This window comes from Pelodiscus sinensis, chromosome 4, assembly GCF_049634645.1.
Source record: "Pelodiscus sinensis isolate JC-2024 chromosome 4, ASM4963464v1, whole genome shotgun sequence".
In the NCBI taxonomy this organism is placed as follows: Eukaryota; Metazoa; Chordata; order Testudines; family Trionychidae; genus Pelodiscus; species Pelodiscus sinensis.
In genome coordinates this window covers 16,596,239-16,740,417 of record NC_134714.1, presented here as the reverse complement: position 1 = coordinate 16,740,417, position 144,179 = coordinate 16,596,239, and the positions used below count along the sequence as shown (strand labels likewise).

The window sequence follows — 144,179 nt, the reverse complement described above, 5'->3', positions numbered from 1 at the left end:
AGTACAAATATATTAAGTCCATTTTTCCTTTATAGAGATAATATGTCAGTTAATATTTTAAATGGAGCACCCAGGCACTCCAATTTAAACACACTGGATTAAATAAAATAATTAAACAAGTGTGTTAATTACAAAGAGAGCTATTTAAGGGAGCACAAGTAATGAGGCATAAAAGTCAGAAATGATTACAAGAAATATAAAGATAAACCATTTACTAGTACATGGTTTAACAAACCGTATAACATTTAAGCCAAGTTTAATACCACACGCTCTAGCAGATTACTGACCAAACTCTCAGGTCACCCAACAAGAGTCCAACAACTGCTTTCTTGGTCTTCTTAGGTATGATGCCAGAGACTGACTGGGAGAAAGAAGAGGGGTGTCTGATTCATCTTTTCATAGTCCTGTCCCCGCTTTGAGAACCATTTCCAGCAGGGAACAAGGCAATACGCAGGCTGGCGAAGAAAAGAAGCTCCATGATATTTTCTTGTGCAGAGGTAGATTAGCAAGTAACAGTACATCAGCCTTGTTGATACCTGTGAGACATGTCAGCTTGTCTGTTGCCTCTGACAAACTGGTTTCAAGTATCAGAGGGGTAGCCGTGTTAGTCTGAATCTGTATAGACAATGAGGCTGTGTCTAGACTACATGCCTCTGTCGTCAGAGGCATGTAGATTAGACACATAGGCAAAGTCAAATGAAGCCGTGATTTAAATGATCGCGGCTTCATTTAAATTTACATGGCTGCCGCGCTGAGCCAACAAACAGCTGATCAGCTGTTTGTCCGCTCAGCGCGCTAGTCTGGGCGCTCCCCTGCCGACATCAAAGCCCTTTGTCGGCAGCCCCGTTATTCCTCGTGGGATGAGGTTTACCGGGGCTGCCGACAAAGGGCTTTGATGTCGGCAGGGGGGCGTCCAGACTAGCGCGCTGAGCCGACAAACAGCTGATCAGCTGTTTGTCGGCTCAGCGCAGCAGCCATGTAAATTTAAATGAAGCCGTGATCATTTAAATCGCGGCTTCATTTGCCTTTGCCAAAACAACAAATCTACATGGCTCCGTCGATGGAGCCATATAGTTTAGACATACCCTGAGAAGTCCTGTGGCACCTTATAGACTAACAGATTTATTGGAGCATAAGCTTTCATGGGCAAAGACCCATTTCCCACAGACTTACCTATGAAACATATGACAGACACATTCATAACTTAACAAATAATGTGGGTCGCTATGTACATTTTGCCATCATATTGTTGATCAGCAAGCTATGAATTTTTCAATGCTATCTCACAAGGTATACCTTGCACAAACATTACAATAGCTTATAGGTGGACACAGACGTATATTCTGTCACAACCACTCATGTGAGATGAACAGCAAGTATCTCACGGGAGTGCCAATACCGTTCCACTTTGTATTTTTGTTGAGCAGACCAAATCTCAAAATCTTGACAGTTTAAAATTGTTACCTGACACTTAAACTTTGCTGAGAGTTTTCCCTGCTTAAGGACTATTTAAGGACAAAGAATGTTGCTGTATATTGTTACTGCATTGCATCTTATGTGCGAACAGGGCAGGTTAAGCAATCAGGGAACAGAGAGTGCCAGAAGATGCCTGTGTTAATTCAACAGATTGTGAGAGAGGGAGTATGGATTAAGCAGTCTGTTCATACTAACATTAGTTACTAGGGAGCAGAAGGAGCATCTTTGAATCTCTCAGTTTCCGCTGAGTCAGTCATGAAGATCAAAATTCTTTCTCTCCTTTCATGAGAACAAGAAAGATTCTGTGAAGGTCCCGGCAGGCTACTGTCATCTTTCCTTAGAAAGAGAGGCCAAAATTCATTCCATTTTGAAAGTGATAGGGGCTTTGCAGGGATGAATGTGGCTACTAGTCAGCATCATTTCTGCTGACACCAAACCATAATGTCATAACCTTAGAAGAATGGGAAGGAGGGAATAATCCGGTGGCATTCTTATCAGGGAAATGGGAGCAGAGCCTTGGGAGTTGGACAGCAAAGGACATGCCACTTTAATAAGGAACACTGGGCGTAATCTTGGATAGCAACGGAAAGAGTATCCTGGGGGAGGTGATAGAACAAGCGGAGCCTATGGTAACATCTGGATAGAACCCTACATCTGTATCCTCCTGGAGAGGAACATAGTACAATGGCAGAAAGCGCTCATCTAGACTACGCTAAAGTGTTGAAAGAGGATATGCAAATTCTGCTGGAATTTGCATATCTTCTCCCGATCTCACTTTTGAAAGCAGAACTTTCGAAAGTGAAAGTAGTCAAGACGCGGGGTTTTTTTTGGCAATCCCCCCACCTTTTTCAAAAAGCTGCGTAAACCTCATTTTTTGAGGAAAAGCGGCTTTTTGAAAAAGTGGGGAAGGGTTCCGAAAAAAGCTCCGCTTTCAAAAGTGAGATCGGAAGAAGATATGCAAATTCCAGCAGAATTTGCATATCCTCTTTCAACACTGTAGCGTAGTCTAGATGAGCCCTTACTGACAAAAGTGAGAGGGGATTGTAGGGGTCACATAACAGAATACTTCAGGCCAAATTATATTCTAAGCACCACCATCTGGAATAGCTTTATAGATGGCGGAAGATTTGGCACAATCTAAACTCATTTGTGCCTTTTTAACAAGGATACATTACAGGATATTGGCCCAACTTCTAAACCCATGTCTGTTTTTGTTTTTGTTTTTGTTTTTTGCTTTTGCCTAGATCAACAAAAAGTCACTAGCCTTTGCGCACCAGCCTTTGCACAGCACCAGAAGACTGGAAAGTGGCACTTTATGGGGCTTTAGAAAGATTAGGTTGTGAAGTACTTCTCTTATATTAAAATCCAAAGAGTAAGCTCTTGGGCCATGCTCTCATTAGCTGAATGCCACATTACCGCAGGTCTGTATCCAATAAAAAGAGTCCAATTATTATGCACATGTGCAGCTTCTTAAATCCTGTCAAGTGATGAAGCAAGTGATAAAATTTACTTCTCAAACACACAATTCTTAGTATCTGCAGCACTGCACTGGGCAGTTGTTTTGGACATGAAAACCAGTGCATATTCAGGTGAATGGCGCAGGCCAGATCCTCTGCTAGTGTAAGCCGGCATAGCTCCACTTAAGTCACCTGAGGTTCTGTCTCCATCCTGAGGCCTCTTTGAAATGTTGGCCCTTGTCTAACACATGAATCACTCTGTCCCCCCACCCAACCTCTTCTCCCCTTCATCCCTCCTCCTTTCCCTTTTTTGTCCATTTAAACGTCCTAAGTAAACACCCCAACCCTCCAAAGATCCCCAGTTAATGCCCCTAATGTGCAGTTTGATGCCATGACGTCATTTATTCTCTGTGTGTAATATCCATCCCTGCACCCCATATCTATCTTGTCTATATAAGGGTAAGCTCTGGAGTCAGGGACCCTCTACCACTCTGTGTGCATGCCCAGCATGAGTCCACATCCCTGAATGACTGATAGACATGACCATATTAAACACGTTGAATTATTTTCTGTTCTCTGACAATTTTCAAACCTTAACCCCTTATATCAGCGCACAACTCAGTTGAGCATCTTAGGCGTTCTTTGACTGAATTTCAGGGCAAACAGTGCATCTGTCAAGAGACCACAAAATATGAGGTGAACAAAGTTCAGTGCACATCCAGAAAGCAGAATGGGGCCCAGCATAATTGAAGAACCCTGTCTTGAACTTAAAGGTCAAAGGAAAATGAGTAATGAACTAAGCTGTAAACAATGCAAAATTGAGAAATGTTTTGGATATGTAATGTATGTGGCTGTTATCCCCCTTGTGCCACAAGAGCCGATAAATACAATGTAAAGGAAATGTCCTTTCATCTAATATTAACAATCAGAATCAGAAAAAAAGACCATTGACCTTAACATGGGATAGCATTCAAATGAGTAATAATTTCCTCCTATTTTGAAAAAGCTTTCAATAAATTTATTGTTTTTAGTTTTCATAGGGTTTGGCTGGTGTGCTGGGAAAACTGGTATGTGCTTATCAAGCATATCCCCATATAGATTACGAGTTAATGGAAAGCACTGCAAACGGGCTGGCGGTGATATAATTGTGCTGAGATATGCAGTGGGTAAGGGTGGGTTATTCTGTATTTCCTCATGCATTGCCTTTAATTGTGGGGGTTTTGTGTGGGAGAGGGGGTAGTGGGTTCTAAAATGGGGAGTTTGTGGTAGCTGAGATTTAGTTGCTCCAGCCTCTTTTTGATGTTTTGAATCATTTGGAAGTAACAATGCACAAAAGCACAGGAAGAAATCTGTGAAGCAAGCCATTACCCTGCTTTAAATACTCACTGTGGCCAAACTGTACAAGGGTGGGTGTGCAAAGTTAGGCACCAAGATTTCATTCTTAGACGCCTAAGTAAATTGGCCTCATTTTCAGAGCTGTCAGGCATCTACTGCTCCCATCTAATTAATCGCTTCGTCAGTTACCCGGGGTAAAACAGAGGACTGGGAATTGGGAGAAAACATGTTCCAGAGACACTTTGTTCCCTAACTAATGGGCTTCTTGAATCTTTCACTGAAGAATCTGTCACTGAATAGATTGGCCACTGATCGGATCCAGCCTCGCAATTCCTGTGTTCTGGAGTAACTCCTCTGATGAGTGTGAAGTACCCAGTGTATAAAAGAGATTGGTCTAACACCCAGGATTTGTACATGGCTCTGAGTAAAATGGAAGCAAGGCCTTTAATTTATCTCTTCCTTTTCAGCCAGTGATTAATAAAATAAGGACTTATAGGGCCTTACACAGCCCTATTAACCTGGTGCCCCAATGCCCAAAGGCAGCCATTGGGGAGCAATTTTTTAGAGATGTGATTTTATAAACTTCAACACACTAATGAAATATTTATAAAGAAAATTTTAAACTAAGGTCCCGTAGACTAACACAGTACATTTAGAAGCTGACAGTATATATGTGGGGTTGGCAAATGCCTGTTAGCTGGCTCCCTTACCACTTGAATGGCTCTTTCGCAGGTTTGATGATCTGCTAGGAGCTCTGGCAGGTTTTTTCACTTTAAAGTTAACTAGATCCTCTCTGGAGGAAGCAAAAGCACAGAACCGGGATAGGAAGAGGTGGGTGGACATTAAGACTTATCAGTGCCCCAAATTGCAGGTGCCCCATACAACTGATGTATTCTGCATGTGGGTAAGGATAGCACCGGGTAACAAACTGTATACCCCTGAATGCAGAACAAATCTATCTATGGGCCACAACACTGCCCATAGTGGCACTGTTATCAATCCACTGTCAATCCATGGGGCCACATTTTGGTGTAATTTATACTTGTTACTTTGATATCAGTGGTGTTACTATGAATTTATAAAGGTGTCTCTGAAGGTTGCAGGATCTTTTAGGCAAAGTGCTAGGCTTGCTCACGGGGAGGACTACGTATAATCAGTCTATATTTGTGTGAGAGTAGCACCTATGGGCAATCAAGGATCAAAGCCCAGTTGTGCTGGGTTGTACACATACAGGGTGCAAAAAGAGAGTCTTTGCCCCGAAGACATGAGCAAGTGAATCAAACAAATAGGGATGGGAGTGATGAGTTTACACTAAAGCAAGCCAGTCGACAAGCAAGAGGATTGATGATTATTGAAGTTATTTTAGCAAATGCTTCGAATCTCCACTGCCTTGCACCTTGTGTAGTTGGTAATTCCTATGGAAAGGGGTTGTACAATGCTACTAAGTCACTTTTCTGTGCTCTACTCTCCATAGGAATATTCAATGCAGGAAACAGGTACCACTTTGGAACTGTTGGGGAAGTGAAGAACTTTACATGGTGAAATACTCATTTGGATGAGTCAGAGGTGAAAGAGCTTACAGGGCCAAAATCACAGTACTAGAGTGAAGCATATTTACTAAGATGAGGATTTGGCCCACAAAGACAAATGATGGAGATCTGATGCAAAATGTAATGTTAAGGCTGTAGACTGAACATATATAAACATGGTCTTACAAGGAGCTTTTTTCGGCATTCAATTTTACAATGTAATGACATCGTTCCTCTCTTATATATGGAAGACGATGGTTTCCAACCATCAGAGGAGTGACGTTCTTGGAACAACCTTTCAAGGCGAGTACAGGGGGCAAAAACCTAACTTGTTTTAAGTCTGAGATTGATAAATTTATGGAAGGGATGGTATGATGAGATTACGTACAGTGGCATGTGGCCCCTCCATTAACAAGTATCTCCAAGGGCTAGAGATGGGACACTAGAGGGGGAGGATTCTGAGTTACTACAAATAATTCTTTCCAAGGTGCCTGGTTGGTGGGTCTCACCCACATATTAGGGTTTAACTCACTGTCATATTTAGGATTGGGAAAGGATTATCCCTCCAGGTCAGATTGGCAGACAGCTGGATTATGATTTTTTAATTTTATTTTTTGCCTTCCTATGCAGCATAGGCCACGGGTCACATGCTGGCTTGAATTAGAGTCAACTGTGATTTCTCTGTAACTTGAAGTCTTTCAAAAAGATCGGAAGACTTCAGTAATACAGTCAGAGGATATAGGCCTACTATAGGAGTGGGCAGTTGATGTTCTGTGGCCTGCAATGTGCAGGAGGGCAGACAAAATGATCATGAAAGTCCAGGAGTGTATACGACATGGAGAAGGAACTGGAGGTGGAATGGTAGGAGTGAAGAAACAGTGTATGAGCTGTGAGAAAGGGGTATTATTTGAATTAGGGAGAAAAGAAGCAGGAATGGACTTAATCACATACCGGTTCATAACTATTCAGGGGGGATTTTTCAAAAGTACAAATGGGAGTTAGATGTCCCATTCCTATTAAAAATCAATGAGATTTCCACTTAATTCCCTTTGACTTTCAGTGAGACTGGCATATATACCTGCCCTTTGTGCCTTAGAAAATCTAATTCCCTGCCCCAGTTTAGACTTGGTATTTGAAAAAGACATTCTTGCCTGTGATGTTGTCTGATTAAAATATGACCCTGCAGATCATTGTTGCTAGCACTATTATATAACCACAACAAAACTTGTACAAAATGTCTCAGGTAAGGTGTCTATAGAAAAGGTATGATGTGCTTAATAGGATAATCATATTTCTGTGCATGTATTGTTTTGGTATCTAAAGTTATGAATATTAACAATATACCTATATTTCTAATGTGTTTACTCATTTGGTAACATCTACAAGGTATTTAGCCAGCACACTGTGGAGGAACTTTTCCAATGGCTCATCAAGGAGCTCTGAATTCATGGTGGATCAGGGAAGATGCCCATCCACACCTGATGGACTTTCATGTGAGCATTCTAAATAAAGTATGACTAAGCAAAGCTGGCATAGACATGTGACTTACCCATGTGACTCCAAACTCCATCTTGTTAGCTGTAATTTTCCACAAACTAGAACAATGGGTTTCCCTACACATGGCAGAAGATAGAAAAGCCCATGGAAACAGCACAATTTTGCCACTGTCCTGCTCAGACCTCTGGACTATGAACTTATATTAATGGGACAATTCTAACCAAGGGACTGAGGACCTTTTAATCATTTGGAAGCAACCAAAGACCTAAGAAGCCAGCAGTTTATTGCATAAATCCTTTAGGCCTGATCCAAGAACCTTGCAATTATTCAATATATTTGATTCCTTTAACCTATTTTAACTCTCGCCTTTCTTTCTTTTTAGAGATAGATCTTTAAACATTAGATACTAGAGGATTGGTGATAGCATGATTATTGGGTAAGATCTGATTTATATATTGATATGGGTATGTGGCTGGTCCTGTGGAATGAGAAAAACCCTTTGATGAAATTCGTTTTAAATAACCACTCATCATTCGGTCCCATGTTCCCTCTACATTTTTCCATCCATATGTAGAATAAATTTTGTTATATGCACAAAAGCATATGAGGAAGTACACACCAGGGGTATGTCTACACTACAGCACTAATTCGAACTAACTTAGTTCGAACTAAGCTAATTCGAACTAACGCATCCAGACTAAAAAACTAGTTCGAATTAGCGTTTTGCTAATTCAAACTAGCATGTGCACACAGAGTGGACCCTGAATCGGGGTTAAGGATGGCTGGAAGCAGTGCCGGCAGGGCATCAGATGAGGACTTAGAGCGTGGAGCTGCTGTCTCAGGCTAGCCGAGGGCTGTGCTTAAAGGGACCCGACCCCCACCCCGGACAGACAATTCTCAGGGGTGCCCCTCTTGCAAATCAGTCCTGGCTTGGATTGCCCGGAGTACTCACACTGGGCACATCACAGCACTCGGCCATCAGACCGGCTGCACTTGCCACAGGCTGTCATCTGGGGAGAGGGGCCAATTGGGGGGCTGCAGGAGAGCTTCCACCCCCAGAAGCCCGCAGAGCCAGCCCAGTCCTCCCCATCAGGGGCTCGTGCCCCATTCCTCCCTCACCTCCTTCCACTTACCCTTCCCTAGCCCCCCTTCCTGATGTACAAAATAAAGGACAATTGTGTTCAAAAATAGAATCTCTCTTTATTGAACAAAACTGGGGGAGACTGGGAAAAGGAGGTAGGAGAGGGGAAGAGAGAGGGTGGGAGAGGGGAGGGCAACTACAATGATGAGGGGTTTGGAACAGGTCCCATATGAAGAGAGGCTAAACAGACTGGGACTTTTCAGCTTAGAAAAGAGGAGATGGAGGGGGGATATGATAGAGGTCTATAAAAGCATGAGTGGGGTGGAGAGGGTGCATCAAGAAAAGTTCTTCATTAGTTCCCATAATAGAAGGACTAGAGGACACCAAAGGAAAGGAATGGGTAGCAGGCTTCAAACTAGTAACAGAAAGTTGTTCTTCACAAAGCAAAGAGTCAACCTGTGGAACTCCTTGCTGCAGGAGGCTGTGAAGGCTAGAACTAGAACAGAGTTTAAAGAGAAGTTAGATAAAGTGATGGAGGGTGGGTCCATGGAGTGGTATTAGCCAGGGGGTAGGAGTGGTGTCCCTGCCCAAAGTTTGTGGAAGGCTGGAGAGGGATGGCACGAGACAAATGGCTTGGTCACTGTCTTTGGTCCATCCCTTCCAGGGTCCCTAGGGTTGGCCGCTGTCGGCAGACAGGCTACTGGGCTAGATGGACCTTTGGTCTGACCCAGTACGGCCATTGTAAGCTCAGGGCTCAGGGTCGGGGGTGCTACGCACCCCTTAATTCGAACTAGTAAGTTCGAACTCGGCTTAGTCCTCGTAGAATGAGGTTTACCTAGTTCGAACTAAGCGCTCCGCTAGTTCGAATTAAGTTCGAACTAGCGGAGCGCTTGTGTAGCGCCTATCAAAGTTAATTTGAACTAATGTCCGTTAGTTCGAATTAACTTTGTAGTGTAGACATACCCCAGTAGACATATATGCTGCTGCCTGTTGGTGCTCTGGGACCTCTGCTAATCAGCTGGGTGGCATTTGAATTTCTCCTGGATGGCTGCCCAAGCACTCAGCTTACAGGGAGCACAGATTAGGTCTAGTATTTTTGATGGTGATACAAGGCATGGATTACCTAAGGAAACTGCTTTTCTGACTTCTCATTAGCCAATGTGGTGAAACAGAAGTTTACTTTTGTTGCTTGTCTGCTATATCTTTTGAAAGAATAATCACTGGTTTGGGAGGGGGGTGCCCTATTTCTCAGCTGCTTGTCATTGAATTTGATATTCTTAGTCTTGGCCCACTGAGGCCCAGTGACATTGACAAAACAACAAAATAACAGTATTTGGCCAAAAGTAAACTTAACAGTGCCTCAAACCTAAATGTTGGTGCAGCCCTCTCTGTCAAATTACATGTGAAAGGGGGATTGCATGGCCTGCATACATGACTAGCTAAAATAATGAACTTTTAAAAGTGTACGTGGACTTAATGTTTGAAAGCTTTATTGTGCGGTGAAAAAGGGTTGCTGTATACAGTTTTAATATGAAATATATGCAATGCATCTGGATTTCCTTCATACTTCCAAATTGCAGGCAGCACCAACAAAGACAAGCTGGGGAAGATGGAAGGTCTATGGTGTGATTTTTGAAGTCAAAGTGATTAAACAAAATGGTTTGAAAGTGGGGGAAGAGAGGAAGTTTCTTAGTGTTTAACCTTTCTGAGCCTAGTTTGGGGAGGTGGAAATTGTAATGTTTTGATACCATATGTTTTTGTTTGCATAGTTACTTCCTGTAACTAAGGAATGTTGCAGGGGGAAAGCTTTGATTTTTATATGCACACAGCTCGTAAAAGGAATTGCACTATCATAAGTAACACAGACTTCCTTCCACAACCTAATCGCCTAGGCAGCCATTTACAGAGAACCTGAACAGCTGTTTGTAATAGCAGCATCTAGTGAATCCCACCAGAAAGCAGACGTCAACTATACTTCTTCAGTCTCTCATAAAAGTGTCCTCTAAACCCGGCTCAGTCCTAGTTAAGCCAGCATTCCGAGCAATGACCGCATACTGAGAGCAGCTATGTAATGGAAGAATGCCCGTGAGCAGCGCATTCATGAGAATGAAAAATGAAGAAATAATTCTTTGGCTTAGAACAGAAGGTGGGGTATTGTGGAGGCATGATAGTGTGATAACTCTGAATGCTAGATAAAGAACACAGATGCATGAATGGTGTTATTTCACGAGAGCCTTAAGCAGATAGTCAGAGTTGTGAACTAAAGGGCCAAGGATAAAGTTTTCTATTTTTTTTAAAGTAGTTAGAAAACAATTTAAGAACCCTCTGTCTGCATATATTAGGTCTCTCAGAAAGCGAGGTGATGGGAGAGTGTGTAGGAGGGCCAGGTGTCTGGTTTTTGACCGGAATCCCATTCGGAAAGGGACCCTGGTGGCTCTGGTCAGGACTGCTGACCAGGCCTTTAAAAGTTCAGTTGGTGGCAGAGGGAAGCTAAGGCAGACTCCCTGCCTGCCTTGGCTCCATGGCTAAGGGAAGCAGCAGCATGTCCTTCCTCTGGCTTCTATGTGTAGGGCCAGCCAGGGGCTCTGCAAGCTGCCCTACCCCAAGTACCAGCTCTGCTGTTCCCATTGGCCAGGAACCACAGCCAATGGGAACTGCAGGGGCACTGCCTGCAGACAGGGCTGCACACAGAGATGCCAAGTCACACCTCTGTATAGGAGCCAGGTGGGGGGGAGCATGCTGCTGCTTCTGGGAGCTGCATGAGGTAAGCACCACCCAGAGCCTGCACCCAGAAATGTCAAGCTAGAGTCAGGGTCTGTCATATACTAGAGCAGGGCTACTCAACTTTGGAAGCCCCGGGGGACCACAATGATACTCACAGCACATACCGAGAGCCACAACTTAAGTGTGGTTGCATATATATGCAAATAACTTTCTTCACACTGATGGGCATGAATTCAAAGATTAAGGCAAGACTACACAATGCGCAGGCCCCATTTAAGTCAGTTCTGCTGATATTAATAAAATGCAATAATTACCCGATTTCCGCCCACCTAACAGCACTTCTAATGAGCAATGACAGTCCAGGAATTTAACTACTAAAACACATATCAACCCACGCCAGACCGCGGGCCGCAAACAAATGGGCCACGGGCTACTTGCGGCTCATGGGCCACGTGTTGAGTAGCCCTGAGCCCATACCATCCCCCAATCCCCTCACCATTTATAGGCAAAACCAAACATGACACAAGTGTTCAGTTCACTGCATTGAAAAGATCATGTCTCTGGGTATGTCTACACAGCATGCACTACAGCTACACCATTGTAATGCTGTGATGTAGACACTTACTTCAGCAATGGAAGAGATGTTTGCATTACAATAGTAAATCTACCTCTCTGAGACTCAGTTTTTTAGAGGCCTAGAATTCTTCCATCAACCTAACTGAGCCTATGGTGGGGGGTAGAGGGGTGGGATAAGGTTAACTGTGTGGCACCAGATATGAATTTTTTTACAGCATTGAATGAAGTAGCAAGGTCAACCTTAGTTTTAGGTGTAGACCAGGGCCGTCTCCTATTTTTAGGCTAACTCTATATCTTGCTTTTTACAGGATATTCCTGCTTTGGCTGGTGCAAATTGAAATCTCGTTCTGTCTTAGTCAGACCTAGAATATTGAATGAAAGGATAAGAACATTGCCCAAATATTCAACTTCTATTAGCCCATAAGGACTAACAGAATAACCGTTTCCTTCATTCTCCTTATTTTGATACCTGCCCAGAAGCTGCTGTCCTGGTTAGGGTTTATGAAAGTGGGTAGCCTGGTTCAGGAAGGCACCCATAGACCTGACAGTAAAATCAGGCGATGTATTTTGTGTGCACATGGTAAGTGGAGATGGGGCAAATGGCTTGCCTGTAATCTGAACATTGGCAAACCTGGCCTGCTTGCAAGAATGTGAGTAATGCGGATAATGCGGCTCACAGCAGCACACGTCATTCATTTTAGCCCGGCAGATCAAATGTGTGACCAGCATAGTACACACACATGTATATTTATACCCAGGGAAAAATATTCATCAGTGTGTTCAGTTTAAGGATGTTAAGAAGCGGGTAACTGACTAATCAGGTAGTCAATACAATTTGTATCAACTACACGATTAGTCGATAAGGGGAGACACTCTGTCCTGGCTCATGCCAGGTCCAGGATCTACCCCTGCTGTGGCTCTGCAGTTTAAATGTAGTAGGAGCCAGGTATGCAGGCCACCCAGCTCTTACTACATTTAAAATTCAGAACTGCAGCAGGAGTAGGTCTGGGACCCAGCATCTCTGCCTCCCCGTTTCCTTTCTCCCACATTGCAGAGACAGTGCCTAGGCTTATCGGGTAGTTGACTACTCGACTAGTCACTTACATCCCTAGTTCATATCACTTATTAGGGATAAATCACTCAACTATATGAATAATGAAAGAGGATGAAGGAATCTGCACTGACATCTACCAATTTCAATATTTATTAGTCTTAAGAAAGTAAATTCCTGATGGGAAATAAACATCCACAAAGGCAGAAGATAATGTCCCGAAGCCCCCATGGTATTATTGCAGAAGAGTAGCCAGTGTGACCAGGGGCGGATATAGGGCAGGGTGAATGGGGCGGCCGCCCTGGGCCCCGCGCTTCAGAAAGCCCCGTGCATGTGCCATGGTGCCGCTGCGCATGCGCTGTGGCAAAGGGGGGCCCCGTGGAATTATGCTGCCCGGGGCCCCACAAAACGGTCATCTGCCCCTGAGTGTGACGGTGAAGACTGACAAGCGATAACAGCCTCCGCAGCCTCTCTGCCAAGTGATCAGTTCTTGGGCCTATCAATCATACAGCACAAATCCCAAAGCATTCTCATTTATGTAATCATAGCTGCCCGTCAGCTCCTGATCTTCCTGCTCCTCCTGACTTTGGGCAGGCTCCATTCAGCAAAGTAGTTAAGCTTTTGCGGAAGAGCACAGATGAAATCAGTGGGATTATTCACAGGCTTAAAGGTAAGCGTGTAGCATTCGTTTTTCTGGATTGGGGCCACAGTTGCTCAGAAACTTTGTTCAGTCGAGCTTTAAATGTGGCATGCTTAAAAGGAACACACTTTCTGCCCTTAATCAGACAAGTGGATTATTTTGGTCATGAAAATGTCTTGCTGATAATGTCCACGCAGGCCTGCTGATGGAGGGTGGAAGGGGACAGTTGCCCCGGAGCTGATGATTCAAAAGCCCCCAGCCCTTTAAATCGCCGCTGGAGTGCTGTGTAGCATGCTCCAGGTGACTGAGAGCTAGTGATGTATCATGGGGGGAGGGTATATGTGTGACATACTCTGGGAAGCACTGAGGGCTGGCTGTGCCCAGCACTGGCCCTTCCACCTCAGCCCCCACCCCCGCCCCCGGCCAGCATGGAACCATTCTCCCTCTTAAAATTCTGTTGTCCCTTCTGTGTCCGTGCATTATTTCACTTAGGGTACGTCCACATTGCACGCTTATTTCAGAATAAGCAACTTTGGAAGAAATACTCTGAAATTGCTTATTTCGAAATAGCGCGTCCACACTACAGGGAAGCCTCAAAATTAGTCCGAGGCAGGCTCCCCTAATGTGGACACGCTACCTTGATTTAGAGCCCCAGGAATCACTAGGGAGTAATTACTGTGAATGGCCCTGGGGAGGAGCCATTTCGAAATAGCAGCAGTGGAGCGTCCACACGACAGCTATTTTGAAATAGCAACTTCAGAAGAGGCGTTATTCCTCATGGAATAAGGTTCACAAAAGTCGGAAGAAGCCAGCTGTTATTTTGAATTTATTTCAAAATAACGGAATCGCTGTGTAGATGCTCACATTGTTATTTCAGAATAATGGCTGTTATTCTGATATAACGCTGCTGTGTAGATGCACCCGTAGTCACTATCTACATCACCCTTAGAGCTATCTGCATCATGCCCACTACACTCACACAGAGAGTTTGTTCCACACAAACCATTTAGCCTGGTGACCCCTTCATCCCTTTGTGCCCCCTTCATTCCTGCCCCGAGAATCCCTTCTGAGATATCACCCCAATAAACTCTGGAGAGCACTGCCATGTATGGCACCAGACTACTGGTAATCCCCATGCCAAGAAACACCCTTTTACACCCCAGCCTAGAAACTGAGCACTGAATAGAGGCATATATGATCTTTCAAAGTACCATGCCCAGTGACTATTTTCTGCAGCAGGGGGCAGAGTTAAGGTTACATCGCAGAGTTGGTATAAACCTTAACTCTGTATTTTCTGGTTTCCAGAGGTTTCTTGGAATTGTATGAAGCACCACGTGTCAACCTTAATTCTGCGTTAATGTTTTGGGGGCATTTAGAACAATAATATGATCTGCCTGGTTTTTGTGGCCTTGTGGACTATGCCAGTCAACTCACTCAACAATTGGAGTCAGCCAATGGGAGGGAAGAAAGCGATGGTCAGAAGGGACCTATCTTGTTGCAATCTTCATTTTTAAAGTGTAATAATGCCAATAATAGATATAAATGATGGTGCCCTGGGCAGCTTCTGCACGGGCAACAAGTGCTCCATCTTTTAGATAACTCGTCACCTGCTGATAGAACCAGTTGCTATTTTTGTATGTCTGGGTCCCAACCTCTTCATTCATGTGAATAAGAAAGTGAGCTGTCCTTGTGCTATACCCTGGGAAAGGAGCTTCTGAACACATCCAGCTGCTGTCACTATGCAGAATGATATAATCTCTCTCTATATATATCTGTCTATACCCCCAGAGAAGCGATTGCATGGTTTGCTCTGGTAGTTGCTTCTCCTCCAGTATCCTGGCTGAAGAGCCTAAGGCTATGACTAGACTATGAAGAAAAGTTGGAAAAAAATACACAAATTGTGAACTGCAATTTTACTGCTTTTTCTGCTTTTCTTTCAAAAGAGGCTTTTCCGATATTTGGCGCTTCTTCACGGCAGCAAATTTCAGAAAAACCTTCTCTTTCGCGCCATCCCTTCTTCCTCGTAAAACGAGGTTTACAGGGATGGTGAAAGAATGCATCCGCTTTTCCGAAAAAAAATTACGGAAAAGCAGATGCATTCCTTGGACATGGCATAGGTATCCTGGAAAATCACTCCAGTCTAGACATAGCCTAAATTGTAATATTTTTCCTGTTTAAAATATTGTATTTCCTTTTAGCAATTTATTTTCCCATTTATTTGACTTGCTTTTGTGCAAAGGAGAAGGCCTCTCAGGTGGCTTTGATCGCCTCAGATGCTTAGAGCACCAAGCACCTAACCCTGCTTACAGGACTCCCACACCTAGCCCCACTGATGTTGTTCTTGTGCAAAGCTCTTTTCTATGGGCAGGTTGCAAACATGCAACACAGGCTGAGCAGAGTGAAGAGATCCTAGTAGAGGCTGCGATCTGGCCACATATTTGGTGTAATTTTGCCCTAATAGTTTCTGTTACCCTTAGAAAAAGGGGAAATGCCTCTGACACTCAGAAATCTTGATGTTCCCTGATGCCCCTTTAGCAACACTAATTTTTCTTGAGTGGCTCTGGTTGCACAATGTATCCCAGTGCACAGTGAATAGAATGGCAGACGCCCATTGACTTCAGCGGACATTGAATTGGGCCTTACAGTCTCACTGAATTGCACCTAATCATATTTTGAGACCCTACCTTTCTAGCACACTCTGTGAACTCCTTGTTTGAATCTCATCAGGAACTTTGTATGTTATTTTCTTTTGTTTAATATATTACACACACTGGAGTGGGTGACTTAGTTCTTTTCTTGAGAACACGTTGCTATCTTTGGCGCCCTCTTCTGTCAGATTTCTTACTCTTCATCAAGCCCCGTGGAACATGTATCAGCTGCTAGAATATTCATTGGGTTTTTATTTGTGTGCCAGGTGGAATATATCCAGACTTGGAATTCACAGAACTTACCCAAAAGGCTGACATTTGCTTCCTGACAAATACACTGGTCCACAAAATATATGAACAAGAATCTTGGCAAGTAGAAAAACAAGCCCAGGCTACTTTATTACTTCCTCTTAGATAATGGTGCTTCATTTTGTATAATTTATTTTAAGTGCCGTATGGGAGATAAAGGTTAATTAATATCCAAGGGAGACATGTGTCTGAATACTTTGACTTCTTAAGCTAATCAGGATTGTTTTCCCTCTTTAGCTTGTCATTAAGGGACTAATATCCAACAGTATATTGTTTTAATGCTGTCAGCAGATCTTGCAGCTTACTAGCTCCTGGTAACACTGTGTAATGTGCCCAGTTCCAAGAGAGGAATGTCCCTCTATAACAGGAGTGGGCAATAATTTTTGATGAGGGGGGGCCAAGGATTTTGGAAAGTGATCAAGGGCCACAGTCTTCCATGCTATTAATGGAGGAGGTGTGGGGTCTGGGATGGAGGTTAGATGCAGAAGGGAGCTTGGGGTAAAGGAAGGAATTGGGGTGAAGGAGGTAGTTATGACCTGGGGCACTGGACTGGGGTGCACGGGGTTGGATTATGACCTAGGGCAGGGAATTAGGGTACAGGGGTTTGGGTTGTGAGCTAAGGCAGGAGGGGACTGTGATCTGGGGCAGGGGATTGGGGTGCTGAATCTGGGAGGGGTTAGGGTGCAGAAAGGGGCAGAGGTTTTGGGGATATAGTGTATGGGGGCAGGAGTGGGGATCAGAGGGTTGGGGAAAGGAAGGGAAGGGTCTGGCCAGGAGACTTACCAGCCATCAGCCTGTTCCTGAATCAGCCTTCCTGCCTGCCCCACCACTGCATAGGCTGCAGCCACATGCTCTGTGAATAACTAGGAGCCCCTTGTGCTTTGTGGCTGCTTGTTATTGAAACAGGCAGCTCCCATTAGCCAGTTTCTGGTCAGAACCTGTCCAATGGGATTGTGCTGGGGGTGGGAACAGCTCCTAAAGCTTTCCCCCCTCCCCTCCGGGCTCAGTTTTTAAAATGAAACCACCCTGCAGCCATGTTTCTGAGAGGCTTGCGGGTGGGGCAAGGCAAGCGGGGAGCCTGTCTGGGGCTCCCTTCAGTGTCCATGGGCCAGATCCAGTGGCTTGGCAGGCCGTATTTTGCCCAGGCCTGCCCTAACCTGATGTTAATATTACTCACGTAAGTTTTTCAGGCTGCAAACTGTGGCTGCAAAACTTTGTGACAAAGTCATTTCCTACCTGTCTCACACATTACAGTGTATAAACTAAATGTGAAGCCTTTGTTCTCCCTTGGAGTGCAATGGTTTAAAAAAAGACATATGCAGTCTCTCTCCCCCCGGCAATTAGTTCATACACAAAAACAAGCAGACAAATCAATAACTCACACGGGCTTTTAAAAACAAAACAAAACAAAAAAAACATGCCTCAACTGAAAACCTTCGACATATTTATTGAAAACATCTGGGTGCTCATCTGTGCTGGAAAGGAAGGAGGTGCTGGGCTGAGAAAGTGCCATAGTTCAAGGGGCCCATGATATTTTTTTCCCAGATGATCATCATTGTGACAGATTTAGCTAAACAGTGAGCAGAGGTTGGAAAAAATAAAGGGTCCCTCTCTGGGACCAGCCTACTCTGTATGGGAATGGTGAAGTTATTTTGCTTTATTCAAACCCTTTTTTCCCCCTGCGCTCTGGCTTTTTGGACATTTCGGTGAGCTGATTACTATTATTATTATTACTCCTTCCCTGTTGACGTGGTGTGGAATATTCCACTGGGTTAGGATTTCTGAATGTTTTTTCCTTTCTGCTTTTTTTTTTTTATGTGCTAGCATGTCTGTTTGTATAGCAGGCAAAGATCTACCTTGCCACGCCAGCTGTGATGCCAGGAAGAGTTAGAACTTGCCATGCAGCTTAAGGGTGGAAAAATCCCTGCTAGGATTGTTTAATTGCGTAAGATCTCCCTCCCAGTGAGACCAGGCTGTAGTACCACGAATGGGCAGAAGGTGGCACACTATCACCAGGTTTCCATTCTGTTCAAAAGCCTGTATTGCAACTGGAACATCCTAGTTAGCAGTGACCTTGGGAAAACAGAGATGTGGAGGAGGTGATAATCTCATTTGTTAGGGGTGGGTGCTATGCACAGTGTCTCTCCTGTGGCGCCTGAGCTCTGCCCTGTTATCCTGAGAGCACTGCTGCCGGTCTGTTGCATAGGGCGTTCAAAAGGGAGCCAGGATCACCCAGTTGGGGAGTCCTCTGGTGCCAGGGAGTGCCTGCCCTGCTCTCCTAGCTCCCATTCTCCTCCTTCCACTGTGATGCAGCAGATCACCAGCCTGCAGCAAGCGAGGACAGATCATATCAGAGCTGCCCCTGGGGCTGCAGGGAAACGGAAGGAGAGGGACGGGTCACCATCTCTGGGATTCTGAAATACAGCCATTTTCCCTTTTCCACCCCCAGCCTGACCCTCGTGTTCCCCCTCACCACCTCCCCCTCTAGCAGTCCAGCCCCACTCGTGCAGGTGGTGGCACCGGTTGGGCATTTCGACCAAGGTCTCTTCCCTTTCCTGCCCCTCGCCACACTCCTGGCCCATGAAATCCACGAGCAGTTGGTGGGGGACAACAACCCCTCAATCCTCCTTCCCCCTTTCCCGACGGTGGCTAGAGAGCCTGCCTGACCCTGAGCATGTGGGGGAAGAGAGGGCAGGCTCATGGGAAGTCTCTGCTATTTCTTTCCCCTTCTCCCTTGGGCTGTGGGGGGCAGCAGAGAGAAAGGCGGAAAGCCACCAGCACCTTAAATCTCGTCACCGGCAATCAGCAAGTCCCAACACCAGCCAGGAGAGTGATTAACTCGCAAGGTGGCAGCCCTAGGAAGGAACTGGCATGTGATATCGTAAGGGCAAGAAATCAGATCAGCTCAAAAACTACAACCACACCTCCCACACGGGTGAGTGTTTGTGTGGCTACTCCATGAACCCGTCCTACAATGTGAGCATGCTGCTCTCGGCCACATGCCGCAGCGCTGTGATTTACTTACATGTCACCCGGCTGGAAATCTTTCCCCAGGATTTACTTTTCATGAAATGTGGAAAGTTCCCGAGGAATGTACTTATGATTCAAATGTATGCAGATAATTGATGCTTCCTGTGGCTTCCAGATGGTCTAAAAGGAAAATTTTATATCCTCCTGATTACTACTGCAAGCAAGCAGTGAAAGCCCTTTAGGAAGGAAATGGAGCACTTCAACCTGATATAAGTGTTTGCCTACAAGGCACAGGAATTCACCGAGAGGTCACAGAACCACAGAGACCTTCTAGGCCGTCTGCTCCACCTTGTCATCAGTGCAGCTACAGTCACTTCTGGCCACCTCCATGAATGCTGTGCAGTGGGCAGGATGTGACAGAGCCAAGCTCAATGTGTAGCATGCGCTTATTACATGATGTCCGTAAAAACCCCCACTTCAGTGCCACTCAGTTCCTGCATGTATTGGAGTTTCTACATCAAGGATGCCATTTTGGGCACGTAGGGGGGTCAGCAGCCGTGCACTCCGGGGTGCGTCTAGCTTTTCGTCCCATTCCCTGGACACTAGGGGAGTGAGGGGAAAGTACTTGCAGTCCGTCCATTCCTCTCACACCTGGCTGGTGAGCTCCCTTTGCCAGCCAGATGTGAGAGGAATGCACAGAATGAAAGTACTTTCCCCTCACTCCCTTAGCATCCAGGAAATGGGATGAAAAGTTAGCTGCATGCCAGAGCGCCCAGCTACTGCCCTCCCTACGTGCCTGAAATGGCTCCTTTGCCTCCTGGGTGGGTGGTGCTGAGCCACTACTAATCTCTGTGTCCTGATGTCCCTGCCACATGCTTCCCTCATCTTGCCTGCCAAGCACTTTCTCTCCCTTCCCTTTGATCAGTTGCTCTGTGAGCCTCTCTGAGGAGCCACCAGCTGGGGGAGGAAAAATAAGAGCCCATCTACAGGTCCTTTCCCATCTCTTTCCTCAGGGCTTGTTTTAATTCCAGAACCAGCTCACTCAGACTGCTGGGTACAAACCTCCCAGACTTTCCAGCTTCAGGGAGGAGAAGGAATACACCCTTTCCCCAGGGGTAGCTCCTTCCCTGTTACAATCCTGCCCAGATCAAGCAATGTGATAGCTTTGTGTAACACGCAGGAACAACTTTACATAAAACTCATGCCTGTCCTTTGGTCTTTTTCATCTGCTCATCATTAGGGGCTCCCTACCTACTCTCTTTGCTGAATCAGCTTCTAGTGTCTTCTCATGTGGATTTTAGAGCCTAATCCAAAGCCTGCTGAATTCCCTGGAATGATATGCATTGAGTTCAACAGATAGATTTTGTGCTTTAGGATGTTGACTCTTCAGGGTAGGGAATGTTCCAATCCTGTTTATGAAGCATCCCTGGAGATCTGCAGAAAAAGATGTTTATATAGTCACAGAAAAAGCTTTTTACTTGAATATATGATTATCTGGACAGGGAGTGCTTGCTCCCCAGGCAAGGAACAGAAACAAAGTTGTGTGACCAATCACAACTAGGCAGTGTGACTCAAATTTGGAAAATTGAGCACCTGATAATCACCAACTGCCCATAAAACACAACTGGAAAATGAATTAATCAAATGTCTTCAAACAACGAATAAATCTGATGATATGACAATCAGATTACAGGTGTTCAATGAAAAAACAGAAGGGTAATTCTTTGGCTAAATTGTTTGTTATGAAAGTTTCACTCAGCTCTACTCACAATGAATAACACCTCATACACTCAACTGCAACCTGGATCAGCCCACTGGGGCTTTTCTCTCCATGCAATCTATTTAGGGCTTAATGTTATAAAATAATAATACAGGTTGAACTTCTCTAGTCCAGAACTCTCTGGTCCGGAAACATCTATCATCTGGATTGATATTAATTAGCTGGATGTCCACTTTTCATGGTGTGGCCAAGTTTCCTGAGGTCCCATAAAGTTTGTTTACAGCCACCAGTCCTAGCACTCAGTATTCTGTTCTGTTATTTAGCTCTAATTTACCTCTTAGGTTACGTCTACACAACAGCGTTATTTTAGACTAACTGACGTTATTTTGAAATAATGGTGAGCTGGAGAACTTCTTACTCCAACTCCTGTAACCCTCATTTTATGAGGAGTAAGTAAAGTTGAAGGAAGAGTGTTCTTCCTTCGACTTCCTGCTGCGTAGACAGTGCCAAAAGCCTAATTAAGCTACTTTGACTTAAGCTATGCAATTGACATAGCCGAAATTGCACAGCTTAATTTGAGTTTTGTTCTGCTGTGTAGATGTACCTCAAATATCCTCTAACAGCCTAGTAAGCAGTTGAAGTGTTGGTCCAGAAAATTCTCTTGTTCAGAACTGGTCAAGTTCCAGTGGTGCCAGATTAGAAATGTTCATATAATAATAATAATAATAATAATAATAATAATAATAATTAATAATCAATAATTAATATATAAAACTTGATTAATAATAATACTTCTTTCCATTTCCATGGCAACTTCATATGAGGATCTCAAAGCACATTACAAACATTAAGCCTCACAACAGCTTTGAGAGGCAGGAATGGCACCTATATTAGAACTGAATAAAATTAACCCTCTCTAACATGAATGGTTTTTTGGACTCATGCACATCTTGCTGGGTAGAGTGCAGTCACATAGAAGGCAGTATGTTTCTCATAAATGACCTAACAATTATCATCAACTAAAAATAATGGGTCAGCTTACACTTGTGCAAATCCACTGACGTCTATAGGAAGGGAATCTTTCTGTCCCAAGGCAGCTCTCCTTCGGCCAAATCATCATTTTTATGTTGCTTTAAATAGCCAGGACTATCTGATCACTAAAGAACAGAAGGGAAGGAATTAACATACTGTGGGAGCCGAAGTGTTATCCATCTGGGCTTGGACCATCCCTGGAGTGTTCCAATTAGCTCTTTTAACAGGGGTGGATGGAGGAGAGACCATAAGGTGAGTCAGGCCAGTGTGAAGAGCTGCCACGAGTTCCAGTCCTGTTGTTAAATCAGCCTTCCTGGCTGCATCCATTAATTCGAGTTTCTGTTTTGGATTTGATTGGAAGCACACTTGAGGTCAGCAGCAAGGCCCCTGTTCCCCCCTGCTTACCTTCCCCGTTCCGTGTGGCTCCACGGGAGCTGCTCCGCTGGGCTTCATTACAAGGCTTCTAATTGAATAGATTTCAACAGGAGGGCGACTTCTTTGTTGGCGCCCTTGGCCTCTGTCTCATTTGCTGCTTGCCCTCAATTTTTCCCAACCCACTTGCTCTGTAATAAAGCAAGAGTTAGGGTCAGTAATTGCCTGTGCTGGCAGGGCTGCCTGGACTTCCCGCAGCTCCCTGACCCTTTGGAGAACTTGGGGATGGCAGAAGCAGGAGCTACATCTGCTCAGCCAGGTTCACTCCCTTCACAGGGACAGAACAGAGTCTCCGGAACTGAGAGCAGCTGATGGGGGGGGGGGGAGCACACCTCTTGTCTTCTCAGCACTAGCCTATGGGGTGCGCTGCTTGTTCCCAGCAGGGCCAGTCCAGATAAGCAGGATTGTGGTGTGCTCCGGCTCCTTGCTGCCACCCAATTCCTGCCTGGCAGCTGTGCTGTGGAGAATTGCACAGGGCCAGGTTTTTGGCGTCACTGTGGTGATGGGTGTGATGGTTTTGCTCCCCCCTCCCTCCTCCCTCCCTCCCGCATGCTTTATGAAATTGACTTATGGCTACAAATATGCATAGCTTGAAGATGCATTGGACAAAATGCCTCATGTAACCTGTCAATTTTAATTTCACAGTCTGCTGGATCCATGTATCTTATTTTGGGGCGTGTATCATTCTTGTGTGAGAATTTAGAAATATGGAGTATGGCGTGGTGTATGGTTTTACATGGGCAAATGACAGCCATCAAGGGGGTTCCCGTCAATATCTGGGTGATCACCTGTAAATAGCCTCTTTTGTCCTTTCAGGCTAAGCAGTGGTTGGTCTTAAGAAGTCACATGACCACCCCCAACTGGTAGGGTCTGACCAAGTAATTTTCCACTGGAGGGTGGAATGTAGACACGGAATTCCTGCCCCCAAAAGAAGGCTATTTAGAATGCATAGTTTTCAGGCCCTTGGTCTTTGGCTGGCATGTCACTCCCAAGAAGATGAACCAGAGACCCCACGGGAAAAGATCTTCCCAGGCTTGGAGGTTTGGATGAAATAAGAATAGTTTTAGGGTGAGTTTGTAATACGCTTGAGTGTGTGTTAGAACTAGCTATGCATTTCTTGTTATTTTAAATTTGTAAGTCACTTTGCTCTGCCTGTTTTCCCTTGCAACCACTTAAATCCTACTGTTTGCACTTAATAAAATTATCTTTATTTAGTATCAAGCCAGTGTAAATAATTGTTGCCTGGGGAGCAATCAGTGTGTACACCCTCCATTCATTGTTAAAGGGGGCTTACCCGAATGATTCATTTGGGGTTCTGGTCCCATTTGGGGAGTGGGCTCCCTGGAAGCTGGGCTCAAAACTGCATTTTCCTCAGATCTGAAGGCTGTGTCTACATTGGCACCCCTTTCCGGAAAAGGGATGCTAATGAGACAAGTTGGAATTGCAAATGCCGCGGGGGATTTAAATATCCCCCGCGGCATTTGCATGAACATGGCTGCCGCTTTTTTCCGGCTCGGGGCTTTGCCGGAGAAAAGCGCCAGTCTAAACGGGATCTTTCGGAAAATAAAGCCTTTTCTGGAAGATCCCTTATTCCTCTTAAAATCAGGAATAAGGGATCTTCCAGAAAAGGCTTTATTTTCCGAAAGATCCCGTGTAGACTGGTACTTTTCTCCGGCAAAGCCCCGAGCCGGAAAAAAGTGGCAGCCATGTTCATGCAAATGCCACGGGGGATATTTAAATCCCCCGCGGCATTTGCAATTCCGACTTGTCTCATTAGCATCCCTTTTCCGGAAAAGGGTGCCAATGTAGACACAGCCGAAGTGTTTCAGTGTCTGTATTGCTCTTTGGTGGGGTGAGAGAGGGGCTGGTGATCTCAGCTCTGTGCCTTGTCTGGGGGAGATCTGGCCCAGCAGGACAGGGTGGTTAAAAGCCCCAGAGAGCAAGGAAGCAAGTATCAGGGGCTTTGTCAGCCCTCCAGGAAGCACCCCAAGGGGTCTTCTGTGACTGCACCCAGCCACAATGGGAACCATGTGTCTCCCACAAGCATCAATCTCCAGTTCTCTAATCATAAGCTCCAAAGGCCTTTACTATCTTCTAAGTTTAAAGATGAGCCTACTGTTAGAGAACATTGCAAAAAAGATTCATTTTGTGGTTCACTGTCCAATTTAGTGGCACTTAGACCACTTACAGAAAGAAAGAATGTGTTTTCTCCACAGCCTGAGCTGAGAGCTTTATAGCTGTATAGCTATATATAGTTTTATCACTATATAGCTTTATGGCTTTATAGCTTGGGCATTATGCTCCAGAAGTCCCACATTATGTTCCGCCTGTTGGCATGACACTTAGACTCCCCTCAAAGTTGAAAAGTTCAGCAATATTGGTTCACCTGACATTTGCATATGTGCATAATTCAAGCACTACTGCTGCTAATCTCTCCCACCCCTTCCTCTAACAGACACAGAGGTGAGTAAGGACACATTACTAGATCTATTGGCTCCAATCCTGCTTCTTCGTGCTCTCTAAAATGGGAATATGCACAAAGTCCTCACTGTGCTTGGTCTGGGTGCTTGACTCATGGAGGAGGAATCAGAGAATGCCACTTGATTTACTGTTAAATGCAGAATGAGTAGTCGATACACTTAAGTTGACATGAAATCACAGTGAATGCAGAGCAGGTGGAATACAGGGAGGAATTCCATCTCTTGCTCCAGATTCTCTGCCTCTGACTACTTGAATTGCTCATGCAATCAAAAGAAGCATCAGTGGGGGCATATGCCTCTCCAGAACCATATGTTAATTCACACTTTGAAGTTGACAATGTATTGGTTTTATTAAAGATACCATAGTTGGGTGCTAAGTTGACTCTCGGGTTGTGGGAGGCCAACAGCAAGGACATGAATGACTTAGAAGATTCCATGAATGACCAACCATGATATCAAGGATTTAATTATATCGGTGGTTACTTTTTCCTCATTCCTAAGTCCCTGGGACTGAGAAAGTATCACGTTACTTGTCTGCAAAAGTGCCAGAGCCATAATAGTGGTACTGTTCAGTATAAACAATAATAATATTTTTTTCCATATTACGCTTTCATTTTTGATCACCTTTCAAACTGGAATGTTGATTAGCTCCAGCAATATTTCCCCTTTTGGAAAGTGTAGCAACAGGGCAGATTTTTGTAGACGCTAAGCAGGCAACATTATGCACCTGAGTCAGCTAATTAACAAAAGACACCACACTGTGAATGTAGTGTTTGCTTCCCACTGGCTTCTGACATGCTGTGCCTATCAAATGAGAACAGCAAACACATAAAAAAAATGACAGAAGCCGTGTTGATTGTGTGGACTTCATAATAAGTGACACTTTACATTCTGCAGATCAAGGTCTGGAAATAACATTGGGAGACATTATGCATGTGTGGTATGTCACCTTGATGCGGTGGAATGGAGTTTACAGGCAGAAACATTTACATAAATGATCACTTGTAAAAAAAAAAGTAAACTGATTTCTGTTATTGTGAGCTTTTTCCTTCTGTTATGTTCCCCATGTTATCTGAGATACTGAAATTATTTCCAATTCCAGGTATAAAGGGGGACTATGGTTGCCCCATTTCACAGTGTGGTAACCCTATAGAATGCTAACTTTTCTACACCATTCATTGTATGGTCTATTAATTCTGGAATATATGCACACAGAACAAGGTGGTTGGCTTCTGGCATACAAGTGAGTGGAGACTAAGGGTGCATCTACATAGCAGGGCTTAACTCTAAATAAGCTACACAAATTGAGCTATGTCAATTGCGTGGCTTATTTTGAAATTGGAAGCATCTACATATTACTTATTTTGAAATAGAGCACTCTTCCTCTGACTTCCATTACTCCTCATACAATGAGGGTTACAGGAATTGGAGTAAGAAGCCCTCCAGCTTGACAGTATTTTGACATTATTTCAAAATAACTGCCTGCTGTGTAGACATGGACTAAGTTATTTTGAAAAAACACTAGTTATTTTGAAATAATGTTGCTGTGTATACGTACCCTAAGTATATATATAACTTGTAAGGGTTATGTATACAATATAATTGCCTTCTCTGAGCATTCAAATATCATAAGACTGCCCCCATATCACCCTGAGATGATAGTGACAGCATGTGAGAAGCTAGTGAGAAGCAGTGCTATATGCACAATGTGGACTTCTATTCATCAGTAAATTAGGGAAATACAACCTTGATGGGGCTACTATAAGGGTATGTCTACACTGCCACCCTAGTTTGAACTAGGGTGGCTAATGTAGGCATTCGAACTTGCAAATGAAGCCCGGGATTTAAATATCCCGGGCTTTATTTACATGTTCCCGGGTGCTGCCATTTTTAAATGCCCCATAGTTCGAACTATCTGCCTGCGGCTACACACGGCACAGACTATGTAGTTTGAATTAAAGCTCCTAATTTGAACTACCGTTACTCCTCCTGCAATGAGTTTGATTCGAACTACCTAGTCCATGCCGCATGTAGCCGTGGACTGGTAGTTCGAACTACAGGACATTTAAAAATGGCAGCAGCCAGGAACATGCAAATAAAGCCCGGGATATATAAATCCCGGGCTTCATTTGCCAGTTCGAATACCTACATTAGCCACCCTAGTTCGAACTAGGGTGGCAGTGTAGACATACCCAAAGACATACCATGGCTGGATAACTGTTCTGGGGGTATGTCTACACTACCCCGCTAGTTCGAACTAGCGGGGTAATGTAGGCATACCGCACTTGCTAATGAAGCCCGGGATTTGAATTTCCCGGGCTTCATTAGCATAAGCGGGGAGCCGCCATTTTTAAATCCCTGCTGCTTCGAACCCCGTGTAGCGCGGCTACACGGGGCTCGCACTAGGTAGTTCGGACTAGGGTGCCTATTCCGAACTACCGGTACTCCTCGTTTCACGGGGTTCGAAGCAGCGGGGATTTAAAAATGGCGGCTCCCCACTTATGCTAATGAAGCCCGGGAAATTCAAATCCCGGGCTTCATTAGCAAGTGCGGTATGCCTACATTACCCCGCTAGTTCGAACTAGCGGGGTAGTGTAGACATACCCTGGGAGAGTAGATATTAATGGTTTGCAGTCATGCTGGAAGTGCATAACAAATGGGGTTTCACAGGGGTCTGTGTTGGGACCAGTTCTGTTCAATATCTTCATCAATGATTTAAATATTGGCATAGAGAGTACGCTTATTAAGTTTGCAGATGATACCAAGCCTGGAGGGGTTACAACTGCTTTAGAGGATAGGATCATAATTCAAAATGATCTGGCCAACTTGGAGAAACAGTCTGAGGTAACTAGGATGAAGTTTAATAGGGACAAATGCAAAGTACTCCACTTAGGAAGGACCAATTAGTTTCAGACATACAGAATGGGAAGCTACTGTCTAGGAAGGAAGGAAAGGAATCTAGGGGGCATGGCGGACCACAAGCTAAATATGTGACAGTGTTGCAAAAAATGTGACACTGTTGCAAAAAAAGAAAACATGATTCTGGGATGCATTAACATTGTGAGCAACACACAAGAAGTCATTCTTCCACTCTACTGTGTGCTGATTAGGCCTCAGTTGGAGTACTGTGTCCAGTTCTGGGCACCACATTTCAAGAAAGATGTGGAAAAATTGGAGAAGGTCCATAGAAAAATAACAAAAAGGTTTAAAGGTCTAGAAAACATTACCTATGAGGGAAGACTGAAAGAATTGGGCTTGTTTAGTTTAGAAAAACAAAGACCGACAAGGGACATGCTAGCAGTTTCAAAGTATCTAAAAGAGTGTTACAAAGAGCAGGAAGAAAAGTTGTTCTCCTTGGCTTTTCAAGTTAGGATACGTAGTAATGGGCTTAAATTGCAGCAAGGGAGGATTAGGTTGGACATTAGAAAAAACTTCCTAATTGTTTCAGTGGTTAAGCACTGGAATAAATTGACTAGAGAGTTTGTAGAATCTCCATCATTGGAAATATTTAAGAGCAGGCTGGATAGATTTCTATTAGGGATGATCTACGCCATACGTTCCCAAACTGGGGAGTGGAGGGAGGGGCATTGGTTTTTTGTTCAACAAGTTTGCGGCTATTTTTTTTGGGGGTGTGTGTGTGAGGGTTTCTCAAAAATCAAAAAGGGGGCGTTATGCTGAAAAGTTTAGGAACCACTGACCTAGATGGCATTTGGCCCTGCTGTGAGAGCAGGGAACTGGACTCGATGACGTCTCGAGTTCCCTTCTATTTCTAGTATTCTATGAATCTATAATTCTATGATTAATTAGATAATTGGGTACATTATGTCTACTCAACTTCTGTCCAAAAAGTGGGGTACCAGAACAGCCTTCCAATAGGCATAGTGGAGGCAAATCCCTTAAACAAGACTGAAATTTGGAATTTGTGATTTGCCACAAAATTTGAACATTTTGAAGTTTGGTTTTGTTCAAAAGCACAATGAACCTATTTTTTAAAATTCTCATAAACCAGATACACCAATATTATTTTGCTTTGGAAACACTGCCACTTGGTGTTGCTCCCCAGACTGGCCACTTCCCTCTAACCTTTTCCATACATGTGTGGCTTTTTACCATCCATGTGCGGAATAATTTTGATGTGTCCTGCAGCATGTGCGAATGTACACCACCTGTAGAAAAAAACTAGCGGTGGGAGCTCTACTAATCAGCTGGGTGGCATTTAAATCTCTCCTGAGTGTTGGCACAAACACACAAATTACATATTGGCCACAGCTGACTGAAATATGACATTTTTGTCAATTTCACCACCGCTATTGTGGGCAGCTCAGGGGGACAGCTGTCTTGGAAATCTGGAAGCCATGGGGGCCCCACCCTGGGATAGTCCACATGGCAGCAGTCCTGGAGCCTATCCCTCTGAGAGCCCTCAGGATTTCCAGACTCCACGCTGCACAGCCAGAGGCGTATACTCTGAGACCTGTGACAAAATTCAGCTGGGAGCCAAAAGAGTTAGAGATGGGATAGAAGGAATGCTGGCCAGCATTTGGTGACTAAAGGGTTAAACTCAAATAGCTAAAGGGTGTTGGCAGGGAGCCAGGAGTGCCAATGGGAGAAGGTGTAGAAATTTGATTGAAAAGATATACTTGCCTGCTGTTTTCTTTGTGGGTTTTAAGCTAGGAGCTAGGGAAACAAGATTAATTAAAGCAGGCAGAAATACCATGCCTACAGGGAAGACTGGGCATGGAAGTGGATTGGACCTTGAAGTACAGATTGTAAGTAGATAGGAAAATGTCTATTTAGTTGTGATTAGGTTATTTTCTTTGTTTTTGTTGTTTGGTTAAACTTCTCTGTGCTAAGTCTATGTGCCCCCACCCCTCCCATAGGGTATGTCTACACAGCAAAGTTATTTTGAAATAACAGCTGTTATTTCAAAATAACTTTCCGAGCAGCTACACAGTCAAACTGCTATTTTGAAATTAATTCGAAATAGCGGAGCACTTATTTTGAATTTGGTACACCTCATTCCATGAGGAATAACACCAAATTCGAAATAGCTATTTCTAAATAAGTGCTGTGTAGACACTTATATCAAAACAGTGGGCCTCCAGCCTTCCCAGGGTGCCCTGGTGGTCACTCCAACCTCAACCAAGAACACTCCTCTCCCTGGATCCCTTAAAGGGATTGACACTGGCCACAGTGCTTGTGGCAGCTCCAAGCCTGCCAGCCCAGAGCCAACAGTCATGCCACTGACCCAGTGGCCCCAAAACATGAGCCAGTAAGCCACTGACAGCCAGCCCTCCACCACTCCCCAGGAGCAGTCTGCCAGCTCCCAGGAGCCTGCCAGGGCCCAGAGAAGTCTGGCGCCTTCCTGGTCTCAGGTGGAGATCATGGATCTTATTCAGGTTTGGGGGGGATGCCCCCAATGTCCATGATCTCTGCACTAGATGGAGGAACACAGCCATCTATGGCAGGATAACACCAGCCTGGTCACCAAAGGCCACATGCGAACGCAGGAGCAGGTTTGCATGAAAATCAAGTTGGTCTGGTGAGACCCCCCCCAACCCTGAGCTTCCCCTCTCCCTTCTTCCCCTTCTTCCCCTTGCTTTAAACAAAGGCCTCAGATAACCTCAGGCAGCAGCCACACAAAGTAACTCCTGACCTGATGCCCTGCCGAACCCGGTTCCATCTGGCCTTAAATGCAATTCAGCATCCACTCAGTGTGGATGCATTATTTCAAAATAGCAAAACTCTATTTCAAAATGCATTTTGTGTGTGATGCGTTATTTCGAAATAACTTATTTCGAATTAACTATTTTGAAATAAGATATTTTGAAATAACACTGTAGTGTAGACATACCCTGTGACTACCATCTGACCTTTCACCTCATGCATCTTAGGCTGTGTCTAGACTACAAAGTTCTATCGCAAAAATATACGCAAATTGCGGTTCACAATTTGCGTATCTTTTTCCATTTTTCTTCTGAAAGAGGCTTTTCCAACAACTGACCCATCTACACTGGGCCTACTGTCGGGAAAAAAGCCTCTTTTGAAATATCTCTTCTTCCTCATAGAACAAGGTTTACAGGGATGCAGGAAAAAATGTGTCTGCTTTTCCGAATTTTTTTTCTGGAAAAGCAGATGTGTTCCTTGGACACTGCAGAGCTTTTCTGGGATACTGTCAGTAATGAAGTGAGTTGCTGCTCCTGAAATGTTTAGTCTTTAAAGTGCCACCAGTCTCCTTGTTGAGTGTGTTCAGTGCCTTCTTTGAAGAGCAGTGAAAGGAGCAATCAAGCCTATTCATGGAAACATTAGAAGCCACCACCCAAGGCCTGAGTAGACCTAAGCCCTAGGGAGGTTTCCCTGATTGAAAACACTGAAGCTAGGATTTTGCTTTTTGTGAGCTGAATGTGTGAGTTGGAAGAAAAATCCAGAGCAACAGTTGTGACCCTGAGAAAAAGCATCAAGACAAAGAACCATAAGGCTGGCACAGAGTGCATAAGGTTAGCAAGGATCAGTTAGTTTGACACCCTGCCAAAGTACTCTGCCTCTCCAGTGTGTTTAGAGCAGACCTTGATGGAGAGGCAGGCATGGGGCTTTCTGAGCAAAGAAAGTTTCTGCTGTTTGTTTGTACTGAGCTGAAGGAAACAGGACTCTGTCCAGTCTTTGGAAATAAACAGGATAGCAACAAAGAATAAATCTGATATGTGTATTGATTTCTTCTCCTAATGGAAACAACCCTCAAGGCTTCAGATATTGGCTAACTACTCAGGCCAGCAGGGGCTCAAGACCCATTAAGCTAAGCAGCTAACTGTAAAAAGAATGGCGAGACAGTCCAGCTAGCTACATAAAGAATGAAAGAAACTGAGGTGGTCGGAACAGCAGGGCCCTTGTTTCCCAATGTTTAGTACCTTAACAGGTTGCCTGACTGACCCCAATAGGCAATGTTGCCTGACTGACCCCAATAGGAAATAGGAAGTGGGCTCTTGTCAGGAGGAACATTCCACTATGCAAAGGATACTCCCTCGCCAGACCTTTCCCAGGCCGGAAGAATTGCTCTGTGTCATTGGAAAGCTTGTTTTCCTCACCATCAGAAGTTGGTTCAATCAACACTATTACCTCTCCCAATGTGTCTCTCTACTAACCCTGGGACCAACACAGCTACAGCACTGCATATAGCTGTGACACTAACACGTACCATTTAAGATGATGGGTAGAGCCCTGCGCGGATAGAAATGTCTACCTGTGGATGTGGATGTCTACGGATAGATATCAGCTCTACTCCTAAGAGCCAATGCGGCCAGGAGAAGGGAGCACAGTCCTTTGCACCTGGGAGCCAGTGCCCTGTGCCGGTAGCTCCTCTTGGGCAGTGCATCTCCTTTCTGGGGTCATACAGCCCCGCTGGTGGCAATACAGTCACACTACTGGAAGGAGCTTCATGGTCATGACAGTACCATGCTCCTCTTTGTTGGCCGCTGTGGATCTGCGGCTCTGAGGTCTGGCTGTGGACATCCACGGGTGGGCATTTCTAATAATGGTCTTTCTTCCCAGGTGCCCCAAGGACACCCTGGGTGAGAAGCTATCGTAGGGTCACTAGGCCAGCACACTCTGTTTTGCATTCATGGCTGCTATCTGGCCACTAGTCTAGAGCCAGAAGCACAGAGGCGAGGCACCCGTAGTATGGAGAAGCGGTGAAACTACAGATTTGCAAAGCAGCCATTGCTGTGATTGGATACCTTAGCCATGGAAACCAGAATACATCAGTGCCACAAGCCTAGAAGACAAGTCTGCCAATCCACTTAGCACGGATAATAGAAAAGCCGATACGCTAACGGGGCTGTGACAGCGTGGAGTGTGAGTCCGAGTAAGATGCTGTCTTGTTCTCCGTGTGGAAGTGATGGACAATGGAACTGCACAAGCCCAGACATGTCCAAAGGCCTCATTTGTCCTGCACATACCAGCCAGCTGGCCTGCCCAGGAAAGGCATTTGACACCTCCCTGAAGGACTCGCGTTACGTCTACACTAGGGGCTATACATGCACTTTAAGCTACGGGGGTGATTCCCCTGCTCGTGGACACATATTCAGGGCAGGTCTCATGTGAGAGTGAACAGTGGTGCAGCCTCACTCAGACGGGCAGCAGCAATGAGGGCACGGCTGAGCCATGCAGCGCACAATCCTGCCTCACACGGGTGGGCGTGTACGCGGCACAGCTCAGCAGTGCCTCTGGTGCCGCTTGCCGTGCTGCGCTGCTATGCAGACTCACGCCGGCCAGTATGAGAATGTGCCCATGAGCAGGGGGATGGCATCCCTCGCGCATTGTGAGGGGAAGGGCTCCGGAGGCTGGGGCACTCGTTCAGGGGCCTGTGGCAATGGCCGGATTGTGAGGCCCCACATCCTGTGGAAGGGCATCAGACAAGGGGTCTGAGCTTGGGAATGTGGCCTGGTGATGGAAACAGTGACTAGACCCCACCTAGACCCAGGCTTGGCAGCACATGGTCCCCGGCCGTTGGGTTCACTCAGAACAGACTAGTGACCATACAGTGGGGTACCAGGGCAATTTGCAGAGGAGCCTGGGACTCTGTGGAAGAGAAGCAGGGCGAGGCCTAGTCACTTGGGCCCTGACGCACTCCCACAGAAATCAATCAGCATTTTGCTCACTGAGTTCTCTGGGTGCAGCCAGGGCTGGTGCTAGGGTGGGCAATTGAAGACCATTGCCTTGGGCACCAGCTTCTAGGCTGCACCGTACTCCTGCACCATGCAGTTTTGTGGGGTCTTGTGCTCCACTCTGAGGCTTGGTTTTGCTCAGTTGCTGTAGGAGGAGGGGGGTAGGGCGTCAAAATTGTTCTGGCTGGCAGACTGGGTGCAGGATCAGGCTTCTAAGTGGGAAATAGAGTGAGGGGGGTTAACTGAGAACATTAAAGCATTTGGAAGCTGAGGCTCAACTGTCCCCCTGGATGGAGGCAAAGGGAGTGAGTAATCATTAGCCTGGATGTATTTGGAACAGTGGTGGCTTCACTTGAGCCAGAGTGCTTGAAAGACCAGAGCTGTTCCTTTTGCAGACATGGAATCCATGAAGATGGAAGGATTCTGTCATTAGCTTTTTGTTGTACCAAATAAAAGCAAGCAGGATCTTATGAGGGGGATAAGGCAAAAAGCCACATTTATTGTAAAGATAATAAAAAAATAAAGAAAAGATAGAAGCAAACAACGTTGTTTAACTACTTATTCCTAACACTACTTAACCCTTATACACTTGTATGTATATTATATATATATATATATAACCATTCATTCATACATCCATTCATTCAAGTTCTGTGTATAGTTACCAGCCTGGAAGTTGCTTGTGACAGGATACTGGCCAGGTACTCTGTACACAAGTGATGGTAGTGGGGAGCGAAGTCCTGATCAGATGCGCATCTGAAGCTCCTGGTAGGCTGGCAGCAGAACCTTGGACTCTGGTTCCATAGTTTTTTAGTCCAGTTCTTATAGGAATTTCTTCCTATGCCAGTCTATGGAAATTGCTGTATCATGCTGATGTCTCCAGGGTGGCTGCCAGGTGCTCATCAGTGATCTCATCGGGTGGACCTCCAGTTTCTCCACTTGACACCTTTTGGTTGCACTGGCACCTGACGCCTTCTTCAGCCCTTTGTTGCTGTATTCTCAGGCTGGCACCTCTTAGAACCATTCACTCATCATCCAAGCACTCTCTCTCTCTTACATACATTCCTTAATGTTTCCCATACAATGTTTTTGTATAATAATAACTTTACATATATCAGAGTTGTAGTTACAAAAAGTTTCTGGTAATAATAACTTTACATATATCAGAGTTGTAGTTACAGAAAGTTTCTGGGTGGTATTGCTTAAAACATTCTCTGAGTGCTGAATAAAGTTACAATGTTTTAAAGAGAACAGGCGTCAATTAAGTAACAATGCCCTTAGTCAATTACAGGGCTTGGCTCCCATAGCAGAGTTAGTGGCTTGACAATGCATTGTTACAATGTATCTTTGCAATGTCAATTTCAAGCAGCCCCTTGCACAAGCTTGCGCATGCCCTGGAGCACAGAGGGGGGGGGGGGCTGTTTCTGGTTACATAGGATTATATTTTTAACAGTTCTAAGTTACATGACCTAATATATTATATTCTAAAGGGGCAATAATAATCATAAATCTAAACATTTAACAATCTTAACAAATAATAATAATAAGAAGAATTAATAATAAATCTAAACACTAAGTTGTGGGGAACAAATTATGGGGAGTCACTTCCATTTGGAGGAATCATTTTCAATACATTAATATGTTATCCCTACATACTCCCCCTTTTGACACTACGATATCTGGTATACTCGTAGTGTCACTTTCTATTTAATCTGTTTAAGAGATGGTATTGTGAGGCAACATGTGTTTGTGATTGTAATGTAACAAATATTCTCTTTATCCAGGTTAGGTGACTTTGCCCAGAGCGAGAGAAAAAAATAGTGATTTTATCCAGGGCAGCTTGGGCAACAGTTTGAAACCCAATTAACAGTGCATGAATTTATGTGCTCTCATCCCATATAGTGTAGGCATCCTTGCATTTAGCCCTGAAAACAAAATTGGTGGTGTGCCTCAGTTTCCCTTTTCACATCACACACCAATTTTGGAATTCCCCTTTCTCAGGTGAGAAGCTTCAACACTAATTACAAGTACTAACAGTAAAATACCAGTGTTACAAGGCTTTTGAACATACAATGTGCTCTTGGGTACATTTTTTTAACCATTTCCAGGGTTTTGGTACAAAATCCTGCACATTGAACATTGTTACATTCTTAGTAACTGCAGTACAGTGGTTATGAAAGTTAGCATAAGTAGCAGGAACAAATTCATCCCAAGTGTACGCTGACAATTTTGGGTTTTTAGGTTGAAAAATCTGCAGCCTTCCTTGGCCACATAGGTCTTGCCCCATTGCCCTGTTGTTTTAAATGCAAAGCTCCCTCTTTCAAACACAAAAGGCCTGACTGGGTGTGCCTCCCCTGGGAACACTCCTGTCCCAAATACACTGACTTCCCAGCAAGCTGGTCAAACTCAGTTACTTGGTTGCCAGACTGCTCCAAATCCCTGGCTGATTCTGCCTCTTCTGAAACAACTATCAGTTCCTCTGAGATTTCTCCACAGCCATTTACACTGGGTTTTTCTAAATGCAGTTAACATGTTTAATGCTTATTGAACCTTTCCTGCCTAGGGCAGATTATTTTTAACACAGTATACTAGTTAGTTAGACAGACAGACAGACATGAGACAAACACAAAACATAAAACAATCTTTGTTGCAACAATACATCCATGGTGTTGTAGGGTATTAGCTGGTACCAGCTTGTCCTGATTTTCTGAAAGACAAAACAAGAACATACTTCTACCCCTTTGGGGGTGGCATTATTATTTACATACTTTCTCTTTTACAAATATGTAAAACTGGCCTTGCTTCAGATATTACTTCTTGTAAGTATTGTTTTAAGAATTTAGATTTTCAGTGCCTGTACTTACTGCTTTTTCCCAGTTTTACCACAAGGCCTTTAATTTATCTTTTGCCTGCCTGCTTGTTTGGGCCTGATCCTGTTTTTTGTTGTTGAATGGCCCTTTTCCATGGACACAGGCTTTGTCCCATTACCAGTTTAGCAAGGAGGGTGGCCTTGTTCACTAAACCCCACACCTCCTGGTCCTTTTTTATTAAAGCATATTAATGAAAACTTTGAGAGTGCTACTTTAACTCTCAGTACCCATCCTTAAGGGAATCTAGCTGTGTCTGGGTACTGAGGGACAGACATTTCCACCTTTTTGCTTTTGCAGCAGAGGCTTTTACATTTTGCAGTTTCCTATTTGAATTTTTATAATTAGTTAATTTGAGGAACACCTCATTACAGGTTTCATAGGAGCCAAATTGAAGTTGTGTTTTCTTTTTCCTTTTTCTTTTGGGTTTAGCTTTTCCTGCAGAAAGAGATTTTTTTTTTTTTTTTTTTTTTTTGCAGGTAGCTAAGTGGAGGTAACTGTTATTACATGCCTCCCATAATAGCCAAATTGCTGCTGCATCTTCTTTGGCAGCATTAGAAGGTTTGTACATGAGGATATACTGTGCCAATCTATCCTCTAGGTCCAAAATATTACAAACATCTTCAAGGGCTTGTCCAGTCCAAGGACTGTGCCCATATCTCTGAAGGATTTGTTTAAAGGGTGTTATTTTTTTATGAAATGTGAGGTTAGAGCTCCTTCAAACTCTATTCCTCCCTCTGAGACTGCTTTCCCTGGACTTTTCTTAAACATCTTTAATACTTGTGTAGTTTCCTTTATCACCCCTGAACCCTTGCAGCGAGTGACACAGCCTAGACTATCAATTAATAATCGTAGCTTCTTTTTACAGCCTAAATTGTTTTAATAATTGTAGCTTCTAGTTACACAGCCTAGATTATTCCAATGAATAATCGTAGCTTCTTACACAGCCTAGATTATTCCAATAATAGTCGTAGCTTCTATTTACAGCCTAAATTATTTCAATAATTGTAGCTTCTAGTTACACAGCCTAGATTATTCCAATTAATAATCGTAGCTTCTTACACAGCCTAGATTATTTCAATGAATAACCATAGCTTCTATTTACAGCCTAAATTATTTCAATAATTGTAGCTTCTTTTTACTATGAGCTCTTTTGTGAAGCCTCTACCCTCTGGAGGTCAGCAGGCTTTGGTTAACCAAAATAAAAAGAAAGAAAAAGAAAAAAAAAATAGAACTGCTCTTTGTAGAGTCAGCTGTGTGCACACTAATGTTCACAATACCTGAGGCTTTTTTACCAATATTCCCCCTTTCGCATTCTCCACCAAAATGTTGTACCAAATAAAAGCAAGCAGGATCTTATGAGGGGGATAAGGCAAAAAGCCACATTTATTGTAAAGATAATAAAAAAATAAAGAAAAGATAGAAGCAAACAACGTTGTTTAACTACTTATTCCTAACACTACTTAACCCTTATACACTTGTATGTATATTATATATATATATATATATAACCATTCATTCATACATCCATTCATTCAAGTTCTGTGTATAGTTACCAGCCTGGAAGTTGCTTGTGACAGGATACTGGCCAGGTACTCTGTACACAAGTGATGGTAGTGGGGAGCGAAGTCCTGATCAGATGCGCATCTGAAGCTCCTGGTAGGCTGGCAGCAGAACCTTGGACTCTGGTTCCATAGTTTTTTAGTCCAGTTCTTATAGGAATTTCTTCCTATGCCAGTCTATGGAAATTGCTGTATCATGCTGATGTCTCCAGGGTGGCTGCCAGGTGCTCATCAGTGATCTCATCGGGTGGACCTCCAGTTTCTCCACTTGACACCTTTTGGTTGCACTGGCACCTGACGCCTTCTTCAGCCCTTTGTTGCTGTATTCTCAGGCTGGCACCTCTTAGAACCATTCACTCATCATCCAAGCACTCTCTCTCTCTTACATACATTCCTTAATGTTTCCCATACAATGTTTTTGTATAATAATAACTTTACATATATCAGAGTTGTAGTTACAAAAAGTTTCTGGTAATAATAACTTTACATATATCAGAGTTGTAGTTACAGAAAGTTTCTGGGTGGTATTGCTTAAAACATTCTCTGAGTGCTGAATAAAGTTACAATGTTTTAAAGAGAACAGGCGTCAATTAAGTAACAATGCCCTTAGTCAATTACAGGGCTTGGCTCCCATAGCAGAGTTAGTGGCTTGACAATGCATTGTTACAATGTATCTTTGCAATGTCAATTTCAAGCAGCCCCTTGCACAAGCTTGCGCATGCCCTGGAGCACAGAGGGGGGGGGGGGGCTGTTTCTGGTTACATAGGATTATATTTTTAACAGTTCTAAGTTACATGACCTAATATATTATATTCTAAAGGGGCAATAATAATCATAAATCTAAACATTTAACAATCTTAACAAATAATAATAATAAGAAGAATTAATAATAAATCTAAACACTAAGTTGTGGGGAACAAATTATGGGGAGTCACTTCCATTTGGAGGAATCATTTTCAATACATTAATATGTTATCCCTACATTTTGACATATCATGTGGTCAGCTGCTATAGGAAGAGGATGCAGCCGTCTTTCCTAAGTCAGGTTGCTTGGCTTTGTAAGCGGTGTATGCCAATAGATGTGTCTTTATCACATTAGCTAATCCTCCTGTGCTTCTGTGCAGTGTGCGCACATCTGCTGATGCTAAGCTGTGCCGTGTTTTCAGAAAGATTCTCCACCCACTCACGATTCCCAAGTGTGCCATTTTTCAAAGCAGGAAAGAGGCACTCCACTGGTAAGAAGGCTGCTGTAGCAGATCACTAAGTCATCCCCGTTGCATGGCTGTATGATCCACTGGAAATGTCTTAAGCAGTTAGAACTGTGTGTCAGATCATGGTTTTTAGAAAGTTGTTTACCCAATATATTACATTCAAGCCATTTAAATATTGACAGATTGGCTAAAATCCAAATTTGATATGCTACCATTAACACATTTTCACTGTTTCAGATCTTACAAAAGAGGCAGAATTTTCACTGGCAGTCAAGTTTAATAAGTATGCAAATCATGATTTGTGCTTACAGTCACACTCTTTTCTGGTACATGATTCCATGCGCCAACTTGGCATTCTCTTTCCGATAGGAGATAAACAGAGCTTCAAGAATTAGGGTGATACTGAATTTCTTTTGGACACTGCACAGTTTTCAAAATGTATGCAGAATTTTATTTAATTCCTGTTACTTTGGACTGTCAATTTGCCACAGGAAACATTTCCTATTGTACTTCTAATCCACAGGCCCTTGTGCCAGAAGATGTGAACAAAGTGGCTTTCTACTTCTTTTTCAGGTCACACTTAATTCTTAAGCGTGGAACTCCAAATAGCTAAGAAAGCTGCTTCCTCTGTAATCAAAGAATTAGAAGAAACAGAATATTATGGCTCTATATTAACCATGAGCAAAGGGACAGAATCAAAGATGTTTAGCTCACAATTCAAGCAGTAATAATCATCAGGTTGGACTTTATATAGTTAGAGTACTTCCCTTCTGCACACTATTTTTTAGGCAGAGTTGTCTCATTTGTCTTATGATACATTACACTGCACTGGTGATTTGAGAGGCAGAATGGGCCTGCGGATAAGGCACTCTGGGGTTGGCATTGTCACACATCCTGGATAAGCTGGGGCAAAAATGGTGTGACTTTGAGCATGTCACCTCCATATGCCTCAGGCCCACATCTTCCCCACCTTCAAAAGGCTGTTGTGATGATAAATGTACAACGCTTATGGCACTCAAGTATTACAGTAAGGCAGCTCATATAAGCACATAGACATACATGATTATACTGGAGGATACTAGAGAACATCAAAGGGAAAACTGCAATTCTCTTCATGTTGCAGGCATTTCTTCCATCTCCTTTGTTATCAGCACCCGACTCCACTCTAGTTACAGTGATAGTTACTGTTTAAGTCCCCAGGAATTCCTCTTTTATCTCATCAGCAAAATGGTTGGTAAGAGGCATTAGTTGTGAATGCAAAGAGATTCATTCTCTCTTGCTTTTGAATATCGATGTATTTGATCTTGCATCAGGTCACACACACACTGATGATTGGGGAGACTTTTCCCTGGGTTTCTGGTGATTTTTTTAAAATCATTTTTGTTATTGTTAATCTCATGTAGAGAACTCTAATGGGCAGCATGCTCTTCATAGCTCATTTTTTTGCCTCATCCATTAGCCTCAAGGCCTGCAGCACTGATGATTATGAGCAGGATGGCTGAAAAAAACACTCATTTATAGCAGGACGATTGGCACAGGCTCTCCACACACAACTTTCCTCTTTCAAGCTGCAAACATTACTCTCTCTAATTTTTTCTTCTCCAGGATATAAACAGTAATTCAAAGTAACAGAAACAACCCTATGGATCCAGAGACCTCTGTGTTTTGAATCACAACTTACTCCTTCTGAACATCGAGTTGTCTTCTCCAGCCACACTTGTATGAGTTTATAAGCAGTGTCTTGAAAATCTGTAGATACCACTTTATATCTGCGGGCAGTGCTTTATTTTGTAAGAAAAAAGGTGCTGGTACTCCAGGGGGAAAGTTGTTGAGAAAAAAAAAAAAGATGCGCTGGGGGCCAAAACCCCTTTAAGAGCCGCGTGTCCTGAGTGGGCTTCTGTCGGGAGCCCTGCCGCCCCAGGAAAAGAGGTGCCAGTATGCCCGAGGGGATGCAATTAATTTAAGTTATTCAGGGAAAATAGGTGCTGGTATGCCATCCCTTGGGCGTACCGTCACAAAAAAAGCACTGTCTGTGGGTATCTGCATCCCCAGCTCATTTTTGTGGCTAAAGGGGCAGACACGGATACACATTTTCCATCCACAGCGGGCTCTATTTATTAAGCAGCTGGACCTACCTGCCTGAAAAGTTCCGTCATCTTAACCTCCAGATGATTAACATGTTCTTGTCTGAACGTCGGACAAGTGGCACAGATAGAAGAGAGTCTCTCTGACCTTCGGGGGCTGCTGTCCTCCCAGTACTCCAGGTACTATATCCCATCATCCCAGTGTTCCTGTAACACCACTCCTCACCCAACAGGGTCATATATGAACAAGATGCAGACATCACTGTCTGCTATTTGGGATCCTGTCTGTTCTTCTACAGGTTTATTTTCCTTAGCAAAGGGGATTTTGTCTTGCTGGAAATGCCATGACAATAGATGTTCAAAGGGTATTTTGGATATCTGTGAAACAGTTTCTGTGAGTTGTTATTCCATGATATCTGATCACCTGCAGGGCAGTCAGTAGATGAAGAAATGAATAAGGGGGAGAAGGAGTGCTAGTAGAGAGACGTGGTAACTAAGGACAGGAAGGCCGATTCAGTCGTCAGTGTCCTAATCTAGGAGTAAAAAGTTTATGGCCCTGCTTTACCACAGATTTCCAGAATGACCTTAGTCAAGTCTTTTAGTCTTTGGTGCCTCCATCTCTAGAATGGACATGAAAGCATTTCGCTTACCTCCCTTCTTATGGGTGCACATCAGAAGTTAGGTGTTGTGATGCTGAGAGTCACAGTATCTAATTTGTAGGTACCTAGAAAGTGACTGCAATTCATAAAGTCTGAGTAAGCCCCCTAGCCTTTCAACACAGCGAATGGGGGAGTGACAGGCACCTTAATGGGCAGTTCACAAAGGCCACCATGCTGCCTACCAGACCAGGTCCCACGTGTGACTTAGGCATCTGAATGCCTGTCTTCTCCCATCTTGTGTATGACTGAGGGGCTTAGGCAGGAGATGGGTGCCTGGGCACCAGGATCTGGGTGATCAGGCCTTGTGGTCGAGGCGGTCCTCGTCCTGCTACAGCAGCATGTGAGCAGTCTGGACACACTGCGCCATGAGGCGCAGCACGAGGCCTTTGAGCCTGGCCCTGCTTTGCAGCAGCTCTGGGTCCATGGTGTGAGCACTGTGGTGTCCACAAGGGCAGCCAGAGCACATTGCGTCCCTTTTGTGTCCTGCAAGTGGGGAGGCAGCAGAGGAGAGGTGTGCGAGACGCGGACGTAGAGAGGAGCCCCTGAAAGCACGCGTCGCAGCTTGCCTGAGCAAGCAGCCACAGGAATTGTCCGCCCTCCAGAGTGCTTCCAGGGACTCTAAGTCCAAGGCAGGCTCCAATCACTGTGGACGTGCGATTTTGAAATAATTCTGACTCGTTTCAATGCTCTCCCATAGTGTGGACACGCTATTTCGATGTTGTTATTCCGGGAGTTATTATTTCAAATTTAGTTATTTCAAAATAATGTCCTAGCGTAGACATACCCTAAGAAGGAACCTTATCCACCACCCCCTGCCCTGAGCCCCCACAAGGACCCATCAATGCTGGATAAATCCTCTAATGTTAAATATTCGCTTTAAGCAGGAGAACAAAAAATACAGATCCACTAAAATGTTAGTTAATAACAACAATCTAAGAGGAAATTATGGTATGTGAAGAAATAAGCTTGAATTAAAGCAAAGAAAAATATAATCATTGACTGCTTGAATGGGAAGAAAGCAAGAAGGTACGATCCAAGCTGATCCAAAATCCACTAGCATCACTGGAAAGACTTCTATCCACTTATCAGAGGGGTAGCCGTGTTAGTCTGAATCTGCAAAAGCGACGAGGAGTCCTGTGGCACCTTATAGACTAACTGAAGTGTAGGAGCATAAGCTTTCGTGGGCAAAGACCCACTTCGTCAGATGCATGTAGTGGAAATTTCCAGAGGCAGGAATAAATATGCAGGCCAGGATCAGGCTGGAGATGACCAGGTGGATCCAATCAAGGAGGATGAGGCCCACTTCTAGCAGCTGATCTGGAGGTGTGAATTCCAAGAGAGCAGAAGCTGCTTTTGTAGTTAGCAAGCCATTCACAGTCTTTGTTTAATCCAGAGTTGATTGTGTCAAACTTAAAGATGAACTGTAGCTCAGCAGTTTCTCTTTGAAGTCTGGTCCTGAAGTTTTTTTGCTGCAGGATGGCTACTTTTAGATCTGCAGTTGTGTGTCCAGGAAGATTGAAGTGTTCCCCTACAGGTTTTTGTATGTTGCCATTCCTAATATCAGATTTGTGTCCATTGATTCTTTTACGTAGGGACTGTCCTGTTTGGCCGATGTATATAGCAGTGGGGCATTGTTGGCACATGATGGCATATATTACGTTGGTGGATGTGCAGGAGAATGTACCAGTGACAGTATGGCTGATCTGGTTAGGTCCTGTGATGGTGTTGCTGGTGTATATATGTGGGCAGAGTTGGCACCGAGGTTTGTTGCAAGGATTGGTTCCTGAGTTCGAGTTATTATGGTGCGGTGTGTAGTTGCTGGTGAGAATATGCTTCAGGTTGGCGGGTTGTCTGTGGGCAAGGACCGGCCTACCTCCCAAGGCCTGTGAAAGCGAGGGATCATTGTCCAGGATGGGTTGAAGATCACTAATGATGCATTGGAGAGGTTTTAGCTGGGGACTGTAGGTGATGGCCAGTGGTGTTCTGTTGGTTTCTTTCTTGGGCTTTCTTGGGCTGAAGCATATTCTCACCAGCAACTACACACCGCACCATAATAACTCGAACTCAGGAATCAATCCTTGCAACAAACCTTGGTGCCAACTCTGCCCACATATATACACCAGCAACACCATCACAGGACCTAACCAGATCAGCCATACTGTCACTGGTACATTCTCCTGCACATCCACCAACGTAATATATGCCATCATGTGCCAACAATGCCCCACTGCTATATACATCGGCCAAACAGGACAGTCCCTACGTAAAAGAATCAATGGACACAAATCTGATATTAGGAATGGCAACATACAAAAACCTGTAGGGGAACACTTCAATCTTCCTGGACACACAATTGCAGATCTAAAAGTAGCCATCCTGCAGCAAAAAAACTTCAGGACCAGACTTCAAAGAGAAACTGCTGAGCTACAGTTCATCTTTAAGTTTGACACAATCAACTCTGGATTAAACAAAGACTGTGAATGGCTTGCTAACTACAAAAGCAGCTTCTGCTCTCTTGGAATTCACACCTCCAGATCAGCTGCTAGAAGTGGGCCTCATCCTCCTTGATTGGATCCACCTGGTCATCTCCAGCCTGATCCTGGCCTGCATATTTATTCCTGCCTCTGGAAATTTCCACTACATGCATCTGACGAAGTGGGTCTTTGCCCACGAAAGCTTATGCTCCTACACTTCAGTTAGTCTATAAGGTGCCACAGGACTCCTCATCGCTATCCACTTAATGAGTATTCAATCAGGCCCATACTCCAGAAGTGCCATGTGGCAATAAATCCACACATTCAAAACATAACTGGTGAAAGCTTTGAGGAAAATATTTTGAAAGGGAAGAATCACTGTGAAAATCTACTATATATATTTTAAAAGGCAGTTAAAGCTGGAGGCATGCTGAAGCTCCAGTGACTTCACAATAATAAATGGGGGAAATAAACATTTTGGAGAGGTTTTCCTCCAGCTTGCATATATGGGGAGCCTCTTCCTTATCTGTGGCATGAGCAGCTGCTGTTTTCTTTTCCGTCTTAGAGATTTTTAGCTCTTCGGAGTCTTGGAACATAATGTGTTGTCCATCAGTAATGACCCATAGCTTAGCCAGAAAAAACACAGCTGCTTCTAGCCCAGTAGCCACAAAGTCATGCTTTAATTATTCCAATTTCCTATGCCTGAGTTGAATTACTCAGGCCAAAGAATGGTACATGCTTGCCTGCAAAGAAATTTTTTTTGTCCCTTTGTCAATCGTAGTCTAGATCAAACAGAAGAGTTATTATTAATATTCCTTCTGGAACTGAATCTGGAGCACGAAACACCATTACCATTAAAACTAGAGGATTAAGTTTAGTGGCCAATGCTCCCTTTCAGACTTTTCTGAATTCCAGCATTTCCAAGTATCTACCCCAAGAATTATATACCAGGTTTTTTAGTAAAGCTGCAATCTTTTAGTAACCAGAGTGTTTGGTGCTTCAGAGTTAGCCCTAACAGGGTTACTTGTTTTTTTCCTAATCCTGTCTGTATATCGGGCACATCTACACAGCAGGGCTAAAGCCAAAATAAGCTACTGAACCTGAACTACGTCAATTGCGTAGCTTAAGTTGAAATAGCTTATTTTGGCTTTTGGCGCTGTCTGCACAGCAGGACATATGAGTTAGAACAGTGCTTCTCAGACTGAGACATCTTCAGGGGCTCCGCGAGGTGACAAACTGGAAACATCGATAGGTACAACGCATACGATCAGTGGACCGCTGGGGCGCCGCATAAATTTTTACGCATGTAAAGGGCTCCGGAGCCCAAAAAGTTTGAGAACCACTGAGTTAGAACACTCTTCCTCCCACTTTCCTTATGCCTCATAAAATGAGGGATACAGAAGTTGCAGTAAGAAGTCCTCCAGCTCAACGTTATTTTGACATTATGTCGAAATAACTGCTTGCTGTGTAGACACGGACTATGTTATTTTGGAATAACTTCAGTTATTCCAAAATAATGCTGCTGTGAAGACATAGCCTATCTGACTATGAGGCTAGGTCTAGACTGCGGCGCTTTTGCAGAAAAAGCTATGCAAAATGTGCTCCACTTTTTTGGGGAGGGGGAGGCTTTTACGCCATTTGGCCAATGGCGGAAAAGCCTCCTCTTTCGGCGGAGCCCTTATGCCTTGCCAAAAAAAGTGGAAGAGCAAACGCATTCCTTGGATGCTGCAGGGTTTTTGCGGGATATCTCTGGTATTACTGGAGGTAGCCCAGTATACCTACCTCTGGTATCCTGCAAAACAGCCGTAGTCTAGATGTAGCCTGAGACGCTAGGGCCTGCTACAATTTTGCTGTCCCATGTCTACTATGCACATTCTTGGTTACTAAAGAATGTCAAGGGGTATCTCAAATTAAAGCCTGTGTCACACTGGGCATCAATATCATTGTGAAACATATGTACAGCTAATGTGTAAGGAGTGTTGTATAGAGATTGAAAACATACTCCTCCAGGCTGAAGCAAGGTATTAGTCACAGCAAAGGTGAAAAACAGGATTTCGGTCATACAGGAAATGCTTAGCTGCCTGTTTACATGCAAATTGAGCATTGCCTTGAACTGAAGTTAGTGGAGGATTGTAAGAAAAAAACGTACAACTTTTTTTGTAAGAAAAAAACAGAATGAAACTAATAGGAAGAGACGCACAGTGGGGCCATGCCTACACTATGGATGAGATCAAAGCAGCTGCAGTCGATCTTCCGGGGTTTGAATGAGCAGGTCTAGTGAACACACACTAATTAGAACTGAGAGGGCACTCCCGTCGATGCCTGTAGTCCTGCTCTTACGAGGAGAAAGGGAAGTTGAAGGGAGAGTGTGCTCCCTTCAACTTCCCCCGTGTAGATGGGGTGGGGGTGGGGGAAATTGGCATATTTAGACAAAAGATTAACTTGTTAGTGTTGTATAGGCTCTTACAAGCTAGCTCGGTCTGGTCCGTTGTGAACAGCAGGCCCGATACTGCTGTGAGTGTTTACTGGACAAAGGGCAGGGCCCCACAGAGAATGCCCTGCGCAGCGAGGCAATGCTTGTGGTGCCACGTACTGCTGTTGGCTTCAGGGAGCTGAGCTACTGCAGGCACTGACAAAAACTACACGCTAAGGGCAGGTGGTGACAAAGTGCCGCACAACTCTGAGTACTGCTGGGGAGCAACACAACTGAGCGAGGGGAGGTCAGTTTATCTGAATAGGTGGTGAGCCATCAGCAAAGCAGCTTCTTTCTATGCAATATCTTCAAAACTCACCATAACTTACACAAAGAAGGTGGGTTTTTTAGTACACATTGGTGGAAACAAGAGGAGTAAAACTGTGCTGACAAACAGTCTTGCACACTTGCCTAATAACAACAGTACTTTGTACTTATATAGCAGCTTCCTGGCAATGATCTCAAGACACTTCACTTCTTTGTGATAGCGTGGAAAGGGGACAATAATAGTTAACTATCTTTTTCTGTTTTTAAAAAACATGGAGAAACTGAGGAGCTACTTAGTCCTCAGACAACTATCTTGATTTCTCACCACTGATTTCAATAGTTCTACTGGCAGAATAAAGTACAATTCATTTACAAAAGAAGAGTGGAATCAGATCCCGATTTTTTCCCCTTCACTCTAGAACAAAGCTGGAAATAGATACGGGATCTTCTATTATTCCAATAGCATTCCTTTGGCCAAAACTTAGTGTGTGCCTGAGCAACACAGTTCAACACTGTCCGTGAGTTGGATGGCTTGTGTTGCCCTCATGTTGCCTTGTGAACAACCTGTGGGCACTCCATATCAGACCAAGCTCAATAAGAAGCTGTGGTTTTCAGGTTTCTTGGCCTCTTCTTGTAAAGGTAGCAGTCTCTCAGGCTTTGTCTACACATAAAAGTTTAAAGCGCTGCCTAATGCTTTAAACTAAAAATGTGGCCAAGGCATGTACCTTATGTAAACCACTGTCACGAGGGAAGTAGCTAACAGCACTGGGAGCACAGCTCCCGGCGCTGTAGCCTGGTTCACGCTGGCATTTTACAGCACTGTAACTTGCTGCACATCGGGGAGGGGTTGTTGGAGTTTTTTCACACCCCTGAGCCAGAAAGTTACAGTGCTGTATCGTGACAGTGTAGACTTAGCAAACCCCATGCTGAGTTTCCTGCCTTCTGTATCTGTTTGCAATAGAGGGCCATGGTTCAGTGCCGTTGCTGGATTCCTTCTCATCCTTGCCGAGAATAATATTGAGGAGAGAGTGGCTGGTGGGATATGAAATACATGCTGTTCTTCTTTTAAGGGGACAGAGCAGCCTTATGAATAAGATTTCATTCATATTTCCTCTCTCTGTGCCTGACTGCAGATACCATCCTGCTGTGAAAAATTCTCCTGCTAGAACTACAGTTGCAGATTTTCCTAAATTATGCGTTCACCTCGATAAGCTTCCCCATGCCTCCCCAAAAGACATTATAAAATAGCAAAAAAAACCCCTCCACCCTCCCGCTAATTTGCAGAAATACATTCTACTCTCTGGGCGCTGCCTAACAATTAGTGTCACTCTGCATGCTGCAGTCTCTTTTTTTCTTAGAGAAGCAAATTCAATTGCTGCTTCAGTTGAAGCGCACGGAGGGGGAGGGGGCGTTGGCAGCTACATGACCCACATACAAAGCTCAGTTCGAGAATATTTTCAGCATTGCAAACCTGGCTTCTCGCTGGGAAACTGGAGTTCTGTCTGTAGCCAACTGCAGTGGAGTGGGACTGCTTGAGTGAGGTGTGACACAGAAGGCCAAACTGCAACAGGAATGCCCATAGCAATGACTGGGAGGAGAATAAACATCCCAACTCTTCCCTTTCACCAAACTAAAGGGAAAAACTTGAGGCATCGGCAAAGGGGTAAAGGGGGTGCAATTTTGTTCGTGGCTCTGCCACATGCTCTGGGCTCAATCCTGGCATAGCTGAGAGATAATTGCTGATTTTAAGAGTTTATCTAGACAATAAGTGCACTGCAAGGAGTGTAAATCTCACACTCACCTGCTTTGCACTAACCGCCCATGTGGGCCCTGCTGCTGTACACTGAATGCTCCCTGGTGTACTTTGTTTTACCCTGCTTTGAAATGGGAGCAATTAAGAAGGAGACAGTACATAGCAGGTTAGTGGAAGTCCCCTCAGCTTGCCACCCACTAGCTGTTTGTCTGAACCATGGCTCTTCACCTGTTTGGGCTCAGGACTCATTTAAAAATGTTTATAACCTGTCGGGACCCGGTAAATGGTCTGAGGGTGGAGGCCCCACAGTGGCGGCGAGTGAAGCACAGGTGCTGTGGAACTGGTTGGCTTTGGCTCATTGCTCTGGCCGTTGCAACCTCTGGAGTTGCAGAACTGCTCATGTTTGTCCCCCCAGTCCCATGACTGGACTTCATTCATGTGTGTGGAGTTCTGGCCTGTCTCAGGTGGTGGCCATGCCGCTCATTCACATTTGGTCTCCATGGAATGCCATCGTCATGACAGCTGGGCCAAAACTGAGTGGCACTGGGAAGCCAAAGGTTTCAGGGCCTGGAGCCAGGAGGTGAGCCCAGCCGGTCCTGGGCAACAGGAACTGCCATGGGAGCCTCTGAAACATGCCTCCTCTTTACTCTCTGAGGCCTAGACCACCCATGAACCAGAACTGCCTCCAACACAAGTCAGTGCAGGCTGACTTTGGCTGCAGCCAGCTACTACACCAGCCTGGAGTCTGACAGAGGGCCACGCAATTCACCCAACCCTCCCCTGATGTACCCTGTTCTGGTCCCTCGCTATTTGGAGCTTTGCAGGGTGGCACAGAGCCATCTCTGCTGCTTTTGCGTCACTAGAAGCTTCCCCAGTATCAAGGGGAATAGCTGACTGCCTTGTTTGGGCTGGGATTCAGCCTTTCACCTATAATCTTGGGTCAGACAGAATTTTCAGATTTGAGTGCCTGATGGTTAGACACTTAAATCCATATTTAGACCCTTAAACACAAAGAATCATAGAACACTAGAACTGGAAAGGACCTTGAGAGGTCATCAAGTCCAGTCCCTTGCCCCCATGGCAGGACCAAGCACTGTCTAGATCATCCCTGACAGATGTCTATCTAACATACTCTTAAATATCTCCAGAGATGGTGATTCCACAGCCTCCCTAGGCAATTTATTCCAGTGTTTAACTACCCTGACAGTTAGGAAGCTTTTCCTAATGTCCAACCTAAACCACCCTTGCTGCAGTTTAAGCCCATTGCTTCTTGTTCTATCCTCAGAGGCCAAAGAGAACAATTTTTCTCCCTCCTCCATGTGACACCCTTTTAGATACCTGAAAACCACTATCATGTCCCCTCTCAGTCTTCTCCTTTTCAAATTAAACAAGCCCAATTCTTTCAGTCTTCCTTTATAGGTCATGTTCTCTAGACCTTTAATCATTCTTGTTACTATTCTTTGAACCTTCTCCAATTTCTCCACATCTTTCTTGAAATATGGTGCCCAGAACTGGATATAATACCCCAAATGAAGCCTACTCAGCGCAGAGTAGAGCGGAAGAATGACTTCTCGTGTCTTGCTCACAACACACCTGTTATTGAATCCCAGAATCATATTTGCTTTTTTTGCAACAATGACACGCTGTTGACTCATATTTAGCTAGTGGTCCGCTATGACCCCTATATCCCTTTCTGTAGTACTCCTTCCTAGACAATCACTTCTCATTCTGAATGTGTGAGACTTGTTCCTTCCTGCGTGGAGTACTTATTAAACTTCATCTTATTTACTTCAGACCATTCCTCCAGATCATTTTGAATTATTATGCTATCCTCCAAAGAAGTTGCAACCCCTCTCAGCTTCGTATCATCTGCAAACTTAATAAGCGTACTCACTATGCCAATATCTAAATCGTTGATGAAGATATTGAACAGAACCAGTCCCAAAATAGACCCCTGCGGAACCCCACTTGTTATGCTTTTCCAGCAGGATTGTGTCAAAGTCAGACACAGGACTCACAGATTTGTCCGACCGCTCTGTTTATTAGCAAAGCTGCTCTGCTAATACACCCAGAAAATGTGAGTACCATACAAAGTTCAAACCCCTTGATTTATACAGTCAAAAGAAAACCAAATTAACAAGATTAAAAGGGTGGCAAAACTTCACCTGGTTAGTATGAGGCTAGTCAAGTATCTTCATTTCCATATCAAGGACACAGCAATCGCCTGTCCATATCTCCCTGGTTATCTCAATTACTTTCTGCCTAACACCTAATGTTTCCTTTTCCTGTTATCCCAGGCATACCTGGCTAGCACTCTGATCTGCATACCTACAAACAACATTAACAATATTAACATAATTTCCTCTTTCCTGTTCAGAGACAAACAGTGTTCCTTCAACTTATTAAATGATTACAGTATAATTCATCTTTCTCTTACAATATAATTCTTTCTACTTTCACAATTGTGAACCGTTAAAAACTACTCTCTGAGAGCGGTTATCCAGCCAGTTATGCACCCACCTTATAGTAGCCCCATCTAAGTTGTATTTGCCTAGTTTATTGATAAGAATATCATGCAAGGCCATATCAAATGCCTTACTAAAGTCTGGGTATTCCACGTCCACTGCTTCTCCCTTATCCACATGACTCGTTACCCTATCAAAGAAAGCTATCAGATTGATTTGACATGATTTGTTCTTTACAAATCCATGCTGGCTGTTACCTATCACCTTATTATCTTCCAGGTGTTTGCAGATGAATTCCTTAAGAAGTCGACTAGAGAGGTGCTATTCATTAAAGATGGGCTGTTCACCAAGGCCCCGATCCTGGAAACATTTATTGACTTGGCTATTTCTGGCTACATGAGTTCACTCCAGTACATGGGTTAGTGTCTGCAGGAAAAGGACACATTGTGGAGAAGGGTGGAGGAGAGAGCATTCAAAACATCTGGGCACAACCAGTGAGGAATCCAACCTAAATGCTGCATCTGGAGAAAGACAGAATGTACAGTATGGACTTGTAACTGGTAGGAGAGTTTATCCTTAAAGATATGCACTAGTTCTACTGCAAGTTGTTGGGCTAGGTGCAAGAAATGTTGGGGGGTACAGTATGGCATGTTTATATCATAGGTCAGGCTGAATGAGCGTTATGATCCTGTTTGGCCTCAAAGCCTCCTAGTCTTGCAGATTAGCCTCTCCACTATTTTCTAGGGCATGCATTAAGTGGAGAAAGAGGGCATCATGGATGAATGTCTTCCTGTTTTTATAAGTTGTGTGGTGCATTTTAGAAATATCTATAAAGTAGTACTTTATATATGGAAAAAATGTCTTGTTCCGAATGATTTTTAATAGCGTAACAGCAGTACTCTAATAGTATTAAACAATCCAGGTATGTTTCTTTTGCTTTAAATACACACCTTGGGGTGGTTGAAGCAGCAGTCTAGCTTAAAAGCTTTTAAGCACATGTTTAACTTTGAATATGAGTCTATTTTTGTGCATACTCCAATGAGATTATTCATGTGCTTAAAGTAAAGTGTGTCCTTAAAACCTACACTGGACAGAGGCCAAAAACATACAGTACTGTTGGTGTCTCCTCATACAGCCAAGACATGTCAACCAACAAATAAAGCAAGCTCTGGAATATGTTAAAGGCATGTATGGGGTTTTTTTTGTTGTTTTTTTAAATCTTGCCAACTTAAAACTAATTTTGTTTTGAATAGTTCCACAACCCTGGAGAAAGTCATATTAAAACAATTATTTCCTTTCCTTTCATTCATCAGTTACAATTTGCAAACTAATTTCTTCTTAAACGTTACATTCATCTTGTATCTTTGCACCTGAAACAACACATAGTTCCAGAACCATGAATGGAGCAGTGGATTTGTGAAGTGCTGACACAAGTCTTCACACCAGTTTTATGAAAGCACCATTGTAATTCATAGTAATTATAACCAGGATTTTCTTATCCTTAAATTATTATTTATTTTCTCCTTGCATCCTGAAAGAGGCTCCAGGGTTTAGGTGTTGCCCCAAAACTTATTCTACATGAACTACAAATAAAGATAGTTTAAAGACACCTTTGATTCTCTGCCAAAACTTGTATAAATAGCTGTTCATAACATAGCATGTTGCTACTGGTTTGTGAGAAGGGGAGGGAAAACAATCTTAAAATAAAAAATCTGTAAATGTTTGTTTTCTGGCAGTGACAGGTCCATAAACAGAAATCCAGTGATAACTGGAATCTTCCTTAGAGGTTAAAAACTACAGCTTTGCCAATTTGCAAAAGTTTGCCCGACAAGTTATTTAAAAGCATATTTAAAAAAAACAAAAAGTTACTTAAAAGTTAATCAGGCTCATGAGTCTAGGGTGAGCATTAGAAAAGTTCCTGATGAAGATTTGAATTGACAGTATCCAGAGACACCCAGTATCCTTAAACAAGGAAAGAAAAGAAAACACACACACACACACACAAGCTGTCAAAATGTCAGGCATATGCGACCATATAAAAGGTTATTAATAACTGCTTTCAGTCCTAATGGCAAAAATATAAATTATGAAACTAGATGGTAAATTGTGCTCCCATGAGGTGGGGACTGATCTGCAGTCAAGCGAAGCCTTCTCCTTGATTTCATGTGGCTTGGATCAAGCACTAAATTACAAGGAGTTCTGTACAGCAATCAATCCCATAATTAGGATTTAGATGAGCAGGGTTCAATTCCTGCCTCTGCCAGAAACATCCTGTGAGACATTGGGCAAGTCACTTAATTTAACATGTGTCTCATTTCCCGATCTGCAAAATAAGGATAATACTTCCCTGCCTCAATTCAATACATTAATAATTAAGAGGTGCTTGGATACTATGGAGATGAGGACTTTTATCTATCTAGGTACTTAAGCTACACAAAGATGATGATGGAATGGTAATTGAGACTACATTGTGTTGACAGACAAATGGTAATGCAGAGTAGACAACTCTCTCTTTAGATGGTCCTTAATACATCATGTCCTCTTCTATAGCAGGTATAGTCCTTTCACTTTTATCATTTATACCAAAATGTAAGAAAATAAAGATCAATCGGCATCCAAAGTAGCACTGGTGAGTTCCAGAGTGTCAATAATGAGCAAAACCAACGAGGAGGCCTGTCGCATTTAAGAGATTAACAGATTTATTAGAACATAAGCTTTCGTGGGTAAAACCCACTTCATCAGATGAATCGGAGTGGAAATTATAGAAGCAGGGGTATATACAAGGAAAAAGTGGCTTTTGTGAATGAAGCAATGACGTCAGAGTGGACATGGGTCATTCACTGGAGATGTGAATATCCAGAGAGGGGAAATTGCCTTTGTAAGGTGTTAATCAGCTGAGATTCTTATTTAATCTGAAATTGATAGTGTTGAATTTGCAAATGAATTCCAGTTCAAATGTCTCCCTTTGTAACCAGTTTTTGAAATTCTTTTGCAGATGGATGGCTGCTTTCAAATCCATTACTGAATATCTAGGGAGATTAAAGTGTTCCCCTACATGTTTATGTGTTACCATTCCTGATGTCTGATTTGTGTCCATTTATCCTTTGCTGTAGAAAGTTTATGCCCTAAGAAATGTGTTAGTTTCTAAAGTGCCACAGGACGTCTCATTGTTTTTGCAGATACAGACTAACACGGCGACTCCTCTGAGACTTTTCATTAATGAGCAAGTGTGTTGTACACATTCCTGCCCCAACCCAAAATACATGTGTTTGCATTGCGCAAAATAGCAGTTGGTTTGTCATTTTAACAGAGTCAGCATCTAAGCAGTGACAATCTGTCATCACCAGGGGATTTGCCACTTGCTATCATGTGTGTTATTGAATGACAAACTACAGGATTACCTAAAACATCTGCAGAATGTCACTATCTAAATTACTGTTTGCTTGTGTTTCAGCTCACTCCTGCTTGGGGAGCATGCTTTGGTGCACACAGAAGCCTGCTTATACACAGAAAACAAGGAGCCTGATGAACTGCAAACAGATATAATTTATACAGAAGTAACATAAGATATGGCACTGCAGACTCCCCCCTCCATAAATCATGTGCCTTTTAATGGCTTGTTGTATATCGAACTGTTGTGCTGAAGCATCTTGTGGAAAATTCCTTGACGTGTCACCTTGGCTATGGATTTTCAGCAGGAAAAGAAATATAGCCTTGGACAATGCCATCTTAAATAATTAAGGATTGCAGTTCCTTAAGTGGTACGTTAATTATTGGTCAAAAGTTGATGGTCAATGGGAGGAAAAACAGCTACGAAACTGGCTGAAATTTTTCAATGATTAAAATATTGAAAAAACAATAGTAACGAATTGTCCAAGATGCCAAAAATTCCCTTTTTGTAACGATTTTTTCAACCACCTATTAAATATCCACTTCGTGACACTCAGGGCTGGCCCGAGCCATTTGTGTGCCCTGGGCTCCAGGAGTGCGGCGCCACCCCCAGGAGTGTGACGCTTGCGTGGCCCTGCCCCCAGGCGTGCGGTGCCTCCCGACCCCAGGTGCCCAGCGCATGTGTGGTGCCACCCCGGGCACGCAGAACATGCGCGGTGCTGCCCCCGCCTGACCCGGCAGCCCCTACAATGGAGTGCCCCGGGTGGTAGCCTGGTCAGCCTGTACCTTGGACCGGCTCTGATGACACTCTGTAATTATGCTTGTTTGGAGAAAAGGGATTGTATGACGGAGAAATCCCCTTGGGGTTATCCCCGGCTGTGCTGATCATGCCACTGACATTCCTGCTCTCTGGGGCTCTCCACAACCAAGTACAGTTGTGTCCTGTTGGGCCACAATCTCTGCTCTCCCCCAGCCAAGTACAGATTTGGAATTTTGTTCTCCTGCAGAACTACATAGACACTGAACCAGTTCAACTATGGGAGGGCTAAGCTGTAAGGGCCCAACACTCCGGAAACCAACTCCTAAAAGGGATCAAACCATTGTACTCTGTGTAGAAGTTTTACACAGAAAAATTTCATAAGATCCATCCACTTTATCAGTGAACGGTATACACAGTGGTTGCTTCTCCTCTTCCTCTACCCGCCCCAAGGTAACAATTATTTACACTCAGCTTCATAATAAACAAAAGTGTTTTTATTAAGTACAAAAAGTAGGATTTAGGTGATTGCAAGTGAAAACAGTCCCGTCAAAGTAAATTACTTAATTAAAATGAATAAAAATGCTTAGCAAGTTCTAATCTGCTAAGGAACTTGTTACATGCAAATTCTTCCCCTAAACAGCTGATCTTATCTCAGGTAAAGAGCTTCAAGTCAGAGCTGATCTTTACTCTGGCCTGGGTCTATAGCTTTTCAGAGTTCTTCCTTGTCAAGTATCCTTTTAGGGTGGGCCAGGCAGTTTCAAAGGCCAGCTGAATACAAAAGACTGATTGCTTCCCATTGCTTAAATCAGTGGTCCCCAACCTTTTGAGGTTGTCAGGCACCTGGGGGCGTGGCCGTTTGCCCGCCGGGCGCCAGAGGGCGGGGACACTAGCGCGCCCGGGGGCGGGCCCCCCCTTGACGCATGCCCGGGGGCGGGTCCCCCCTTGCCGCTCGCCCCCCCCAACTGCGCGCCCGGGGGTGGGGCCCTCCCATAGCCACGCGCCCGGGGGCAGGGCCCCCTCCAAGGGCCGCGCGCCCGGGGCCGGTGCTCCGCCCCCCCCTCCCGTTGAGTGCCGCGCGCCCAGCGCTCCCCCCCGCCCCGCCGCCGAGTGCCGCGCGCCTGGGGCCGGCACTCCCCCCCCCCGCCGAGTGCCGCGTGCCCGGCGCTCCCCCCGCCCCGCCCCGCCGCCAAGTGCCGCGCGCCCGGCGCTCTCCCCGCCGCGTGCCCGGGGCCGGCGCCCGCCCCCGCCGAGTGCTGCGCATCCGGCGCTCCCCCCGCCAAGCATGCTCCCCCCGCAAGCGCCCGTGCGCCATGTGCCCGGGGCCAGGCCAGCCCCGAGCACCTGGCGGGCGCATTGAAAGGCCCCCGCGGGCGCCATGGCACCCGTGGGCACCGTGTTGGGGACCACGGGCTTAAATAAACTCCCCCCCCCACCCCCACACTTCCACCTTGGGTAGGAATCCTTTCTTTGGTACCCTCATCCCCACAGAAAAATACCAGGTTCAAAATGGATTCCAGTACTAGGAGGCATGGTCACATGTCTTTGTAGGACTAACTAACCACAATTTGGGGTTACAGGAGAAACAACAACCATTTACAGGTTGTTGGTTTGAGTATTAAGTCATTAAGGAACTGAAGTATCACTAATTGCCTTCATTAGCACATTTCCAACTATAAACAGATTCACACTTCATATTTCTAACTTCACATACAAGAATAATTCATGCACAAAAATATGATTCACAGATTCAGCAGATTGTAACTGTAAAATTGATCTGTTACATGAACAGTTTTGCATAAAGCATCTTCGAGTTATGCAAATTCATATCCATAAGCCAATTTTCATAAGGCATAAGGGGCCTGTGACAGAGTATTCAGGCGATTAATAGGCTGACAGATAACGAACGGGACCTTCATCCTATCCCACATGGATAGTCCCTGAAAGTTGTCATGTCGGATGGCTGTTCCATGGCTTGCTGAAATGACTATCTGGCTTTCATTTTAATCCCTAGAGGTCAAGACTCCACATCCCAAGAACTAGCTGACACAATCCCTGTGGGTATCAGAGTATCCCAGGGTGTTGTAAGGAATGATAATGTAAAATGTTCCCACTTTCCTCCTAATCTCAATGTCAGCACATTAGCATGGCCGCGTGGGTAATGCTTGCACAGCTCTAGCCTGCACTGGGCCTGCTCTACTGGGGCAAAATTAATCTCTAAAACTTATTTTCGAGAATTAAGCAATGCTCAGACTCTGGGCATGTCTAGACTACATTTTTTTTTCAAAAGGAGATATGCAAATTCGGTTCTATTTTGCATATCTTCTTCCGATCACTTTTTCGAAAGCGGGTTTTTTGAAAGTGAAAGTAGTCTGGTTTTTTCGAAAAAACCCCCCCACTCTTCCTAAAAAAAAAAAAGGAGGTTTATGTAGTTTTTCGAAAAAGGGTTCCCCCCCCCCCCCAAAAAACCGTCCAGACTACTTTCACCTTCGAAAAACATGCTTTCAAAAAAGGTATCGGAAGAAGATATGCAAATTAGCACCAAATTTGCATATCTCCTTTCGGAAAAAAAAAGTACTCTAGACTTGCCCTCTGTCCTGGCCCTCTGCATGCAATGCATTTCATTTTGGATGGCGAGAAGTCCAGAGCCCCCATAGCTGCCAATCCTGCAAACTTTGAGAGGGCAAACATTTGCTGGGCTACCCAGTATTTAAGTAACTTTCTTCTCAAGTCTAAATTAAATTCTATTTTGTGATACTTGGACTGACCCAGATTAATAGCCCAGTTTTAATTAGCTGTGTGGGTTCAATGCCAGAGGGAATGCAGTGCTCACGGCAGTTGCTAGATTCACAGCAGAAAGAGAGACGGGCCTCTCCACCACACAACTATGGGCAATGTCAGCTTCCCTTTGCTCAGCTGCCAGCCTGCTGGGATATACCCTCTGTGTTAATTCAGGCCTCTGTTTCATACCAGTGTCTACAAACCAGATTCCAGTGTCTATAATGTGAACACAAAAAGGGATAACAAGAAAAATTCAGTATTCATCTCAGTCTGTTTATTACTTAGAGTGCAATTCCATTCTGCCTTATGTAGTCTCAGAACGCAAACAACTGAGGGAAAACAGCCCCTCCTTTTTCCACAGAACCGCTTCCTCAGTGTGCAGTGTCAGATCTCATTGCTATGGGCGTGTTTCACTGTCCTGTCCTCCTGCTTACTCTGCAGCATCAAGAAGCTGTAGAAAAAGCAGCTGGATTTTACTGCTTCTTTAGCATTGTTTGTGCTGTGATCATTGTGTCATGCTGATTGAATGTATTTTCTCACTGTTTCCTTGTGGCCCCTGACTGTTGTCTCTATACCAGGAGCAGGCAAAATACGGCCTGTGAACCTGTGAACTGGATCTGGCCCACCACAGTCTTGCAGCCCAGCAGGAGTCTTGGGCAGACTCCCTGCATGCCGTACCCTGTAGTCCGCTCAAAGCGGCCAGCTGCAGGGCCCCTGTGCTCTCTTCCTGCACTGCTCCTGCCCCCATCACAGTCTCACAGCTCCCAGAGGGCCAATAGGAGTTGCCCAGGCTGCACTTGCGGCGCAGGCAGCATGCAGAAAGCTGTCCTCAAGGGCGCAAAGAGAGCACATGGCCTCCGTAGCTGACCAATCTGAGTGACATGTGGAGGCAAGGTAGGCGGCTCCCATTGGGCTACTGCCCAGGAGCCACCTAAGGTAAGTACCTCCCAGCCAGAGCCCAAACCTCACCCCCAAGCCTTCTGCCCTTCTTCCTGCACCTCTGTCCCACGTCACAATCCCCTCTTACACTCCTCTTCCGGGTCAGAATCCTCTCTGGCACCCATACCACCTCCCAGATCCTGCACCCCAATCCCTTGCACCGGTCACAATCCCTTCTTCACCCAAACATCTTCCCACATCCCCTTCCTGCACCCCAGTCCCCTACCCTGAGCTCCCTTCTACACCCAACCTCCATCCTAGACCCCATACCTCCTCTGCTAATATCACGGAAGAGCACGGCCCTTGACCACTTACCAAATTCTTGGAGTGGACCCCCATCAAAAATCATTGCCCACCCCTGCTTTGTACTAAACTTGTGAGCTTTTGGGGGCAGAAGACATTCTTGGGTTCTGTGTTTGTACAGCACCTAGCATGATGGAGAAACAAACAGAAACAATGTCAGCTGGCTTCACTGCACACAAAAACCTACAGTTCTTTTTTTTTTCCCCAATCTAGGAAGCATCCTATGAGATGCATAGATGTACAAGTCCTCTGGGACATTGTCACTGTTGCCTTTCAACACTTGACCTCAAATTCAAACATATGCTCCTGGAGCAATTTAATATTTATACTGATGCTGTAGCCAGCAATCATCTTGTCAATCTGCCTCCTGCATCCAGCTTGTCACTGTCACAGCTGTCTTTGCATCTGGATGACATGAGTGCAGTGGGCCTGCTATTGTTTTCTCCACACTAGTGATGTACAGGTTGTCAAAACCCTCCTACTCCCAGTCAGCTGGACCCAAGCAAACATCAGGACCCTACAAACAAGGATGAATCTAATCAGAAGGAAAAAAAGTCGGGTATGAAAATAATCTGTTCTTGGCATTCACCTCAGCCTTACTCTGGTGATACAGCTACTAAAATATGGGACCCTTTTCATAGCATTATCCTCTATAATCTCCCTCCTTACAATCTTCCTCTTCCACCAGATTTCTGTGCACCTCTGTCTTCTGAGCCCTGTCACCCCCTCCACAGCCCGCTGGTAGGTTCACACATGTCAGTGTGATCATTTGGAATTATTGTTTACTTGGGGTGTGCGGTTCTAGTTATGGGAATCCGTAAAATTCTAAATGGTTTTAATCATACTGCAAATCAGTTTGTAATGAAGTTTAATCCACCTACCTGAGACGTGGTAGCTTTGTTGGCAGGAGATGTTCTTCTGCTGACATAGCTCTGTAGATCAGATGCAAAAGAGTGTAGACCAGTTGCAATAGAGTTCTCCTGGGTGTGGGAAAGGTACCCTGAGCATCACAGCTAAATGCAAGGTGGAAAAGATTGTTTAGTATAAGTAGTAAGAACATTACTGTAAGGGGCCATTCAAGGCGGTCATAGGACAAAGAAAGGGGTTGGTGGATCATAGATTGTTGTAATAAACCATAAATCCAGTAGTCTCTAGCAGAATTATAAACTGAAGCTCTCAGGATTGTTCTTTTGAAAGTGTTGTGCAGGTTTCCTGCCTTGCAGGCCTGAAGAATGGCTCTATGTGACTTGAAAGCTTGTGTCTCTCTCACCAAGAGAAATTGGTCCAATAAAAGCATTTAGATCACTTATCTTGTCTACAACTATATAGCATATGTCAATGGATCTATATCAATTAAAGGAGAAGACAACATGGCCCTCCATTTCCTCCTATTATCAAAGACTATTTGGGTGGATTTTCTATTGCGTCCCTTCTGAAAAGGGGGATTTTACTCCAGGTGGATCAGAAAAAGGAACTAGCTTAATTCTCTTTGTGAACCCCATCATTGTAGTACTGGAGTAACTTATGTAATGTTAGTAGCTAACTCCAGTTATGTACTACAGTTCTTTTTATAGAGATGAAGCAGTGAAAGAGAGTAGCAACTGATCGCAGCCTGTGTTTGGTTGGGTTTTTTTTATTATGCACACAAATGTTAATCACTAATTGGCCTCCAACTTACATCACCATTAACATTTTGACTAGCTTTCTTTCTCTATTTCTCCAGGCAACCAGCCCAGCTGTTTCCCATTGGTACTAGCAAAATAAATCCCCGAGACAGATCCAACCTTTCTGGCTCAGAAGAAAAACTGCTGGTATAAACACATAAATCAGCAACTGGCTATGGTCCTTTCTTCACCTGTATCAGTCTCAGGGCCCTGCATGATCTGCATTCCCTCCAGCTGTTAGTAACTTAATTGAAATATTGATCAAATAAAAGCAATTCCCCCAAATTTGCACTATTACCACTAAACATAATGTAATTGTGTCTTATTACTCACAGTGACAGACCAAAGCTGTGCAAGTAAAGAATGCAATAAAACTGTATTCAAAAATGGCACCCTGCTGTTTCCATCATCTCTCAGTGGGTGAATATAGGGCCAGATCTCCAGCGGGTGTAAATGGGCATAGATCTATTGACTATAATGAAGTGACTTCAGTTTGTGTGAGCTGAGCATCAGGCTCATAATGTGCTTGTGACAAAGGATGCAATTATAAATCTGTGGCTTCATTTTCTTTACTTCTTATATTCGGCTTGCTCTCAGGGCCGCTTCCACCACCCAGTGCTGCGAGAAGGGAGGAAGTGAGAGATACGGACCCCTTCTGAGTCATTGGCACCATGGCAAAAATGCTACTGCCTCTAAACCAGAATCCCATGGCAAAAAGATAAATAAAGGAGCAGCTCTGATATCCTGACTGGGAGCTGACAAGTCACTAAAGGCCTACCAAGGCATCCTTTCAATTCCTGCCAAAGCGGGGGACAAATGTTAAACTCAAAGGCTATGTCTAGATTGAATCCCTTTTTCGTAAAAGGGATGCAAATTAGACGTATCGCAATTGCTAATGAAGTGGGGATTTAAATCTCCCCCTCTTTATTAGCATAAAAATGGTTGCCACTTTTTTTCGGCACGGAGCTTTGCTGGAAAAAAGCGCCAGTCTAGACGCGGATCTTGCGGAAAATAAAGCCTTTTCCGAAAGATCCCTTATCCCTTATTTTAAGGGGGGATTAAGAGATCTTTCAGAAAAGGCTTTATTTTCCGCAAGTGCACCCGTGCCGAAAAAAAGCGACAGCCTTTTTTATGCTAATGAAGTGGGGGAGATTTAAATCCCCGCTTCATTAGCAATTGCGATACGTCTAATTTGCATCCCTTTTACGAAAAAGGGATGTAATCTAGACGTAGCCCTGGGGTGCGGCATTACCTATCCCAGACAATCAGATGCAGGCTACATTAATGCCAGAGGTGAAAGTAAACCACCTAGCCCCTGGCCAGCTGGGGCACTTTGCTACAGAGGGAGGGGCGGGATGCTCCCAATCTGGCTCCTGGGCAGCCAGGCAGGCAGGTGAAAGGGGCTGGCTGGGGCTACCCCTTCTGGGACTGTCCCAGCTGTGAGCTCCCCACTGTCATTTGGGGGGGCATGAAAGGAGGCTGCAGCTGGGCATCTGGGAGCAGGAGGAACGCAGCAGGCTCTGCACTTTCCCCTTGCTCACTAGTCAGAGGAAGCAGGAAAAGCAAAAGAGTCCCGGTATGTGCGGCTGCAGTCCTCCCACTCCCCAAAATGGTGCCCTTGCCTCCCACACACTCACCCCTACACACACCAAGCCCGCTGCCCTGAGCCCCCTGCCCTGAGCCCCCTGTCCTGAATACTGCACCTTTATATCTCCCTGCTCTGAGCCCCCACACAATCCCAGCCCCCTGCCCTGACTTCTGACACCCCAACCCTTTACCCTGAGCCCCTTATACATCTCAACCCTGACTCCTACACTCCCCACTTCTCTAGATCTGCTGGCAATGCTCCTCCTAATGCAACCTAATATGCTGTTAGCCTTCTTGGCTGCAAGGGCACACTGTTGACTCATATCCAGCTTCTCATCCACTGTAACCCCCAGGTCCTTTTCTGCAGAACTGCTACTTAACTGGTTGGTCCCCAGTGTGTAACTATGCTTGGGATTCTTCCTTCCCAAGTGTAGGACTCTATACTTGTCCTCAGTTTGACTGAGAGCAGCCACAGTGCTGGGTGACACAAGAGTTATGCAGAGTGACTGGATTAGCAGCACAGGAGGACTGTATTAGCTGTGGTGAGTTATTACAACTCAGGCTGTTGCATCCCACGGTGCGGGAAGTAGGGGTGCTTCTGCATCCCATGGCTTGAAATGGTTTCCATTATATAGAGGATTTACAGCCTGGTTCAATGACTTTCAGCACCCCCAGTGTACAAACTATTCCAGCACCCCTGAGACCCACAGCATTATGAGTTGCTGCAGCATCAGCCCTCCCCTCAAGCAAAAAATAATTACCTCCCATCCAGGCCAAATAGCATAAGCTTAAAACACCACTTAACTCTAACTGGAGATTTGGGAAGGGATTGAGTTAGGGGTAACACTTGAGTTATAACTTGGCCTTTTTGTACTCATTTTCCTCTCCCATCTTTGTTGTATTGATTTTAATTGTAAGGTCTCTCCGGTAAGATGTTTCACAGTGCCGGGGGATATCATTTTGGTTATGCAGTTTACAAGTCTGTTTATCAGAATCTAATAAAAGATTCTGAAGCTAACAGAGGAACAAATTAGTTAGATTTTTTTCACTAATCGCTTCTCTTAGCTGCAGAGAAAGAAAAAACATGAGACGAAAAAGCCTTTGCTCTGTTATTGACATTAGAAGGGTGTTGAAAATAGGCCAATGGTCCTCCTTGAAAGAGCTAAGAAAGTCTCTAGGAGTCTAATTAGCAGGAAAATATGCCCTTTCATTGACTTTTCAGTCAGAAGAAATGCAAAAACAAGGACCATCTATTCAAGATCACAAGTGGGACAGAAGCAATTTTACACACATATTCCTCAGAGCATTCTGGATTATGCACAGTGCTTCGGGACTTTGCCAATCTACATATTTTTGGCCGTTAGCAAGATAAATTATGAGACAGTGAAAACTACTTTTTAACCTTAAGTTAAAAAAATGCAGCTCTTTTTAATAGTCACTTCATGTGGTACTGAAAATGAGACTGTGCTCACTCAATGCAGAAGGATTCTATTGGTGAAATCATTTGCTGAAAGGCTATTTACATTTTTTAGCGGATGGTGGATAATACCTAGAAAGAGACTCTTTGGAAGTGCAAGAGGATTCTGTCTGAAACCATGACACAACAATAAAAACGGGTACTTATTACATTTTCTTGCTACATTGCATGCAATGGGTGCTTTATGATCAAAAGGAAGACAAAGACGTAGCACTGTATAGAGGAACACACCCATGACTTGGAGAACCCATAAGTTTCACCCTTGTCTGACAGCTCATCATAATATGATTTTGCACTTTTAACAATTCTGTATCAGCATTGTTATATAGGAAAGTAATACTGTCCCTATCTACCAGATGGAAAAACAGGCTCAGAAACTCTGGGGTTCTGACTGTGCAAACCTTCCCCACACCAAGTAGTACAATGGGACTGCTCATGTGAATACAGTACAGCAAGTAGGTTCAGGTTTTAATGGATTTGTTTGCGATTCACAGAGGGATTCAATGTAAACACCAGGAATTCTAATCCAGGATTAGATCTAATCTAGGAGCGGGAAGGCCTTGTTTGGACACAGACTGGCTAACCTTGTGAGGAGGGCTTTAAACTAGGTTTGTTGGGGGCAGGTGAGCAAAGCCCACAGGTAAGTGCTGCATGTGTGGGACTGGGAGATGGGTTGGAAATGGGGGGGACTACGGCCTATAATGGCAAGGAGAAAGGAGGGTCAGGGCACAACAGGGAGGCAAGATCAAATCAGTATCTTAGATGCCTATATACAAATGCGAGAAGTATGGGTAATAAGCAGGAAGAACTGGAATTGCTAACCAATAAATACAACTATGATATCATTGGTATTACAGAAACCTGGTGGGATGGGACGCACGATTGGAATGTTGATATGGAAGGGTACGGCTTGCTCAGGAAGGACAGACAGGGAAAAAAGGGAGGAGGGGTTGCCTTGTATATTAAAAATGTACACACTTGGACTGAAGTGGAGATGAATGTAGGAGATAGCTGTGTAGAGAGTCTCTGGGTTAAGCTAAAAGGGGTAAAAAACGAGGGTGATATCATGCTAGGAGTCTACTACAGGCCACCTAGCCAGGTGGAAGAGGTGGATGAGGCCTTTTTTAAACAATTAACAAAACTATCCAAAGCCCAAGATTTGGTGGTGATGGGGGACTTCAACTATCCAGACATATGTTGGGAAACTAACACAGCGAGGCACAGGCTATCCAATAAGTTTCTGGACTGCATTGGAGACAACTTTCTGTTTCAGAAGGTTGAAAAAGCTACCAGAGGAGAAGCTGTTCTGGATTTGGTTTTAACAAATAGGGAGGAACTAGTTGAGAACTTGAAAGTGGAAGACAGTATAGGGGACAGTGATCACGAAATAATAGAGTTCATGATCTTAAGGAAAGGTAGAAGGGAGACCAGCACAATTGAGGTAATGGATTTCAGGAAGGCAGATTTTGATAAGCTCAGAGAACTTGTAGGTAAGGTCCCATGGGAAGCAAGACTGAAGGGAAAAACAACTGAGGAGAGTTGGAAGTATTTCAAAGGGACGTTGTTAAGGGCCCAAAAGCAAACAATTCCGCTGTGTAGGAAAGATAGAAAATATGGCAAAAGACCAGCTTGGCTTAACAAGGAGATCTTGCACGATCTCAAAATAAAAAAGGAGTCATATAAAAAATGGAAACTAGGACAACTAACAAAGGATGAATATAGGCAAGCAACACGGGAATGCAGGGGCAAGATTAGAAAGGCAAAGGCACAAAATGAGATCAAACTAGCTACAGGCATAAAGGGAAACAAGAAGACTTTTTATAAATACATTAAAAGCAAGAGGAAGACCAAGGACAGGGTAGGCCCACTGCTTAGTGAGGAGGGAGAAGCAGTAACAGGAAACTTGGAAATGGCGGAGATGCTCAATGACTTCTTTGTTTCGGTCTTCACCGAGAAGTCTGGAGGTGTGCCTAACGTAGTGAATACAAGCAGAGAGAGGGTAAGTTTAGAAGATAGGATTCACAAAGAACAAGTTAAAAGTCACTTAGGAAAGTTAGATGTCAGCAAGTCACCAGGTCCTGATGAAATGCATCCCAGGATACTCAAGGAGCTGATAGAGGAGGTATCTGAGCCTTTAGCTATGATCTTTGAAAAATCATGGCAGACAGGGGAGATTCCAGAAGACTGGAAAAGGGCAAATATTGTGCCCATCTATAAAAAGGGGAATAAGAACAACCCAGGAAACTACAGACCCGTCAGTTTAACGTCTGTCCCAGGGAAGATAATGGAGCAGGTAATTAAGGAAATCCTATGCAAACACTTGGAAGGTAATAAAGTGATAGGGAATAGCCAGCATGGGTTTGTGAAGAACAAGTCATGCCAAACTAATCTGATAGCTTTCTTTGATAAGATAACGAGCCTTGTGGATAAGGGAGAAGCGGTGGATGTCATATACCTAGACTTTAGTAAGGCATTTGATACGGTCTCGCATGATATTCTTATTGATAAACTAGGCAAATATAACTTAGATAGGGCCACGATAAGGTGGGTGCATAATTGGCTGAATAACCGTAGTCAGAGAGTTGTTGTTAACGGTTCTAAATCCTGCTGGAAAGGGATAACAAGTGGAGTTCCGCAAGGGTCTGTTTTGGGACCCGTACTGTTCAATATCTTCATCAATGATGTAGATATTGGGATAGAGAGTACGCTTATTAAGTTTGCGGATGATACCAAACTGGGTGGGGTTGCGACTTCTTTGGAGGATAGGGACATAATTCAAAATGACCTTAACAAGTTAGAGAAATGGTCAGAGGTAAACAGGATGAGGTTTAATAAAGAGAAATGCAAAGTGCTCCACTTAGGAAGGAACAATCAGTTCCATACATACAAGATGGGAAGCGACTGTCTAGGAAGGAGCATGGCAGAAAGGGATCTAGGGGTCATAGTGGACCACAAGTTGAATATGAGTCAACAGTGTGATGCTGTTGCCAAAAAAGCAAATATGATTCTAGGTTGTATCAACAGGTGTGTTGTAAGCAAAACTCGTGAAGTCATTCTGCCGCTCTACTCTGCACTAGTTAGGCCTCAGCTGGAGTACTGTGTCCAGTTCTGGGCGCCACATTTCAAGAAAGATGTGGAGAAATTGGAAAGGGTACAGAGAAGAGCGACAAGAATGATTAAAGGTCTAGAGAACATGACCTATGAAGCCAGGCTTCATGAACTGGGCTTGTTTAGTTTGGAAAAAAGAAGATTAAGGGGGGACATGATAGCGGTTTTCAAATATCTAAAAGGGTGTCACAAGGAGGAAGGAGAAAATTTGTTCCTCTTGGTTTCTGAGGACAGGACAAGGAGTAATGGGCTTAAAGTGCAGCAAGGGAGGTTTAGATTGGACATTAGGAAAAAATTCCTAACTGTCAGGGTGGTCAAATATTGGAATAAATTGCCAAGGGAGGTGGTGGAATCTCCCTCTCTGGAGATATTTAAGAACAGGTTAGATAGACATCTGTCAGGGATGGTGTAGGTGGAGCTTGGTCCTGCCTTGAGGGCGGGGGGCTGGACTCGATGACCTCTTGAGGTCCCTTCCAGTCCTATTATTCTATGATTCTATGATTCTATGATTAGAATTTACCTGGAGTGACTGCCAGTGTGGGGTGTCTTTTCTTCTTTTTGTAACAACCACACGAGCACAAAAGTGCCCATAGAGTAGTGTTTGCTAGCTATCCACCCAACAGGCCTAGCAATATGTACACACTGATCCTCTGGCAGGGTTTTGGTAGCTTCTGAAACATAACAGACAATGAGGGCCTCTAGAGGGCACACAAACTATTTAAAGAAGGGGTGAGGAAACGTTTTTGGGTCAGGGGCCACTGACCCACAGAAGAAGTAGTCGGAGGGCCACACACAAGTGAGAAGCAAAGAAAAAACCCTCAAATCGTCACCGATGTGGACTGAGAAGGAGAAAGACACTCCCCATATTCCTCTTACACACCAGAGCTTGGGGCGGCCCAGGCTAGCAGATTTTGTGTGCTACAGCCTCTCAGGGGAGCGGGAATGGCTGGAGCACCAGCATGGGCTCCCCAATGCTGGGGGGAGCCCTGAGCCTCCGAGGCCAGATCCAGGCAAGCCGGGGGCTGTATCTAGGATCACTACCCAATTCCTGTACACTGCATAGTACCATGCTAAGTTTAGCATCCACCAGGCACATCATTTTGGGTACATCTACATTGCTTGGCTATTTCGGGATACCAGAGGTATCCCGAAATAGCTACCCTGTGTCTACACAAGCCACCTGTCATTTCAAAGTATTTTTCGAAATAACGGGTGCACTGTTTTAGTATCCCGGTAACCCTCATTCCACAAGGGTTAAGGGATGGCTCTAAATAACACGTTATTTCAAAATTTGGTGCTGTGTAGACGCGCTCAATTTCAAAATAAGCTATTTTGAAATAGATTCGAAATAAGATACGCAATTTGCATAGCGCAAATTCTGGATTTTTTTTTTCGAGTTTAGGGTGCCAGGTTAAACACCTGTGGCTGGCCTGCATCATCTGACACAGGTTCATGCCATGGGACTGTACAATTGGAGTGCAAACATTCGGGCTAAGGCTGGAGCCTGTGCCCTGGAAGCTTGCGAGGCTGGAGGTCCCTAGAGGCCAAATTCCAGCCCAAATAGCTATGCTGCAATTTTACAACCCACTAGCCTAAGCATGGTGAGCCCGAGCTGGTTGTGCAGACACCCCGTTTTCTGAATAGGAGAGACTTATTAATGCTTGTGTGATGTTAATTGGGAAAAGAGGAACTGTGGGTCATTACATTCTGGGAAGATGGGACTGTGGATAGGCGAGAAGGGAATGAGAAGGGAAAATGTCTTTCTATCACACATAATGGCTATTTCCTTGCAAGAGCCTTCTTTTAATGGGTAGCCTACACTTCTCACCTTTTTAAAAAAAGTCAGTCCCACTGAGGAAATGAATGTGGAAAACACTGTTCCCCATTATTCGGCTCTAGTGAGGCCACATCTGGAGTATTGTGTTCAGTTCTGGGGCCCCCGCTATAGAAAGGATGTGGATGCTTTGGAGAGGGTCCAGTGGAGGGTGACCAAAATGATTAGGGGGCTGGAGCGCATGACCTATGAGGAAAGGCTGAGGGATTTGGGTTTGTTTAGTCTGCAAAAGAGAAGAGTGAGGGGGGATTTGATAGCAGCCTTCAACTTCCTGAAGGGAGGTTCCAAAGAGGATGGAGAGAGGCTGTTTTCAGTAGTGATGGATGGCAGAACAAGGAGCAATGGGCTCAAGTTACAATTGGAGAGGTCTAGGTTGGATATTAGGAAAAACTATTTCATTAGGAGGGTGGTGAAGCACTGGAATGGGTTACATAGGGAGGTGGTGGAATCTCCATCCCTAGAGGTTTTTAAGTCTCGGCTTGACAAAGGCCTGGCTGGGTTGATTTAGTTGAGATTGGTCCTGCCTTGGGCTGGGGGCTGGACTTGGTGACCTTGTGAGGTCTCTTCCAGCTCTATGATTCTAATAAGCCAGTGGAGTTCTTGCCCTCACCACTAACAAGCGCTGTGTTGTTCCTTGGAGTCACATTTCTCAAACCCTTCTACAAACCTCAAGAATCCGGAGGCTTATTCCCTTTGTTGTGGTCTCACTTGTTTTTAAGGTCAGTAAAGCCACCGAGCAAGAAGAGTCAGACTCTTCAAGTACGCCTGGTCAAAGGATTTGTATGTGTTGGTTCTTGTTTCTTCCTGGAATGCTGCAAATCCACAAGCTGCTGCCAACGTCCGGGAGCAAGCGACTAAATTGATTGCAACAGCCTAGAAACCAAAATTACACCTGGATAAATTATTCAAATATTTGTTTCTATTTAAAGGGCTTTTAAGGGCTTTTGAGTTAAATAAAATATGAAAATAGCATATTTGTAGCGGTGCACCCTTACCAGAGCTGAGAGGTTGGCGGGTTTTAGCAGTTGTTCCATGGACATAACTAAATGGCCTGGTGTCAAAAGCTGTAGTCTTTTCCTAGACAAAATGCCAAGGGGTCTTTTGCCCAAGTAAAGATTGCATCGTGTAAGCCCTTGTGCAAAAACTGTGGCATAATGTAGTCAGGGATTTGGGACGTCGTCTATTTTGAAATGCTTCAACTATTGATACAAGTGTTTCTGTGCAGCAAGAGGAAAATAATTAGGGCACTTAAGGCAATTTCTGGAATTTAAAAGACAAATCTTTTGCCAGGAACTTGATGGGTTTTCCCCCCTGTTTTCCTGTATCCCTGTTGTTTCTAGAGGCTCACAGTAGAATAGGATCGCAGAGAAGAGGACACATTTTTCCCACAAGTTTGCTTAGTTCTTTGGATGGAAGAGCTGTTTTGGAAATGGCAAAGGTAAGCACTTGGGGTGAGGTGGTGCCTTGTGACTCAGACTGTGTGCCTGCACAAGGGAGGGTGCACGGTCAGGACCAGGGACTGGGCATGCAGGAGCAAGCAGAGCTACATAGCCACTTAGACATGCTCTCAAAAAGGTGTTCAGGGGGCAGTTCCAGCAGGAGACTGGGCCAGCCAACACAACTAAGCAGAATTTGGGGCGAGGTGTGAGGGGGGGTTATTTTCTGCTGGCGTTGCAAATCACCACGTCCAGGAAGTGTGTATCTGTAGTCCTATTGCCTCTGAAAGCGTGCAGCCTGCTTGCTCAGGACTATTCCTAGAGTCCAGGGGTGTTGTGTATGTAGCAGCAACCCTTGGCTTAAAGTGGCTATCATACAAGCCTGATAAACATTTCAGTAACTTGATATTTTTTTATTATGCTTTTAAATACCTTGTCAGGCAAACTTGGCAAATCTATAGTTTTTAAAGCTATATTATAGAGCAAGGTTCAGTTATTGCTGGATTTCTTTTCCTGGACCTGTCACTGCCCAAGAACAAACATTTACAATATAAATCTGTAAGTTTGTTTTCCATTCTCTTCTCACAGACCAGCAGCCAACAGGTTATGTTATGAACTGCTATTTATACAAGTTTTGGCAGCAGTTCAAAGGGTATCTTTAAATGATCTTTATTTGTAGTTCACATGGGATGCAATATAAGGTTTAGGGCAACACCTAAACCAGGCGTGGGGAACTTTTTTTTTCTTTTTTTTTAAACGTCAGGCATCACTAACCCATTAAAAAATCAGTTTGGGGGCCACACACAAGTAAAAAAACCCACCTTCACCATCATTTAGGGGGCACAGAGTCTTGCTCCATTCTAGCCAGCCAGTGCTTGTGCTTCAGCCCTCATGGGGAGAAGCCGAGACTCAGGAGTCTCCCATCTCCCCCATACACAGCAGAATGAGCCAGTCCTGCTTGCGCTCCAGCCCTGCAGGGTCACCAAAGTTTGGGGCTTGCAGACTTGCCACAAACCTAATGAAATGAACACGTGGCCGAGTCTGGTCTGCGGGCTGGAGGTTCCCCACCCCTGATTACATGGTTTACAGTTTTGGTGGATGGATTTCAATACCCTTCTGTACAAATTCTTCCAATGCCACTGCTAGGGTCAGAATCTGGCCTTTTGGAAGCAGAAAGAAAGGAAAATGATTCATTCCATTTATTTGCATTAAATACAAATGGGATGTGTTTTCCCTCTTTAAACAGATTCTGGTGTAGACCAATTTTTTTAAAGCCAAGTGGAGAGAGAATGATGGGAAAATCAGACTGCAGATGGTTGGACCCTGACAAAATGAGCCAGTCACTGTGGACAAAATCTTCACCTTGTGAATAGTGTAAACCAGATGTACTCAGACTCCAATGGGTCAGGAGCCAAATTAGAGCTCAGCGTTACCCCAAAGAGCCACAGTTGCATGAATTCCTTGTGTCATTTACTATAGGACTATAGATTTAAACAGTAGGGTGGAAAATTTAGATTCAGGCTCGCCAACGGGGGGAGGAGGCAGAGAGGGCAGTTGCCCTGGGGCCCAGCATAAGAACAGCCAGACTGGGTCAGACCAAAGATCCATCTAGCCCAGTATTCTGTCTTCCAGCAGTGGCCAATGCCAGATACCCCAGAGAGAGTGAACAGAACAGGGAATCATCAAGCAATCCCTCTCTTGTCACCCATTGCAAGCCTCTGACAGAGGCCAGGGACACCATTCCTACCCATCCTGGCTAATAGCCATTGATGGACGTAACCTCCATGAATGTATCTAGTTCTTTCTTGAACCCTGTTAAAGTCCTGGTCTTCACAACTTCCTCTGGCAAGGAGTTCCACAAGCCAACTATGCGCTGTGTGAACAAAAAAACTTCCTTTTGTCTGTTTTAAACCTGCTACCTATTAATTTCATTTGATGACGTCTAGTTCTTATGTTCTGGGAACAAGTACGTAACTTTTCCTTATTCACTTTTTCCGCACATTTTATAGACCGCTGTCATAGTCTTTTGAATCTCTCTATATGGGACCCATTGCAAACCCCTAATCATTTTTGTTGCCCATTTATGAACCTTTTCCAATGCCAGTATATCTGTTTAGAGATGAGGCGACCCCATGTATATGCAGTATTCAAGATTCTATAGGGCCCGGGGCTGTCAGTTTCTGTCACCGCTACTGTGGCAGTGATGACTGCTGGAGCCCTGGTCCCTTTATATCACCACCGGAGCCTGGAGTTGTATACTCCAGGTGGCTTAGAAGTTTGGCGGGTGGAGGAGTGTAGTGTGGTCGTGGAGGCATTGCAGGATGACTGCCCCCAGCCCCGCCCCTTCAGTCTGAGGCCCTGCACCTTCCATTGCCCAGGGACCAAAAAATCCTGTTGCCCCCTGCTTCGATTTCTATAAATATTATTCTCCCAGAGCAAAATGACTGACTGAGTATTATTATTGTATCAGTTGCAATGGGTTAGTAACATAGTAAAAGCACCCTGACTGGTTAATGATGCGATCGCACAGTGCTTTAATGTCGTCTCTGAACGGCCTCAGGAGACCCATTAAAGAACCACTCGTGGTTTGTGAGCCTCAGTCCAAGCATCACTATTATAAATTCTGTTCGGTAGGTTCGCACTCTACTCTTGATGCTGAGCAGGGCTTGAGTGCCTACATTACTGGGCTGGGCTGCACAGAGTTCAGCTACAGTGACATGATGCAGTTATTACTAACATAGTGTGTCATGATGGCATGAGTGCCTGGGCTAAGCACCAAAGGGTTAATTCTGCCACAGAGTTCCTTTTCAACCTTTGGAAAGTCACTTGCATTCTCCTTGCCTCAGGTCTTCCTCTGTAAAATGGGAAGAATAATATTTCCTTTGTCTGTTCAGACTGTAGACCGGGGCAGAGACTGTCCTTTACTATGTGTGTCTTCTGTACTTCATATTCAGCTTTATCTCATCTAGGGCATCTAGGCCCGAATTCTTAACTTCATCTTTTCCAACTTTCACGTTCGGGAGCGGGACAGGGGTTTTGAACAGGAAGAACAAGGGTTTTTTTGTTGGATTTATTTGATGTCTGATGCATTTCTTTCCATCTTTCACTACTGACACAAAGTGGGAAATTCGCATTGGATGAATTATGTGATAAATTCCACTCTATAAATATCTTGGTTATCTGTGATTAAAATCAGATGCTAAACTTCCTTGTACACCCAATGTTATTGTGGTGTACTGCTTAATTAGTCTGATTCAATAGCTGCATGCATCAGGATTTAAGCTGTCAGCAAGAGTAAAGATAATGCAGGTAGAAGTCCAGAAGCAGAGCAGGGTCTAGCTAGTTTTATTGCACTGAATAAACCGGAACACAATAGAGCAGTCTCAGCCCCAGCCTCAGTGCTATTGAGAGGAATGAAAATCTTGGGGAAGGACAACATCAAGGTGCAGTGGAGGGAAATGATCCCAGAGCTGGGACTGTCCTTACAGATGATGCCAGTGGGAGAGGATATCCCTCCTGGGCAGGGGACCCCAGTTATTAAGAAGAGAGAGTAATAGTAACGAGGTATTCGATTATTAAAAATATAGAGATATTTGGATTGTGATGTCTGCAAGAAACATGTAGTGCAACAGTTCCCAATTGCTGGTCCGTGGACCAGTGCTGGGCTGCGAACCTCTGGCTGCTGGGCCGCAGCGGCTGATTTTACCCGGCAGCAGCACTGGGGGCTGAGGCAGTGGCAGGAGGAGGCGGAGCAGAAAGCGCCTCCCTCCCTCCGCTTCCTCTCTCCCACCCAGCTAAAATGGTGGCCTAGCCAGGACTCCACGCTCTTCCCCCGCCTCTACGGGTAAGGACGCTTGGGGAGGAAGGGCGTGTGAAGGAGGAGGGAGCAAGTGTGCTGCCAATGGCTGCTCCCCATTGCCCATGCGGCCTTAACGACCATGCTTCCTAGAGGGTGCAGCCTCACTCTGGGGAGTGCGAGGGTGGCGTGGTGCCAAAGGGCAAAAGGGGTGTTGGCTGAGGGTGTGGTAGGGTCATGGGACAAGAGGGTGCTGGCATAGGCTGTAGGGGTCAGAGGTTAAAGGGTCAAAGGGCATAGGGGTGGGGGGTCAAAGGGTGTTAGGTGTTGGGGAGCAGGGGGCTGGGTTGGGGCTAGGGGTTAAGGAGGGGGGTTGGGGCTGAGGTAGGGCAGGGGTTGGGGGGCAAAGGGAAATAGGGGATGGGGTGCAGTGGGTCAGTGGTTATGGAGCCAGGTGCAGCGCAGCTTCTGCTTCTGTCTCAGGGGGCAGCGGATCTGAGGGTGTCTGAGCAGGGTCGGGGGGCTCAGAGCTTGAGAACAGGCAGTTGCAGGGTTAGTGGGGCTGGATCAGGGTTTGGCACAACAGGCAGTCATGGAGTGTGTGAAGCAAGGAACACCGGGGGTCATGGGGCGGAATCAGGGAGCACTGGGAGGGGTGGGTCAGGATCTGGGGAAATGGGAGGTTGTCAATTTAAGTCAGGGGTTGCTGGGACACAGTGTGCCAAGGCTGTCAGTGGCAACGGATTCAGGACACGCTCCAGGCAAGACAGAGGTAGTTGACAAAAGGAAATTGGCACCAGGGGGTGTTCGGAAGTGGGAGATAGTGGGCATGGGGGTGACAGGCTTGGCAAGACAGACTTGTGAGGCAATGGGGTTAGTGGGATGTAGGGGATATCAGGTGATAGGTTTGTCAGGTGTAATAATACAGCGACACAGAGTACCAGGGTTGGCTGGACGGGGTCAGAGAGTTCTGGGGTTCGAGGTAGAGAGATGTGTAGTGACAAGACGGGATCGGTAGGTGAGTGGGTTTGAATTGCCTGCCAGGTGTGAAGGTTGTGGTCCTCTTGGGACATATGAACAAATCCAGACCTGAACAGCTTGGAAAGGGTTTGGCCTGTTGTAGAGCTAGGAACAGTGATCAACAAACTTTGGGTGTGATCCTTTCAAATCCAGATCCCATGCAGGTCTGCTTAGGGCCAAGCCTGCCAGCCTTACTCAGGTAATCCTCCCAGAGCTTTTATGAGAGATTTGTTTGAGTGAAGACGGCTGGACTAGACTCTAACTGGTTAGTGGAGGCAGGAAAGCGACAGAGACGATGGTGCTGCAGTAGAAACATTCAGGCCGATAGAGTGAAAAGCAGATTGAAGCAAGGCCAAGAGCACATGCTGTAATTCAAGTGTGTTAGAAGGCTGAGTGGTGTAGGACAAAGGAGGACCAGCTGGGATGTTAGAGGTCAGTGGCAGCAGGCAATTACAAATGTTCCCAGGAAGAGGAACTTGATGAGAAAGCAATTTAAATTCTCTGGCAGGAAAATTTTAGAAGAGATACAATGGCCCAAAGTTCACTATGCCATGGAAGTGGGAGGGAACACGGACAGTTAACTAAAATAGAAGGTGAAAAGCCCAACAGTTCTGTTGCATCAGGAAGTTCAAGGATATAGCAAAATATGATAATCACTATTGCTACTCTGCAGCTTGAGCACTTTGACCAGTCAAGCCTAGAGCTAAACTGTTCTCTCTGTATAACAAGAGAAGGAGCACATGAGTTTCACAACATGGCTCTAGTCTACACTAGGCAGTTATTTTGAAATAACCCCCTTATTTAAAAATAAGTGAAGCGTCCACACTACTTCAAAATCTGGTTACTTTGAAATCTATACTTCTGCTTTCCTCAGGGAATAAGCTTATTTCAAAATAGTTATTTCAGGAGTTATTATTTTGAATGTAGGTATTTGGAAATAATTTCCTAGTGCAGACATGCCTTTAGTGATTTATCCTTAATGCCCACTCATGTTAGAATAGCTGCCTGGAAACCAAAGAAAAATAACTGCATACTTCCTTGTGCTTTTGCTGCCAGCATAATTAATCTGCTTTTCTTGTAGCAGACGTCTAATTAAAACAAGGTCGGTGGAGAGAGAGAGCACAAAATATGTATTGTGGAAGTTTGAAGTACACAGAAAGAAGGTATCATCTCTAAATTCATCACTCTGCTTTGGATCCATTGGGCTGTTTTCTGTCTGCCTATTTTCAATATATTTTGAATATTCCCCAGAGCCCACAGTCATTTGGAATTCTCTCCAAGGAAATTAAAGTACCCCACCTAATCAGATCCTCCAGCCACACCCTCTGGAAATAGCTAGTGGCCAATCTAAGCCTCGGCTCTTTATTCCCTGGCCTTCCTGCTAAAAGACTGTTTTGATTCTGCCAATCATGCCAGAAAGGAGCAGTATTTTACCATTAACTAAAATACTGTGCAGTGCAACCAAAGCACTATCCAAGTCCAAATCCCAATGGAGCTCAGTGGTAGCTCTCCCAGACTAAGGTTTTGGCCCTACTAGAATAACTACACTCAACACAGTGTGGCTACGTCTACATTGGCATGATCTTGCGCAAATACTCTTTAACGCAAGAATTCTTGCATTAAAGTATTTGCGTAAGAGAGCATCTACGCTGGCATGTGTCTTTGTGCAAGAGATGTGCTTTTGCACAAGAGTATCCATGCCAGTGTAGACACTCTCTTGAGCAAGAAAGCCCCAGTGGCCATTTTAACCATCAGGTTTTCTTGCGCAAGAAATTCATGTTGCCTGTCTACACTGGCCTCTTGCGCAAGAACAGTTGCACAAGAGGGCTTATTCCTGAGCGGGAGCATCATAGTTCTTGAGCAAGAAGCACTGATTTCACACATTAGAATGTCAGTGTTCTTGTGCAAGAACTCCCCGCCAGTGTAGACAAGAAGCATGTTTTTGCACAAAAGCGGCTGCTTTGGCGCAAGATCGCGCCAATGTAGATACAGCCTCTATGTTTATTCTATATTAGATCTTCCCACCCATGGCCTCAGGCTTATTTTATTATATATTTTTCTAAGCCTGGAACATGTGACTAGGACAAAGAGGAAAACTAACACTTTCAAGGTTATTTGGTTACTTGGATTTTAAAGAGCTAATGTCATTGAATTTAAAGTCAGCATTTTTAAATTGTTTCTCCATTTTCTCTCAAGGACTTTTATTACAAACAATGATACTGATAAAGGAAGAGCTTCAAAAGATGTTTCCTGTCTGGTTGTGTATATTTCACTAGACCTAGGGAAATAATTTTTAAAAAGTTCATGTGAATTTTGCAACTGACTTCAGTGGATCCAGCTTTTCACCCCTAAAGGTCTGGGGTTCAACCATAGCAATCCTCACATTTCTGTGAATTCACAGATGAGCAACAAAAATGGCAGAAGATTGGCAGAGGCTAATTTATGAGGCAGATAAAAAAGCAGTGTATAAGGCTTGCCTGAAAAACAGCTACTGGTGCAGAAAGTACCTGTCCATGAGTAGAGAATGGCTGCTATACTACAGAAGATGATGAACAATTGAGGTCCAGGGGATGGCAGATTCACCTTCATCCCTGAGGCTACGTCTAGACTGCAAGCCTTTTTCGAGAGGCTTTTTTGAAAGACAGAAAAAGATAGAAAAAGCCTCTTTCGAAAAAGAGTGTCTAAACTACAAGCTGCTTTTTTGAAAGAAAGCACCGAGGCAGTCTGGATGTTTTTTTCAAAAAAGCACAGTTTGCATTACATACAAAGAGCACTTTCGAAAAAAGGCGTTATTCCTTGTAAAACGAGGTTTTCCATGGTCGAAAAAACTGCTGTGTTCTTTCGATTTACTACCGAAAGAATGCGGCAGCAGTCTAGACGCGGGGGAAGTTTTTTAGAAAAAAGGCCACTTTAAAAAAAAAAAAAACCCTGTAGTCTACACACACCCTGAATGACATAATTTATGTTGATTTTTCTACAATGTAGCCATAGCCTCAGTCTGGACAACACATTGAAGAGACTAGAGTAGGACACACTCTTGCATTGAGTGTGGAGGGCAGGACCAAGATTACCTCACAGATTTAGGGGTGTTTTTTCCAATTATGATTTTCCTTCAGTTCCTCAGGTAAATATATTGAGCCTGATCCAAAGTCAGTAACCCTTCCACTGACTTCAGCAGGCTTTGGCTGCTCACAATGATTAATATAAGGGCTCGATCCAGCAAAAAATTCAACTCATGTGCTTACTTTTAAGAACATCAGTAATTCCACTAGGACTCTCGCAATGACTGCCCAGGATGATAATGGAGCTGTTCAGATGCTTAAGCCATGGTTTGCTAGATCAGAGCCTAGTAGATAATGTGTAAGTATGAGATGTTCAAAGGGCTGGAATTTCTGGCTGCTGATCTAAACTACATCAACCTTACATATTTGATACAGTTTCTTAAGTACAATGCCAGGTGTTTCAGTTCTGAGCTCTGTGAACTTTTGAGAGATGAATATGCACATTAAGTGGGTCTGGTATATCCTGGAGTTAAGGCATTTGGTTGAAGAATGAATCAGCACTGAAGTTCATGAAGGTCTTTGGTTCAGCTTTTGTCATCAGATTCATAGTCAATTAAAAACTTAGCTATAGAAAGTTTTATGGGAATGCTATAATGATAAAAAATGGTGAGGGAGGAGCAGGAAGGAATTGATTTATGATGAAGCCAAGGCAGTTGATCTGGACGAGATAATTATTCTTCTATAACTGGCCAGGGAATGGAGGATCCATTATGTGGATGAATTGAAACAACAGAGGCAATTTGTCAGTCTGACTTGTTTGAGTGAGTAACTTCAATTCCTCCTTGACTCTAAGTGATTTTTCTTTCATTGTTGCACAGGAATGTGTTTTACATTTCAAGCTCTTCTTCTGCTGACCAGAATATAGGAAGGGAGAGGTACGACTCGCACTGACTAAAGGTAGCAATACTTTCATAGTAGCATCCATTGGCAGAGCAAAACTACAGAGAAGACATGTCAGCTTTCCAGGTTTCAGGGGCTTTGGAATTTGGCTGGAAAAGAGTCACTCCAGATAGAAATTTGGTATTCAAAAGGCACAGCACAAGAGCAAGGATGATTTTTCTTTTGTGTGTGTTTGCTCATTTAAAAAAACAAAAAAACCCTAGGGGGCTGTGCTACCTGCTTGCTTTGCTCGCCAACCCTCCTCTCAGTTGGGGAGCCCGTGACAGAGGCTGCCCTGAGACCTGCTCCTTCCCCTGGCCACCCACTGGGGAGGGGCTGAGGCTGCCTCAGCCTCAGCTCTCTCCCACCACCACCACCACTCAGCCCTACCCAGACCGCTCCAGCTCTTGTGACCCAAGTCACACCCGACTTTCCCCTTGGCTTCTGCGGAGGACCTGGGGCAGGCCTGGCCCTTCTCCCCACCCCTGGCCACCAGGAGGGGCTGGGGCAAAGCCATACCAGGCTCGGCTCTCTCCTCCTACCCCACCAAGTGGGAAGGGGTGGAGGGGCTGGGCCGAGGCCTCATCAGGCCATGCCCAGCCTCCGGGGGTGGAGGGGGAGAGGAGGCCAGGCCAGCCCCAGCTCTCTCCGCCCAGCCACCTGGGAGTTGGGCTGGGCAGAGACTGTGGCAGACCTGGCTCTCTCCCTCTGGCCACAAGGGAGTTAGGCCAGGCCCGTCCGGAGGCCACATGGCTCCCGCCTCCCCTCCCCCGAGTATGGGGAAGGCGGGAGGCCTCATGGCTCGCGGCTCCCATGGCTCCCCAGAGCACAGGAGAGGGGGAAGCCACTTGGCTGTGGGCAGAGGGATGGGCTGTGGGACACAGAGAGACGCATGACATCACTCTGTCATCCCGCAGGTACAGGGTTTTTTTTTATAGAGAGATAGATGAATGCAATAAAGTGTATGGGTTTCCCAGGCTTTTTGCTTTAGAAAGCTAAATCCCCGCAAGCATTCACTATGCATTATTCTTAATAGGCATGCCAGAATTGAGTTTTTCAAGTGAAATTGTGGGGGGTGTTAGTGCACATTTCATAATGCAAAAACTCTTTTACAGTTTTTTAAAGATGTTAGAGATTAAGGATGAGATTTTTCAAGAGCATTAAAGGTAACAAAGTCATTGGGGCTCCTATAACACTATTTCAAAATCTCCCCCTTACAAAACAGATATAGGTATATGCAGAGTTCCTATCCAACTCCAGAGAACAGACAGAAAACAAAATTCATGTATTTTCCCTCTGGGGTCTGATTTACAAAAGGCCTCAGCATACTGACCCAGAAGAGCCAGGTCCTAAGCATTACTGAAAAATTGGCCATTATTGCACCTAGATCCAAGTTAATCAATCGGCAAACAGACCTGACCTAACACCGGAGCAACTCAGCAAGAGTTCCTCAACTTTTCTGTGTTGAGCTTGTCAGTGATCAGCACGTAGTTAGAATCAGTTAGGCTAGGCATCAAAGAGCAGGGCCAAAGCCAAAAGATGGGAAACAGAGCCCAGGGGCAGGACTTAGTTATCTAGAGAGAGGTAGATCTGGGGAACAAGCAGACAAAGGCACCATCTCAGCTTTGAGCAGCCAATGAATAGCTGCTACTGGACTTAAGAGACTGTCTGCTGATCCTTCAGGCAATGTAGCCAATCAGGTGGCCTACTACCGGCCCCCTGCACTAAGTAGTTTGCCCAGAGTCAGCGTGCAGCAGGCTCTGCTTCCAAACTGATTGTGCTGCAGGCCACGATTCCTGTCAGAGTTCAGGCACAGCATGTCAGCCTTCCATCCACATGCAGGGAATCTGTTCCATTCCCCCACTCTGGTTTGTTGCCCTTCTCTGTACCTCTTCCGGTTCTAATACAGCTTTATAGTCGCCTTATGATATTTTCTGTCTTAATATCTCACCCTTTTCTAATGGGTCCTAACTTTCTGTTTGCTTTTTTGATGTCTGCTGCACATTGAGCAGATGTTTTCAGAGAACCAGGCAAGGTGACAGACTCACCGGGCTTTTGGCAAGGGGTGGGGGTGGGGGAGGGAAGGAGGGTCAGTTCTGAACACCCAGAAGGGGCAGGGCCTGAGGCAGAAGGGGTGGGGTCAAAACAGCCAGCCCTCAGCAACGCCTGGACTGTGACCCCCAATCCCTGCCTTTGTCTGGGACTCCAGCAGCAATTTAAAAGGCCCGGAGCTCTGGACGCCACTGTTGTCCCAGTAGCAGTGGCCAGGAGCCCTGGGTCCCTTTAACTACCCAGCCCCGGGGCCTGCAGAGAACTATCCACAATGACTCCAAGACCGCTTTCTTGTATCGTGATGACTAAGTTAGACCCCATCATTTTTTCTGTATAACTGGGATTATTTTTCCCAGTATGAATTACTTTGCACTTTCCGAAACTGATTTACAAAGAGGCCCCGAGTGATACCAATGCAAATCAAGCTGTTTTGGGGGGGGGGGGGGGCGGGGGGGAAGAAAAAAAACACACACACTTTTTTATTCCTTGGAGACACAATTAAAACCTTAAAACAAGATTTCTGAAGCAGACTCATGTTACTGTTTTGTTTCATGTATGAAACTGAAAATGAACTATGAATTTCGAACATAAAGGGATCCTTTCATCCCATTTTAGCTACTTGATTCCAGATTTAAGAAGAATAAACCCCCAGAGCTCTGTGCTCTTTTCACACCAACATAAACCAGAAACATTTCCACTGATGGCAATGGGGTCACGCTGACTGGTGCAAAACCAATGGAAGTGGCAAGATAAATCAGACTCCCATTTCTTAGTGGTAGCTATCTATGCAAATTTAGACTCATCCTGGTTAAACAGGCAAGCCAGCTTGTCCGTGGATGGCCGCATAGGAGATGTTGCTATGCGCCCAGAGGAAATGCTCTCTCTTTAACAGAGAAGTGATTTATGTTTTATATCAGTTTGGACTCAGCCATTGCCTCCCCCAAAATACCCCCAATTACAGTCATGCAATGAGACAAACCTATGCAATGTGTCTTCTAAAGGAGAAGCAGCTATCTCAGTCTGGGATAAGAAATAAAATATTTGGAAATTAAAAGCCAGTGTTATGTTACAGGCACCTTTAATTCTTTTAGCTCTTAACGTAAAAGAAAAATGTAGGCCCAAAGCTTGTAAAGATTCAGACAACCCATGAAAAATGGAAAGTGCCCTTTTCGTCTGAAAGAGTTTCTTTTTGTCAGGCTAAATGCACATTCATTTAATCTATTTAAGCAGATCAGCCCCAGTATAGTTAAGCAGTGAAAACACCAAACCTAGGAGCTTAAGTCAAGAAGCCTTAAGACAATCTCCCTTTCCCTTTGATAAAACTGAGTCATTCCATCCCAGCTTAAAATAATCGTAATTATGTTTCTAAACAGTCCAGGACTGGAGCATTTAAAATTCCATGGAGGGAGATGAAGTTTCCTGTTCATTGTATGGGCTAATCTTTTTTTAAAAGAGAAGTTAATGTGATATTGATTTGGGGGAGGGGGCGGTACTTTGCTGTATTGGGAAAGGACAGATAGCCATGGGGGCTTAACATTTTTATTCATTCTCAGAACTCTCCTGGCAAATCGCAAACCCACAAAGCTTTTCCCATGATGTTAAACATCTTTCACTTTACTCCTCACCTCTACAAAGCTGTTTCTCTCCCTTTCTGAGCACACAAGTAACTAAAAAAAATGTTATTCCTTGCTATGAAGTGTTATACTTTAGTTAGCAGTTGTGATGGTATCCGCCAATATGTTGCTTTTTAATGACATCACTCATACATTATGAATGAGGGATTTGAAAAGCAGAAAAAAATGCAGCATGCATAATCTTTAACTGTTCAGCTGCTTTCAAGATCTGTATATAGAGAGTTATAAATCTTCCAACTTTCTCGTTTGCAGGAACAAATTGGCACCACACCTGGCTTCTGATCAATGTAAGAAAGGATCATGGTCAAACCACAAATCACATTAATAGGTTTTCAGGAGATTAGAGGTCTGGCCTTTAGAATCCATCAGCTTTCTTTTCCTCAAACTTCACCTGTTTATTCCAAAACCTTATCTCACAGATGGCAATTTGACTGGCAAGCTCATGAGTGTTTAGGAACATTATAGCAGCTCAAACACTGGTGTATGTTGGCTCTTATCAGCAACAGTGTTCATCTCACTGCCACTTTTGGAGGAGGCAGCAGAGGCAAGCTTGTTGGGGGTTTTGTTCTCTACCTTCATGATCTTTGTAGGAAAACACCCTAGAACAGCCAGCCTCAGCTGTACAAATGTTATGCCCTCCTTTGTATCCAGCAAATGTCTGACATGCAGAATCCCTGCAGCATGGCAGGGCCTAGGCCGGGGATCTGGTATGTGTGAAAAACAGACTGTGAACTGCCCTACGTTCCAGAGACTGCTGATTGATGTCCCTGTGCTACAGAGCGGGATTATGTATTTTCCTTTAACTTTTCCTATAGTTCCCTTATTTTTAAAAACTGATTGCTGCTTAATAAATTGTATTTGCTTTGAACTATATCTACTGATCATTGAGTCAGGGAAGTGTCCAGAGCAGAAAGCGCGTCCTGGAGTAGGACACCCAGACCCTGTCCATCACAAGAGGTTCTAAGGACTCTACTACACAGAAGGATGATCAGAGAGAGTGTGGGGCCCCTACTGGATGAGGGAGGTAACCTAGGCTACGTCTAGACTGCAAGCCTCTTTTGAAAGAGGCTTTTTCGAAAGTATCTTTCGAAAAAGCCTCTTTCGAAAAAGAGCGTCTAGACTGCAACCAGTACTTTCGAAAAAGCGAGCCGCTTTTTCGATTTAATTTCGAAAGAACGCGGCTGTAGTCTAGACGCAAGTGAAGTTTTTTCGAAAAAAGGCTACTTTTTTCGAAAAAACCCTTGAGTCTGGACACTAGTGACAGATGATGTGGGAAAAGCTGAAGTACTCATTGCTTGCTTTGCCTCTGTCTTCACGGGCAAGGTCAGCTCCCAGACAAATACACTAGACAACGCAGTACGGGAAGGAGGTGGACAGCCCTTGGTGGGGAAAGAACAAGTTAGGAAGTATTTAGAAAAGCTAAACATAAACAAATCCATGGGTCTGGATTTAATACATCTGAGTGTACTGAGGGAGTTGGCAAATGTCATTGTGGAGCCTTTAGCCATTATCTTTGAAAACTCATGGCGATCGGGAGAGATCCTGTATAATTGGGAAAAGGCAAATGTAGTGCCCATCTTTAAAAAGGGGAAGAAGGACAATCCAGGGAACAACAGACCAGTTAGCCTTACCTCAGTACCTAGAAAAATCATGGAGGGGATCCTCAGGGAATCCATTTTGAGGCACTTGGAAGAGGGGAATGTGATCAGGAATAGTCAACATGGATTCATGAAGGGCGTGTCATGCCTGACCAATCTGATTAGCTTCTATGATGAGGTAACTAGCTCTGTGGATACGGGAATGTGATATACCTTGACTTCAGCAAAGGTTTTGATATGGTCTCCCACAATATTCTTGCCAGCAAGTTAAGAGAGTATGGATTGGATAGATGGATGGATGGATGAAAAGCTGGCTAGACTGTCAGGCCCAACGGGTAGTGATCAACAGCTCGATGTTAGGTTGGCGGTCGGTTTCTAGCGGAGTGCCCTAAGGATCTGTTCTAGGGCCAGTTTTGCTCAACATTTTTATTAATGACCTAACTGAGGGGATGGATTGCACCCTCAGCAAGTTTGCAGATGACACTATGCTAGAGGGAGAGGTAGATACACTGGAGGGCAGAGATAGGGTCCAGAGTGACCTAGACAGATTAGAGGATTGGGCCCAAAGAAATCTGATGAATTTCAATAAGGACAAATGTAGAGTCCTGCACTTGGGAAGGAAGAATACCAAGCATTGTTACAGGCTGGGGACCAAATGGCTAAGTATCAGTTCTGCAGAAAAGGACCTGGGGATTACAGTGGATGAGAAGCTGGATATGAGTCAACAGTGTGCCCTTGTAGCCAAGAAGGCTAACGGCATATTAGGTTGCATTAGGAGGAGCATTGCCAGCAGATCTAGAGAAGTGATTATTCCCCTTTATTTGGCTCTGGTAAGGCCACACTTGGAGTATGGTGTCCAGAAAAAATGCGGACGCATTGGAGAGGGTCCAGCGGAGGGCGACCAAAATGATTAGGGGGCTGGAGCGCATGACCTATGAGGAGAGACTGAGGGATTTGGATTCGTTTAGTCTGCAGAAGAGAAGAAGGGGGGGGGGGGGGATTTGATAGCAGCCTTCAACTTCCTGAAGGGAGGTTCCAAAGAGGATGGAGAAAGGCTGTTCTCAGTACTGAGGGGTGGCAGAACAAGGAGCAATGGTTTCAAATTACAGTGAGAGAGGTCTAGGTTGGACATTAGGAAAAACCATTTCACTAGGAGGGTGATGAAGTACTGGAATGGGTTACCTGGTGGGGGGAGAGGGGGCGGGAATCTCCATCCCTAGAGGTGTTTAAGTCTCGGCTTGACAAAGCCCTGGCTGGGTTGATTTAGTTGGGATTGGTCCTGCCTTGGGCAGGGGGCTGGACTTGATTACCTCCTGAGGTCTCTTCCAGCTCTATGATTCTATGATAGCTGAGCTCAGGTAGGCCTCTGAGTAAAGGTAGTGAGAGTGGGGCTCAGAGCCTTTTGCTAGCCCATTTCCAGGGGCGGCGGATATCATAGGCAGGGGAAGGCATTGCCTTTCCAAACTGCCAGCCTGGCCCCACCCAGAGTCTGCCCCCAGAAATACCTATATAGGTGTACTGGGGGTGGAGTGTTAATGGCCCTGAGCACCTGTTCTCCCTGTGCTCTGGAGCAAGGAAGGCTGGAGCTGTGCACTGCCCCACCTCTCTGTGGTGGTGGGGGAGGTGGGGCTTGTCTCCCATGGGGGGACAGGGAATGGGCAGAAGAGGCAGAGCTGGGGATGGGGCTTGGGGCTTGCCTGTCCCAGCTCTACCTTTGCCCACTGCCTATTTCCATTTCACTGAGGCTATGTCTAGACTGCAGGCTTCTTTCTGAAGAAGCTTTTCTGGAAGAGATCTTCCAGAAAATCTTCTTTCAAAAGAGAGAGGCCACACAGCAAAAACATATTGAAAAAGCGCTATCTTGCAATTAAGTTGTTACTAGTATGGATGGGGTGGCCACCAGGGCACCTGTGCTTTTTCCTGGAGGCCTTTTCTTTTGAAAAAAAAAAAACAGCCCCAAACCCTCTTTCCCATCCACGCACGCCTTTTTCCAAAAATGTTCTTTTGGAAAAAGGCTTCTTCCTTGTAGAAAGAGGTTTACCACTGTCAGAAAAACCCCTGCGTTCTTTCGACTTTCTGTTGAAAAAACGCAATTGCAGTATGGATGTAAGTGTAGTTTTTCCAGGAAAATGTCTGTATTTCTTGAAAAACTCTGCAGTGTAGACATACCCTGAGTAATTTATAAACCAGGAAAGTTCCCCACAATAGTAGGACCATTTCCCCACTCATACTCAGAGTTGATTGGAGGCTGACAAATGCATGTTGCAGCAACTACCAGATTAGTTTTTGGTCTGCATTATGAAAGAAAGCCATTATTGAAAACATCCAAGAATGGAATTGTGTCAACATATCCATCTTCAGATCAAAATCTGAGCTTTCAGTTCAAGAAATGGGTGTGATTTGGACTGAAAAACTGTTCTGAAACAGGTAGAGCTGGAACGTGACCCTAAGTCTCCCATGTGATAAACCAGTGTCCTGCCCATGCTTCTGTAGACTGTGTGAAAGAACTCTATCTATATCTATATCTATATCTATATCTATATCTATATCTATATCTATCTTCTCAGCAGAATCGTAAAGGACTGGAACCTTGTGGTAAATTACCTGTGGATGTCCTTTTTCCTTTGGTGGCTTTGTTAGAATATGACAATTTTACTTTGTACAGGAAAGGGGATAATTTCTCCCACTTTCTTCTTAAAGGGAATATGGCTTTTGATTGAATTCCTTCTTTGTGCTAGCTCAGGCAATTAATGGTTTCCTTCATAAATTATGAAAAGATCCATCCTTTCTATTAAATTATTTGTAAGATTGTAGTTTTCTAGTCATGTCATCATCAAGACACACGTCTTGTACTCCCCTAACCTCAGCCTTTGGAACTGAGACCCAGTCATTTGGGGCACAAAAGAGGGCACACAGTACTCTCTCTAGGTACATCTACACTAGCCCCCTAGATTGATCTAGGGAGGCTAATGAGGGCAACCAAAATTGCAAATCAAGCCCGGGATTTAAATATTCCGTGCTTGATTTGTATGTTCCCGGCCGGTCTCCATTTTAGAAATTGACTAGCCCAAAGTAACTGCTTGCGTCTTCACGCGACAGTGAAACAGGATTCCGATTTAAAGCCCTAAAGGAGCATTCCTCCTGCAATGAGGTTTACCAGCTAATTCGATTTAGGGGCTTTAAATCGGAATCCAGTTTCACTGCTGCGTGTAGACGCGGGCAGTTACTTGGGGCTAGTCAATTTCTAAAATGGCGACCGACTGGGAACATGCAAATCAAGCGCGGGATATTTAAATCCTGGGCTTGATTTGCAATTTTGGTTGCCCTCATTAGCCTCCCTAGATCGATCTAGAGGGCTAGTGTAGATGTACCCTCAGAGACATGTTCATTTCATGACTTTCAGTGGGGATGATGCAGGTGAAAGTGATGGTGAACCCAGAAACAGGGCGATACTGGGCATGTCTAGGTAAGCTTCATGGAGGCTATTTTTTCAGTCCTTAATTCTGAATTTGCTTTTCTCTAGATTCATCTAAATTAAATGTGGGAGTTGCAGAGATCGATTCTGTGGCCTGTGTCATGCAGGAAGGGCAACAAGATGGTCAAACAATTTCTTCTGATTTAATAACTCCACAAATCTATATGGATTGTTATGTTATATTTACATGTAAATAAATAACATGTTTTAACAGGGACAATGTATTAGAAAAACATCGACGAGGAGTCCTGTGGCACCTTATAGACTAACAGATTATTTAGATACTCACACAGGAACATTATTTTCTCCCTTTAAAATATTTGTTGCATATGGCAGACAGACTCCTGTAGTGGGGGGCAGCGAGAGGGGGAAGAGGCGATCAGCCAAGAAGAAAATCTCAGGCATTTCAATTTCCCATTACCAGCAGGTGTGTAGAGAGGTTCCCATCTTCTCAATGAAGCTGATCCCTGACTGTACCTCAGGAATTAAAAACAACAGGATCACTTGATCCGCAGGGCTTCTTTTTTTGGGGTGGATGGGGGGGCGGGCGGGCAGTGTTGTTAAAGACAAAGTATGGCAGAAACAAGATTCAAAGAACAAACTAATTAGGGCAAACTTGCTCCTAAGTATTATATACACCTGCAAAGATTCTCAGGAAAGTTATCACAGATTGCAACCGGCAAAAGCAAGAGTGTCTGCTCACAAAATGACGAGACAAATGCCTCCCTTGCTGTTTAGGGACAGCTGCATCTGTCACAGTCATTTGCAAAGCATCCAGGAGCAAGGCAGAACCCAGTGGCTCCTTTTTCATATCCTCGGAATTGTTGGTCCTGCCAAGAATGCTGTGCCTCTGATTGCATTTCCTGCTGCTCCCACAGCCAGTCTTACAGCCGCAGACCGTAACCCTATTGTGATGTCATCATTTTATGTTTACTTCGTCTTCAAGCACATCCAGGGAGTTGATGCAGTGAAACTACAGGTGAGTTTATGATAGAGCCAAAAAAATCAAATTGCCATTAAAAGCTTGGCTTTCTGGAGGAAATGGGTCTAAACAAGCAAAGAAATAAATGGAGTATGTGATCCCCTTTAATGCAAACAAATCCTTGATCATGAAGTTTATGGGGGACAGTGGCTAGAGTAGCTGAGTGGCAGGTAAGGACTTCAATGTTCTACTCCAGGGCTGCCACGGAGTCACTTCGTCCTGGTCTACACTAGGGCGTTATTTTGAAATAACTCCCCTTAGGTTGGATTTATAAGTGGAGCATTCACACCACCAAGCCTCTTATTTTGAAATAACGGGCTACTTATTTCCAAATCTGTACTCCTGCTTTCCACGGGGAACAAGGCTAATTTTGAAATCGTTTATTTTGAACTAGCATTAGAATGGACACTCTGGTGCCGCTGTTTTGAAATAACTACTCCCCAAAGCAGGGCTGGCCTTTCCATGAGACCAACTGAGGCAGCCGCCTCAGGTGCCAGACTGTGTGGGGAGGAGGGGCACCACTAGGACCCAGAGTGTAGAAAATTGTGTTTGCTGCTGGTGCATATGTAGGTACAGAGCAGTACCATGAGAGGAGTAGAGCAGGAAGAGGCAGAATTGAGACCTTTGAAAGTTTTGGCCCAAGCGAGGGGGCATGGGAGCCCATTTGAGCTCCCTGCCTCAGCTGCCAAAACGTTGTGGGCTGGCCCCAAAGTAATTCAAACTAATTACTCCGCCATGCTCCCTGGGGCTCTACATTGAGGTAGCGCGTCCACATTAATGGAGCCTGCCTCAGACTAATTTTGAGGCTGCTCCGTACTGATGACCTGCTATTTCAATTTTGTAAAATCAGAAGTAAAGTCAAATTTAGTTATTTTGAAACAATTTCCTAGTGTAGACAGGCCCTTTGTGACCTTGGGGAAATCTTTTAATTTCTGTGCTCTTCTATGAATCCAGCAGGACTCGGGCCCAAATGGTCAATCATGAGTTTCCAGATGCAGGTTGCCAAGCCTCCAAAACTCCTGTAAAAATGCTCTCTGAAAATCAGAACAAATATTTACATGCAGGTCCTGTTCTCCCCTACCTTAAAGAAATCCACTGGCACTTTATCCTCTTAAGGACTCATTTCAGCCACGAGGCTTTCAAAACCTGGCTGGTGATAGTGACTAGACAGGCAATACACTGTGACAATCCATCTTTTTTTGCTCCCTTACTCTTACTAACCCTCTGCTCTTGTCATTGCCCCTTTACTTTATGACCAATTAAAATGATAAAATAAAAAAGCATAATTATGAAGCAGAGCCAATTCTTCAGCAAACTCATTTTGCATGTATTATACTCCCATCTACTACACTTTGCCAACTTTGTGTCTTTACAGTGTTAGGTCTGCAGGACAGGACTTCTCTCTTATCTACACAGTGATCAGCCAGTGGGTGCCTGGTTCCAAGTTTTCTCTTTGGGTGGCACAATAGTATAAAATGTTTACTGCTAATATTTGTTATTATTATTATTATTATTATTATTATTATTTATTATTACCCTACCAAATTCACAGACATAAAAAACGCATCATAGGCCATGAAATCTGGTCTCCCCCATTGAAAACTGCTCTTTAGTCTGCTTTTACCCTACTCTAAGCAGATTTCACAGGAGAGACCAGCATTTCTCAAATTGGAGTTCCTGACTCCAAAGGAAGTGGCAGGGGGGAATCATAAGGTTATTTGTGGGGGTGGGGCTTACAGTGTTGTCACCCTTACTTCTATATTGCTGCCCTCCAAGCTGGGCAGCTGGGGAGCAGCCAGGGCTGGCCAACAACATTTTGGCACCTGAGGCAGGGAGCTCAAATGATGCCCCCATGCTCCCTCGCTTGGGCCAAAATTTTCAAAGGTCTCAGTTCTGCCTTCTTCCTGTTCTACTCCTCTCATGGCACTCCACCATCTCTGTGCATGTAGAGCAGAGAGAATACATATGCACCATCAGCAGACACAATTTTCTACACTCTGGGTCCTAGTGGCGCCCCCGCACAGTCTGGCACCTGAGGCGGCCGCCTCAGTTTGCCTCACGGTAAGGCCAGCCCAGGGAGCAGCAGTGCAGAAGTAAGGGTGGCAATACTGTGCCGTGAGATCCTTACTTCTGTGCCACCTCTGACAGTGGTGCTGCCTTCAGAGTTGGGCTCCTAGCTGAAAGCCGCTGGTCTTCAGCTGCCCAGCTCTGAAGGCAATGATGGTGTCAGCAGCAGCACAGAAATTAAGGGTAGCAAGAATCAAAGCCCTCCCCCCAACACAATAACCATGCAATCCCCCCAACACTCCTTTTTGGGTCAGGATCCCTACAATTACACCACCATGAAATTTCAGATTTAAATAGTGGAAATCGTTAAGTTTAGGGTTTTAAAAATCTTATGACCATGAAATTGACCAAAATGGACCATAAATTTGATAGGGGCCCATTTATTATTAAGATTACATTTAGGTGTCATAACAGGGACTTAGCTATCTAGGGAGCAATCCAGTCCGTACCTCTCAGGAATATCAGGATGCTTAATTCCTCTTTGCAAAATGTTTTAGGATCCCTAGATGAAAGGATCCCTGCAAGTACAAAACATGAGGGTATCTTCTTTGAACATAATGTACATAACAACTCCACTCAATGCATACACGTCCTTTTCACCAGGGCTACGTCTACACTGGCATGATTTTCCAGAAATGCTTTTAATGGAAAAGTTTTCCGTTAAAAGCATTTTCGGAAAAGCACGTCTAGATTGGCAGGACGCTTTTCTGGAAAAGCACTTTTTGCGGAAAAGCGTCCATGGCCAATCTAGACGCGATTTTCCGCAAAAAAGCCCCGATCGCCATTTTCGCGATCGGGGCTTTTTTGCGGAAAACAGAACTATGCTGTCTACACTGGCCCTTTCGGGCAAAAGTCTTTCGGAAAAAGACTTTTGCCCGAACGGGAGCAGCATAGTTTTTCCGGAAAAGCACTGATGATTTTACATTAGATTGTCAGTGCTTTTCCGGAAATTCAAGCGGCCAGTGTAGACACAGCCCCCGGGTTCTCAAACTTCTTTGGGCCACCAGCCCCTTCTGACAAAGAAAATTACAAGACTCCAAGAGCAGGGACGGAAGCCTGACCCCACTCCAACCCTGATCCTCCAGGCTAGGGAGTCAAAGTCAAAGGCAAAGCCAAGGGCATCAGCCCTGAAGGACGGGGGCTATAACCTGAGCCCTGTTGCCCAGCACTGGAGCCCTTAGACTTCAGACCTGTGAAGTGGGACTTAGTTTTTGGGTTTTACCCTGGGCCCCTGCAAGTCTAACACTGGCCCTGGTGACCCCCATTAAAATGGAATTGTAAGTTACAGAATTTGGTGTCCCGACTCATGGTTTGAGATCCACTGCTTTACACTAATATACAGCATGCTTGTCATATAGGGGTTAAATAACTTCATCACTAGAAAAAAAGTATTCTGAAGCTTTAGTTTTTCTCATTACTACTCTGTGTTTAGAATATTGGTCATAGCTATGGAACCTTATTTACTCCAATGTTTACTGGTGGTATTATATTACTCACTAATCTTCACAAGAAAAATAATATTTTGTCAAGTTTAGAGAAGAGAATTCACGTTCTAGTCTTTTTTAATGATTTTGAAAATGGAAATATACTGTTGGTTTTGTGTCTGTTTTTTAAATTGATCTCTGTTTTATCTTTTTGTATCAGAATCAAGACAGAGTAATGACTTCTGGAGTTTATTTTCAGTGCTGATTTTGTTTCCGGTGTTGGAGGATTATTGGCAGAGATTCTCAGTCCCCATTTTGCAGTGCAAAGAAACCCTCTTATCTGCTCCTAGTATGCCCTTCAAAAGGAGTATGTTGGAGATGAGACTGGGTGTGACTGGAGCACTTAGCTGGCAGAACAGCCCTTAGTGGACCATAGCTACTGATGTAAATTAGAGCAGCCCTGAAGCGGCTCTAAATTATTCTGGGTACTGACCATTCCACACCAGCCCAAGGACAGGAGAGTAGAAGGGGGATTTAAAATTATCTTTATTCTGCCTCTCTACCTGCCAGCTTTATTATGCTCAGCACAGCACGATGACCTGAGCTCAGGGCTGTTGCTATTATCTCATTTCTTTAGTGTCCCCCCTCATAGCACACCCTATAGATTTCTGTAAGTGCAGATTGTACATTTACCTTTGATACTTTTTTATACGACTGATCATTTAAACAATATTATGTTATAAATGCTTCCTCACAGACAAAATAACTATCCCTGGTCACTAATACTTTTCACTGGCGCTGTGTATGAGAAAATATTTACAAAAATAATGTATTAATCATTTGTCCTTCTATAATAAGCATTCATCTGCATGACCTATTGGATATTATTAGCTTCAGGGGGTAGCCGAGTTAAGTCTGCACAGGATAAACTTAAAAAACAACAAATGATTTGTAATGGTTATTTCCCAAAGCCTATACACTATAAGCCATATAGATAAATTGTGGGATTTGTTTCAGTATGCTTGTATAAATTCCATACATTTTCCTTCCTGTGCATTGGAAAGAACAGATTCATAAATCTGAAGTCCAGATGTGACCATTACAATAATCTAGTCTGACTTTCTGCAAAACACAGGCTAATGAATTTTACCCAGTGATTCCTACATCAAGCCCATATCTTGTATTTGAGCTAGGCCGTTTTTTTTAAAAAAGATGACTAGCCTTGATTTAAAGCCTTCAAGTGATGGTGAATCCATCAAAGTCTGAGGTAATTTTTTCTAATGGTGACATACCCACAGTGTTTAAAACGTGTGCCTTCTCTTTAGCCTGAATGTATCTAGTTTCAGTTTCTAGCCATAGGATCTTGTTACACCTCTGTTAGATGTCTGCTTCCCATGTAGATACATATAGACCCTGATTAAGTCATCATTGGTCAGTGTGCCAACAGCAGGGCTATGCACCACCAAAGACCCTTTTAATGCTGGCAGGTTATACATGTACAAAGTGATATCCACATACAGCTTTTCAACATTTCTGTGCAGCTGGAGTTTGTAGTTCTTCACCTACAGAACATTCCTTGGAATGTTGATTTTTTTTAAAATTGAGAAAACCGTTACATTATCATTTCCTGTCTTCATCTGATCTGATGTAGAAATTATTTCTACCTCAGTCATGTAAGAAAATAGATCAGTTTTTTTCTAAAGGGAGTTCAAAGTCAGTGTTTAACTATGAAGAAATGGGTTAAAATCAATAAGCTTCAACTTTAATTGATTTCCTGTAGGGAAGCATGAGCCCGATAATACTTGAATGCCATTAGGCAATGTCTCTTTGAAGTATTAAATGTATTATGAAAACCCCGAAGATATTCTATTTTAAATCCACAGAAGCTTATGTGCTTACTGGATTATAGCTGTATATTAATATAACACCTCTATCTAATGGACTGCAGCAGCATTCTTACACCGGTTTCATTAGTCTGAATCTCTTTACTGCTGCATTCACACACACAAATGGTGTCTTTAAGACACCTACCTGGAACCATTCCCAATTTGTTATCGTCTGATGAATTATTATAATGGGACCCTGGGAATCTCCCTTAAGGGCACATATCATGTAAAATGGCATCTCTTCATCCATTACTGTTTCAAGCCACCTCCCCCCGTTGCTGGGGATGTAACCATTAGATAGTTCTCAGTTTGGACTATTTGTAAGGCTAGTCTGGCTTGTTCCCAGTAGTAGGGTTTCCATTTGTGTATCATAAACACTCTCTCCAGTGAGAAAGACATTTCGTTAACTCTGCTTCAAGATTTTGGTTGCTTAAGGAGTTAGCCTTTTATTGGACAAAGAAGGAGTCATCCTGTGGCACCTTAGGGCACATCTACACAGCAGGGCTAAAGCCAAAACATGCTACAGAACTTCAGCTATGTCAATTGCGTAGCTTAAGTCAAAATAGCTTATTTTAGCTTTTGGTGCTTTCTACAAAGCAGGAAGTCAAAGGACAAGCACTCTTTCTCCAACTTCCCTTACTCCTCATAAAATGAGGGTTACAGGAATCAGAGTAATAAGTCTTCAAGCTCGACATTATTTCAACATTATGTTGAAATAACTGTTTGTAGTGTAGAGGCACCCATATATGTTATTTCAGAATAACATTAGTTATTCCAAAATAATGCTGCTATGAAGACATACCTCTAGGATACATCTAGACTGCAAGGATTTATTGGAAAAAGAGACGCAAAATGCGCTCCACATTTTGCGTATCTTTTTCTGATACTCTTGTTGGAAGAAGCTTTTCCAAAATTTGGCCTGTCTAGACTTAGCCAAATTTCGGAAAAACTCCCTCTTTTGAAAGCCCCCTTCTTCCTCATGGAAGAAGGAATACAGGGGCTTCCGAAAGAGCGCGTTTGCTCTTCCACAAAAAAAAGCCGAAGAGTAAACGCATTCTCTGGATGCGGTGGAGTTTTTTCGGGGTACCGCTGGTATCCCAAAAAACTCCAACAGTCCCAGTCTAGCCACCTTTGTTATCCGGCACTCTGTTAACTAGAAAACTTTGTTAACCAGCATTGCCCCCAGTCACAATACTGTCACATATTCAGGTGCACAGGCCTGGCTTGGTTTACCATGATTGGCTTAACAATTTTTTATTTAAGAAGTACTACTAATATTTAACTCAAAATAGAAATGTGAGACCAACTGCCTCACATTACAAAACTACCAATATTAAAAACTTGAGTTTTACTATTATCGTCCATTGGTTTTCCCTAGGTTGATGGGCCCCTCAGATAATCGGAATTCTTAGATAACAGGAACGTCCTAATCCTGGAGTGTGCTGGATAACACGGGTTTTACTCTCCCTGGGTGTGTCTAGACTACATGGCTCCATCGACAGAGCCATGGAGATGAAGCAGGATGATAAAGGGAAATGAAGCGGTGATTTAAATAATCGCCGCGTCATTTAAATCAAAATGGTCACCACGCTGTGCCAGTCAGCTATTTGTCGGCACAGCGTGGCAGTCTAGACGGGGAACTGCCGACCCCCAGAACCCTTTGTCAGGTGATCCTTTATGCCTCGTGAAACAAGGGTCTAGACTGCCGCGCTGTGCCAACAAACAGCTGATCGGCACAGCGCGGTGGCCATTTTATTTTAAATGAAGCGACGGTTATTTAAAATGCTTCTTCATATCCCTTTGTCAAGTAAACTCATCGACATGGCTCTGTTGACGGAACCATGTGGTCTAGTCGTACCCCCCATGTATGTGTGTATATATATGTAGTTCCCCTTTTTTCTCCACTCAAGCTCACCCAAAGAGGTGAGGTTTGCCCAGAAAAGCTCAGGATACTATATATATATTTGTTAGTCTCTAAGGTGCCACAGGACTACTTGTTGTTTTTAGTTACAGACTAACACAACTATACCTCTGAGTCTTTCAATGTAAGCACTTCCAGACCTCATCTCATGTAGGAGGTGCCCTAAGTGCTGTGCCCCTCACCCAGCACTGCCGTGGTGTAATCAGATACAGCCAAGAAGCAGGGCAAAGGAAATTATTCACTGTCTGTCTGTTAGCTATTTTCTGCCACAGTACAAAGAGAGACACTTCTTATTTTATTACCCTGGGCTGCATTTATTGATTCAACTCACTGAGTATAACTAGCCCAGAAAGAGGCATCATCTGAGCTCCTACAGCGTCTGTGCATGATCTGGTGTGCAAGGGTAACTGCAACTGCTGTGATTGCTACCAAATGTTTATACCTCACCACTGCAATGAGATCATGGCTACCGAGGGGAAGCGTGTATTCACTTTGGGACTGCTCCAGAATGTTACCGTTTAGGTGGGTTTAATGAGAGGTCGGACTTCAGAGAAGGATAGTACGTGGAGGGGAGGGAGAGGGGGGGAGTGGAGAGTAAGAGGGCTCTCATGCCAGGATCTAGGTTTAGACTGGGAGAGTAGGAAATTGATCTCATCGTATTAGGTGACAGAGTTGTCTACACAGAGCAGCAATGCATTCGGGGGGATGGAGGGGAAGGAGAGTGATTTCTAAAGCACACCATGGAACTTTTAGCACACACCAGCAGGTCTGCATGGAGCAATCTGTGCACAATGCAGAAGTATGTGTTAGAATTCACCCATACAATGTGCATCTCAGCACTCTGTAGATATGTCTTAAGAAACAGGGATGGAGGGTAAGTCAGAAATGCACCATTTCTTAGCAAGAGCGACTCAGCTCTCCAAAATTTCTGGACATGATCTAACATAATATAGTTAAAATAACAAATATATAGCTTTAGATTTACCTGCATTGTACACATACTATATATACATATAATGCAGGTAAATGTAAACATCTTTACATTCAGTGTTGCAAGTCTGGTGGCTTTGCTATGGATTTCAATGTAGCATGAGAGCCAGATCTTCAGCTCTGTATAAATCAGTGTAGCTTCATTGGAGTGATCTGCTCCCCCTATCTGTACCATCAGGGATAACACTATTTAGCTACTTCACTGAGGGTATGTCTACACTACCCTGCTAGTTCGAACTAGCGGGGGTAATGTAGTCATCCGCAGTTGCAAATGAAGCCCGGGATTTGAATTTCCCGGGCTTCATTTGCATGAAGCCAGACGGCACCATTTTTAAATGCCGGCTAGTTCGAACCCCGTGCCGCGCGGCTACACGCGGCACGGAGTAGCTAGTTCGGATTAGGCTTCCACGAGGAGTACAGCTAGTTCGGATTAGAAGCCTAATCCGAACTAGCTACTCCGTGCCGAGTGTAGCCGCGCGGCACGGGGTTTGAACTAGCCAGCATTTAAAAATGGTGCCGGCCGGCTTCACGCAAATGAAGCCCGGGAAATTCAAATCCCGGGCTTCATTTGCAGCTGCGGATGACTACATTACCCCCGCTAGTTCGAACTAGCGGGGTAGTGTAGACATACCCTGACTTATTGTGAAGCTTCGTTAGTGTATGGAAAGCATTTTGAAAGTTACTATGGAAACTATGGAAAGTTGCTCACATGGAAAGTGCTTGAGAAGTATAAATGTACTCTTGACAGTGAATGACAGAACTATGGTTCAAAAGCTATAACAGGCTAAATCCATGAATATCTGTTTCTAACAGAGATCTAACAGGCATTTCAAATGTACTCCTAACAAATAAAAATTGTTGTACGATCGCTTCTCGGCCTTTTGGCTAAGATCAAGTTTAGCTTAGATTATGGCATTCCATATCAGTTGGGTTGCCTTTACTTGAATCCATGTCATAGTGTAGTCGAATATCCGATTAACTGATAAACCTGGGTTTATCGGTTAATCTTATCAACTACACGCATCTCCCCCTTGCTGCCTCTGTATTAGAGGCAGCAAGGTATGGGGGGAGGCGGGAGCTGGTACATGCGGGAAGCTGGGTTTCAAGTCAGCTCCCCACGCTTATGGGCTCACACAAGCTACTCCTCCTCCCTGCACTGCTGCCTCTCTATCAGATGCAGCAGCAGGAGGTGGCGGGGGAGAGGTGGGGGGAAGGGAGCCAATATGTGTCCAGTTCTGGGCGCCACATTTCAAGAAAGATGTGGAGAAATTGGAAAGGGTACAGAGAAGAGCTACAAGAATGATTAAAGGTCTAGAGAACATGACCTATGAAGCCAGGCTTCATGAACTGGGCTTGTTTAGTTTGGAGAAAAGAAGATTAAGGGGGGACATGATAGCGGTTTTCAAATATCTTAAAGGGTGTCACAAGGAGGAAGGAGAAAATTTGTTCCTCTTGGTTTCTGAGGACAGGACAAGGAGTAATGGGCTTAAAGTGCAGCAAGGGAGGTTTAGATTGGACGTTAGGAAAAAATTCCTAACTGTCAGGGTGGTCAAATATTGGAATAAATTGCCAAGGGAAGTGGTGGAATCTCCCTCTCTGGAGATATTTAAGAACAGGCTATATAGACATCTGTCAGGGATGGTGTAGACGGAGCTTGGTCCTGCCTTGAGGGCGGGGGGCTGGACTCGATGACCTCTTGAGGTCCCTTCCAGTCCTATGATTCTATGCATGGGAAGCTGTCTTTTTAAGCTGGCTATCCTCTCATGCCAGCTCTGTGGAGCCCTCTCCTCCCTCTCCCCCATGATGCCTCCAATAAAGACAACGAGGGGGGCAGGAAGGAGCTGGTGTGAGGGGAGAGCTGCCTGCCCCCACATACACATTACTGCTGTGGACAGAGGCTGCTCCGTGGCATTCTGGTTCAGCCTGTGTCCATGGGGAGCTCGGGCCCACCATGGACAAGTGCTGCTGTTGCCCTGCACTGGTGCCTCTGTATCAGAGGCAGCAGCATGGGGCAGCACACGGCAGGCCGTCTGTGCTGGGAACTGGCTTTTAATCCGGCTCCTCTTATGGAATGGCTCCCACCTGCCACCCTGAGCTGCTACCTCTGCTACTGAAGCAGCAGTGCAGGGCAGCTGCAGCCCCTGACTGCAAGGGGCCCGAGCTTGCTGTGGGCAGAGGCTGCGCTGGCAACCCACTGAGCAGCAGGGGCCATGCTGGCCTGGGGTAGCCAGGAGATCGGGATAAGTTTACCTCCACCTCTGCCCCCTGTTGCCCAAAGAGGTTATAGCTGTCCCAGTCCCCACTCTGTTCCTCATGCTCTCAGCCTACCACATCCACAAGCCCCTGCCCTGAAGGATCTGAGCAATGCCAGGTAAATCTACTAAAACTGTATATTAACAAACCTGGGGGTTTCTTTTTAATATTTTGCATTATTCTGACACTTTTAATTAGTCAGAGATTTTTATGCTGTATCATATCTATCAATTTTTTCAAGAAAAAAAATTGGTACATTGTATGATACAAAGCTATGTGAAGAATGAAAATAAGTGTGGATAAAAGTCACAATTTTGATTACAAATGTCAAATATGCAAAATTCAGAAAATGTTGACCAAGTCTAACATCAAAAGGCTTTTTAATTGTGAAAAGATAATTGTACCTGTATCAAAGTCCCTGCAAAAGAAATATGTGTGACAAATCATTTATTTTTGAGACTCCATGGTCTGCTAGAGAACAGAACAGCATCACCAAGTCTTCAAACAACTTGTGATACACTTAACTGGCTTTTCATATGTTTTATCCTTAGCATTTGCTAAAAATGCCAGCTGGTTTTTTGGTTTGTTTGCTTTGTTAACTGAACCAGAACCTCTCTAGATATCTCCACCTTCAGCTCACATACGAGACCATTTACCAATTAAGAAGGATTTATTTTCTTTATTTGTAGGTGTGTTGTGCTGTCTAAGAATTCCTGGTCTGATGAGTCCTTGTCCCCTTAATGGAAGACAAACTGTAGAAGTGAGGTCTAGCTTGGTGAAGATGAGATCTCATTGTTTCAGAAGCATAACTGGCTCATAGACATAAGTCCATGAAAATAGAAGTGGTGGACACAGAAGGAAATAAGTGGATGCAGAGCCTTATCTGGGAGAAATCGTAAGCCTCCTCAGTGGAGGAGACACAGTTCTTGGATTCTGATGCTTGGACTTTCTGGAAAGAGGGAACATTGATTTTACCATTGTGTTATAATATTATTATACATATGGGCTACGTCTACACTGGCATGATTTTCCGGAAATGCTTTTAACGGAAAACTTTTCCGTTAAAACCATTTTCGGAAAAGCGCGTCTAGATTGGCAGGACGCTTTTCCGCAAAAGCACTTTTTGCGGAAAAGCATCCATGGCCAATCTAGATGCGCTTTTCCGCAAAAAAGCCCCGATCGCCATTTTCGCGATTGGGGCTTTTTTGCAGAAAACAGTACTGTGCTGTTTACACTGGCCCTCTTGGGCAAATGATTTGCGCAAGAGGGCTTTTGCCCAAACGGGAGCAGCACAGTATTTCCGCAAGAACACTGACGATCTTACATGAGATCGTCATTGTTCTTGCGGAAATTCAAGCTGTATTCAGTGTAGACAGCTGGCAAGTTTTTCCGCAAAAGCAGATGATTTTGTGGAAAAACTTGCCAGACTAGACACAGCCATGACGTTGTCCCAGGAGATGTCAATGGTATTTCCTAAAAGACAAACATATTCTAACCCATTCCTGAAAGTGATGAAAACACACTTAAAAGGTATAACCCTAGGCCTGAACAGAACTGGAGGAAAGCTTCAAATAGAACATAATTATGGGAAACAAATTTGAATTCTGTTGGTGAGCTCTAAGCAGTTACTCATTTGCGTATATGCACCAGGGCAGCTTCTTAAGTCACCGCTTTTGTTTTTTTCAGATATAAATGAATCCTCTAGGCTTAACAACATTCTTAAAGTGAGAGAAGCAGTCAAACAGCAGTGAAACAGGAACTTCCATGTAACAGAACATGTTTGCAACACACAAAGCCAATATGAAGCAATGCAGCCTTGCACTCTTTGCCATCTGTCCGGCCTAACTTTGCCTAGGCCTGTGTTAGGAGGGAGTGGCTGCTGCCGCTTCTGCCTTTTCCCTTGGCCCACTAGGGCATTCATCATCAGCTCAGTCTCACTGACTGAGAACGACACCGTTCACTCTCCATCATACTGTGTCCCATGCAGACCTTTTATACGCTGTTCTGTCAGCGACATAGCATTTTCACATCGACCGTCACTAGTGCTGGTTTTAGCCCTCATTCTCCGTTGCCTCTTGTGTTGCCATTTGCAGCAGTGAGGAGTGCCAGTTTTGCCTCGATGTATTACTGGGAGTTTCATCACATGACATAATTAAAGATTAATCTTTCACTCCTGGAGACTCTTGGAGAGCTGGCAACCCTCATGCCAGTGCCAAGTGGAGATAAAGTTCTGATTATGGAACATTCACGCTCGCTTCCCCCTAGTGAACAATGGTTGGCGGTGTGCTTCCAGGAGCCAGGGCATGCTGGGAGCCTGCCGTCGCCTCTCTCCACCACCGGCCACACTTTTCATGGCTTAGTTAGCAGTGCTGACCGGAGCTGCCAGAATCCCTTTTTGACTGGCTGCTCTGGTAAAAAACTGGAGACCTGCCAGCCTTAGTGAACATATTCACGTTCTGATTATGGAGCATTTTACACTCCCTTTATCCTTGTGAACGTATCCCCCTCCAGCTTCTACACAGAGGGCAGCCAGGGATTCTACATTCTCAAGTGCTGCCTTTGCCAATAGGAACCAATGGGGTGGGAACTGTGGCCTGTATCCCTGAGCCAAAGTGAGCTGTGGGGGGTGGTGCTTGAGGACCAGGTAGTGCACAGAGCTGCCTGGCTGTGCCTCCATGTAGGAACCGGAGCAGGGACATGCCTCTGTTTCTGGAAGCTGCTTGAGGTAAGTGCCGCTTGGAGCTTACATCCCTGAATAATGTTCCCTGTAATCGTTTCCATCCATGTGCGGAATAAATTGTATGGGCACCGAGGCATGAGTGACTGTGCACCACCAGTAGAAACAAAACATCCAGCTGTGGGTGCTCTGCTAATATGCTGCGTGGTACCTGAATCTCTCCTGATTGGCCACACAAGCGCACAGCTTACAGGGAACACTACCCCTGAGAACCCCTGCACCCTCCCTATGCTGTGAGGGCTCTAGCTAGAGATGCAAGCTCTGTAGTGGGGGCAGGAATGAGGAATTTGGGCTGCAGGAGATGGCGCCAAATAGGAACATGGGCTTGGAGTGTGGTGGGGTGCAGGCTCTGGGATGGATTTTAGGAGGGGACTCTGGGCTGGGCCACAGGGTGGGTGTGCAGGAAGGTCTCGGGGTGCTGGCAGCGATTAATGCAGCTGCCAGGAAGCCATATCCGTGTGGCTTCTAGGTGGATGGACAGCTAGTGAGGTGCAATGTGCTGCCTTTGTGCTTGCAGGCTCTGCCCACACAGCTCCTATTGGTCATGGTTTCTGGCCAATGGGAGCTGTGGAGTCAACACTTGGGCAGGATCAGTGTGCAGAGCCTTCCTGGCTGCTCATGCACCTGGAAGCCACTTCCAGGAAGCACATGAAACCAGGGCAGGAAAACTTGCCTTAGAATCAGGCCATGGGCTCTAGAAACCACTGGAAGGGAGGAAGGGGGAAGGAGTTGATCAGTGGAGCCCGTGGTGCTCTAGAAGTTCTGCAAATCCCAGTTTGAGAAACACTGATGTAGAGGAATAAAGCAGCAAGTTTCTGGCCTGTAGTATTGTAGGAGTGTTTCTGACCACTTTACTACACATATTCAATGTCCACATGTGCCATTTTATCTTTTCTTGCTTTCTTGTCATCGCCTGCTTTAGGAGCAAACACAATCAACATGCCAAACCTCTATCCCCAGATGTACCTATCAGAGGAATTCTCTTTTTGCTGTTCTGATGCCTAAACGTTTTCTGCTCACGGGCCCCGAAGATGTTTATCAGCTGTCATTTTTCTTCTGAGCCAGCATTCCTCTTTTGATACAATAAAGAAGTAATTGTATAAACTCTGTAATGTTTGCTGTGCTTCACACTTTTTTTGACTCCTGCATCAGCTTTGCCATTAAGTAAAGTTTACCTGAGAGCTGAGCAGGGAAACAACCCTAAAGACAAAACTGAGAGCACTGAAAGCCAACGTTTGCTGAGACTTGCAATTTTGGTAAAATTGATGATACATGAATTGATTTAGGCTTTTAAGTAAAAGAGAGCTGGCAGACAATTAACCATTGCCTACAAGGGCCTCAAATCATGTCCTATCTCCAAGGAGTATAATGCAACATGGCTCTTGTTTCATTTTCAGCACAGCGGTTTCACCTGGCACTGAGCAAGGCAGTACATCCCAATGTGCAAGATGTGGGTGTTTAAAGATTTTAAACCTATTGAAGATAAAGGGTGTTTTGCCATTGTCTGCACTGGAGCAGGGATTTCAACTCAGATCTTTACTGCAGATGCCTGTAACTTGAGGGGTGATAAATAATGGTGAGAACTGCAGCACTTTGCTGGGAGAAAAGTCTTTTAAAACCCTTTTAAAAATGAAAACTAATCTACGTGTCTAACTTCTACTGTTTATTTTTTCAGACCACATTAAGATTTCAGGAGCAAGGCAGTTTAGCTTTTTTTTTCAAACAGACTGAGTGAAATGGATGTTTGCTACTCACTGCAGTAATTTCTAGTCTAACTCCACTCTTTCATTCCTCTGATGCTTAGTAATGGCCTGGTTAAAAAAAAAATATTTTCCTCCATAATTCTTCAAGAATACTTACTCAATTACTCTGGGATTAGCTCTTTTCTGTCACCACTGCAGTGTGCTCCTAAAGCAGCTCTGTGCAGGGCATTTTGGGGTTCTCAGCATTAGAAGGAAGCAAATCTTCCTTTTAATTAGAGATGACCCCAAAGTAGAAGCTTGTATTTCAACTTTGTCAAATATGACTTCAAATTAAAAGAGCAGAGCTCATCCTCTTTTTTGATTCAGTTCTGCAATGGATCTAAAAACTGGAGTGTGAGTCAAAACATTTTCACTGAAAACTCTTACAAAACAAAGAAAAATGTCATTTCAGTATCATGGAAATTTTCACAAAAATCTTTCTGTTTTCATTCATTTTTATATGGCCTTTTAAGAAATGAAAACCAAAACTTTGTGGGAGTGCAACATATCAAAAAAATGTTGATAAAAATGAAAGAAACATTTTAATTTTCAATGAAATCTTTTGCTGTGAAAAAATTTGCAAATCAGTTAGTAAAAAAATAGGGAGTTATTTTGCTTGGATTGACATATGGAACTCAATAGAACAGCTGATCCTGATAAACTTTTGTCATGGTGGCCTGATTTTAAGGACAAACGGTTCATTTGTTAACATACTAGCAGATCTAGCAGCACTTCAGAGATCTGGGTTGAAAGATCTGCTCAACCAAAGGCTTCTTCTGTGATCTTGGGCAAACCCCTTAGTGACAGATTTTTAAAGGGATTTCGGTGTTGCTCTGCTCAGAATTGCAAGGCCTAATTGACTTAGATGGCTAACTTCTATTTCCAAAAGTGACTTGGGCTCCTAAGTTTCCTTGACACTTAAATACCTTGAAAAATTTTGGATTTAGTATCTTGGCTTCCAAGTTCCCCATCTGTAAAATGGGTATAATAGCACCATCTTACCTCACAGGGCTGTTGTGAGGATACACAAAATAAATATTGTGAGGAACTCAAATACTATGGTAAGCTGTACATGTGAGTTTTCTCTGAGACCAAGATTTTCATATTTAGAGATTTTTAAATGCCTGCATTTTTTCAGGGTCCAACTTGATACTTGCTTAATTAAAGGTGCTTAATTTTTAGAAGCTGGATGCTCAGAATATCTTAACCAAATCTCAGAGAGATTTTGGTAAGCTCAGAGAGCTGGTAGGTAAGGTCCCATGGGAGGCAACACTGAGGGGAAAAACAACTGAAGAGAGTTGTTAGTTTTTCAAAGGGACATTATTAAGGGCCCAAAAGCAAGCTATTCTGCTGTGTAGGAAACAAGACAGATTTCATACATTCATGAAGTTTTAGGCCAGAAGGGACTAGTAGTTCCAGTCTGACCCACATATCACAGGCCATTACATTTCAGCCAGTTACTCCTGTATTGAGCACAGTAGTATGCATTTAACTAAAGCATAACACATGCTTGGCACATCCAGAAAGGCATCCTGTCCTGATCTGAAGATACCAAGAAATGGCGACTCCACCTCTCCTTTTGATAGGTTGTTCCAGGGGAACCTTGCTCTTATATTTTGTACATTGGAAGCAGTCTGCGGCAATCTTTGGTTAATTCCTAATGGACAGAAACCAAGCTGTCATTTGCCTTTCTCCTCCCTGCCCCCTTTCTTTCCCTCCTTGTAGTATTTTCTTTGTGGAGGGAGGTTGTCTTTTGTCTGTTTTTTTCCCTTTGATTTCTTGGGAAAAAATCAACAAATCATAAATTTTAAAACTTGTCCTTATTGCCAATTTGAATTTGTCTTGCTGAAGCTTCCATTTGTTCTTGTTTCTTTCCTTTCACTGATAGATTAAAGAGCCCTTTAGTATCTGGTATTTTCTCCCCTACAATCAAATCAATTCTCCATCTTCTTTTTGATAAGCAAAACAGACGAAGCTCTTTAAGTCTCTCAGATTATGTGTACACTATGGGTTTTTCCAGTATCCTGGAAAAACTCTGCTGCATCCAGGGAATGCATCTGCTCTTCCACTTTTTTTTGCAGAAGAGCAGACGCGCTCTTTCGGAAGCCCTGTCTTCCTCTTCCCATGAGGAAGAAGGGCTCTTCCAAAAGAGGAGACTTTTCTGAAATTTGGTCCAGTAAAGATGGGCCAAATTTTGGAAAAGCCTTTTCCGAAAAAACTATTGTAAAAAGGTACACAAATTGCTATTCAATTTGCGTACTTTTTTCCGATTGATCATTGTAGTGTAAACGTAGCCTCACTGTTAAGCATTCCGTCATTTGTGTGACTCTTTTCTGCACCTTCTCCAATTTTTCAATATCCTTTAAAAAATGTAGACACCAGAACAGTAGCAGTATTCCAGTGTCATATAAAGAGGGAACATCACCACCCTATTACTACTAGCCTCTCCTCTGCTTATACATTCATCAACTGTATTAGCCTTTTTGACTAAACTGATTTCCTTTTCATTGATGTCTTTAGCTTCCCTTAACCACTTTCTGCACTTCAAATCTTCTAATTTATACTGATTACTATTTTTCCCTTTCTCCATTTTTATATGTTTTAAATATCTACTTTCACTTTGCTACTGAACCAAGAATGGTTTTTCATTAATTTGGCTAATTGCACTGTTGGTATACTGAGACCACTGCCTATCATGCTGACCAATATTGTTTCTTTATTTCTTTTTTTTAATTCCCCTCCTCCCCATTTGTAACTGCTATCATATTTACTTAGCTCAAAAGCTTTTGAGTTACCACTTTTTAGTCTGTCTTTATATAGCACCTAACATAATGGGGTTCTGGTCCCTGACTAAGGCTCCTAGATGCTCTGGTAATACAAATAATAATTATAAATCCCACCTGGACTTAGCTGCTATCTATTTTGCCCATGTTCTCTTACCAAAGAAAAAGTAAAAACAGACTCAGTAAGAACTCTGTCAGACTGGGTATGTCTACACAACACCATTCTTTCGGAACTAGCATTATTTCAAAATTACTTAGTCTGCATCTACACAGCAGGCAGTTATTTTGAAATAATGTTGAAATACTGTCAAGCTGGAGGACTTCATACTCCGACTCCTGTAACCTTTATTGTACGAGGAGCAAGGGAAGTCAGAGGAAGAGTGCTCTATTTCAAAATAAGTGCTGTGTAGACGCTTCCAATTTCAAAATAAATTATTTTGAAATAAGCTATGCCAGTCTTCCTTAAGCTATGTTCCACGGAACACTGGTGTTCCGTGAACAACTCACAGGTGTGCTGCAACCTCTTCTTTGTTTTCGTTACTTCTTTGTTTTTGTCTTTTTTTTTTTTTTTTTTTTTTGTCTGACAACAGTTTTATTGTTTGGTGTTCCGTGGTCTCAAAAAGTTTAAGAAACACTGAGCTATGCAATTGATGTAGCTCAATTTGTGTAGCCTATTTCGAGCTAAGCCCTGCTGTGTAGATGCTAGGGTTGTAATAGTGTAGTCGATTAACCAATTAACCAATAAGTAAAAGCTTATAGGTTAATGTTATAGACTAGACGCATTTCCCTCCCCCAACCCTTTCCAGTAAATTTTTTAGCAAGCTGGCCAGCAACCCAGCTCAGTTCTGGCTCCTGCCAGGTCCAGAACCTACCCCTCCTATAGCTCTGCATTTAAAGTATATTAGGAGCCAGGTGGGCAGGTCGCCTGGCTGAGTTCCAGCTTGCGCTGGTTCCAGGAGCTTAGACCCCCCCACTTAGACAGGGGCTGCTGCCACCCCACGCTGCTGCCTCTTTATCAGAGGCAGTAACGCTGGGCAACAGGAGCCGGTCCAGAAGGGGAACTAGTTTTTAAAGTGGCTCCCCTCGTGGACCAGCTCCTGCCTGGCACCCTGCACTGCTGCCTCTGATACAGTGGCTGCAGCCCCTACCCCTGGGGACTATAGAATAGTCAATTAACTGATAAAAATTCATGAGGTTACTCGACTATTAAATTAACCGATATTTAACATCCATAGTAAATGCACCCTCTGTGATGTATAGGAGGAGCACTGGACAGCACCCGGTAACTAAGTTGTTAAACTCAGGTAGCTGGCAAGGATGTTGTGGCAGGAGGCCAGAAAAACCAATGGGGATACAGTGCTAAAATGTGAATTGTATTTAAATACCTTGCCTGTTCTCTTTAATGGCAATTCTAAGTTAAAGGCTGCAGGGAGCAAATGCAGTAATCAAAATTACCAAGCCTATAAAAAATATTGAACATGGAAGTGAATTGGGCTTTAAAGTACGGATCAGCACAAATCGTGAGTAAAGGAAAAAGTGTATCTAGTCGCCATCAGGGTATTTTTCATTATTTTGGTTGTTCCGTTTAAACTTCTCTGTGTAAATCCATGCCTTTCTTACCCCTTTCACTATCTAAAAGTTGTTCCCAGAAATTTTCCTCTGTGTTTTAATTTGTTTTACCCAATTGCTCTGTAACACCTAGCAACCAAGTATGCTCTACCAAGTATATCTTCTGTTTTGTTAATAAAAATCACCATTTTAAGGCAGTAATTTAATTTTTGTGTCCTAAAAAGTAACAGGGAGTCTCTCTCTGTGTCTGCCTGCCTAAAACTAAGCAGTCAGTTACTGAAAACTGCAGCTTGTTTTTCTCTTTTCTTTTTTCAAGATCTCTTGGTGCAAAAGAGGTTGGGGGTACTCCGCAGAAAGAAATTGGTGTGTACCCTCTTGGGTTTTTTTCAGGGTTAAATCACTTAATGGTGGCAGCTTTTCCCATCTTCTGCACTTGGCGTGCCAGAGTGGGAAACAGCCCTATCAAATTCTAATTTTATTATCATTGAACTAGAAGTCATGCTGGTGATGTATGTGCATTTCTGTTTTCTTTTCCTTAAACAAAGGATCTAAGCATGCCGTTATCAATGGTATTGGCTAGTGTAAATATTAAATACTTAAAAGTTGTACTTGCCTTATCAAAAGAGATCAAATTTATTTTTGTATTAGTTTCAAGCCACTTTGGGTTTGATAATACATCAGTTACCATTTATTTCAATTGGTGTCAATGGGATTAAAAGAGTTAGAATGAAAATAGGGTTTTGTTTTTGTTTGTTTTTATGCTTTCTAAGCATGTTAAATTAGTTCACTTGTGGCGTTGAGCCTGAAATTGAATACGTGAAAGATGGTGGGTGGGACCCAGCTGCAAGGAAATTGTGAGCATGTGGGCATCTGTTGCTAACATTAAGATCAGTGGTAATAAGCAAGTGCTGACTGTTTCAGACAAATTCCTAATAAGTACACAACCTACTTAAGAATAAAAATTAAAACAAAGTCATTAATTCATGATCCACACAAATATTGAGAGATACTGTTACTATACCTAAAACAGAAAGATATTTCCCACCAGAATCTCCCCAGCCAGAATCACCATCCAATAAGATATCAAGAATAAGCAGTCTTAATACCTACAAAACAGCTGCTTCGTATTTGACACTGGTGCAACCAGAAGTTGGAATACTGTGTCCAGTTCTGATGTCCAAAATTCAAGAAGGATGTTGATAAATTGGAAAGGGATCAGAGAAGAGCCATGAGAGCAATTAAAGGACTAGAAAATGTGCTTTATAAGGATACACTCAAGGAGTTTAATTTATTTAGCTTAAGAGAAGGTTAATGGGGAGCAGGAAGTCTTGAATACAGTAACTACCTGGGAGGGGAGGAATTCAAGGCCATGCAATGAGGGGAGGGATAGGAACTGGGAATATTCTTTGGGATTCTCTGTTCCTCTTCCATGGGAACTCCATCTGCTGGGTTAGAATGCTGTCAAGTTCCCCTTCAGTTAACTCCCAGTCTTAAAAGCGAGTAGATTACAAGCTGGCACAGCTGCGCAGCGCGGTTTGTGCATGCTCAGTGTGCCAAACTGCGCAGCTGGTGAGCAGGCCTCACCGTTGCTTAGCGAGCCCTGCTTATAAGCATGATTCGGATTAATTTTGGCACAAAAAACTTTGGGTGCATCTACACTGCACCCTAAACTCACAGTAAGATACTTAGAATCATAGAATCATAGAATCATAGAATAATAGGACTGGAAGGGACCTCGAGAGGTCATCGAGTCCAGCCCCCCGCCCTCAAGGCAGGATCAAGCTCCGTCTACACCATCCCTGACAGATGTCTATCTAACCTGTTCTTAAATATCTCCAGAGAGGGAGATTCCACCACCTCCCTTGGCAATTTATTCCAATATTTGACCACCCTGACAGTTAGGAATTTTTTCCTAATGTCCAATCTAAACCTCCCCTGCTGCACTTTAAGCCCATTACTCCTTGTCCTGTCCTCAGAAACCAAGAGGAACAAATTTTCGCCTTCCTCCTTGTGACACCCTTTTAGATATTTGAAAACCGCTATCATGTCCCCCCTTAATCTTCTTTTTTCCAAACTAAACAAGCCCAGTTCATGAAGCCTGGCTTCATAGGTCATGTTCTCTAAACCTTTAATCATTCTTGTCGCTCTTCTCTGTACCCTTTCCAATTTCTCCACATCTTTCTTGAAATGTGGCGCCCAGAACTGGACACAGTACTCCAGCTGAGGCCTAACTAGTGCAGAATAGAGCGGCAGAATGACTTCACGAGTTTTGCTTACAACACACCTGTTGATACAACCTAGAATCATATTTGCTTTTTTGGCAACAGCATCACACTGTTGACTCATATTCAACTTGTGGTCCACTATGACCCCTAGATCCCTTTCCGCCATGCTCCTTCCTAGACAGTCGCTTCCCATCTTGTATGTATGGAACTGATTGTTCCTTCCTAAGTGGAGCACTTTGCATTTCTCTTTATTAAACCTCATCCTGTTTACCTCTGACCATTTCTCTAACTTATTGTGCATCTATTTCGAAATAGCTTATTTTGAAATTTGGCGCATTTACATGGTGCCAAATTTCAAAATAAGGCACTATTTGAAGCCATCCCTTATTCCTCAAACAATGAGGTTTACCGGGATGGTGAAATAGTGTGCCCGTTATTTTGAAATATTTTTCAAAATAACTTCGGTATCCTGAAATAGCCATGCAATGTAGCCATACCCATTCAAGTGGATTCTTCAGGTTTAATGGCAGGGCAAATGTACTTGGTCTACCTTTGTAGCTCACCTAATTCCTCTACTCAGTAATATGAAGACTGATGACCACTAACAGAAACATTTCTTTGGTGTAGGGGAGGCTGGATCTCCACAGGACTGGAAAGATACTGCTGTATTCCATTCTGGTGCCTTTAAACCTTCTGTGTTGTCCAGATGATGATCAGCCTTTAAAGAACAAATAGGTAACTGGTAACATTGCCTCTGAAAGGAACTGAACCCTACCCCAACCTGTCTCTTGATGTGCTGTAAACATTATAATATTTAACAACTGGAGTGCAGGTCTTGTAGCACTATTATCTTCAGCTCTTTCCTTGCGGGCTATAGAAATTGTCTGAGAAGGCAGTTACTTCCTGCAATGCTGAAAAGTATCTCTGAGGGCAGAGGACTGGATTTGATGATCTCTCGATGTCCCTTCCAGTTCTGGTATTCTATGATCCATATCGTGGCCCTCAGCAGCAGAATTGTGTTACATGGGTGGTGTATGTGATATGGGCAGCTGCCCTTCACTGGTTGGCAAAGGGCTAATAGCATGCCTTGGAGCGACAGCACAGAACCAGTCAATCAGAGGAAGGCTTAGAAGCAGCTAGGCTGGGCCATATAAGGACTGCAAGACCAACAGGAGCTCAGTCTTTCCCTGGAGCCTAAGGGAGAAGAACTGGCTGTCTGCAGAAAGTAGAACCTGGGATGAAACCGTGCTGGGCAGGGTCAGAGCAGCAAGTGGAACTCCAGTTTGTCTGGCTCCTGAACTGAGGCCTTGGTCCATTGACCGAGTAGGTGCCGGGGTTATGGGGAAGTGGCCATGGGAATGCAGGTAATGGTAGAGGGGAAGGAGAGTTGCAGTGGGAGAGGTCTAGGTTGGATATTAGGAGAAATTATTTCACTAGGAGGGTGGTGAAGCACTAGAATGGGTTACCTAGGGAGGTGGTGGAAATCTCCATTTGTAGAGGTTTTAAGTCCAAGCTTGACAAAGCCCTGGTTAGGATGATTTAGTTGGGGCTGGTTCTGTTTGGACAGGTGGTTGGACTTGAGGACTTCCAACCCTGTAATTCAATGATTCTGTGAGAGATGGGCCCCTGAGTTGGGGTCCAGAGTAGCAGGTGGGCTTTGCCCCTGTGGTCACTGAAAAAAGTGACCAGCCAAAGAGCTGCAGTTTCTTCCTGAGAGAGGGGCTGGTCTAGGGGCTGTAGTTTGCCACTTTGGCAAGAGGCCAGGTGAAGGACTGTTGGTTCCCCTGGAAGTTTGGGAGACAACAGAGCTGGAGGCCTGTGCGCTGAAGAAGATGCTGTGATCCAGGAAAGATGCAGGGCAGAAACATGCAAGTAACAGAAAGTGAGACCTCACAAGAGGGTGCCCTGCTGATCGACAGACCTAATTCCCCAAGTAAACAGCAGGAGGTGCAATAGTGGTGAGCACAACCCTTTATAGGGGCTTTTGGGAGGAGTTCTTCAAAGGAGAAAGGAATTATGCCTCCCTTTTCTTTGTCTCGGCAAGATGTTCTGAGGCTGACAGGGAAACTATCCTGTGGGAGAGTAGGAGCAAAAAAGGACTCTGGAGGATCTGCTTATTGCCAGTGACAGGAGACGGGCAGTTCAAGTTGCTTTGGGCAAGGGTGGATTGGGCTCGCAGGCAGGCACTTATGAACCAGTTCCTTGAAAGGCAACCACACCCCAGGAATATACCTAGCAGAAGTGAGACCATCCAAGGAAAGATTTTGAGGAAGGAACGTGTGAAGCCCCTCCCAAAAGTTTCCTGAACTGTTTTTCAAGTACTTTAACAATGTTTAAGTGTACTCCATAGGCACCCTTAAAGAGACCAATTAACCTATAACAAAAACATTAATCAAAGCTAGCATACACCACCTCTGCACCACAAAACTGCACCCCAAAGTGTTAGCCTTGTGAAGAGGCCCTCACACAATTGTCTGCTTTCATGAATGTCAGCTGCCAGAGATCAAAACCCCTGGATATGCAACAACACAGTGTGGCAAAGGTCCATTCGGCTTTCCAAGCACCAGCAAAGCAGCACAGTCTGAAGATCACCTTGTGGCTTCCCACTGTTCCATGATGAGCAAGCATCTCAAATTTCCCTTGCCCACCAGGAACTAAGAGCAGTGGCCCAGGGTTGGGCTCCAGCTGTCTGTACATGGTAGACAGACCAGATCTGTTCAGTGCCCACTCATTCCTGAGGTAGTCCCCCCCTTAGACTTGCATATCTTGTGCAAGGTACAACACACCAAATTATGCCAATTGCGTTGGTCACACTGACCTCTACATGGGGCTACAGGCTGAGCTGTGAACTACCCAAAGGTGCACTCCACCATCATTCCACCGCTACTCAGTCTGTAGTTGAATTCCATTTTACTTGGGTTGGCAACATCAGGGTACAGATTTGTGAACCATGTTAGGAGTGGCTATGTGGAACACTGTACAGAACCATGTCATTTCTGGGAATGAAAGTCCATTCTTCCCCCTTCAAATATAATCTAATCTCGTGAGCACCCTGGCATCATGAACCTTTCCTGTCCAACGCTGGTGGTCATGAACCGGCTTCAGTGATCCACTAAGCCTCAGAGAACAAGTGAATAGTAACCTTTTCTGTTCACATATTCACTGACTTCTTTTAGTCATCAAAGTATGGGACTATAGGGTACGTCTAGACGACATCCATTTTTCGGAAAAGGGATGTAAATTAGAAGTATCGAAATTGCTAATGAAGCGGGGATTTAACTATCCTGTGCTTCATTAGCATAAAAACGGCCGCCGCTATTTTTCGGCACGGAGTTTTGTCGGAGAAAAGCGGCAGTCTAGAGGCTGATCTTTCGAAAAATAAAGCCTTTTTCAAAAGATCCTGTAAACCTCATTTCACGAGGTATAAGGGATCTTTCAAAAAATACTTTATTTTTCAAAAGATCAGCCGCTAGACTGCTGCTTTTCTCCAACAAAGCTCCGTGCCAAAAAAAAGCAGCGGCCATTTTTATGCTAATGAAGCACGGGACATTTAAATCCCCACTTCATTAGCAATTTCAATGTGCCTAATCTGCATCTCTCTGTCGGCAGAGAGATGCAGTCTAGAGACAGCCTATATGTTCAATCCAGAGCCTCTGTACAATTCAGAAACCCCATCTATCTTCTGAAATCCAGCTATAACTTCAGGGACCTGGGTTTTGGCAATCACCCATGGGCAGATGGCAGCACTGATGACAGGCTAACGCCACCCTGTCAGTTGACCTGATTGGTAGGTGCTCTTAGACCAAAAAGGGCACTAGTCACTCATTTCTGTACTGGTATGGATTTTTGCAAGTGAGTGGTCTGGCACTAGAGGGTTGGTGTAAGCACCTGGCATAAATCTATGCAGGTCTGCTTCCTCATTTAGAAGTTATGAAGCTGCTGGCCATCATCCCAGTGTTCCAAGATAATTTGGTCCCACCTAAGGGGAGATATGATAGAGGTCTAAAAAATTATGACTGGTGTGGAGAAAGTAAATAAGGAAAAGTTATTTCCTTGTTCCCATAACACAAGAACTAGGGGTCACCAAGTAAAATTAATAGGTATTAGGTTTAAAAACAAAAGGAAGTACTTCTTCATGCAACACATAGTCAACCTGTGGAACTCCTTGCCAGAGGATGTTGTGAAGACCAGGACTTTAACAGGGTTTAAGAAAGAGCTATCTAAATTCATGGAGGATAGGTCCATCAATGACTATTAACTAGGATGGGAAGGAATGGTGTCCCTACACTCTATTAGTCAGATGCTGGGAATGGACGACCGGGTGTGGATTTGTTTGTGCATTCCCTCTGGGGCACCTTGTATTGGCTTCTGTGGGAAGGCAGAATACTGGCCTAGATGGATCTTTGGTCTGATGCAGTATGGCTGTTCTTATTTGTTTTCATGTACCCAATAATTCTGCTATATCATCCCTTCTATTCATCCCATCACAGATTGCTTATACAGCATCATCATTCTTTTCGGTAGTTTAGTCAAGGATAAACCTCTCTGAGTTTACTGACTTCTCATCTGGGGAATAAGAAGTTTAATTTAGGTTAATTCACTCACTCTTTTTTTTTAACCAGTATATTTTTAACCACTGATTCCTTTTAGATCTGTGATGAGACTTATGATTGTCATGTACCCTGGGCCAAAGACACTCCTCGGTTAACTGAGATTTACACCAGGGATGTTTAGATCCATTTTAGATATATATAGTAGTCACTCTCTGAAAGATACATCTATTCTAAGTGGGCGTAGTGATCACTGGCATCTTGCTCAGTTAATTGCTTGGATGCACACACACTGCACTGAATCCGTTTAAAGTTTGAAATTTAAATTTCTCAATACCCATTTTTCTATGCAGATTCGCTCTGTTTCTGTGTGCTTTGAAATTAAGTAGGAGAAAGTTCAAACCCTTTGCTCTTCCTTTTGTCATGTTTAAATTGAAAGGAGCCAATGGAGAGGTTCAGCAGTGCGGCAAGATGTTTAAAGAATGCTGTCTTCTACAAAACAAAATCACAGCTTAGGTTACTTCCAGGAAGAACGGCTTGTTATTCAGCTTCCAGATTTTTTTTTTAAAGGGCAACTGAACATTCTCCCCTAACAACCCTGAAAATATTTAACTGATGTCAAGATATGAACTATTTAGCTCTAGTCTATGCAATCCTCTAAGATCCTAAACTTCAAAATACAATTCTGTATCATTGCTGAAAAAGTGAAATTAATCCCTAAAAACTACCACCCTTTCCAGTGACCCTCCGCCTTAGGAAAAAAAAGCACAAGAAATCAACTCCACCTTTTCTTTCCAGCTCCTGACAGGAGCTGCATTGCCAGGGTTTCGCCGGGATATAAGTGTTGGTCTCTATACATTTTGAGAGGAGCTGCAGATTTAGGGGCAGAAATCTTTTTTGCTCATTCTACATGGGTCAGACTCCCAACACTTAATGGGAGACTTAGATGAGAAAGCCACTCATAGGAAATCACTGGATTTCCAACTTCCATATGCTTTTTCCTGCATTGAGAATGATCTGGCCCCATGAAATTTTGGCCCAATGTGCAGAAGGATACAGAAACATTTCAACTATAAATATTATTAACAATGTTACTAGACAGGTCAAAAGAGGATGAGCATTGCTACTGCAGGGACCACAAGAGAGACTGAGGTGAAGGAATGTAGGTGTCTCAGGGACCAATCCTAGTCATAGAAGGTAACTGAAGGGGCCTCATATAAGCACCTGCCATACAAATCACAAAACAGATTGAATGACATTAATTCACTGTATCCAAAGTTTATCTTTGGCATTAAAGAGAAAATGGATGTTTCATTTTTAATTTTTATGAGTGAAGATGGGGAGAAAAATATCATAGATCCATCAGTTATTATGTTCTGTTTTTTTTTCTGGGGAGAGCATTTATGTTTTATCATTTCTAATTAAATATATCAAAGATGTAAAGAAGCAGCAATATTAGCAGCCATGAACTGCAATACCCAGGGGCCAAATCTGAAAGAAATAAAGGCAATGGATACTCCACCCACAAACCAAATCCTACCCAGGTATCCAAAAGAATATAGCAACATGAGAGACCACTGAGAGCAGATGTTCCTATCATAATCCTCTGTTTTCCTTCATGTGTGATTTGATCAGCTCTGAAATGGTTCATGTTGATGTTCATGCCATTATCATTAGACTTCAGAGTCAACATCTGATTGAAGTGATGGGGCCAGTTAATACATTTCAGATGTTTTGGGCTGGCTGCAGATTCAGATAGACATCGCTGTACCAGTTAACCTTCATGTTGCGAATAGAGTTTATCTTCCCAGTCATGAAGGCTACAGACTCTTAAATGAAAGCTTTATCATCTTGTGCTGCAGAATCTTACAAAATTATATCGACTTGTGAAGCTGGAGCCATTTAATCCCCACATTCTGCCAATCTCTGATATGGGTTAGACGTCCCTGGACTGCCACCCTCGGGACCTGGCTGGTCTCAGATGAGGGATTTTGCTGGGCCAGGGGACATCATTTATGCCCCCCTGCTGCTGGCCTCCTTGGCTTCCCATGGGCTTCCTGGCTCCCCCTACAGCCTAGCTGAGGCATGTGCCAGCTCCCTCCCCCCCACCAGCACATTTGCACCAGTCTTCCTGGCTCTCGCTCCCCGCCCTCCACATAGGGCCGGGCTCTTGGCCCCTCACTCCTGCAGCGAGCTGGGACTCTCTGATACTGAAACATCTGTGGTCTGGTGCTAGTCCAGAGAGTTCCAGTTTACAGAGCTGCAACTTCTAAATATGAGGTAAGCTTGAAGCACTGGGAGTCAACGAATTCTGATTGAATGACAGATGAGCAACTACAAAGTTAGGTAAAAGATGTCCCTGAAAAAGTCAGATGCTGCATCTGTACTGGGCAAAGCTTGTGTTATAGTGAGATTACAAACCAAGAAACCCCCCATGTAACTCAACATATTCTGACACACTGATATTAGTATTTCAATATTTATTATCTTTTCATTCAGTACATAGCACTGGCATGGCTAGAAAGTAATCTTTATACCCATGAGACACTGATTTATGGATGTTTTTTTTTTTCTGTACCAGCTGGGGCTCTATATTATGGAGTGTTTGCTGTCAGTACTGACTTGCATTGCTCCCCTCCAGCACATTTATTACAGGAGTAAAATCAATATGGATGTACAAAATCCGTGTTCATTTCAATGTACTCACTGAGTGATTACTGCCCAAATTAAATTTGGGAGCCCTATAGCTTCTCCATGGATTGGCTTGTAACACAGACAGCAAGTACGTTTTGCAAGATAATGAAATTGTTTATCTGTAGGATATGTGCTCCTGGGCTGCACAGTTCACACATGGAAAAGACCTGAGTTTTATTGTTTCAGCTCTGGAAGCAAGATAGGATTATAACTGCTTTGTGGGAATCCCACTGGAAGCACAATGTAGTACACTATGGTGTTGCATCTGGATCTCGCATGCTAGCAATGTACTGAAGTTCACTTTAATTTGTAGGGTACTGTACTTCTGAGACCTTCAGAAGACAATGTGATATATTTGTTATCAGTAGTCAGTGCTTAAGTTTCTCTGTAAGCAGAATAAAAAGCCAGTGTAGCCCTCAATTTTGAAACTGAGCTAGAGAGCAAAGGAGCTCAGCTTATCCTTGCAGACCAATGAACAGAACTGCTGTACGATAGCTCTTGACATGCCTAACATATTCTCCAGAAAGCACGAAGGAGTATATAATTATTTACTTTATTATTAATCTTGTACTCAGGATCCAGCCTGAATCAGGTCACATTTTAAAAAAGAGCATCACAATCACAATTCAATCATGCAGTGGTTTTGCTTACCAATGTGTAAATAACATGAGCCTAACTTGAAGATTAACTACAAAATATTAACATTATTACCCCATTGGTGTTCTCTTTAATAATATATTGTTAACTACATTTATTTGCACTATAATTATTCTCGGTCAAGTAGTAAACTTCCTAGTTATATAAACTAGTAGTAAATACAAGCAACAAAAAGTGTAATTAAAAATGTGCTTCCAATGTAACTACACTGTAATTACAGTGCTCCTGTGATAATACAAAATGTAGCTTCTTTGTACTATGTGCTATAAAGAAACACAAGGCACCATCCTCATCTCCAAGGACTTAGGATATAATGTCAGGTGTGATCGGTTCAGTCACAGAGATCCCCTTAAGAATGTCATTTGATGTGCAGATATACCACAGAGCCTGCCTACGTTCCCTCTGGGATGCCCCACCCACTGTCCTGCTGAGCCAGACCCGCCAGTCTTCCCGAGCGATGGCATCTGATGCTGGAACCCATTCTGGATACTGTATTTTCCCACTGAAAGTGTGAAAATGATAAATAGCGCTAGGGATGTAGGTGACTAATTGATAAGTCCCTTGACTAGTTGCTTCCCTCTGCCAATTGTTGCCTCTATCACTGTCTCCATAAAGGGGTAAGGGGGGCAGGGGGATAGCGGGGACCAGGTGCGAGCCAGGAATCAGCTGATTCCCAGCTCATGCCCAGTCCCAGATGCTGCGCCTGGCTCTTAATACATGAGCCCAGCAGGCTCTTAATACATTTAACAATCAGAAGCGCAGCAGAGGGGAACCTGCCCAAGCCGGGAATCAGCTGGCCTGGTTTGCACTGCCCGCCTCTCCTCTGCTGCACTTCAGCCTTTTAAACGTATGAAGGACTTGCCAGCTCGTAATACATTTGGAAGGCTGGTGCAAAGTAGGGGTTCCCAGTGCAAGCCAGGACAGCTGATTCCTGGCTCGTGCCGGGTTCCCGCTGCACTTCAACCTTTTTATATTTAAGGCTGATGCGCAGCAGGGGGAAGTTGGTGCGAGTTGGGAATCAGCTGGTCCAGCTCACGCAAGGTCCCTCCTGCTGCGCGTTAGCCTTTTAAATGTATTATGAGCTGACAGGCTCTTAATACATTTAAAAGGCAGAGCCACAGCAGAGTTAGCTCCCGGGGCTGGGAGCTAACCCTGCTGCGGCTCCCTTGCTTAATAACTAATCGACTAGACGATGGAAAATCCATTAACTGGTTGATTAGCTGATTAAATGAAATTTAACATCCTTAAATAGCACACAAAGGATTCTTGCCTATAGCAAAAGAATATATAAAGATGGGAAACCGAACAGTAGGGGCTGCCAGATGCCAGGAGATGACTGCTTGAATCAGCTAAGGGTGTGTCTACACAGCAGGGCTTACCTCGAAATAAACAACGCAAATTGAGCTACATCAATTGTGTACCTTATTTTGGAATTGGGAGCATCTACACAGCACTTATTTTGAAATAGAGCACTCTTCCTCCAACAATCTAGGGTGCGTCTACACAGCAGGGCTTAACTCAAATTAAGCTACGCAAATTGAGCTATGTCAACTGCATAGCTTATTTTGAAATAGCTTATTTCGGGTTTTGGTGCTGTCTGCACAGCACTTATTTCGAAATGGAGCACTCTGTTTCCGACTTTCCTTACTCCTCGTACAATGAGGGTTACAGGAGTCGGAGTAAGAAATCCTCCAGCTTGGCAATATTTCGACATCATTTTGAAATAACTGCCTGCTGTGTAGACGTGGACTAAGTTGTTTCGAAATAAAGCTAGTTATTTCAAAATAATGTTGCTGTGTAGACATATCCCTACAGCCCAAATAATAATGACTGAACTATGTCCCCAATCCTGCAATCATTTACACAAGAGCCTAACTTTATTACCTTGATTATTCCCCTGGAAATCAGAATAGTAAAGGTAAATATGTATCTAAGTGTTTGCAGGATTAGGCCTAATTCAGCAAATACTGGAGGATAGGGGATAAGTGCAAGAAAAATGTGTCTGTTCATGGAAAATTTGCTCACCCTTAAAAAGAGACAAAATTTGTTGAATAAATTATGTGATGAATTATTCATCCAGCTCTGGTTCATAGAGAATGTGCATTTATATTCTTCAAGAAGCCCGTGGAACATCTTTCAACTGCTTCGTTACTAATTTCTGTCATGCAGGATTGCAGATTTGTACCTCTGTGTGTCCCTGTTCCTGGCCATCTTCATTACAACACAGAACATCAAGCCATCATGCCAGAAGAGAGTTTCTTTTCAGAAGTACTTTAAAGTTCACCAAAGTGATGTAAAGGAATTACCTGGCATTGAATTTGATGCTAACATTGGTTTCCCTGGGAGTGAAATGATAAGTTTGTGGCTACACAGTAGATCATCTACACCAGCGATTTGCAACCAAGAATAGTGAGTGGGCCACATGAGTGTCCCATCTTCATCTCAGTGGGCCGCATGACCAGTGGTGGACAAGCTGTGACCCACGGCCCAGCAGGGTTCCACCTGCGGCCTGCGCACACACTCTCTCCCGCCTTTCCCCTACATGCCTCTGGAGCACTGCAGCCCCGCACTTTCTACTCCCCCACTCCTGCCCAGAGTTTGAACAACTGGGAACAGCTGATTTGCAATGTGCAAGCTCTGGGAGCGAGGAGGAGGAGTGGGAACCGAGTGTGAATCAGTGAATTCATGGAACGCCAAAAGTGCTGAGAGGGAGGGGTAGGAGTAGGAAGCGCGGCTCCAGTGCACAAGAGGGATGTGGGGGATGAGGGCGGACAGGGGATCCGCAGGCGGAACCCCAGTGGGCTGCGTGTGGCTTGCAGGGGGCACCACTGATCCACACTGTCAAGTTGTACTAGTTTCTAGACAGCAACTAAGAGATACATTCGCAAACGGAATTTACCATGTTCAGTGCCCTGCCACCGGATGGAATTCATAGCCCTAAAGTAGGAGCCAAGACATCCACTACAATACTGGGGCCAGTTAGGCGCCCAAGAAAGGGATTCTCAAATGCCGGCACACTGAGTGGGGCACTGCATGAGCTAACCAATAAGAAATGTAGGGAAAAGGCTGTGTCACAAATCTTGTCTCCTCAGAGGAAGTGCCACTCATGATTCCCAGCTGTCAACTCAGTCCCAGGCTGTGTCTACACTGGCGCGATCTTGCGCAAAAGCAGCCACTTTTGCGCAAAAACTTGCTGCCTGTCTACACTGGCCATGTGTTCTTGCGCAAGTAAACTGAGGTTCTAATGTATGAAATCAGGGCTTCTTGCACAAGAATTCTGACGCTCCCACTCAGGAATAAGCCCTTTTGTGCAACTGTTCTTGCGCAGGAGGCCAGTGTAGACAGGCAGCATGAACGTCTTGTGCAAGAAAGCCCTCTGGTTAAAATGGCCATCAGAGCTTTCTTGCTCAAGAAAGCGTCTACACTGGCATGGATACTCTTGCGCAAAAGCACATCTCTTGCACAAAAGCATATGTCAGTGTAGATGCTCTCTTCTGGAAGAGTTTTTGCAAAAGAACTCTTCCGCAAAAGAGTTTTGCATGAGAACGCGCCGGTGTAGATGTAGCCCCTACAGTTTGATGCTTAAGCCAGGTCAGGCAAAAGGTGGTAGTGATGCCACTCCCATTACAACTTTTAGCCCAGTGGTTAGAGCACAGTGGTTAGGACACTCAACTCACATCCTAAACTGATGAGACCTTCACACATTGAGTGACCCCCAACCGATGCTGAAATGGTTGCGTATATATATGCCTATGAATAAGAAAGAAAGAAAAAACAGAGCAAGTGCTACTCAGTGCAAAGTGTCTGATCTGTGCCTTATACACAAACTCAGAGACAATAGGCTCCACAGAGATAGAAACAGAGACCCACAAGATGACAACAGCCCTAGCCCCAGCCTTTGACATCCTAGCAACCTCCTGAGGTGGCATGAGATGGGGACAGCACATGTGCAATCCAACCAGGCACTGCTATTACAAATCTTTGCTTATAAACAAAGAGGCAGGCTCTCTCCAAAGTGAAGCACCCAATGGGCAGCCATCTTGAAGAACCTCAGCTACTGCATAGAATAAGTAACCTCTTCTTCTATGTTTTCATGGAAACTTCTTCACAGAATCCTAGAGACAATAGGGCCTGGGTGCGCCTCTCACCCAGTGTCTCTCAGATTGTTACAGCCCATGCATCACAACACAAACAACATTTATTTTGTGTGTGTTCAAACCCAGAGGGATTTAAGGAGGAACAGAAAGAGAAACACCCAGTTCTTAATTTGTAATGAAAGACGTGCCAGGGTTTTTTACTTTCTTTACTTTACTTTCACTACTGATGTGGCAAGTGTAGAGATGCCTGGGTTATGACCTGCAAAGCCTACAAGTGCCAGGAAGCAGTTCTATACTCAGCAACTCCCATCTACCACTCACCCATCCACTACTCAAAACCCAGTTACAGTTTCTTGTTGCATACCCCTCCTCCTCTGAAACTGCAGTTTTGTAGCTGCAAGGGATTGTGGGATTTGGGGTCATGGTGAGAAACCACAGCTGTCCTTTTTGTGTGACCTATAAGAAGGTTGAGAAGTATTGATCTGGTCTAGCTTCCTGCCCGTGCTCAAATGTTCCTGCCAGTATCTAGATGTCAAGAGCCATGTGAAATGAATAATGTTTAAACCAGAACTCAGGAGTACTCCTTTGACCTCTCACTCAGCTGTGAGCTGTGATTTCTTCCCTTTGCCAAATAACTGAGGGAAAACTGTTTGCCTTGGTCTTGGATGGGCTGTGGTATTAATTTGAGTGAATTGTAATTGGTTGCCACAATGTGATTTTTCTAAGCTTGTTCAATCTATCTGGATGCTTTTATCATTAGCATGTGATTACTTGTTCCTCATCTTTAATGGGAGCTGATGCTTTACATAGAATAAAAGACCCCTTTTTTTGTGAATTGTGCAATGTATTCAAGATATAATTTGCCTATAAGAAACTTTGGAGTTAATGTGACCTGACAACAGAAAGTTTGGTTCTTCATGCCTAGCTTCCAAAGATTTACAAATATGAATGCTACAATTTATGAGTAGTGCTGCTACAGTACAACTGTGGGGGAAAAAAACACTGATTTATGCAGGAAACTCAATTTATATACTATCAAAGTGAGATTTTTTTTTAGGCTTTAGAAAAAGTTTGGTACTGCATACGACACTTTCCGAAGGCATTATTTCAATGACAAAGAAAGGAGTTACATAAGCACTCTGTAATTTCCCTGTAGAACTTTGTGTGGGTGTTAAGGCTGTGTGTGTTATGTGAGAGATGGGTTCACTGCATTATGCATTATCATGACAGTGGGTTGCCAGAAATACAGCCCAACATTTTCAAAGTTGAGTGCTGAAAGTTAGACACTTACATTCATATTTAGATATCTATGGGCTTTTCTCCACTCACCCCGAGTTCGATGCGGTAGCGATCTATTTCCTGGGATTTGATTTAGCACGTCTATTAAGGACCCACTAAACCAATCACTGATTACACTCCAGTCAATTCCGGTACTCCACTTGCTTGTGAGGAGTAAGGGAACTCTTTGGGAAAGTTTCTCTAATTAACCTCTTGCAGTTGGGATGCTGCGGAAATTTGACCTAAGGTATGTCAACACTGGCTATATTATTCTTGAAGCTGGAATTGAGTCTCTTAGGTTGACTTTCTTCCCTACCCTAGACCTGGTCTAAATAAAAGTGGTCTGATTTTTTTTCCCCAGCGATGCTGAGCATCCACTCTGTCAATTATAGTATAATTAAAACGCAAAAACCTGTGTTGTATACTATGCTTGAGATTCTGAACAAGCAAATGGCTTTGGATAATAGAATCCTTGCCCATGAACTATCAACCCAAACTCAAATAAGCCAGCTTTCCAGTCCTGTGGCACTGCTTGGTTTCGACCAGTTGGAGAAAAGCTGAAATCTGTTAACAGAAGCAATTTGCAAGATGTTTCTAACCTCCTGGAATCTAAGGAAGGCTGGAAAGCTTTTACCAAGGTCGACTCTTGTTAGACTTCAAGCCTAGTTTCTCAATCATAAAAGAGCAGGAAAGTTTGGGATCGGTCATATACCTACTCCTAATATTAGGGATGATCCTGAGAGATGCTGAATGTCCTCAGTGCCTGCAGCAGTCAGTGACCTCACAGCATCAGACATCATTTGTAGTTCACCATTCATTGTTAATGATGCTTACCATGGAGAAGAGAATTACAGGAAACTGAACACCCTATCTGGGAAGGTAAAGAGCTTTTATGTTCCCCTTTGATACAAGTATATAATAAGTGCTAACACTGACATTTCCAAGACTGCTTAGGCTCTTACATTTATGTCCGTGGACTGATTTTTCCAAAGCACTTAATAACGCCAAACTAAGTAGATAGCCAGATTTTCAGAGAGGCTGAGAATTTAAAGGGAGTTGGGAGTTTAAATACTGAAAACTGGACCACTTTTACTAGAGTGCCTAAATGTGGATTTGGAGCCTAGCTTGAGGGACGCTGGGATTGAAAGTGCTGGGCTACCTATATCATCTTTCCATCAGCCTTTCAGCGGGTGTCTTACACTTCCTTGCAGTTTGTAATTAGACTCCCGGCTACAGATCTGACTGCGCCTGTCTGCCCATCTGACATGCTAATCACTTCAGAATCCGTATGCTAAGCTGCATTAAATCAGAGCAGGGACTTGGGTTTTATGAAAATTGTCGTAATTATATCCCCAAGTTCTGAACGAAAAAAAAATCCCCAAACTCATTCACTGCTCTCATCCTGGCAGGAAGCTTGTCAGGAAAGAATATACCTCTCTCTATCTTGCATGTAACACCCAGTTGTATCTGTACACAGCCTTGTCATGTCATGTCAGGCTCACAGGTCCCTGAGACCTTCAGGGCTCTCACTGCCCTCCCTTCCTCCCCCACACTGTGCTCCAACACATAACCAGACTTTGATTTCTCCTGGTTTCCTCTGATTCTACATAAGCCTCAGAACGACTTGCCCCTGTTGGGTCTTCTTTCTGGTTCCTGGCTGAGAATGCTCCACTTCAGGAGACCATGTAGGTGTGTGCATTAATTCCAACCCCAGACCATGTGCTACAAGCACTGTCCTGAGCAGGGATGCTTCCCTGAATTGTGGCCTTTTTGCCCCTATTTGCCTGGTTGTTCTCAGAGGGCTCCAGTCTGTATGGCACCAGACACACTGGCCCAGATCCAGCAAAGCCTTCAGCCTTCAGTGCTCAAGAGTCATGTGTCAGAGTGCTCAGCACCTTACCGGACTGAGTCCAGACCTGGGAGGAATGATCCTGCTGAGACAACACATTCAAAATGTCTCTCTGTCCTGCCCAGGTTTTTTGCTGTTCAATGCTTCCTCATTCCCTACCCTAGAACAGGCCTGCCAATGTAGAAGGGCAAAAAAAGGTGGAAATTGCCCAGTGGCCTATTTCACTAGGTCCAATGGTCCCAGCCACTGCCATGGTAGCTCTGCCTGCTCTGGGGATAGTGTCTCTTGATTCAAAGATGCAACTGATATGTCCCATGCAGGTTCCAGGGAAGGGTTACTGGGCCCCAGAACCTGCCTGAGGTCTATCAAAAGTGTCTTTGACTCAAGAGATGCTGTTGCAGCTTTTCCTCAGAGCAGGCAGGCTGGTCTGGGGTTGGGAGGGAAGGCATGGTGCGGTGCATCCAAGCAGGTGGGGGATGAGAATGGGCCAGCCTAGAGGTCCTCTGACAGAGACAGGCACTTGTGGCTTTTTGGGGGAGGGGTGCTTGTGGCCCTGCCCAAGGAAGGGGCAGGGGGCCCAAAGATTTCTGCCCTGGGGCTCAGAATTGCCATCAGTGGGACTGCCCTAGTCTGATTTTATGATGACACTTTAGTCAGGAACAATGGTCTAATTTCTCTCTCTCTGTCTCGCTGTGTCTGCCATGCTGCTGGCAGGAAGTGACTCTAACAGCTGGTCACACAGGGTGTCCACAAAGGCCCAAAATATGTAACAGAATTGGACCAACATTGCCTTTGTTGCTTCATCCTGGTAGCAAATGGTTTTCTCAGAGGCTATGTCTATACTATAGGCTTCTTGTGCAAGAAGCTTTCCGTGTAAGAGATCTTTCGCTAAAACTTCTTATGCAAGAGAGCATCCGCACTGCAGAAGCGCATTGAAAAAGCAAAGCGCTTTTGTGAAAGAGAGCATCCAGACTGCATGGATGCTCTCTCAAAAGGAAACTCTGATTGCTATTTACAGAATGGCCACCAAGACACCTGGGCTTTTTTCGATTGCCTCTTTTTGAGCAAAAAACCCCTGTTCCCCATCCACACACACCTTTTGCACAAGAGCACTTGCGCAAAAAGGAGTTATTCCTTGTAGAAAGAGGAATACCTACACCAGAAAAACCCCTCTGTTCTTTCGTCTTACTTGTGCAAAAACGCGATTGAGGTGTGGATGCGCCGTGAGTTTTTGCACAAAAATAGCCGATTTTGCACAAAAACTCTATAGTGTAGACCTAGCCAGAGAGTTTATTCCCATCCTCCCTGAGACAGTTCCCACAAACAGAACAACTGATGCTTTTCAACTGCTTTGCCAGAGTGCCTTCGTAACACTACAAATAAGGAAGATGGAGTACTTTTATGAACTAGTGTCAAAATGATTTCATCAGCCCATGGTGCTAAACAAGTTATTTATTGCTTCTTAATTTCAAGAGACAAAACTTCGATGATAATAATGTGAATGGCCATCACAGAAACACATTTAGCCTATGATTACCACTCGCCCTGACAAAAAACAAAGTTTAATGCAAATGAAGAAATATTTTTTAAAAGTAACATAACAAGTCAAACAAACCTGAGTCTATGTGGATAGGCACGCTCAGTACTCTACATATTGCTGCAGTCCCAATATGGAAATTAGCAACTCTTTTTGTCCGTTAAGTGAGCCAGTGCCTGCAGCAGCCAATCTGATTCCTGGCAGATTAATCCTTGTTTGAAAGTACTCTGAGTCCACAAAACCATGTGAGTCAATTTGTTTGTATTCAGCAATGGGAAGGGAGTTGTGTTGTTATGGATCATCTATTCGCTGATAGACTGAACTGCCCAAAATAAAGGATGACACAAAGCCGTGCAATTCTCCCTTCTTTCCAGGGAATATTTGGAGCAATTATGCTCCTCTAATGCACGTTCTCTGCCCCCTTCTCTCCCCCCCCACAGCTCCCTTTGGGGTTGGAGTGGCTCAGCACAACTCCCAATGCAGGGTTGGGCCTAGATTGGGCAGTTTAGTCAATGTTTTGTTTATTGTGGCCGCAGCCCTGACATTAGTTATTAATGGGTCATTATAAGGGAATGATCTACATCTTCAAAAACGGGCAGTGATTTTGGATGCTTGGAGATTCATAGATCCCAAGGCTGTAAGGGGTTATTGTGGTGATCTTTTCTGACCTCCTGTCCGTAAAACTCCCACAGTGAAGATATCTTAATGGTGTCAGGCATTTAGAATGCACTGAGCTATCGTACTTTATAGCCAGGGCCCTTTCAGCTGTCTCAAGTTAGGGCACCATAGATTGGGGGAGCTCAAGTAATTAATCACTTTGAAAATGTAGACCGTTGTGGATTTTCAACTGTCTAGTTTAAATCTGTCTAGTTTAGCCCATTTCCTTCAGCCTTGCCTTATAGCTCATGTTTTCTAGAACTTTAATCATTTTTCTTGCTCTTCTCTGGACCTTCTCCAAATCTTTCTTGAAATGTGGGGCCCAGACCAGGACACAATACTCCAGCTGAGGCCTAATCAGCGCAGAGTAGAGCAGAAGAATGACTTCTCAAGTCTTGCTCACAACACTCCTGTTAATGCATCCCAGAATCATGTTTGATTTTTTTTTGCAATAGTGTCACACTGTTGATTCATATTTAGCTTGTGGTCCACTATGACCCATAAATCCCTTTCTGCTGTACTCCTTCCTAGATAGTCGCTTCCCATTCTGTATGTGTGAAACTGATTGTTCCTTCCTAAGCAGAGTACTTTGCATTTGTCTTTATTAAACTTCATCCTATTTACCTCAGACCATTTCTCCACTTTGTCCAGATCATTTTGAATTATGACGCTATCTTCCAAAGCAGTCGCAACCCCTCCCAGCTTGGTATCATCTGCAAACTGAATAAGCGTACTCTCTATGCCATCATCTAAATCATTGCTAAAGATATTGAACAGAACTCGTCCCATAACAGACCCCTGTGGAGAGGGTGCCAGCAAATGGAGAACATGGAAGCAATGGCTAAAGAAAGCAATGTCCATCATGATAAGTGACGACCATGCCAGCAGTGAAAGAGATTTTCTATAATGAGGCTGTTTTAGAGAAGACTCTACACTGAGACTAGGGAGATATGCCTTAAGTGCCTGTCTCTGCCACATAGTTCTTGTGTCCATTAAGTCACTTAATTTTGGGCAAGTCACTTAATTTTCCTTTGCCTTAATGTAAAGTGAGGTTAATGCGACTTCTCTTCCTTTACCTCAGAGGAGCATGGTAAGGATCAATTAATTAGTCCTCTCTAAGATGCTAGTATCCTATAGCAATAGGGGAGCATTTACATAATTAGACATACACAATACACTTGGGAAATTCACCCCACTCATTTCAGCATCGGATTGACTGGGGAATTGAACAAATATTCAAACCACTTAGTGGATTTATAAGCAAAAAACTTCATTAAATTGCAGTTAAGGCCATGTGTCAGAGACCAGAGTGTCTAAAATCTTTACAAGAATGTTGGAGTAAGCATACTTAGCCTGATTAAATGCAGCAAGGAGGTTGTAATGAATGGGGGTGGAGGTTACTATATTTTTCTGGACAACCCAGCAATTCAGTTAACTAAATCGCCTGTAAGGGTTAAACCCACAGACAATGGGTTCAAGGGTGGAGTTTCAGGAGGGAGGGGGTAATAACCATGCACACCAAGATATGGCTTGCTTTTCATCTTATTCCCCAGACCAGTGGTTCCTAATCACCGATCTGCGGATTGCTGCTGAGCCACGAACAGCTGCTGAGCTGTGAACCACTGCTGCCAGGGGCGGATATAGGGCAGGGCGAGCGGAGTGGGTGCCCCGGGCCCCTTGCTTCAAGAAGCCCCGCGCATGTGCAGTGGCAAAGGGGGGGCCCTGCAAAATTGTGCTGCCCTGGGCCCCGCAAAATGGTCATCTGCCCCTGACTGCTGTTAGGCCATGGTGGCTCTGGGGGTGCACCATGCAGTGTCTCCCCTCCGGCTTCAGCTGTTGGGAGAGGTGTGTCCTGCCCTACCTCTCAGCCAACCAGTGCCGGGCACAGGCAGGGTCTCCTCCTGGGGTGTGTCTAGACTACAGGGTTTTGTCGACAAAAGTTCACTGTTGTCAACAAAACTATACCTACATCTACACTGCCACTGAGTTCTGTCGACATAGTGTTGACAGAACTCAGCAGTTTTGTTGACGGCAGTAAACCTCATTCTACAAGGAATAACGCCTTTTGTCGACAGAGTTTTGTCGACAGAAGGCGTTATTGCCTCTACACTGTCCTTTGTGTCTACACTGTCATGTCGACAAAGCAGCTTGCTTTGTCGACAGAACTGGATGTAGTCTAGACGCTCTTTGTCGACAGAACTTCTGTTGACAAAAGCCTGTAGTCTAGACGTACCCCTGGACCTGGAAGAGCAGTTCACTATATGACGGGAGGGCTGCACAGAGCCCAGCACAGCAGCCTTAGAGCAGCTGCAACCTGGGGTAGCAACACTCAGCTGGTGGCTGGGAGGCAGCACAGGGCTAGGCGAGGAAGGTGGGGCAGGCACTGGAGGTTCCGGGGGCGGCGCTAGTGCTGAGATCTGGGGGTAGGAGGCTCTACGAGATTGGGGGATTGGCACTGGGGAGCTCTGGAACCAAAGCTAATACTGGAGGGCTCTGAAGGCAGGACTAGTCCTGGGGAGCTCTAAGGGGGTGGAAAGCGGACACTGGGGAGCTTTAGGGGTGGGATTAATAGAAGGGGGCTAGAGGGGAAGAGCTGGCACTGGGTGGCTCTGGGGACAGGGCTAATTTTGGGGGCTGAGGGCTGGCACTGAGGGGCTCTTGGGGAGTTGGGTGCAGAGGGGCTCTGGAAACAGGAGGCTGGCACTGGGGGATCTGGTGGTGGTCGGCTCTAAGGGGCAAGGGGCTGGCACTGAGGGGTTTGGGATGGGGACTGGCACTGCAGGGCTCTGAGGGTGGGAGGCTGGCACTAGGGGTGTTGGATGCAGGGGATTCTTGGGTCAGTGCTGGGGGGGGGTAGTGGAGGGGTTGGGGGGCTCTAGGGGTTAGGACTGGTACTGGGGGACTCTGGTGACCAGGATATACCCCAGCCCCAGCCCTAGCCCCTAGAGCTGCCACAAACATGGCAACTGCCAGAGCTGAAGGCAGCTGTTTGCAGCAGCTCTGGGGACCAAGGTTTTTGATAGACCAGTAACATTTCATTTGCATCGTATATATAGTAGCTCGATGTCTGTGCGTCTGTAATGCTGACATCCTTGGCCACGCCCCCGACCGTGTATGTCAGTGCCCCGTCTTCCGTTGCCCTTCTGCTGTGGCGCTCTGTGTCCTAGAAGGCAGGAAGTTCTGTGCGCATGTGCCTAAGCTGCAAAGTCAGCTATACAAAGAATTATAGACTTGTTTTTAAACTCTCTCCAGGGGGAGGGTTAAAGAGCTTGAGGGCACCCCACTGGGAGAAATTCCCAAGTGCATCTTCCTGGGTTTTCAAAGGGATTTTGCATTTGGTTTGTGGCAGCGTACCATCCAAGGTCAGAGAATCTGTGATGCCGGAGAGTTTTTAAACAAAAGCCTTTAGTGGCAGGGTATTGTAAAGTCTCTTGTGGGTCCCCACCTTCTACACTCAAAGTGCTAGAGTGGGGACCAGCCTTGACAGAGGTATGGACACCTGATTAAGCCCCATGCCTAAGAGGAAAAGGAATCTGTCAGCAAAAGATGAGAGTTTGCAGTAGCATGAACGAAGTACTGGTAAATGTCTGAGGTGGGGGAGAAATTTACAGTGGCTTGCATGTCATGCAGATGCCTACAAGTTATTTCAATTCTTCTCTAGACTATCTGGGATACCACTAGCACATGATAATGTTTGTGCTGGAGGCTCCTTCTGGCCCAGACGCAAAGCCCTCATTTAATATGTTTACTCCCTGTGCAGAATGTTTATGGCAGAATATAAGAAGCCATTTGCAATGTATAACAACAACTTTATTGGACTTACTCATAAACAAAGCTACATACTCTTATGTGCCAGCAGATGGCACTCTATTAATATATACATTTCTCTTTTATCTAGCATTCTCCTAGTGCAGAATATGATGCCTTGATATCACTAAGGTATCACAGAAGAGAAACAAAAGAACATAGCTACCATCTCTAGGCAAGAAGCTTTGGTCTCTTCACACTTGTATACAATTTTTAAATCTTAGCCCAACCCGGCAGAACTGCTTCTGACCCCTCATGTGTGTCCTTTAGGAATAATTCACATTAATACTCCACCAGCATTGTTTCAGAACAGATTGGGAGAAATCCAAATGCTGGACTAATTGTTCAGAATTAAGCTAGTGACAGTGCAATGCTACAGTGGAATTGAGATTTCTCAGCAGTATACACAGGTAGTTAGAGACAGGCCACACTCCAGACAGTTTAAAGCTGAAATAGACAAAATAGATGCGGTGTGGTAGAAATTCAGTATTATTATCCTCACTTTACAGATGGGGAATTTAGGCACAGAGAGATTAAATGATCTGCCAAGATCTATGGCAAAAGCAGGAATTGAACCCAGATCTCCATTTAATTGAAGAGTGGAGGCCTTTCTAAAAGATATGCTGCATGTTAAACAGAAGTTATGGGCCTGGTGCAGAAAGTACCGGTGGAAGTCCTATAGCCTGTGTTATGCAAAAGATCAGACTAGAACGTAGGTGTTTACAGTGCTCCCTTCTGGACATCAAATCTGTGAGTCTCCGTAGCCAGACATGAACCCTCCTTGTAACATCCATTTTTGCTTTCCTGGAGCATACAGGGCACACAGAGCAGAAGGCCCGGATATGCAGGCTGCTGTGACCGTGAATGGCTGTAAACAGAGATATGCCAATAGCTGACCAAGAGGCTGCTGAAGAGTGCCCTTGACTTAACCCATATTGATATGAACACACAGCCGTCCGTGGGGGGAGGAATCTCTCGCTCAGTAAAAAAATGTCTAGTACTCACAATTTAGTTCTCTCTCTTGCAAGTGTAAATTAACTTGAAACTTGCTTGTAAGAACTGGCGCCACAAAATGGACCAGTACAATTTGCTATCTTAAGATAAGAAAGAGGATACGGGCCCCCAGGGGTATAAAGAGGGTCCAGCAGCACATTTACTCTGAGTGTCAATCTACCATCTATCTGCTGGTCGGGTTAGGTGTTTGATCTCCCGAGGTTCCAGAGGGGACGCCCACCTCGTATTCGTCTTTCCTAGGAATTGAGAGACCGGCCCTGGCCTGACACGCTGGAGTCAAGAGGCACAGAAAGGTGTAAAAATTTTACCTGGATGTGGTCCTTTGTCTTAAGTGTACACATAGACTTAGAGCTCTTTAAAGATTAAGCTGTCACTTGGTACCATTATTTCTATTTTCTATCTTTATTTTCTTTGTAACTATTTTTAAAATCTGTATTTGCTAACAGTTAAGAAAGAGAGCAATAGCCATTGTAAACATATGCTTTTATAAGTCTTTTTAATAAACCTTGTAACTGTTTAAGTTTTTAACCTGACTCCTTCAGTTGCTGTAACAGAACCAAGCACAATTTAAAAGAACTTCAGCCAGTCATAAAGGGACAGGCATAGGAAGAGCTTGGGCGTTTGGATCTGTGTCACTCCCAGGTGACAGGTCCGTTGGGGCACCTTTCAGCCTTTCCTAGGCTGCCCGCTGCAAAGGAACCCTGTGTTCTAGCAGCTAAAATCTAAGGTGTAATAAGCTCTTCCTATAAAAAGGGGCGTCTGTTGGCCTGCTGGCTACCCTCTGCGACGGGACCCCAGTCCTAGCAGTAAAGACACGGACGTTAAACCTTTTCTCGGAAACACACACACACACACACACACACACTGCCCTGACCATCGGCTGACAGTCTCCTCAGCCCAGCGGTGAAAGTAAGATACTATGCCCTGGTGCAGCACTCTGGAGAAGCCATCCGGCTGGGGCACTCAGCTCCGCTAGGAGTGGGGCATTCCCAGCGAGGCTCCTGGCTTCCTGCAGGCAATCACACTCAGCAGCAGATAGCCCAAGGCCTGAGCCCCCTCCACCTTCGCTGCCAATTTTGGAGGGTAGGTGGGAATGCGGGAGTGAGGGGAAAGTGCAGAGTCTCAAGTGGGAGGCTGGGTTGTGATAGGACAATACTCGTAAGAAATGTGCTACTTTCACCCCTGCCTCAGCTCAGGAAAATGGCTGAACCCCAAGACTGAGCTGTCTGAATTACTGATTATTTTAGTTCACCACCAATTTTTTTTAAAAAGGGGGCAATGGTGTCAAACTGAAAACCATTTTTGTTAACCCCCAAAATTTAAAAAAACCAACACCGGGAATTAAGCTAAATGTTCTGATTTGGCAAAACTGAAATGAGTTCTCAATTTCACCCATTTTAAAAGAGGTGTTTAAGAAATGAAAACAGAAAGACGTTTGTGTGACAAGTTGTTTTGTCCAAACAATCAAAACGTTTCTTTTCAAAATGTGAAAAAATTAAAATACTTTATGTTAGGAAATTTTTTTGTACTGAAACAATAAGGCAAACCTCACCTGAATTTTCCAAGTGTTCAGTGTTACGGGATATACCTTTAAAAAATCACCCCGCTATACCACAAAAGTATTTTTCCTCTCTGGAATCTACACAACAAGCTCTGTGCTGATCATTCACAGCAGAATAAACTCCTGCCCTCCTTCATCTTTCATTTCAGTTTACAGCTCAAACAGCCAATGATAAAAGCTCCCTTTTAAAAATGCAAATGTGAATCTTTCCCATCGTCCTACCTCCTCACTGGAGTCCAATTTCCTCCTCCTTTGTTTCTCCATTACTGAAATGTGATATTTCTTTTTAAGGATGAGGCATTAGTTTCCACAGGCTACTGATTCAGGCCAGGCATATTTAATGTGCATTCTCATTCAGCTATCCTAGCCTCCCCTCTCCTGTCACAGAGAATATCTGCTGAGCAACGGAAGGCAGTGATCCAAAGAACAGTTTCCTAGGAAGAAACTGGTCAGAGACCTCAGCACATCACAAATAGCTGTAGCCTGTGGTTTATTATCAAGGACCTGAAAATGTGAAACAAATAAAAGAAACCCTAGAAGGGCATAAGCATCCTAAATCTGAAATATTAAATCAGAAAGCTTTTGACAACATCCTACATCAAAGGCTTTTAAGCAGAGTAAACAGTCCTGGGATAAACGTCCTCTCATGAACCAGCACCATGTTAAAAGACAGGGAATAAACTGGTCAGTTTTCACAGTGAAGAGAGGTAAATACATATCCGGTCTTAGGGGTGGGCAAGTCGGGTGGTTGCCTGGAGCTGCCGATTGGTTAGGACCAGCACTAGGTAAATAGCAAGGTCTCCCAGTGATTGATAGTGGGACCAGTGCTGTTCAGCAGATTCATATATTAACAGGGAAAAGGGTAAAGCGGTGAATTGGCAAAGTGTACAGATGATACAAAATTACTCAAGATAGTTAAGTGCACAGCAAAGAGCTACAAGGAGATCTCACAAAACTGGGTGACTGAATAAGAAAATAGCCAATGAAATTCTGTGTTGATAAATGTAAAGTAATGAACATTCTCCCTTTTCAGTTTGTTGCCAGGGGACGTGGTGAAGGCCAAAAGCATAACAGTTACAAAAATAAACCTAGGTAGGCTCATGGTGGATAGCTCCATCAATGGCTATTAGCCACGATGATCAGGAATACAACCCCGTGGTCTGCATGTCCCTAAATTTCAGACTGCTGGAAGCTGGGACTGGATGACTATGGAAGGATCACTTGATAATTTCCCTGATCTGTTCATTCCACTTAATCATGTTGGGATTGGTCCTGCCTTGGGCAGGGGGCTGGACTTGATGACCTTCTGAGGTCTCTTCCACCGTTATGATTCTATGATCTGCCACTGTCTGAAAACTGGATATTGGGTTAGATGGACTTTTGGTTTGCCCTAATATGGCCATTCTTAGGTTCTTACTCAGGGCCGGTGCTAACCAATTGGCAGCCCCAGGTCAAGCAAAAAAAATTTGTTGAGCAAAAAAAAAAAAAAAGATCCGAGAGTTCAGGAGATTGGACCAAAATGCAGTTGCGGCCCCCCCACCACTAAGACCAGCTCTGTCAGTGGCCCCTTCAAAATGGCAGCCCCAGGCAACCGCACGGCTCGAGCACCCCTAAGACCAGCTCTGTTCTTACCGTCCCAGTTCTGTTTCCATTGTAGTCAAAGGCTAGACTCCTATTGACTTCAATGGGAGAAGGATTGATTCTTTGAAAGCACACAATTCCCAAAGTCAGATCAGTTGTTTGACTAGGGCCTTGATTCTTCAGAGAACTTTCTGTTTTCCAATGCTTTCCTCCAGTCTCCTGATCATAGGTAGCTCTTACCTGCTACTGGCTGACCCACTTTGTTCTCAGGGTCTCCTCTTTATATGACTCCTCTCTCTTAACGCACAGTTAGGAAGCAGCTGATAAGTAACAGGTGGACTGCACCTTACTCCCTCTTAAAGGGGCCTGCCATCCTGTGATGGACCGCTAGAAGTGGCCCCTGAATGTCAGGATTGAGGCACAGCAGTAAGGCCAATGAGGAGAAATACTGGGCTGCTGATGCTGCACATTTATCCTACGGATGGCTAGACAAATAAATAGAGGCATGTCAACAACATTTCCTAAGCACTAATCTCACCTAAGAAAATTATCAGGAGGGAAATTGGTTCACAGTCCTCTAAACAGTGGGTCAGGTCATAACGCCCGACTGAGACCAATCAATTCTCAGCCAGTAGTTTTCCCCATACAGCACTTATGCATCCTGCTTTTAAGTGGCGCATAAAGTATTTTGCATCAGCTCAACAGATTGGAATAGATTTCCCCTAAACAAGAACTCTGTGGTCTATTAGTGCCAATGAAGGCGACATGCCAGGGAAATGCCAAAACAAAAACTCAGCCCTCTGTGCATTTGAAAATACTGCAATTCTCTAAAAGTTAACAGGAAAGAGGGGTAAATCAGCTAGCTCTTCCTTTAAAATCAAATAGTGCTCAGTTTGCTCATTTTTTTAAGTGAAATCAATCTAAAGAGATGACTATTACTGTCAGGAAGGGCAAAGCTTAGTCACTTATGCAGGAGATATTTGATCCAAGAATTTTTGTGAAAATGTTCTTGTACTACAGTGGCCTTTAGAGGACTTAAAGCCGATTTCTGGTTGTGGTAGATGCTGTACAGACAGATAGCAAGAAACAGGTCTGACCACTAGGGATATGTCTACACTACAGGACAAAGTCGAATTAAGATATGCTACTTCAGCTACGTTAATTACGCAGCTGAAGTTGAAGTAGCTTAACTCGGCTTTTGGCATTGTCTACACTGCAAGAAGTCAAAGGAAGAACAATCTTCCTTTGACTTCCCTTACTCCTCAGGAAAGCAGGGTGACTGGCATCAACCGGAGTGCCCCTCTTACTTTGAATTAGCTGTCTTAACTAGACCATTAATATGAACCCTGGAAGATCGAGAGCAGCATTTTCAATCTTCCTCTGTAGTGTAGTTCCTCAGTACCCAAAGTGTTTACAACCTTAATGGCTAAGACAGACCAAAGGCAGGTAGTCTTCCCATTTACAGGTTGAGAAGTGAGGCACAGAGAGGTTAACAGACATGCCTAAGGTCTCTGAACAGGGACATGGTGGATTGTGACTCAGTAAACCTGACTTCAAGACCAGCCTGTGCCAAATAGAAACAGCCTATTGCTGATCTCTGTTGTCTCCTATCTGTTACAATAGCCATCCTGCTAGAAATGTATGTCTCAAAACCATGTATCTGCAGTTATTTCCATCATCGTATCCACAAACAAGCTTTTTTAATAGTGTGCCTTGTGTGCGTGCGTACAAAAGACTGCTGCTGTAATCACATGAAACAATATCACAGACATGTGCCTGTGCGGTTCCATAATTCTAAAGGCTTGATTTTTGATTGCTCCATCTCTCACTCGGAAATAAGCATGGTGCAGACATATGATTAGTGAGGAGAGACCTTTGTTAGTTAAGCGCTGACTCTACTCTCCCTAATAATGCTTCCCTCCGTTTCTTTATATAAGTAAAATCAGTGCCCTATGTGTGAGAAGAGTAAAAATGTCTAAAGGATGAAGCCATTGGAGTTCACCTGGCAGACCAGTGTTGCCCCAAATGCACATTTATACCTCCAACAATTACATGTACTATAAACAATTCAAGTTGACCCAAACAAAAAGGCCACAGAGTTGTATGTCCCCTGTTCTCCCTTCAACAGACTTGTGAGGTAATTTTATAAAATAACAGTGTGCTGGCTGGCTGCTTGCCTTGCAAGTAGTATCATCTCTCTTGGCTTTTCTGTATGAGTTGTGTAACAGCCACCTTAGCATTCAGGATTCATTTTTGGTGTGTTTTCTCTTAATAGAAGAAAGAATTTTGCATTTTTTAAAGGACTGATAGCTCTGAAGAGCCCTCTGTTAAGCCACAGAATTAGCAGAATATAAGAGCTGGCAGGGTAAGGTTGCCCACCACAACCCAGCCCCCAAATGCCTCAAGTCCGGTCAATAGGAATATTTGGATTTTGGGAAATACAAAACATCTGAACCCCATCTTCTTGGGATACCTCCCCCACCAGTGCCATTGAGGTCTCCTCCGCTGTTCACCTCTAATTGACCCCCAGATCACGGGGACTGAAAGATATCACTAATGGTAGGGGACTGACTCATTATTGGCCATTCATGTACACAGATCCTTGTATTTGGATAGATTGTAAGTTCTTAGGGGCAGGGACTGTCTATTGATCATATATTTCTACATTACCTCATACAACAGGGGCCTGCCCTATGATTGAGGTGCATAGCTGCAACTACTGCACCAATAAATGATTGTGATATTGATATCCAGTGAGGGCCCTCACGCAGGAGTCATTGGCCAGGTAGTGTTCCCTAGTGGTCAGTGCTAAGCTGCAGGGGGTTGTTGGTAAGGGAAGTTGGGGCCCTTTCTATCCACCAAGCTCCAACTTGGTGTGATAGACCTTTGAGGGCTATCAGTGCTCTGACAGGCAAGGCTGCTTACAGCTCCCTTCCCTAGAACACTTTCTATCCCCATCCCCATGATTGTCTCTAAATCACTGTGCAGATTAAGGCAGTGTGGAGGGTGCCCTCTCACCACAAGGCACCACAATCTGGTAATGACAGCAACTGCCTCCACCTGTGGTATAGCTATGCTCCTGGGCCAGCTCGGTCCAAGGACTTTCCCCCACAGGGGAGTCCAAAGCAAAAAAATCAAAGGGAAAGTCCAGAGTTCATATGAAAGGAAGAGGGGAATGCTTCCCTCTCTGTCTGTCTCCATGGCAGCCTTTAGGGAAGGACATTGGGGCAGTTATCTCAGTGGGGGTATGTCTACACTACCACCCTAGTTCGAACTAGGGTGGCTAATGTAGGCAATCGAAGTTGCAAATGAAGCCCGGGATTTAAATATCCTGGGCTTCATTTGCATCTTGCTGGGCGCCGCCATTTTTAAATCCCCGTTAGTGCGGACTCTGTGCCCGTGGCTACACGCAGCACAGAGTAGGTAGTTCGAATTAGGCTTTCTCATTCGAAATACCGTTACACCTTGTTCCACTAATTCGAACTACCTACTCAGTGCGGACTCTGTGCCCACGGCTACACGCAGCACGAACGGGGATTTAAAAATGGCGGCACCTGGCAAGATGCAAATGAAGCCCGGGATATTTAAATCCCGGGCTTCATTTGCAACTTCGATTGCCTACATTAGCCACCCTAGTTCGAACTAGGGTGGCAGTGTAGACATACCCGGAGAGAGTTGTGCCCTCTTCTACTGGAACTACTGTCACAGGTCTGCTCTCTTCCCTCATCTGCCATCAAAGGAGCTGTTCCTCTGCCTCTGAACTTCTCCTCTGGTTGGGATATTTCCTGCAGGCATGGTGGGCACCGCTGCTGGGCCACCGTAGTCCTGTGTAGCTTACCATGGGGTTTGTACACTCCATCTCATATACCTAAATAGGGTTATTTGAGCCATATGCCCTAGATTCACCTCCTCTGGAGACAGAACACCTTGTTAGGGGAGTGGGGCCTTCCTCCACAGAGGGGAAAGCTGTGTAGTGACATTGGGCTGTAGATCCACAGTCAAGCAGTGAGGGGAGCTACTGCAATTCTTTGTGCTTCCTGATTTCGCACAGATCCTTGCCTCTAAGGGTATGTCTACGCTTCAAAGTGAGCACAGGCTTAGTAGGTCTTGAGTCAGCTGACCTATGTTATGGAAATGTGGGCTTCAGTGTCTACACTGTATTTTCACCTTATGTTAAGGCTTTTCTAGCCCTCGCATGAACCTAAGGCCCTTGTGTTCACACAGCGGTGTGCAGATTCAAGTCAAAATAGCCATACCCCAGAATCCCTGCTATGTCTTCCCCCTGTCAAAAGGTAGCCATTCTAGCCCTAAGAGTGTGGTGCAGTGTGGGAAAACTTTCCTGCCCTCCTGCATGTTACCAGGAAGCAACTGACATTGCAAAAGGCTTGATCATTTTGCTCTCCATTGCAAACCCAGGAGGGTCCTTGATAGTGTGTTTGCAGATTGGTGATCAGCAGAGAATGGGTTAACAGCAATCTGAGCTGCTTCCATTTGACAAGGGGGAGCGGCATCTCTTCACAATGGAGTGGATTGCAGATTGTTGGGCTAGAGAGGACTAGGGAAGTTGTCCCATGGAATTGGGGAATATTTCCAACTGACTCCCAGGAGCCAAATCAAGCAGGGATGTGTTTCCACTTCAAAGAAATCATGCTCAGACTCTGGGTCCTGGCTTAACTTTAACTCGGACCCTCCATCACTACAGGATCCTAGGATTCAAGGTCCAGTTGAAGTGTAGATGCAAGGGGGATCAGACTGGAGTCTGGGCTCAAGCATGGGTTTACACTGCAGCGTAGACATACCCTGACAGTGCAGTGTCAAGAAGTCAATGCCAGTGCCAAGGGAGCCGAATCCAGCTTAGAGCTGGCTTCTCTTTCTTGACCCTGACTCAGTGATGCATGGAGGATTTTTAGGAGCTCAATAGGGCTCCCATGGCCTGAGCCATAGTCTAGATCCAGCTCGCTGAAAAGTGCTGATAATGAGAGAATTCAATATACAGTTAGCCCAGTGCTGCTGGTTACCACTTCTTAGTAATTGATGAGCTCAGTCCAGTTACGAATAGCACCATCGCAGTGGGCAGCAACAGACAATCTTTTAAGTGCACAGCAGAGACACCAAGGACTTATTCAGCCTGAAGATTAAATTACCCTCGCACTTCTTGGTGTACAACAGGTGCTCCCTCCAACTCATGCCTGCTGCCTAACAGTGAGTGTGGGAAGCTGATATGATTGCTAGGTGTGATTAAGATTTTAATTTTCAGCGCTATGAGTCTTGCACCTTAAGCCAATAGCTGAGGTTAAAACTAGCACTAAATTTACTTCATAACTGATTAATTAAAATAATTAGCTCATTCCAGAGTTTTGAATAATATTAGTCAGGAGGTAAATGATATCATTTCAGAAAGTTCAAAAATGTATTGGGGTTTATTTCATTTCCCACAATACAACATTTTTGGTTTGACATGGCTATTTTAACCCTAAGTGCCTTCAGACTGAAGTGTGAAAATCTTTGAATGTGAATATTTTGTACAATATCAAGAAGTAACATCACTGAGAGGAGAATCTGGCACTTGGTCAGCATTCCCCTTTGAAAGCAGTTCTGTGGTCACTCTGCAATAGTCATGCAGCCAAAAGATAATGATTTTCATACTGTCATTCCAACACTTCAGAAGCTCGTCAAGAGAGATCAAAGGCAGGACAGGAAATCATATTTAGCATGTGTTTCGGCTGAAGTTATTGCTCCCATATGAACAATACCGTTGCACAGCATGCTTTTTCTGATGCTGTTGTTAATTTAAATAAAACAAACATTACAGTTCTGACAGTGCCAACAGAACTGTTTAAAATGATGATAGAGATGCAGTCGTGTTAGTCTGGTGTAGCTGAAACAAAAGACAGAACTATGTAGCACTTTAAAGACTAACAAGATGGTTTATTAGGTGATGAGCTTTCGTGGGCCAGACCCACTTCCTCAGATCAATATGTGGAAGAAAATCGGCACAACCATATATACCAAAGTGATACAATCAAAAAAAAGTGAACGCATGTGAAATTGACAAATCAAATTTTAGAACAGAGTGGAGGTGAGGGGGGAAGGTAAGTTTCTGTGAGGTAGTGACATAGGGGTGATAATAGGGGAAGTTTCTGTGAGGTAATGACATTAGGGGCTATAATTGGGGAAGCTAGCTGGGGCCCAGTTTGGGCTGGGTGGCCTGCCAGCATGGTCCCAAGCCTCAGCAGGGACACAAACCCAGACACTGGCCAGGTGAAATCCACGCACCCTGGACAGGTTTTTCACTCATTAGACATGAAAGACTGCTATCCAATATTAACATCAGTGTGGTATTGGGAAGATAGCTTTTCAGGAAGGTTTATTCAAATGAATGCAACAAGAGCATGTAAAACAGACAGCTTTGTAAATGGTCTTTCATTGGACGTGTATGGCACCGACCAAGACACTTCTATGGAAGTGTGCTGGCGCTTTTTAAAAGCTCAACTACACAACAGAAAATGAGGCCTGGATTTTCTGATATCTTTCTTCTCTCAGTGATTTCCTGGTGTTTTCTCTCAGGGCTACACTGCACGGTATGATTATGACATTCCAGAATCAGTGTCATAATGATAATATGACTAAGAAACACGGAGATTCCATGCTGTCGCTGATCCATGCTGAGAGAACACTGAGCACTACAGATAAAAGAGTCGCTGCTACGAAGACACATTTTACTGCCAAGAATTACCTTCTAGAGACTTAGGCTATTTTGCAAACCTTTTTTTTTTTTTTTAGATTCCCTGGAAAATGATGTTGGCACCCATAATTAAGAATGAAATGCTGCAGGGTCCTGTTTTCAGGGTAATTTGTTTTGCATGAGAAAAAGCGAATATGCCATACTTTGTAGATATACAGACTATCTTTCAGCCAGTCCATTAGGTGGGGCTGTGTGCATGGGGAAAGATTCTGGGGATTTTTACTCAGTGATTTTTATTATTCTTAATTTAAGGCTTTTAAAATAAAAAAACTTGCATGTTTCTTTCATTTCACTCACAGTGAGATTGGGTGAAAGTTCTTGTATCACTAAACAGATGAGTTGTCTTCTAAACCTTTCTCAGGAATTATATTGAGGGCACTCGTAAGCAAGCTATCAGTTTAAGCATGAGTTTTTTATGCTTTCTTTACTCCCTTTAGCACAAGATGGAATGTATATGGATTCAAGGCAAACATACAGACAGATGTTAGTGTGGCAATATCAAAAGGCACATGGAAGCAATCCCTTTGTCTTATAAAATGATTAATCCCATGTTCACTGCTGGAAAACAGTTTGTGGTATATGTGCAGTTCTCTGGTACCCGACACAGGGGCAAAGAGAAAGAGGTAATTTTTCTACCTTGTTCACAAATGAAGGCTCATGGCCCAGGAAACAGAGCACAGCATGAACACACTATCATGTTAACAGTATACACCTGATCGTGTGGTAATAGGCATGCACACACTAACTAAAATTAAAATAATGCCCAGAACCCCTTCCTTGCTATTTCACTTCTGGGGACAGCATGATTCCCAACTCAGTCATTCTCCCCCAACTGCCTATACTATTAAAAGTACATCATCACTTAGTTATTTCTCTCTGGGAGAAAGACAAGGTGGGTGAAATAATATTTTTTGCTGGACCATCTTCTATTGGGAAGACAGGCAGGCTTCCAAGCTTCACAAAATTCCTCTCTCTCGTCACACAGAAGTTAGTCCATTAAAAGATATTACTTCATCCTCTTTGTCTCTCAAATATCCTGGGATCCACATGGCTGCAATGAGCACTTTCTCTGGGATAGGCAGATGATTCAGGAAAGCAGAAAGTTACATAGGAAAGTACATCACACTGTGCATCTGTGAGTGGGGAGTAACATGGAGGGATGGGAAGTAAAGGGAAACTGTAGGCCCTGCCTACTCAGTACAGTTAGAAACAAGTGCAAATGGAAATATTTGCAGCATTTTGATGTACCAGTCCGAGCTTTCTTCAGCTCCCTCTTTACATTATAAGTCTGGTAGGTGAGATTGTGGGGCTGGGACAAAAGTCCATAGCCCAGCCTATTGGACTACATTTCT

At 44.3% G+C, this 144,179-nt stretch overlaps 1 long non-coding RNA gene across 1 annotated transcript; it reads right to left on the bottom strand.

Annotated features, from left to right (window-relative positions):
• Positions 1-58,501: 58,501 nt before the first annotated feature.
• On the bottom strand, positions 58,502-134,871 carry LOC112547581 (uncharacterized). The gene is made up of 4 exons (XR_003091349.2): positions 134,724-134,871; positions 60,481-60,612; positions 59,612-59,723; positions 58,502-58,808 (listed from the first exon to the last, which is right to left on the bottom strand). It is a non-coding gene; the product is annotated as an uncharacterized LOC112547581 (long non-coding RNA).
• Positions 134,872-144,179: the final 9,308 nt, after the last annotated feature.